This window comes from Taudactylus pleione, unplaced genomic scaffold (genome assembly GCF_031769625.1).
Source record: "Taudactylus pleione unplaced genomic scaffold, aTauple2 ptg000711l, whole genome shotgun sequence".
Lineage (NCBI taxonomy): Eukaryota > Metazoa > Chordata > Amphibia > Anura > Myobatrachidae > Taudactylus > Taudactylus pleione.
The window spans coordinates 11,446,166-11,590,344 of NW_028285113.1; the positions used below are offsets into that span (position 1 = coordinate 11,446,166).

The 144,179-nt window shown below is 44.0% G+C and overlaps 1 protein-coding gene and 1 pseudogene across 5 annotated transcripts; both read right to left on the reverse strand.

Annotated features, from left to right (window-relative positions):
- Positions 1-265: 265 nt before the first annotated feature.
- Positions 266-56,244, reverse strand: ALKBH8 (alkB homolog 8, tRNA methyltransferase). Of its 5 annotated transcripts, XM_088456659.1 has the most exons (13): positions 52,640-53,075; positions 47,459-47,608; positions 42,178-42,418; positions 39,776-39,898; positions 38,733-38,828; positions 37,321-37,425; positions 35,251-35,321; positions 28,325-28,431; positions 18,078-18,229; positions 15,284-15,543; positions 10,874-10,989; positions 5,563-5,712; positions 1,014-1,098 (listed from the first exon to the last, which is right to left on the reverse strand). In XM_088456659.1, the coding sequence occupies exons 1-12, from the start codon at positions 52,694-52,696 to the stop codon at positions 5,589-5,591; spliced, it is 1,602 nt and encodes a 533-aa protein (XP_088312785.1). In that variant the 5' UTR covers positions 52,697-53,075; the 3' UTR covers positions 1,014-1,098; positions 5,563-5,588. The 5 variants fall into 5 exon arrangements, with proteins under 5 accessions (XP_088312782.1, XP_088312784.1, XP_088312783.1 ...); XM_088456656.1 differs by lacking the exons at positions 10,874-10,989; positions 52,640-53,075 and adding an exon at positions 56,151-56,244 and having other exon boundaries at positions 266-1,098; XM_088456658.1 differs by lacking the exons at positions 10,874-10,989; positions 52,640-53,075 and adding an exon at positions 56,091-56,124 and having other exon boundaries at positions 266-1,098.
- Positions 56,245-61,652: 5,408 nt separating this feature from the next.
- LOC148477487 (hydroperoxide isomerase ALOXE3-like) lies at positions 61,653-71,962 on the reverse strand (annotated as a pseudogene).
- Between the last annotated feature and the right edge of the window lie 72,217 nt (positions 71,963-144,179).

Sequence of the window (144,179 nt, forward strand, 5' to 3'; positions counted from 1 at the left end):
AGGGAGAGGGAAGTCAGCTACAAATTACATTTCATTGCTGGAGTTCCCTTCAAGCCCCTTGCTCCATCTAGCTAAAGATACGTCAACCAGCAGAATTTAGGAAAAACAAACGTTAAGCATCATTCCTTAAAATGAAGGAGATCCCGATATTCTCTGTGCTAAAATAACACTAGAACAACACGGTTGGAAGTCAATTGTAACACAGCTTGTATCAAATGTAATAGGCTCAGATATTGACAGATTAAGGATAAAAAACAAACAAAAAAAAACTACAAACTTTTTAATTAGAACTATAAATAAAATTATAATGTACAGTATAATATTAACCAATAATATAAATGTTGACTATCCCAGCACGCCACATACAGAGTTACCTATAATGTTATTCTGGCATCAGGAAATGATTTTTAGTGTGATTATGCCATCTAGTGTGCACAAAGTAATACACTTTAAACAAGTGATTGCAACAAGATGATAAGTCCAAACCCCGTCAGGCATCTCTTTATTAAACCCTCAACATATTAAAATAAAATAGTTAATCAGTCAAACGTCCCCATAAAGCTTTGGCACAGGCTGTCTGGTGTGCTGGGACTGGTCATATTGCAACAGCTGGAGAGTGACTGCTTATCTACTTCAGAAGCTTCATAACTTTCCTAAAACCACACACCAATTTCCCTGATCGTGGAACGCGCTCTGCACTGTGACAGCGCTTAGTTTTCCGCACAGTGCTTCCAGCTCCCCTTCGCAGAACACATGGTAATATCGGTGATACACGGAGCGAGGCGCCAGCTGTTGTCTTTCCTCCGTGGGGGTTGAGGCATCAGACTTTCCAGCAGGACTTTTTGCTTTCAGATGCCAAGGAACCAGAAGGTCCTGAGAATGGAAGGCAGTTCTGTTAGTGTGAATCGGTAAATTATCCGTAGAGTCCGGAGTAACGGGAACGTCAGCAGGCGACGTCGGCTTCTTAGAATTGCTTTCCTTAAGATACTTTGACTTCTGCTTTTTGTACTCCTGTTCCATAGCCCAGACATAAATAAGAGCTTTCCCTCCAGTTTTAAGCAGACGGGTTAACTCTTGTATAGCTGCCAATCTTCTTTCCTATATAGGGAAAAATGGAACATTTTTGTAAGAGTCGTTTTGTCTTCAAATACATCAAAACATTTCAGTTAGTTAAAGGAAAATGTAGCGAAGATACAGATATTATTGTACTTTAATCATCATTTATACATTAAAGTACTCATGTACGAAGGAAAATATAATCTGATGATGACGATTGGCTGAATGCACCTTAATCCCTCCTATAACTGCTAATAATATAGTACTCTCAGTGCTGTGATGAATTCGCATTAATACATTGATATCAGGAAGTATATTTCCATATGATCTATTAAAGTGGAAGGAGACGGATGTGTGTAATGTTTTGGATTTAATAAAAAATCATCATTTTCCATTTGTGTTTTGTTCTAATTTCCTCTGAACTTTGGCCCTGATTCAGACCCACTCGCGAGCGGCTGTCCGCTCGCAAGTGGGTCGATGTTCTGCACTGAGCATGCTCACGACGGAGGGAGCTCCGTCGTGCGCATGCGCCAGACGCGACGAGCGAAGGAAAGTCCTTCGCTCGTTGTGTCTGATCAAAGGGGGCGTGCTGTCGATGTTGATTGACAGCACGCCCCCTTTGGTGGCCGTGCCGGGGGCGTGCCTCCCTGACGGGGGCGTTCCCACGGGAACGCCTCCCGTCAGAAGCCGGCCCACTGACATCACTAGTGATGTCAGTGGGAGTGATTTTGGCTCTGATAGAGCCAAAATCACTCCGGAGCTTGCGGTTGAAAACCTCAACCGCAGGCTCCGGCTCGCAGTTTCGATGGTCGCGATGGTCAAGACCATCGCGGCCATCAAACTGCACGCTCGTATAGGCTGTGGGTGGTGACCCACAGCTATACGAGCGTCCAGGAGGACGCTCCATTTTTATGGAGGGCGGCCCTCATTCAGAGCGTGCGCTCTGCTCAGAGCGTACGGCTCTGAATGAGGGCCGTTGCTAGTTATTAATACCACTGTTCAGTCATGTACTATATTGTGTACTGTATTTTAGCATTAACTACTAACACTAGGAAGGCGCATCTCCTAGTATACCAGGTGCATATGCTCCTGTTTTACTCTGGGAAGAGCAGTAGCATATGTACTCTAAGCTGGTTACATCTCGTCTATACGGACAGCTCAGCAAATGCCTTTTTCCAGGGGAGGGGGGAATTTTGCACTTGCGATTTAGATGGAAATAATGTCAAACAGCATGAGCTCCTATATCTGCAGAAAATGTAATCCTGTTGGAATGCCATTAGAACAACTGGAGACCCACAAGTTGCATTTGCAAACTGGCCTGGAATCTGTACGCAAGTCTGTCAGCGTACAGAGATGAAACCCTGACCATGCAGGAGCTTTAATGTACATCCTATGCAGTCTGACCAGTGGTCAACAGGTATATGGGGCATTTAAATTAAGACATCCCGTCGGTGTTCTTTGTAGTGTCACATATTTAGGTACTGATCATCAGGGCCGTAACTAGGGTGGTGCGGCCAGTGCCATGGCACAGGGCACCGCAGGGCAGGGGGCGCTGTTTGGGCCTGTCAATTTTCCTCTTTATTATCATTCTTCCCTGGCCCTTCCCCATGAGGCCATGGCCCTTTTTCGGGTGCACTATCACTGTCCCTATTTAGAAAATGGAGGAGGGGGGGGGCGCGCCAATGCTCTCTCTGACCCAGGGCACCAAAAAGTCTAGTTACGGCTCTGCTGATGATATACAGTACAAAGGGTGTAGTCAAGATTTGTGGTGCAGGGGCACAAACAGAGCCAGTGACAATCAGGAAGCCAAGACAATCAGGCTGTCTGATAAGGAGTGGAAATGTGCGTTAAACAAAAGGGGCCAAATAGTGGCGTGACCTGGAGTAAGAAGCATTTTACTTCTTTCTCCTAAGCATTTTGCATTCTTAGGAGAAAGAAGCATTTTGCCAGCTCTCCTGCATATATCCTTTAATTATCCTGTTTTTTTCTGGTTGTTTCTCCCCCAAACTGGACATTTCAGCGTGTTACCTTCTCCAGACTAACTGGGCTCCCAGGTGGAAGTTTGCAAACAGTGTTTCCCAGTTTATTTCAGCAGCCAGGTCCTCTCTCACTGGGGCCAGTTTTTCCTGTCTCCAGCTCCCTGGGCTGACTCCTGTTATTATACTTACCTGTGGACTCTATCCTGGTGCCTGACTGTGTCCTGCGGGATCCGGTGTGTGTTTCCTGCCAGCTCTTGTCTGTATCGGTTGGGGAGTATTGGAAGCGGACGTCAGCCATCTTGTCTTCTTGGGTGGTGGCTGCGAGTCTCCCTCTGCACCAACATCTCTGCTGCTGCGGCTGATCTGCCCTGTTGTTCCCGACTTCAGCGGTCATCTGAGGATTTTTCCTGGGATTTCTCCTTTACACCTGCTGTTTGATATGTACCTCTCCAGCTGTTGACCTCCTTGTGGCTGTGTGCTGGTAAGCTCTGGTGGTGTGCTAGCCGCCATCACCTTGCCACTGATTTCCCTCCTGGCTGCTGCTCAGGTTATCCTGTCTTGCTGAGACTACTACACCGATGGCTACGTACCTCAAAGATGGCTAGTTCTATGCAGCAAATTATCCAGGCTATTAATGCCTTTACTGTGAGGCTGCTTACCAAGTTTGAGGATGTCTCCTGCAACAGTGCAACATTTGGATATATCCTGTCCGAGGTCTGTGTTTACCTCTGATTCTGATGCTCTCTCGCCTTATGGATGTTTCAAATTTGATGAGGTTTTTACAGAGATCCGTTCTTCACTTCCAACAGACAAGTTAAAGTTCCGGGACTTATCCTTGCAGTACTTCATGACCCTTTTTATCTACTCTCCGCTGGCAGAAAGTTTACAGTATTTATTGCTTCCATGCTCCATAGTGTGTCCTTGGGGAGATGAGGACGGAACTATTTATATAATCCTACAAGAGGCTGAGGCCTGGCCAGATTAAGATTAATATTTTGAAACCTAATATTTTGCTCTAAGGGCCTGATTCAGAGCTGGATGCTCTGACCAGAGCGCTCACTCTGAATCAGGGCCGGCCTACCTAAAATTGGAGCGGCCTCTTGGATACGCCCCCGGCACACCCACCAAAGGGGGCGTGCTGTCAATTACCATTGACAGCACGCCCCCTTTGGTGCGAGACCCCGAGCGACGGCGTTGGGCACCATCGACCCGCTTGCGAGCGTTCAGCGCTCACGATCGGGTCTGAATGAGACCCTAAGGTCTTTAGATATTTTATTTTTGTTTATTATTATTTATCCAGTTGTTTGAATTACTTAATTACTCTGCTAATTTGTTTTTTATATATAGAAGTATAATGCTATGTATTTTATATGGAAGAAACACCATTCCTTTAAAATGTGGGAGAGCTGGGCAGAACCTATCTTAGGGTCATTAGTTTATTGCTCTCATCAGATATATGGGTTTCTGTTATCTTGTTTTTCTGGATTGAGGGGGGAGGGGGTTAGGTAGTTAGTGTATGGTAGTTAGGGTAGCTTAGTGTGTTTGGAGGGTATTTAGGGATCAAAGTATGCCTGAGTTGGGGTTAGGTTATACAGGGTGGGGGGTCCAGGGAAGGGGTTGTTTTAATAATTGTTTTTATTTTTTAGGGATATAGGTTTTATTTTGATATTTGGGTAGATCTGGATGTTTTATTATTTTGATCTTACTCGGTATTTTGATATGCAATTTTATGTTTAAGCTACTTGCGGCAGGTTGTATGTATCACTTTATTTTGAATACTGTATTTCTCTTACCTCCGGATTTATGTGCTCGAATGGCGTCTTCTGGTCCCTTTTGTTCTAAATATATATGATAAGGAGTATTCCATATATCCTGTTATTCTATACCATAATATACTATTATGTGCAATATTACACACTTGCTCATTGTATGCTAGATTTATTTTCCATATTTAATCCTGCTTAATTGCTGTATATTCTGTTTTTGTTTTGTGTGCATGTTAAAAAACTTCAATAAAGAATTATTGAATTAAAAAAAAAAAAAAAAAGGGGGCCAAATAGTGACATTAGGGAACAGACAAGAAGCAAAGGGGAACTTGCTGGGGTGGAAGACCAGAGACACCGGATTAGAAGACAGGAAAAGGAGGAACAACAAGAGACACTTAAGAGTAACAATGAAGAAATGAACAAGAGGACCTGACAGAGATGGAGATGGACAGACATGAAATAAGGGAGCATACAAGAGGGAGATAAATGGAGCCAAGGACTGAATACTGAAGGGGGATAATATAGTCCATTATAGTAGCAATATATGTTAATTGATCAATGGTGTTAATTAATTATAAGGCATGGCACGGCAAACAGAATATGATGAGGCAAGTTTTTCTGTTGCCTACACATAGTGGAGGAAGCCATTTTGTAGACTTAACAAATATTCATGAAGAGACTGACTATCAGCCTTTCTGCTTTATGTCTTAGTAATGTCACTAGTTCCAAGTGAAACTGGCAGGATGGCTTATCCTACTTACCTCTGTGGCAAAATGGTGGATCACTGCTATGGAAATACAGGCATCAAATGAGCCGCTTCTAAAAGGTAATGACATAGCATCACATATTGATGCCTCAAATTTCTTCTCTCCACAAATGTCCACAAGGTTTCTACTGCGGTCACAACCAATCTGTGAAAGGAAAATAATATAAACATCAGAAAGAGCAGGAAGTGCACTACTGACATCACTAGTGATGTCAGAAGGGCCGCCCACAGATGCCAGGCGTTCCTAAGGGAACGCCTGCGTTTGTGCAGCCACCCCCTCTCCCCGCCTACAAAACAGGGCGAGCTGTCACTCACCATCGACAGCCACCCCATCATGTAGTGAGACCCGTAGCGACGGAGCTGCCTTCGCTGGACGGGTCTCGCGCATGCGCACGCCGGAGGCGGCGCATGCGCAGTGGGGGACCATCGACCCGATTGCGAGCGCTGTGCGCTTGCGAGCGGGTCTGAATCAGGCCCTCAATGCTAAATTCACCATTTCTGTATGATCTTTCCCTGAGGCCGATAGTTCAAAAGTCATTGTAGTGGTGTAAAGAAAAAATGGCTACTGCCACCACAGCTTCAGAAGACTCATGTAAGGTAACCGTAACAGTTAAATTAGGTTTAAATTGGATTTGTTGCACATCAGAGGCAGACATTTTATGGTATGGACCATTGTTCGTGAGAATGGGCACCAGTGACATCACTGACAATGTAGGCTACCATTCACTATGAGCTCGTGGCACAGGGCAAATTAATATTATTCTAGTCTACAAAATGGCTGCTTTATTTGTGTGCAGGTGGCACGTTAAAGGCATCATTAGCTGCATCAATCCTTGTGGTTTTATGAAAGAATAAAAGTGTCCACATTTATAATTTTAGTGTAGTCTATGTGTATGTTCTTGAAAGAATGCCTCTAAATAACTAATTAAGTAAATAACCACAATACCCACTAGAACCTGCCTGTTCCTGTGGCAATGCTTGTTCTTCCACTGCTTAGATTTTCTGTGACCAATTGTTTAAACCAAGACTTTTATCCACACTTCCCACCTAAACTCTACTGAGCTGAGCACCATGTTGCCAGCTGCTGAGCAGTTCCAATTCCCAATAAGTGGTCAAGTCAGAAAACCCAACAAAGAGGTGCTGCAGCAGCTGCATAGTGCTCAAGAAGTATGATCAGTTCCAGGTGACAGTCAAGGAGATGAGAGTGGCAGAAGTACCCTTCCTACAACTGGAGATACCATGTTACTGTGCTGCTGGTCACGTGGAACCTATGGTAGCAAGCTAGTGACAACAAGCTGAAAACTATCGGGGCCCAAAAATATTTGGAAGAGCAGTACCTTGTACTAAGGTAACTTGACCTTAGTACAAGGTACCTTAGTACCTTGTATAAAGCAGGCTACATATCTGTGCCTTAGACCTAGAAGACTGATGGTTGGGAAAGACAAATTGTATAAAATTCCAAACGTGGAAAAGAGTAAAGGGTTCGGTGACCAGGACTCGCTGAACTAAGGTACTGGGATCAACAACAAGGAATTACAGCATGCCAACCCAGGGTCAAGGGCACAACCCATGCCAGATCATGGATCTAGCTGCCGGTGCCTCCTGTCTAAAGGCAAGGAAACACCTGAGCTTAACGTCCACTTTTCCTGTCCATAGGACATACTGTAGGGGGATGGAGCTCAAGCTGGTGAGAACTGAAGCCAGATTTATACCCCTTTCAGACATACTGAGATTCCCTGGATTTTGGCCTGCCTCGGCCAAAATTCCCGGGTCTCATGTCTGTGTGAAAGGTACCTACCCGGGAACACGTTCCCGGGTAGCCGCCCCTGCAATCGACCAGGGTTTTTCCCGGGACTCAAGTCCCGGGAAATTACCCTGCTTCTGTCTGAATGGTGCTACCCGGGAATTTACTACTCCCGGGCAGCACCAAGCAGCTTTTGCATGTAGCTGACAGCGCAGAGCGTCCTATAGAACGCTCAGCACTGCTGCTTTGTTTGAGCTGACAGCGCAGAGCGTCCTCGCTCAGCGCTGCTGCTCACCACCCTCAGCACCGGCCGTCTGTGCCACAGCGGGCCACCCGCACTCCCGCTGGACTACCAGGGAATTAAAATAAATGTTAAAAAAATTATAATAATAAAAAAAAAAAACTGCATTACGATTGGCCGGCTTTTGGCTGCTGAATGATGACATCATCATCATCAGCCAAAGAGGGGATAGACTAGGAGGAGCAGACGGCAGAGAAGAGACAGGTAAGCAGAAAAACCCTGCTCTTGTCTGAAAGGGGTCTACCTGGGAATTTCCCGGGTAGACACTGTAGTGTGAAAGGGGGGTCTCAACCAAATACCCGGGAATTTGCAAAGGAGAAATTCCCGGGTCTGAGCAGGAAATTTCCCGGGTTGTATGTCTGAAAGGGGTATTAGTAGTAATGTCATTTCACTGTTTGTATCCATTGTGTAGGTCTTTTGTGAATGACATGACTAGTCTGATTTATTATATTTTGTCGAATAAACCACAATAATATACCACTGTTTTATTTTTCCACGGAATACATGGCAGAGAATCTTCCTTCCTGAATCAGCATACCTGGGGTATCTGTTCCATTAGCCTCGCATAAGGATTCAGCAGCTGGGGGGGATGGGGGTCTATTAGGCCATGACAATCTTATGATACCATGTCCCTGGGGGTCAAAAAATGTGTTTTCCTACAGTACAATATTATATTCATGGACCTGGATAGGAATCCTTCACGTTTGCTTACTAGAAGGAAGACAGAAATAATTAAGACAGGGCTGATCACTGAGCAAAACGCTCATGTGGAAAATGTCCCTGTAACGCGAAGCAAGTAGGAAAAGAAAAATGACCTTGAGGGTGATCTTAACACACCAAGAAATGTTAATGAATTGTAAACTAATTGAAAGGAACAAAACATATTAGATTGTAATTTGCATCTAAATTGCATGAAATACATTTTGCTCAGACTCGTTCTCTGTCCTTCCCTCCATCCAAATACAGATGGGAAGATGATGAAGCAGGGGGTGGTGAGTTATGGGCCTCAATTACAGTTTATGGGAGGTGTTAATTACGGGTTAGTGGCGCTCAGCTCTGTGTCACTCATGAGCTAATGCGGCTCCCTCGTCAGTGTTATTTTTTCATGAACAGAATACTGCACTGGCCGCAGGCAACAGGATCATAGAGAAATATGTATGTATCTAACTAATCTAATGATAATATACAGATGTGTCCTGCTACATCTTTGCGCCATAGGCCATGTAGAACACCCTGCTAGTCGCGCTGTGCCGTGGCGCATTGAGTCACAGCGTAATGTACTGAAGCGCTGGAAAAGGCGGAGAATGTTTTTATCCGCCAGGTGTTGCTTTTCCTAGCGCATGCGTAAAAAAAAAAGACAATGCAATGGCTGTAGTACCACCTGCTGATTGGCTGACTGAACCTGTCATTCGGTACCCTATAGTTGTCATGGATCGAGACCCTGTAATTGAGTGTGTAATAAAGGATTAAATCATTCGGTGTGCAAATCCTAAGTACATTTTTGAAAAACTATTTATAAATGTGTCAGTGCCAATAAGTGCGACTTGTGCTGTGTACATTGTTCTGCAGTGATGTGCGGCACTCACACAGTGATAACATGCCTTAGCAATGAACAGTTGGGTTTGAAGGGCACTGTATAAAACCATAACTCAACTACAAGTCTCAGCCCAGAAAGAGGTATCCTTAAATTACAAACTGACTGTGCGTTTTATGCAGCACAACTTGAGTCAAAGTCGGCAGTACTGTGCCACTAGGAGTTTGTAAAACATGTCGCTAATCGGTACAAGTCAGTATGTGCCAATCACTGCAGCACTGTAGAAAGTGGTGTGCAGCGTTTACACAGTGATGGCATGTCTTAGAAATTAGTAGTGGGATCTGAGCAGCGGTGTATAAAACCAACATTGAACTACAAGTCTCATCCCAGAAAGAGGTATCTTTGATTCACAAACTGACTGTGCATTTTATGCAATGCTGGCACTGCTGTGCCACTAGAAGTTTATACAACATGTCGCTAAAAAGGTACACATCATTAAGTACCGGTCACTGCGGCACTGTAGAAAGTGGTGTGTAGCGCTCACAGAGTGATGGCATGTCTTAGAAATTAGTAGTGGGATCTGAGCAGAGGTGTATAAAACAATTATTGAACTCCAAGTCTCAACCCAGAAAGAGGTGTCTTTGGATTACAAACTGTGCGTTTTCTGCAGCAAACTTGAGGCAAATTCCGCAGTGCCGTGTGGCACTCACACAACTACGTCATGCCTTAGAAATTAGTAGTGAGGTTTGAACACTATGAAAGTATGAAACTATCACTCAACTACAAGTTGCAGGACAGAGATTACACACTGACTACCTCGCAGCAGAGACTCAGGCAACACCTTGTGTGTTGTAAGTACAGTATTACTTTACAGTTACAGTAGTTAAGTATAGCCAATCAGGATCTTCCATAGCGACATCACTGTGTGACATAAAGTGAATGGGCTATGTATGACATAAACGGTGAGTGACATGAATAGTGTGTGACATAATATGACATCAATAGTTAACAACCGAGAGTGGATGATTTTGCAATGCTAGGTAGTAAACTAATTTTTCACTGCCATCAATGGCACAGAGCCAAACGATGTAGGGAATTCAAAACATTGATGGTTGCTGGCCGATGTTAACTACTTTTGTTCAGCCTGCTGCACATTCAGTATTAAAACAGGGATGACCATGCTGCATAAAACACACAGTCAGTTTGTAATTCAAAGATACCTCTTTCTGGGCTGAGACTTGTAGTTCAAGCGTGGTTTCATACACCGCTGCTCAAGCACCACTACTCATTTTTAAGGCATGTCATCATTGTGTGAGTGCTAGACACCACTTTCTACAGTGCCGCAGTGACCAGCACTTGCTGCCAACATGTTGTACAAAAGACAGAAGATGCACAGTGAGTTTGTAATCCAAAGACAACTCTTTCTGGGCTGAGACTTGTAGTTCAGTGTTGGTTTCATACAGCGCTGCTAAAACCCCACTACTAACTTCTGTACTATTGTATTCTAGTCTCACTGCTCCTTACCGCACCACACTGCGCTATTCTCATGCTGCGTCTTAGACGCCTGTATGTCAGAATATGAGCAAAGATGTAGCAGGACACATCTGTACCTGAAGATGGTAAGAGGTCGATTCTGATGATCCTTTCTGGAAGGATTAATGGGTCATTGTAGAACTCTGAGTAGCAATGAATTATGAAATACTAGTAAAATGAACACGGTACATCACCTCAGCCCACCCCAACTCTGCTCTACTATACTTCCCGATTCTCCTATCTTTTCTGATGAGATATCCCGTCTCCTTCGCTGCGGCAGGAGTTTTTGGTGTCGCATGCCCCGCTCAAACTGCACGTGATGGAGATGAGATAGACCACACTTGATTATTATACAGATATTGAATTAAAGCCCAATACAATGAAAAATAAGAGTTATGGTAGACTTACCTTTGATAACTCTTTCTTCGAGGTCCATAGGGTCCACAGGAACTACCTTGTGGTATATGTGGTTTGGAAGAAAACCGGCACCAAACAGTCAACTCTTTCCGGTCCCAGGATTCACTGGGTCCACCCCAGTCCAGGTCACGCCACCGCAGCCAGCGTGCTCCGCCGCGACCCTGACAAAATCACCAGACCACACAGGTTACCGGTGTTGCGGTGGCGGCGGGGGTAGATGGAGTCGCAGCATGGGCGTCTTATAAGACGCCCTGCTGCTAAATTCATAGGGTAGAAAAAAAACAAAAACTTGGGACTGCTTCAGTCCCGTACTGTTACAACGGTGCGTCTCCTGCAGCACCAAACACAAATCTGAGTACCTGAGGCCGGTGGTGGGGTATATATGGGGGAGGACCTAGTGCATCCTGGGACAGGAAAAAGTTGACTGTTTGGTCCCGGGTTTCCTCCAAACCACATATTCCCCAAGGTAGTTCCTGTGGAGCCTGTGGACCCTGAAGAAGAAACAGTTTTTGCATTGTAAAGAATTGCCACTTTAAATCTTGCCAGTTTGCAACTGTTGCACACTGTTACATTTGGGCCCATGTTAGTAGGTGTGTTTAGTTTTCACAATTGTTGCATGCCATATTGTATGTGGAGAAATAGGTCTTATATTAAATAAAAAAATAAGATTTTATTACAAACTGCCAATGGTAAAACAGATGATTTTGTGTTTTCCTTGTATCATCTAGTGTAATTCCGTATTGTTCTAAGCTAACAAGGTGCAGTAATGTGACACTCTGCTGCCCTTAGGTTGTTGCCTCTAGGTGCCTGCAGGTAACATCAGTTTGCTCCAAGGCGTGCAGTGACAGCCTCTCACAAGTGACATGCCAGTTACACTAGTAGATCTACAGACCGTCAGCATCTATTTGCTATAAAATAGAATCTCTGCTATATATTTAACGAAAAATAATCACTAAAATAAGTTGTTTTTAAAATATGTTTTGTAAAATGTAATACATAGATAATATATAATATGGCCATTGTCTAATGGGGCAGAACCATGATCTTTTATTAAAGCAGTCATACAATAAAATTAAGCTTTACTGGATTTGCAAGGTTTAAGGCAGGGGTAGGCAGCCGGGATCCGGTCACATGGTCGATAGTTACCATCTTGACATTCAAAATGTCGACACCACGCTCTAGAATATCGACAAGGTTAGGCACTACGGGGATTAGATGTTAGGGATCAGGGATAGGGAGGGGGGGAAACTCTCACTGGAAAGCTGCTCCGTTTGACGTCTGCGCCGAAACTGCTGGTCACATGAGTGCCGGGACCCAGAAGACAACGCTGGAGACGCCGCAGCCGCCAGCACCTGGTAAGTGACTCCTGGGCCACCAGGGACATTCTGTCGACATCAGTCGACATGTCAGTCGTATAGACATGATGAATGTTAACATGGTCACTGTCGACATTTCAACCAAGTCAACCTAATGCATGTCGACATAACATACCACACCCAGGCAAACCTGTGGCACTCCTGCTGCTGTGGAACTACACATCCCTGCATGCCCAGCCACAAATTTGCTGTTAGGTCATGTTAAAACTGTGGCAGGGAATGCTGGGATGTGTAGTTCCACAGCAGCAGGAGTGCTATAGGTTGCCTACCCCTGGTTTAAGGTATCAACAGTGCACAGGACACGTGCGTGGGTTTACATGAGATGAGGGGAGGCTGGTGGAATCAGCAGAATATGGGTATGGAAATGTCAGCACGTCAATACTGGATAGACAATGTTGCTTTTAAGAAGATCTGCCAGCAAGCACTGGTGATGCATTCCAAATAATAGCATGGTTCAAGTAGATACATGGCATAGTGCACAACTTACTGTGAGATATAAGGATATTAGAAAGGATAGTAGAAGTCACTGAGCAGGTCCTTGACCATATAAAAGCATGGGATGGCTACGGAATCCTGGCGGTCAGAATCACGACGCCGGTATCCCGACAGGGTTAGAATACCGACACTTGTCGGTCAGTATGCTAACCCTTCCCCTCTCCCTACCCTAACCCTCCTTCCCCAGTGCCTGACCCAAACCTCCCTCCCCCCCCCAGTGCCTACACCTAACCTCCCTCTCCCTGCACACTATACCTAACCCTCCCCCTTTAGTGTCTAACTCTAACCTTCCCCCTAGTGCCCAACCCTAACCCTCTCCCCAACCCCGCTACTATCCTTCGGGATTCCGGCGGTCAGGATGCAAGAGCCAGGATTCTAACAAGTGTCGGGGTTCTGGCACCCGCGGTCGGGATATTAACCGCATCCCAAAAGCATGGGTCTCAAAGGTCAAGTGCTTTGATATCGGTCATGAACCCCAGAGCGAACTAATATCTTTGTGATTCACACTAGTAGGTGTATTATTCCATATAGTCTAATAATAATAATTTTATTTATATAACTCTATTCTCCAGACACTTAGTAGAGCAGTAATCTTTGTCATATTTTAGTATCTTTATTACAACTGTATTAAATTAAGATTTGGTATACATCACTTTCTGGTATTTTGTCAGAGGATTGTGTGATAGGCTGCTGCATGGAAAAGAGGGTGTGGGCGGGGCCAGGATCAGAGGATTGTGTGATAGGCTGCTGCATGGGAAAGGTGTGGGCGGGGCCAGGATCAGAGGATTGTGTGAAAGGCTGCTGCATGGGAAAGAGGGTGTGGGCGGGGCCAGGATCAGAGGATTCTGCGATAGGCTGCTGCATGGGAAAGAGGGTGTGGGCGGGGCCAGGAGCAGAGGATTCTGTGAAAGGCTGCTGCATGGGAAAGAGAGTGTGGGCGGGGCCAGGAGCAGAGGATTCTGTGAAAGGCCGCTGCATGGGAAAGAGGGTGTGGGCGGGGTCAGGATCAGAGGATTGTGTGAAAGGCTGCTGCATGGGAAAGAGTGTGTGGGCGGGGCCAGGATCAGAGGATTGTGTGATAGGCTGCTGCATGGGAAAGAGGGTGTGGGCGGGGCCAGGATCAGAGGATTGTGTGATAGGCTGCTGCATGGGAAAGAGGGTGTGGGCGGGGCCAAGATCAGAGGATTGTGGGATAGGCTGCTGCATGGGAAAGAGGGTGTGGGCGGGGCCAGGATCAGAGGATTCTGCAATAGGCTGCTGCATGGGAAAGAGGGTGTGGGCGGGGCCAGGATCAGAGGATTCTGCGATAGGCTGCTGCATGGGAAAGAGGGCCTGATTCAGAGCCGGACGCCCGTTTTGACCTTTTGGCACGCCTGCGTTCTGATCTCCACTCCCCGTTTTCAAGCACCTTCCCCTATTACCACCCACAAACGCCTCATCCTGTCACTCAAATTAGCAGGCATTCGCTATTTTGCGAGTACACGATTTTCGACCGCACAGACTGGGTCGCGCATGCGTACTAAAACCCATACGCATACGCAGATGTGCGAACATCGCTCGGAGCGAACGAGTGGCTCTGCATCAGGCCCAGAGTGTGTGGGCGGGGCCAGGATCAGAGGATGTGTTTTGTTATCAGTGTAAAGGTGCGTACATACGGGACGATTTTTTGAACGATTGGTCGTTAACGACATCGTTCAGTTTCAGGGCCAAAACGATGAACAATAACTACCAATGCACGCTCCCGTTTGTAGTTGGTAGTTGCCGTTCATCGCCCGAACATCCTCTGAAAACTGACGATAATGTCAGGTTGAACATGTTCGGGGATGAGGGAGGGAGCCCGGCACTGAACTAAATAGTTATTTATTTTGTTCAGTGTTTGTGCTCAGTGTTGTTAACAACCCTGCTGGGGGCACGGGACGATCTCATTCATGGAGCAAATCGTCCCATGTGTAACACCTTTAGGTCTGGCTGAGGTGTATTGGATGGAATAAAAGTACATGAACACTTGTATATTATCTTTGCCATATTGAGGCATGTTGTAAAACTATCACCTTATGATAAATCGTGATGTCAGAGATTGACCAGAATAAGGATTTATTTCCCCACCATATATGAATTATATAAACTATATTCATACTAGTCTACTCAGCTGTAATGCTCACAAATTGCAGCATTGCGCAGTGGCAGGTGGGGCCACAATTATATGATTTGCAGCAGCAAGCCCCAAGAGGGGGAGGGGTGGATTAATACGTCGGCAAGTGTGACTATAATGCACGTGGTATATAATATTAAATACTTTAAATATGGAAAACTTACCATGTACATATCCTTATTAACACCAAGATATTTTCCATTACCGCAACCCACATCGGCCACAAGAGAACCTATAGGTAAACCCATGAGAAAGTCCACGATCTTGGGCCACGGAGTGTGTCTTGTGCTGCTGAAATGTCCAGCGATATCTTCATAGACCTTGTGGACATATTCTCTCTCCAAGGATTCAGCACCCAAATCACCAACAAGGTGAGGAGGAGGAGAGGGGTCTTTCTGTTGGCTGTCACAGACTGATGGAAAAGCTGCATAGATATAGAAATGATCAATATGCATTTATAGAGATGTGTCTGTCTGCATCAACATTAGATCAATATACAAAAGAAGGGGGATGTTTAGGGTTTGGGATAAGACCTGAGTGCGGGTTGGGTACGCGATCTCGGCGCTGACAAAGACAGCGGTCAGAATCCCGGCAGCATAATCCCGACGGTGGAAATCCCGACACATGCAGGTAAAGTATTCTAACCCTTTCCCTAACCCTAGCTTACCTGTCCCACAGCCTAACCCTAACTGCCCAACCCCCAGCCTGACCTTAACTGTCCCCCCCAGCCTGACCCTAACCCTCTCCTCCTGCAGCCTCACCCGAACCCTCTCCTCCTGCAGCCTCACCCGAACCCTCTCCTCCTGCATCCTCACCCAAACACTCTCCTCCTGCAGCCTCACCCAAACACTCTCCTCCTGCAGCCTCACCCGAAACCTCTCCTCCTGCAGCCTCACCCGAACCCTCTCCTCCTGCAGCCTCACCCGAACCTTTCCCTCTTACAACCTCACCCGAACCCTCTCCTCCTGCAGCCTCACCCGAACCCTCTCCTCCTGCAGCCTCACCCAAACCTTTCCCTCTTACAACCTCACCCGAACCCTCTCCTCCTGCAGCCTCACCCGAACCCTCTCCTCCTGCAGCCTCACCCTCTCCTCCTGCAGCCTCACCCGAACCCTTCCCTCTTACAGCCTCACCCAAACCCTCTCCTCCTACAGCCTCACCCGAACCCTCTCCTCCTACAGCCTCACCCGAACCCTCTCCTCCTACAGCCTCACCCGAACCCTCTCCTCCTACAGCCTCACCCGAACCCTCTCCTCCTGCAGCCTCACCCGAACCCTTCCCTCCTACAGCCTCACCCGAACCCTCTCCTCTTGCAGCCTCACCCGAACACTCTCCTCCTGCAGCCTGACCCTAACTCTCTCCTCCTGCAGCCTCACCCTAACCCTCTCCTCCTGCAGCCTCACCCTACCCTCTCCTCCTACAGCCTCACCCGAACCCTCTCCTCCTGCAGCCTCACCCGAACCCTTCCCTCTTACAGCCTCACCCTAACCCTCTCCTCCTACAGCCTCACCCGAACCCTCTCCTCCTGCAGCCTCACCCGAACCCTCTACTCCTGCAGCCTCACCCTACCCTCTCCTCCTGCAGCCTCACTCTAACCCTCTCCTCCTGCAGCCTCACCCTACCCTCTCCTCCTGCAGCCTCACCCGAACCCTCTCCTCCTGCAGCCTCACCCGAACCCTCTCCTCCTGCAGCCTCACCAAACCATCCCCTCCTGCAGCCTAACCCTGGAAGAATGGCTGATCGTGTAATGTTCATTCTAGAACCCTGCAGCTGTCACACCTCATGCAGTTCCTCTTTCCTGCCTGGGGTGTCGCTCTCTGCTCTGGTGCTTCTAGCACACCCAAGTGATGCAACAAACTTCTGATATACAGACCAATGTGTGCTAGCAGTACCAGAGCAGAGAGCGACACCCCAGGCAGGAAAGGGGAACTGCACGGGCTGTGACAGGTGCAGGGTGCTATCTACATTTGGTATGGAAATATTTACTTCCAACTTTGTAGTGGGAAAAAGTTCATTGAGTTTGGATTCTCTTTCTTGTAAACTGATAACAACTTGTACCTGCATAACACAGGGCTCAATATGTAACCTCCTATAGGAGACACCTACCTCAACCACTGTGGTAAAGTGTTCATACCTCACACATAATTGAATTCCCCTATAGTCCTTAGGTCATTCATGAAACAAATATGGTAAAATCACACACTAACAAATTATTCAGACAGGTGCTACCATCTTGCAACAAGTGTTTTATTATGTATACACTCCTTACAAGCGCTGATTTTGTGGACCAGATGGTACTGGTAGATGAACTAGCTGCATAAAGGGGAATTCTTTACTACTCAATTAATATCCTACTCCTCTTTAAGTAAAGCGCAAGTATACTGGATGCTAAGCCATTAGTATCCAGAAACTATCCCATTTTTCAAATATGGTAAAATCCACTCATAAATGATAGTACTTAACTAACATAATTATGCTTGGTAGAATTGGCTGAATAAACCACTGATGCTGCCTGAAATAGCCTGTTGATAACTTGGAAACACGATTGTCATTTTGACAGAGTTTGTGAATAACTTTGACTCGCTTTAGCAACTGTAACCATATAAACAACAGGTGAGCTATACTATTTGCATGGTAATAGATGCTGCCAGTTTAGGCCAGTTCATCACAACCTGTCAATTGCGGCTTCTGTATGCTTCTGAGTTTTGAACTGGAGATTTCAGGCAGAAATCCTTACAGGCATCAAAAGTTATTCCAGTAAGTTGTAGTATCCAGCATAATGAGTTTAATTAGACTAAATGACGTTTTAATGGAGCTATCCTTTAAGAGTTGCAGCAGTATATGATGTAATCAGACATAATTTATTTTAGTTCCTGTGAATATAGAGTCAACATTTCTCAATAAGCATAAATAAATATAATGATAAAAAAGGAATATTGACTTTTCTCCTACACTTACCACATTTACACAAGCCGTGTCTTATTTTCCTGAATGTAAAAGATGTCCTTGTACCCCTTTTGTTTAAGGTTAACTCCTCTGAGTTCCCGCTGACTGTTCCAAATCTCTGCCCTTCCGACATCTGAATAACATCAAACTTTCTGGGAGTGATGCTGGAATGGAAGAATGTAATTACATGGTGTGGTGCATGGACAAGGCTGAAATGGTTTTAGCAATAAGTAGGAAGGATTTGCGGCAAAAGCTTTACAAATGGATTGTTAAACTGTCTTTCAGCAGCGGCAGCAGCACCGTTATTACCCAAAAGGAAAAAAACTGTTCTGCTATTGAAAAGTAAATGAAGTGGAAATATCTATAGAGAGCTAATAAACTGTCCAGTGTATTTGCGGTTTCAGCTTAAAGGAGAACCTATACTTTAGGAAGTGATAGGAACTGCAATGCAAGCTGGTATTTGCATGGCCTCAATCAGATTCACCTTCCAGCCATTGCACAAAGTGAGAATAACGATTATGGGGGATTACAATGCTTTGTTCTATGACAGAATTTTGAACGATTCATATTTTAAAGCAGAACAGTTATCCAGACTGCCAAAAAAAAAAGATCTTCACCCTCCCTCTAGCCTGCCCCCTCTTCTTTCTGTCATACCAGGGCAGTACTGTCTATGCCAGGCGACTTTCCGTTATGTTAACTAAGGCCGTAAACATCCGATTCCCTGTATTTAATAGTAGTAACATTGTCTAACAATGTTCTATTACTGCAGACATCACACATTTAACACAGACCCCAGGAGTGTTGTGTTGCTCTGCTATCCAGGGTGGCACTATCCAGTGGTGTGTGTTGCTCTGCTATCCAGGGTGGCACTATCCAGTGTTGTGTTGCTCTGCTATCCAGGGTGGGACTATCCAGTGGTGTGTGTTGCTCTGCTATCCAGGGTGGCACTATCCAGTGGTGTGTGTTGCTCTGCTATCCAGGGTGGCACTATCCAGTGGTGTGTGTTGCATTTCAAGGGAGAGTCTCAGTGTCTGTAAATAAGGAAGACTAGATTGGACTAACTACAATAGGTGGCTGCCCAAAATGAAATAATTGAGTCATATTATGCCAACCATACAGTAGGCACTTTTAGGGGGTATTCCAGCTGTTCAATATAATCACTATACAAACAATGTTGAATTTCTAAATAAAAATTAATAATGTGTAAATGGAATCATGCTCATATTTAAAGGAATACGCTCAATTCTTTTAATTCCAAATTTGTAAGTGCATAACCCCTACTGTGACAAGAGCATGCGTTGAGAAACTAGCGCCCGGCATCGCACTGCATTGTCAGATGCGCATTAGTTGCAACTTGGGAAGGACTACCCGCTGGATCCAATCTGTATCGTTACAATATGCATTTATTCTAAATACAGGTGTTAATGCACAGGTGACCAGGCTCTTAAATAGTACGTTGTAAATTATATTAGAGCAAGATACATTTTGTCAGTGTCTGTATGGTATGGAGAATGTGATATAAATGTTTCCAAGTTGTAATTCTGCCATATACAATAAAATCAGGACCTTGACCCTGAATAGCTACAGTGCTGCTGATTCTGACTCACACAGAGGGGAGTGCACGACCGGGCACTAGGACTACCTCTGATGAGGTTAAGAACCGGGGGGTTTAGGATGACTGTATGGAAATGATGGGGTGACAGACTAAGTCTCCTAGTTGCGGCCAAACCCAGGTTTGGCTAGACCTGCCCAGAGGCGCAGAATCTAACTCACTTGGTGGTTTTCTCCAGTGACCCCTCCAATTGGGATTTGGTTTTCACCGCACCAAGTGAGCAGGTCGTGGCCCTCTGGACAGGTACCTGGGAGTGACAGAAGTGAAGTTATATTGAGACACAGGAACAAGTATACAAAGATGGCCACTTGGGGCGCACTGGAGGTGTAGACCAAACTTGTACTGGCATATAGGGACAAAGTACACGAAGATGCCACTTGGGACGCACTGGAAGTATAGACAGAACTTGTAATGAAGCACAGGAATAAGGTACACAAGGACGCCACTTGGGACGCAGTGGAGGTGTGGACTGAACCTGTACAGAAGCTCGGAGACGAAGTACACTGCAGTGTGTATTTTGTACACTATATGTAATTCCAGATGCACCGGTAATTGATAGGATGTTGTACACAACGGTGCGTGCTTTGTACACGATGGTATGTATTTTGTACACAAAGGTGCAACTACAGAAGCACCAGCAGATGACCTTGAAATAATACCCGAAGATGTGTATGTTGTACACAAAGGTGCGACTTCGGACGCACTAGCAGATTACTTTGAAAGTGTACACAGTGGTGTGTACGTTGTACACAAAGGTGCGAATCTGGACGCACCGGCAGAGGACGTGAAAGGATACACAGTGGGCGACTTAAGTCTCACATGATGAACTTGTACTGGACACGGGGACTGAATACACAGAGGTGCGATTGGAGACACACAGGACGCCAGGAGTTTGTACTGAAGACGGGGACTGAATACACAGAGGTGCGATTGGAGACACACAGGACGCCAGGAACTTGTACTGAAGACGGGGACTGAATACACAGAGGTGCGATTGGAGACACACAGGACGCCAGGAACTTGTACTGAAGACGGGGACTGAATACACAGAGGTGCGATTGGAGACACACAGGACGCCAGGAACTTGTACTGAAGACGGGGACAGAATACAGAGAGGTGCGATTGGAGACACACAGGACGCCAGGAACTTGTACTGAAGACGGGGACAGAATACATAGAGGTGCGATTGGAGACACACAGGACGCCAGGAACTTGTACTGAAGACGGGGACAGAATACATAGAGGTGCGATTGGAGACACACAGGACGCCAGGAACTTGTACTGAAGACAGGGACAGAATACATAGAGGTGCGATTGGAGACACACAGGACGCCAGGAACTTGTATTGAAGACGGGGACTGAATACACAGAGGTGCGACTGGAGACACACAGGACGCCAGGAACTTGTACTGAAGACGGGGACAGAATACATAGAGGTGCGATTGGTGACACACAGGACGCCAGGAACTTGTACTGAAGACGGGGACAGAATACATAGAGGTGCGATTGGAGACACACAGGACGCCAGGAACTTGTACTGAAGACGGGGACTGAATACACAGAGGTGCGATTGGAGACACACAGGACGCCAGGAACTTGTACTGAAGACGGGGACAGAATACAGAGAGGTGCGATTGGAGACACACAGGACGCCAGGAACTTGTACTGAAGACGGGGACTGAATACACAGAGGTGCGACTGGAGACACACAGGACGCCAGGAACTTGTACTGAAGACGGGGACAGAATACATAGAGGTGCGATTGGTGACACACAGGACGCCAGGAACTTGTACTGAAGACGGGGACAGAATACATAGAGGTGCGATTGGAGACACACAGGACGCCAGGAACTTGTACTGAAGACGGGGACTGAATACACAGAGGTGCGATTGGAGACACACAGGACGCCAGGAACTTGTACTGAAGACGGGGACTGAATACACAGAGGTGCGATTGGAGACACACAGGACGCCAGGAACTTGTACTGAAGACGGGGACTGAATACACAGAGGTGCGATTGGAGACACACAGGACGCCAGGAACTTGTACTGAAGACGGGGACTGAATACACAGAGGTGCGATTGGAGACACACAGGACGCCAGGAACCTGTACTGAAGACAGGGACTGATTGCACAGAGGTGCGATTGGAGACACACAGGATGCCAGGAACTTGTACTGAAGACAGGGACAGAATACACAGAGGTACGATTGGAGACACACAGGACGCCAGGAACTTGTACTGAAGACAGGGACTGAATACAGAGAGGTGCGATTGGAGACACACAGGACGCCAGGAACTTGTACTGAAGACAGGGACAGAATACACAGAGGTGCGATTGGAGACACACAGGACGCCAGGAACTTGTACTGAAGACAGCGACTGAATACATAGAGGTGCGACTGGAGACACACAGGACGCCAGGAACTTGTACTGAAGACAGGGACTGAATACAGAGAGGTGCGATTGGAGACACACAGGACGCCAGGAACTTGTACTGAAGACAGGGACTGAATACAGAGAGGTGCGATTGGAGACACACAGGACGCCAGGAACTTGTACTGAAGACAGGTACTGAATACAGAGAGGTGCGATTGGAGACACACAGGATGCCAGGAACACTGAGGAAAGTAATACAGCCTCTGGAACATAGGACAGTTGTCACCAGTAATGACTATGTGCAGTCATACAGCGATGTTGATCAGCAACTTACTGTTGCAGGAGTCGTATCTAAATACCCCTAGGCAGCTGGTCATTGGTTCATGAGATCAGCTGGGAGACTGCTGGGCTTCCATTGGGGGAGACTGACCAGGAGAGATGAACCAACATGGCTGCACCCATGCCTGCTAACACAGGAGTCAGGACGCACACATGGAAGTTCTAGCAGCCCACGGGATTGTCCTTAGCAGAGCAAAGACTGAGATGCAAATACAAGCCAGTAAGTGTGTTAAGATGAGTATGTAGCCCCCAATGTACGTATTGCATAGTGCTAGCAGAGTATGTAGCCCCAATGTACGTATGCATAGTGCTAGCAGAGTATGTAGCACCCAATGTACGTATGCATAGTGCTAGCAGAGGATGTAGCCCCCAATGTACATATGCATAGTGCTAGCAGAGTATGTAGCCCCCAATGTACGTATGCATAGTGCTAGCAGAGTAGGTAGCCCTCAATGTACGTATGCATAGTGCTAGTAGAGTATGTAGCCCTCAATGTGCATAGTGCTAGCAGAGGATGTAGCCCCCAATGTACATATACATAATGCTAGCAGAGTAGGTAGCCCCCAATGTACGTATGCAAAGTGCTAGCAGAGTAGGTAGCCCCCAATGTACGTATGCAAAGTGCTAGCAGAGTAGGTAGCCCCCAATGTACGTATGCATAGTGCTAGCAGAGTATGTAGCCCCCAATGAACGTATGCATAGTGCTAGCAGAGTAGGTAGCCCCCAATGTACGTATGCATAGTGCTAGTAGAGTATGTAGCCCTCAATGTGCATAGTGCTAGCAGAGGATGTAGCCCCCAATGTACATATGCATAATGCTAGCCGAGTAGGTAGCCCCCAATGTACGTATGCAAAGTGCTAGCAGAGTAGGTAGCCCCCAATGTACGTATGCAAAGTGCTAGCAGAGTAGGTAGCCCCCAATGTACGTATGCATAGTGCTAGCAGGGTATGTAGCCCCCAATGTACATATGCATAGTGCTAGCAGAGTATGTAGCCCCCAATGTACGTATGCATAGTGCTAGCAGAGTAGGTAGCCCCCAATGTACGTATGCATAGTGCTAGTAGAGTATGTAGCCCTCAATGTGCATAGTGCTAGCAGAGGATGTAGCCCCCAATGTACATATGCATAATGCTAGCAGAGTAGGTAGCCCCCAATGTACGTATGCAAAGTGCTAGCAGAGTAGGTAGCCCCCAATGTACGTATGCAAAGTGCTAGCAGAGTAGGTAGCCCCCAATGTACGTATGCAAAGTGCTAGCAGAGTAGGTAGCCCCCAATGTACGTATGCATAGTGCTAGCAGAGTAGGTAGCCCCCAATGTACGTATGCATAGTGCTAGCAGAGTATGTAGCCCCAAATGTACGTATGCATAGTGCTAGCAGAGTATGTAGTCCCCAATGTACGTATGCATAGTGCTAGCAGAGTATGTAGTCCCCAATGTACGTATGCACAGTGCTAGCAGGGTATGTAGCCCCCAATGTACGTATGCATAGTGCTAGCAGAGTATGTAGCCCACAATGTACGTATGCATAAAGCTAGCAGAGTATGTAGCCCACAATGTACGTATGCATAGTGCTAGCAGAGTATGTAGCCCCCAATGTACGTATGCATAGTGCTAGCAAAGTATGTAGCCCCCAATGTACGTATGCATAGTGCTAGCAGAGTAGGTAGCCCCCAATGTACGTATGCAAAGTGCTAGCAGAGTAGGTAGCCCCAATGTACGTATGCAAAGTGCTAGCAGAGTAGGTAGCCCCCAATGTACGTATGCATAGTGCTAGTAGAGTATGTAGCCCTCAATGTGCATAGTGCTAGCAGAGGATGTAGCCCCCAATGTACATATGCATAATGCTATCCGAGTAGGTAGCCCCCAATGTACGTATGCAAAGTGCTAGCAGAGTAGGTAGCCCCCAATGTACGTATGCAAAGTGCTAGCAGAGTAGGTAGCCCCCAATGTACGTATGCATAGTGCTAGCAGGGTATGTAGCCCCCAATGTACATATGCATAGTGCTAGCAGAGTATGTAGCCCCCAATGTACGTATGCATAGTGCTAGCAGAGTAGGTAGCCCCCAATGTACGTATGCATAGTGCTAGTAGAGTATGTAGCCCTCAATGTGCATAGTGCTAGCAGAGGATGTAGCCCCCAATGTACATATGCATAATGCTAGCAGAGTAGGTAGCCCCCAATGTACGTATGCAAAGTGCTAGCAGAGTAGGTAGCCCCCAATGTACGTATGCATAGTGCTAGCAGAGTAGGTAGCCCCCAATGTACGTATGCAAAGTGCTAGCAGAGTAGGTAGCCCCCAATGTACGTATGCAAAGTGCTAGCAGAGTAGGTAGCCCCCAATGTACGTATGCATAGTGCTAGCAGAGTAGGTAGCCCCCAATGTACGTATGCATAGTGCTAGCAGAGTATGTAGCCCCAAATGTACGTATGCATAGTGCTAGCAGAGTATGTAGTCCCCAATGTACGTATGCATAGTGCTAGCAGAGTATGTAGTCCCCAATGTACGTATGCACAGTGCTAGCAGGGTATGTAGCCCCCAATGTACGTATGCACAGTCCTAGCAGAGTATGTAGCCCTCAATGTGCATAGTGCTAGCAGAGGATGTAGCCCCCAATGTACATATGCATAATGCTAGCAGAGTAGGTAGCCCCCAATGTACGTATGCATAGTGCTAGCAGAGTATGTAGTCCCCAATGTACGTATGCATAGTGCTAGCAGAGTATGTAGTCCCCAATGTACGTATGCAAAGTGCTAGCAGAGTATGTAGCCCCCAATGTACGTATGCATAGTGCTAGCAGAGTAGGTAGCCCCCAATGTACGTATGCACAGTGCTAGCAGAGTATGTAGCCCTCAATGTGCATAGTGCTAGCAGAGGATGTAGCCCCCAAAGTACATATGCATAATGCTAGCAGAGTAGGTAGCCCCCAATGTACGTATGCATAGTGCTAGCAGAGTAGGTAGCCCCCAATGTACGTATGCATAGTGCTAGCAGAGTAGGTAGCCCCCAATGTACGTATGCATAGTGCTAGCAGAGTAGCTAGCCCCCAATGTACGTATGCACAGTGCTAGCAGAGTATGTAGCCCTCAATGTGCATAGTGCTAGCAGAGGATGTAGCCCCCAATGTACGTATGCATAGTGCTAGCAGAGAATGTAGCCCCCAATGTACGTATGCAAAGTGCTAGCAGAGTAGGTAGCCCCCAATGTATGTATGCAAAGTGCTAGCAGAGTAGGTAGCCCCAAATGTACATATGCATAGTGCTAGCAGAGGATGTAGCCCCCAATGTACATATGCATAGTGCTACCAGAGTAGGTAGCCCCCAATGTACGTATGCATAGTGCTAGCAGAGTAGGTAGCCCCCAATGTACGTATGCATAGTGCTAGCAGAGTATGTAGCCCCCAATGTACATATGCACAGTGGTAGCAGAGTATGTAGCCCCAATGTACATATGCATAGTGCTAGCAGAGTATATAGCCACCAACGTACCCAGAAACTCTGTTTGGTAAATTCCCGAATCCTATCTTCACTAGTGAAAAGGTTCTTGAGTTTTTCCGATGGTGAATTGAAGAGCGTTTGCTAACTCTCCAGTATTTTCCCGTAGCCAAGGATATCTCTCTCCCGAGTTTGACATTGGTCATTTTTTCCACTCTCAAATTTATTAAACTCTCCCAGACTCGATTCTTAGTAAATTTACCCCCTAGAGTCAATTAATTTTGTATATGTAAATGATCTCAATATAATGAGAAAATAAGCCAACAAAATTATTCTAGGCACAAAACACAAACACTCAGCTCTGTTCCGACCAGTAAACCACAAGAGAAGTAAGAACACATTATCAACCCAGAAGGGAGAAACCACAGCACAGCTAGTTTATGGGATTATCCCAGGGGAAATCAGCGAGATGGGGTGTTATCAGCAGGATGTTGCAGACTGTGATTAATCTTAATGAATCTAATATAAGAAAAATTTCAATCTTGCAGCTGTCTCTGTAGTTAATTATCGTGTTCCATTAAGAAAAAAAATCCCAACAGCTAATACAGTCACATGGTATACAGTATATCCGCAATGGAAAGTAACTGGAGCACTTAAAGAGATCAAACCAACATACAGATCAAGCACGTCTCTATTAGATCAATGGCGCAATCATGTAACAACAGCAGCCGCATAAAGGCCATATTATACTCTAATAACTATGTCCCCTTCATTATATTTCACTGATAGCAGATGGCGTAAAGCATAACTGGGAGGTGTGAAACAGTATAACTGGCAGACTATATTGCTGTTGGTTTTAAAGCAATGAGCTCAATCGGTATAACACATAAAAGGGAGATCTCATCACACATCTAGCTAAATCAAAGGAACAGTTGTATTTGTTCTTGTAAACTCACCATTTTACATACTTGCCATTTTAATAAGGGCAATTATAAATGTGTAAACAGCCCATGTACTGCCAGGAGCATGCTCGCTGCATGAAACTTTTGAGGGATCGTCATCAGAGGTACAGGGCTTCCAATTGATTGCTTAAAGCTGGGTACACACTAGACCAGTGGTTCTCAAACTCGGTTCTCAGGACCCCACGCAGTTCATTACTCACTGACACATTTTAAAAGATCCACAGGTGGAGCTAATCATTTCACTTGAGATTCTGTGAGGAGACCTGGAAAACATGCACTGTTTGGGGTCCTGAGGACTGAATTTGAGAACCTGTGCACTAGACAATATATTGGCCGATATGTCCTTTTGAGTGAATCGGAATGACATGTCGTCCACGTCGTTGAGTGTGTACGCACTATCGCGTGCTCCTGTGCGTCTTTCAATGCAATGCAGGCAGATCTCAAGACCCCGTGGCTGACACCATGCTTCTGGAAGCGGCGAGGAAGCGATATATCGGGCGGTCGTACACCAGATCGTGCACTGTGCACTAACCATCCGATATATCGTTCAGTTGCATCTGCCGTCGCTGGGTACACACATCGTCTAGTGTGTACCCGGCTTAAGAGTCATGATCATGTGATCTACAGCTCACGGAACAGCCCAAGCCAATAGCAAGTTTAAATAACATGTAAGTCATCAGGAAGTAATAGACAAATTTTGTGTTGCTAACTGGATTTGCAGATTAGCTTTTCACTCAGGTTGTACTATTAAATTATAACTCCGCTCAGGACTAAAAATTTAGTTTTTGATGGCGTTTCATGAGTTAATATAACAACTGTATATTGTATGGGGTTGGGTATGGGATCTCGGCAGTCGGGATGCTGCCGGTCAGAATACAGACACCAGCATCCTGACAGTCAGAATCCCAACACCATTAGGTAGGTATCCCACCACTAACCCTTACCCCTACCGCTAACCCTCCCCGGTACCTGAACCTAACCTCTCCCCTAGTGCCTAACCCTCCTCCTAACCCCAGATACTTACCTTCGGGATGCCAGCAATCGGTATTCTGCTGTCGGGATTCCAGCGCTGGTATCACAACCATCGGCATCCCGCATGCTGACTACGTCCCATTGTATGGACTGTGGATACGCTGGTCCCGCTGGTGTCCCTGTGGGTTACAGTGGTTCCATGCACACTCCTCTCCTCTTTCTGCTCAGAAAAAAATCGAGAGGGCATTGAAGCTCCTCTCTTGTAAATTTGCCATGAGAATGGAGGATGGGCAATGAAACCGATTGGCAGAGGAGAGAAGAGTGTGGCATAACGCCGTCACAGCCATCGAGGACTCACGACAGGTTCTACAAATGGCGGATCCACGTTACATACTATTTCAGCTTTTATATGACCTCCATACAGAATGACATTTTTAATTAGGGTGGAGATCTTTAATACTAGAACTTGCTTTACCATCCAAACGTATAATATGTAATGATTGACGACACAAAAGCAGACCATACAACGGCGGACTACACAAGCTTCTTTCTCATACATACCCATGTGTCCACAGATATCTAGACTCTCCGCTCATTACCAGCAAACTGCGCCGTGGCAGCATTACCGGCACACTAGAGCCGCTTGGAGGCTTGAAATCCATGACAATCTATAAATGAATGTGTAAAAATACTCAGCGGGGTGTTCAGCGTAATATTTAGCAAAACTACAGTTGATATTTTAATTATTTAGAAGACTTAAACACTGCTGTTCACAATATAAAACTCTAAAACATATAAAATAAAGGTAAATTACAAACACGGGTGTATCTAATGATCCAAGCGCCCCTGGCAATGTAATGGACTGGCGCCCCCTACCCCCCCTATGCAGTGCTCCCAATAGTAATCCCCCCTATGCTGCATTGCCCCCAGTAGTAGCCCCTGCTATACAGTGCACCCAGTAGTAGTCCTCCCAGTAGTAGTCCCCCCAGTAGTGACCACACCCATACAGTGCCCCCCAGTAACGGGTGCCCCCCCTGTAGTGCCAGGCTTACACACACACACACACACACACACACAAGGAACAAAAAAAAATTCAACTTACCTGATCCCCGCTCCTGACGCGACCGCCACTGTCCGCCCTGCGACCCGGCCGCTCTTCTCCTGTTTGGGAGAGATGTCATGACGTATGACGTCTCTCCCATCACATGCTGCGGGGGGAGCCGGCACACGGAGCTCATTAGTGAGCTCCAGCCGGCTCCCTCCGCGGACGACGCAGCAGCAAATGAGTCTGTCTGACTCTCATTGGCTGGCTGGTATTACAAACACACAGCCGCCGCTGGCGGCTGTGTGTTTGTAAACAGTGTAGGGCAGACCGCTACCACTGCGGTCTGCCCTACACTTGTGGGGCCGGGGGACTTGTCCACCCCTTGGCTACTATTGGCACTGCCGGACGGCGCCCCCCCCTTTGGTCGGCGCCCCTGGCGAGTGCCATCCTGGCCAATGGGTAGATACGCCCCTGATTACAAACTGCACAAAGCATACATAGTAGTGCGTTTAAATAGGCATAACTGTGTATAATGTTAAAGGTCAGTGTATTCCTATAGTCACAGCAGCGGCCGATCTTTTCTTCAAAAGTAGACAGTGCAATTTGGAAGGAGCGATGCTTTGCAAAAATCTTCCCTACTGAGAACACCAGGCTATTCCTTTATGTCCATGCCCCATCAATTCTAGACATTGCTTTTCCTGGGTGTCTGATTATCATATGGATGTTCCCCTCCCTCACTGTCCCACCATTATTACTAGAACTACTGTTCTTGGGGGTCTTCCTGAAGACTGATAAAGGAGGGTCTACCTCCCTGCCAGATGCAATTGCTGCCCCCAGTTTATGAAAATGTTCACATTGGGAAGGGCCAGGATAATTTCACTCTTTTGTGTAACTTGGAGACAGGGATATGGGACCACCCAATAAAATCTGCACTAAAAGATTTAATATCTAACTAATGTGTTCTAGGTTGGGCAAATGGATAAGAATGTGTACTCCTATCAGAGAACGGATGGTTGTTAGGGATATCATGGTATGATGACCGATAGATGGATATCATTGTGAAAATAAACTATTTATGTCTGCTAAGTCCTAACATTACCATTCTAATATCTGCTGATTCCCTGCATCAAAGCAGCAATCCCATTAAAAATACAGGTGTGTTTTTAACATAATTCACTTTAACAGGTTATATGAAGAATCGTAATATTTAACATTTCTTCTTTATTTTTTTAGTTTACTATCAGCCATATTTGTTTTCCATCCAGAGAGATTCTGATAGGAGGTAATGATTTGTAGGTGGATAGCTTAGAAAAATATGAAGATGCTACAGGTTGAGTCTCCCATATCCAAATATTCCGAAATATGGAATATTCCGAAATACAGAATTTTTTTGGCATGACTGAGATAATGAACCTTTGATTTTTGATGGTTCAATGAGCTCTTAAGACCCACTACTTCATTAAAGCCTTCCAGCTCTCATCCTAACTTGCTGCTACATCTTCCTTTCTCCCGGCCCACCCCATTCTGTGTCACTCCTGTTTGTCTTCCCCTCCCTTAAAGAATGTAAGCTCTTTCGAGCAGGGCCCTCTACCCTCTTGTGCTTCTCCCTACTGTAACTTAATTTATCTCTTACTAGCCACTAGGGCAACTAACATTTGGCTGCTTATGCGGGCGTTAATGTCACTAATATAGCAATGTTTATCTATGTCCTGTATTGTATTGTAAGTCAATGGTTACTTTTTTGTCTATGTACTTTGTAAGGTGCTGCGGAACACTTGTGGCGCCATATAAATAAATGATAATAATAATAATAATAATAATACACAAACTTTGTCTAAGGCACAAATTATTAAAAATAATGTATAAAATGACCTACAGGCTGTGTGTATAAGGTATATATGAAACATAACTGAATTTCATTTCTGTACACAAACTTTGTTTGAGCCACAAAATTATTGAAATATTGTATAAAATTACCTGCAGGCTGTGTGTATAAGGTGTATATAAAACATAAATGCATTCTGTGTGTATATTTGGGTCCCATTCCCAAGATATTTCATTATTAAATGCAAATAATCCAAAATACGGAATATTCCGTTATCTAAAATACCCCTGGTCCCAAGCATTTTACTCAACCTGTAGTTAAAAAAAAATATATATATAAGCGGTGTTGCTGACTCAATAACTTTTGAATAAATAACGCACCAGGAATATAGCCACAATAAAATACTTAAATATTAGTCTTTTCTCTTTAAAAAATGTCACATAAATTTTTATTAAAGTTTTTTGTCAGGAGTTCTTAGTCCCCAGTAGAAAAAAAAAAAATGACAACACTGACATATAAATATATATTAAAAATAAAATAAAAAAGCAGCTGATGTCAAGCTTTCCCCATAATGCCTTTGTTGAATTTTTGTTGCTGGATAGCGAGATATTGCAAAACACCTCCAGGCCCAGTTTGTACTCTGTCAGTTTGTGAAATGTAAATTTCATTACATCCACATTTCATGCTTACACAAGCTGTTCCATAGAAGGATGACAACAGACGAGACTTCCAACACAAGCACATAAAACAAGGCGGCCCCTGGTTAATACACACAGACAGAATAATCATAATGTACATCTGCCCAAAGCATTATTGCAATGTTGTGTCTACTGAGTAGAGAAAGTTCTCCGAGGTTGCTGGAGGCTACGGATCCAATAACAGAGTAACTAGTGTGACAGCCATTACAGAACTAGGGTTGGGATGGGTTGAGGTGTACCTACAGTAGCAGTCATGTCAGATAATAAAGATAGTGATGTTTTATTTCACCAGAAAGTCTAGGATTACAGTTCTCATCATGTGGAGATGCGGAGTCCACCTAGGAACCCATATGAGCATCTCAAACCTCCTTGCTAGACTAGAAACACTGACTGGACTGGTCAAATTATGTAGAAAAGGGGTCACCTGTGCTCTGTCAAGCATGGCTATCCTTAAAACCTGGACTGTTAGGTCCCTTAAAGACCAAGTTTGGGAACCTTGGGTGTAGTGGAATTTATTGTCCTGCAAAACCACATGTAGCTAAAGAAGGTCGTAACCCCCTCCCCTGCGCAAATCGAGGAGCACAGGGACTTATGCAAAATTGGACGCAAGTCTGTTTGCGAAGTGTATCTTGCTTTCTTTTTTTTTTGCACCACTCTTGCTCCAGAACCAGGCATATGCACCTATGGACAAGGCAGATTTGTTTGCAATTCAGTCAGATTTCCGATGGGAACGGAAGGAGCGGACCTGGGCTGTAATGTTCTCACGTAGGCAATGTTCACGGAGGGAATTGCAGGCTATCCAGAGCGGCCATAAGAGTAAATGCGCCCGTTTTTAGATGGGTCTTTTGCATCTAGAAAAGGGCTGATAAAAGTGTTCCCGGGTATCAAACCAGGCATACCAACAGAAGGGAAGCCCAGCTGCAGAGATACATACAAATCTGCATACAGGCAAGTATACTCATTTACTTCCATGCACACAATGCGAGGCCAATTATGGCTGACTTGCATTCAACTATGCACTGGCCCTATCAAGTCTCCGAAGGCAGCCATTTTGTAGGCTGATCCAATGCTCATGAGACTACAGACCAGATCATTCCACTAGGACCATAGACATGAATGACAATGCTTCTGAGCCATGTCATTGGCTACAACCTCATGAAAGGTGATCACCATATATATAACGGTTCCAGCCACTGTGTAGATAACAGATGCACTTTACATTATCTCCATTCTCTGCTCTATTAGGCTTCTGCAGCACCAATTTTTTTTGTTACTCACGAAAGATTAGTCTGCCCAATATTAGATGAAAGGAAATGAGGAGATGGTATTTAATCTTTGTTGCCTTTCCTGAGGATGTTAGCAGTGTGTCCCCTTCGCTATTATTTATCTAGCTGGCAAACGCAACACTAATTTAAATTTACAAGTTGGTAATAAACAATGCAGTAACTGATGCATAGAAATGGATCTAAACTTTAAATGGAGTTCAAAGAAAAAAAAGACTACGGTGACAATAAAATCCCGTAGTTAATTAAATGAGATTCGTTCTCTGACACAAATCAAACAAACAAACAAACAAACAAACAAACGATAATTAAAAAAAGAAAAAACTTAAAACAATTTGTAAGTCATACACATTCCACGGAGGGAAAAGAACTGAATAATTCACAATGATAAAAAAACAAAAACCTGTATTCACATTTTATTCTTCAAAAATTTGCATTTGTTTTAAGGAATCACAGCAAATTCAGCAATAGTAAAAAAAAAAAAAAAAAGGCTAAAATAATGAACAATGAGACTTGGTAGAAAGAAAATAAGTAAAAGGAAAAAAATGAACTAAAACGGGAAATAGAAAGAATGAGAGAGAATTGTGCTGTGCTATAAAACGCAGAAAAGCTATTTTGTTCCCCACATTATCCATGTATTTGTCTAATTTACATACTTGATTAATGTAATATTCCTGTTGCAGAACATCACCTAGATTCTACATGTGGGACCATAAGCATCATTGGGGCATTGTTGTCATGGAACCCAAGAAAACAGGGCTCCTAATAGGATCTATAGCATATCCGGGGAGCCCCAAAAAAAACATATATTTCTATTATTTATAATCTTATCGTCTCCCAAAATTCTCCAGTCAATTTAATTAATGTGTGAAACCTTTATGACAATACACCAGCTATGAGGCCCTGGCATATCAGAAGGGTAGTGTATAGATCCCCTTCAGTAGATGTCCCTGGAAGTGACGTGGAGTGAGGGCGGAAGTGCGGTTCCATGCCCATACAGAGCCACCAAAGGAGGCCATTTGTCCGCTTAACACGCTTCGAGATATAACATAAAGCTGATGGTGTATACATATGGTCAGATTTTTCTTCAGATCTGAACGATAACAATTTAAAAAATCATTCAATCGTTCATATCTGAGGGAAAATCTGACATATCTGACATATCTGTCAGATGAACGATTTGAACGATGCGCGTTCCCGATGGTCAGATAACGATATCTGACATCTGATGTGTTTGCAGTCAGACTTGGACGATTCCATTCTTTTTAATGCAGTCAAAAATCGTTCAAATCGTTTAATCGTTCATCTGACAGATCTGACAAATCTGACCGTGTGTATGCACCATAAGCTTCATGTACTATATGGTCCATGTATCTCTGTACTAAGCAAAAGATTTCTGAGATGAGTGCTTTTAAATAAAATAAATGATTCAAATCGGGATTATGGCTTATGAAGAACGGAAAATAATAAACATTTGTGTTTAAGATGAACTAAGCAGAACTTCATTCTCCTATGTATTATTAAGCAGGTACCCTCACTGTTTCCATTTTACCCTTATTACACCCCCGACCATTGTATTCTCCAAACACAAGACCAGCAGCCTGGAACGTGCAGCAATCGGAGGTACAGGAGAAGAAGAGGAGAATCATTTGTAAATGATGGGGGTTACGGGGGAGAGGAGGGGGGTGCAGTTCCATAAGTTATCAGAGGGGATGGTTATGTGACAAATACACTGGAGATTGAAGTCCACCCTTTAATATAATGTGAAACAGAAAGGAATTCACTGTCTAGTATTTTCTTTAATAGAAACAGGCTGGGACTATGGATCTAGGAAATCATTATATGTACATTACATTATACGTTTTTAAGGTTGCAACATTAAGAGACAGAGGGCCTGATTCAGAGCCGCTCGTAAGCGGCCGCTCGTTCGCACCGAGCGATGTTTGCACATCTGCGCATGCGTAAGGGTTGTAATACGCATGAGCGAACCAGTCAGTGCGGTCGGAAGTCGTGTGCTCGCAAAATAGCGAATGCCTGCTAATTTGAGTGACAGACTGAGGCGTTTGTGGGTGGTAACAGGGGAAGGTGCTTGAAAACGGGGAGTGGAGATCAGAACGCAGGCGCGCCAAACGATCAAAACGGGTGTTTTAAGGGTGTGCATAATTAACAAAGCAGCGTCATTGGCCACGTCACTTGGTTGTCTTTTAGCCTGAACTGCTCGCATGATTGCGGTAGGAAAATGCTACCACAAGCACTGCGAGCAGTTCATTCGCCTTTCGATGTACTCGATTAATCTAATAAATAGCGGAGATGACGTATGATGCGAGCAGCAAGGGGGCGTTTTTTTCAAAATAGCGAGTGCATGTTTCGTTCGCTCGTTCAAACATAGAGGCGTCAACAGACCGCAAAGAGCGAGCGGTCAATTTAAATAGCCGGCCCCTTTTTCTGAACGAGCGAGCGCAAATAGCGTCCGGCTCTGAATCAGACCCAGTGTTCAATGTTCAATGAAACCACACAGAGCTATAAAGCCGACAAGAGCTATGTCAGCCAACACTAACACTCATCTTACTTGTACTAACAATCACACTGGAGTGGGTATATTCTCAGTGGGGGCTGAATACTTTTTGTAGTCTTACCTCCGCTCCCAAACTCAATGAGATAATTTCATCTTCAAAGGCAGAATGAGTGTCAATGTGCGGCGGGATGCCTAGCGAGGACAAAAACAGATTTAGTTTTTATTCACACCTTATTCTTGTGTCTAGATGGCTTGCCACAAAGTAACGTATGTATATACAAAACATCTTTACTCTGAAGGTCATGTATGAAGTGTGAAATGATCTTTGGCGATGTCATACACCGCACATTCCTCCTTGGTTTGTGGTGCAGCATTAGCGGAACAACAGAAATCTGCAAGGACCGCTCTAAGGTTGGGTGTGCGGAGGGCATTTCTTACCAAGCACGCTGTAGAAGGCGGAGCACTGCGAAAACTTGGTTTGTGCAGAGCGACACTATTCAAATTAGATAAAGGGATTCTAAAGAGCCGTTTTATATATGTTCTTTGTGTTCTGAACTTGGGTTACCGGGGAACAAACACACGTTCATTTTACACCTGCTCAGAGATGGAGTATTGTCCTATAGTTAATGAATGCTGTACCTCGTAGGTGCACAGTGGAGGAAAGCATTCAAACGTATGCTAGAGTAACTGCACACTTCAAATATGTAAGTATGTGAATTTATATACTGTCTGTATTAGTCTGCATTTTTGTTTTATTTATACAATGTTGGCAAATGTTCAAAACAGGACGCTGACTTTCCAGGAGCCCCCAAAGCTCAACAACAGGTAAAAGAAGAGCAGGTAGTCAAATCTGCAAGAACATGGCAGGGAGAACAGCGCAGTCTGTGTACTTTGTTACAGTTATTTCACTGATATTTATGAAAAAGTACAATACCGTTTTGCCAGCTTGTATTTACTCCGGCAACCAGTGACATGCTCTGTGTGTTAGGTCCTCCTACTGTGATAGGTTCATCCGAGATGTAGTCAGCATCCCGGTGTGCAGGATGCCAACAGTCGAAATACTGGCGCCGGAATCCCAACAGCATTGGGATCCTGGTGCCAGAATCCCGATCGCCGGCATCCCGAAGGTAAGTATCGGGGGTTAGGGGGAGGGTTAGGTTTAGGCACCGGGGAGGGGGGGTTAGGCACTAATTGGGGAGAACAAAGAAATTGGTATGTGACTTGCGCTAACAGAACGGCAGCAGGGGTCCAACCCAAAGAGTCACCAGCTCTTAACCTCGCAAAACATATACAGAAAATAGGGGAAAGCCACCCAGCGCTGGTCTGAAAAAAATGGTTCATTAAATAATAAAATCCAAAATATATTATGAATAGTTCTTCTGTGTAGTCACATCAATCCAAATCCTCAGGGAACTTTAAATAATCGAAAAGGGGGAGTTTAGGGTTAGGCACTAAGAGGGGAGGTTAGGGTTAGGCACCAGGGAGGGAAGGTTATGGGTGAGGGTTAACTTACTTACCTAGAAGAGTCTGGATTCTGTCGGGGGGGCGCTGTCGGTATTCTGACCGGCAGCAGCATCCCGACCCCCAGGATCCCATACCCAACCCGTTCATCCTTTCATTTTAAGTTTCCACCCACCACAGCATTTTGCATTAGCCTTCCCTACCACTGATGTGGCTAGAGATTGCATTGTGATAAACCTGCCTGCTTTTGTGTTGGCCCCACCTAATGTTGATTTGGTTCCACACACACTGAGGCCACTTTCAAAATGTTTTCCCAAGGTCACTTTAAATTCCCAATCTGCCCCTTAATACACAGTTGTTGCTGCAGGAAAACTACCTTACGTTATTGCAAGCTTTGGGTAATAGGGAGATGCCCAGGAGTGCATTTTTGCTTAACAAGGAGTTGTCCAAATTTGCCCTACTCCTTTCAAGTAGAATGAGGACAGTGCTGCTAAAATACAGGGGCAGATGTACTAAGCTCTGTGATAAATTGGAGAGTGATAAGCTACCAACCAATCAGCTCATAACTGTCATTTTTCAAACACAGCCTGTAACATGACAGTTAGGAGCTGAGTGGCTGGTAGTTTATCACTTTCCACATCTTAGTACATCTGATCTGAGCTGGTGTGCGATTCAGAATTCACAGTTCAAAGTCATTTTATATTCACATTAATCAGACCTAGTACCTTACCTTGTCCTGGCTCATACTGGTTTATTGTTAATTGGTCAGGTCTATTCTTTATGAGTCCTCGTTGCAAGCATCTGTCTAGTACCACATTACAGAACTCTGGAAGACCTGTGTAAACAATAAAACAAAACTGCATGCTATCAAATATACTCGTGTGTGTCCGAGCAATTGAGGGTGGGTCTACATGAACCTTCAACCAATTAGGTTTCTATAATGTCCAGATCAGCAAAGAGTATTTCAAGAGCTGATTATGCTGATCTTGTGGGAGGCAGTGAGTGGGATTAGTGGGGACAGGACTGTATGTGACAGTATCGGAATCCGTGTGAGATGCTGGTGCTCGGGATCCCGGCTGTTAGAATCCAGACGCTAGAATCCCAAAAGGGTCTACATACCGACATACCCTAAACCCCCCTCTTTGGTGCCTAACCCTAACCCTTCCCCCCCCTAGAGCCTAGCCCTAACCTCACCATCCCCGGTGCCTAACCCTAACCCTCCCTCTAGTGCCTAACCCCTAACCCTAAACCTAACCCCCCCTAGCACCCCGATACTTACCTTCGGTATCCCGGTGGTTGGGATGCTGGCACCGGTAATAGGAGCGTTGGCATCCAGACCACTGGGATGCAGAACGCATACCACAGTATCACGATATGAGGAGGGGAATGTGTTTACCAGGAAGCCACAGACTCAGATTTAGACAGTAAAAGGAGCATGTTCCCCAAAAGCACTTAGCAGCCCTGCTAGCTTCACTTTAGGTTCTAGTAGTAGCAGCATTAGCAGTCCAGTAGTATTACTTACAAAGACATAGAGGTCTATGTACTAAGCCTTGGAGAGAGAGATCAAGTGGATAGAGATAAAGTACCAATCAGCTCTTAACTGTCAATTTACAAGCTGTTTAAAAAAAATGACAGTTAGGAGCTGATTGGTTAGTACTTTATCTCTCTCCAAAGCTTAGTACGTAGACGCCATAGTGCAATGTCCATTGAGGAAATCATGACACAAACAAATGACATACAATAACATGTGGCTGAAGGTAATAACGCCTGCCCTAGTGAGCTTACAATCTATGAGGCGTGATGAACAACTGACAGAGTTACAGAAAAACAATTGTAGCTGATGGTGCGGAAAGTGTGCGTGACCGCTATAGGGCAGCGCGCTATCAGCCGCCAATAATAAGTAGCGGCACGCAGCGTTTATGTGCAGCTAGCGGGGGTGTAGCACCTTTGGTATAAGGATACACAGTGGAAAGTGGAGACATGAAACATAAACCAATCACTGTAGGAATCTCAGGATAGTCAGCTGCTGTCACCCATAACGATATAAATGCTGGAAATACTAAAAGCTTATACACCCAAACATATACAGAAGATGATTTATACCACCTATTCTACACCCGTATCCTACTTATTAAAGCTTACCTCCAGGCAAAGGCTGGTCCTTATCGACGTTGTTGTTATCGTATCGGAACTCGTATCCATAATGTTTCACCCGTCTGTGCTTTAATGACTTCTGGTCTGCAAGCAGAATGAATGACAACATCCTATTAACCAACAGCACATACAAAAACTTAGGACCTCATTCAGAGTCGGTCGAAGCGGCCGCACGGACGTACGCAGCCGATGTTCGCTTAACTGCGCATGCGTACAGTGCGCAATGCGCGTGCGCAAACTAGCGGCTACGATCAGAAATTTCTCTCTCCTTGAACACCGCCAGGTCGGTAGTTTGAGTGACAGATTGCGGCGTTTGTGGGTGGTAACAGGGGAAGGTGCTTGAAAACGGGGAGTGGAGATCCGAACGCAGGCGTGCCTCATTATGCGAACGGCGTTTTATGCGAGAGCATAATTAACAAAGTAGTGTCATGGCACACGTGACAGGAGAGGTTTTAAACTGACATAATCGTAGAGCTTAGGAGAGGGTCAGGTCAACCTTTAGCTCTACGACCAGTTCTGATGGCATACGATGCTCGCGATTAATCCTTATGTAGCCGGAGATGACGTGTTATGCGTACGAGAAGTGGGCGTATTTTTAGCGATCCGACCGCATCCACCCCTTGGTCGGCCAGCTAACGATCCGACCTTAGGGACGCAACTTGCGTGTGCATCATTTGCATATCCGGCCCCTTTTTCAGTACAACCGTGCGGCCGCTTCGACAGACTCTGAATGAGGTCCTTAATGTGGCACAAGATAGAGGTGAAGTAACTGAAAACAACCGATATATCGTTTCACTGCAATGTGCTCGTGCTATGCCACAAAGATGTTTATCATAATTAAGACAGAACTTCTGTATAGACAGACAACATCTGCCATATAATTCTCATTTCCTTTTGCAGAGTACCGATGCTCCTATTGCACGGACTTCTCTTTCATCTGTGAGTGTTACATGGATCACACAGAGTCTCTTTTCAGACTGTATTTTAAGCCATTTATCCGTCACACTAATGTAGACTGATAGGATACTTACTGGAGTTATCCACCTCCCAGAGGATATTTTCTAACATCACAAGTTCTTCACCAGGAGTAACAAAGTCTTCTACAATTACCAGGCCAGGGGGCAGTGGCGGGGGTAAAATCTCTCTTACTTCTACTGTGAAGGAAATAAAATAGTTAAAATTTTATTTTAGAATTTTCAAATATCATCTTTTAACTTCACAATAGTCATAAAACGTATACGCAGATTACCATAGACAACAGAGAAAATAAATTCATAGAATATTACTTGCAAATTAAAAATAATAAAGATGAAACTTTGCTGCTTTAATATATAATTATGATTAGCAACAGTGGCCCCAGCGGTTTCCTGCTTTATTGCTATAGCTGTAACGGTTATCTCACAATAACATGCCTACTGTTGTATAATTACAGGTAGGCATCTCTTTCTTTTGATGAACTTTATTGTTTTAATTTATTACTATCATTAAGTGTAACGTGATCCATTAGAAGGTTAGAGAGCCATCAATTCGGCCCCTGGGCTGCATCCGGTTGCCCATCACTAATTTAAATGCATCCATCCCTGCACCAAGGACCCCTTCTCAGCTTAAGTACTGTTCCTCCAAATTCCCTATATATAAACCCAGAGGAGAAGCAACCTAGTGAAGGGTTATTCCATGTCAAGTGGACCAATTTTAAAGATCGTCCCAAGTTGACCTTCTCCAGGTTTAGTATTTTAAATAAAGGTTGGCATACAGGTGCGTGCAGTTACATTGTGGCTGATCGTGCCACAAACGTGCGCACACATCACGCCATGCGATTCCCCGCTCCTACATATGCTACGGTGTGGTGATCGCACCATGCATTCCTATGGAGGTACGGTCGCGTAGGCAGTGCCAGCGGCAAGGACATAGCTGGGCATATCTATATATGTCAGACTGACTGGTAAACAATTTAGTTCATAATATGCAACAGTAGTAAAACTATGGCCCTCAAAGTGTGGTTGGGTGCAACCATCACATTTGGAGATGGTCAGGTGGGGACCCCTGGTCCACAAGACATGGAATGACCCTGAACTCTCTCTGTTCCCTTACATGACAGTTCCAGGCCAGGAGAATTGTCACACCTTGCTGGCATCCATACACAGAATGTGCCACTTCCCATTGGATTGTGGTTAAGCCCTACACACCATTAAACGCAACCACCAGAAGTTGTCAATGAACCCATCAATAGGGAACCCAGTGGAAGGACCTGACGTTGACCTAAGGAAGGAGCTACTTAGGGTCAGTATGGTCAGTGGTGTCTGAAGGTGAAGAACATCAGTCCTTTGCACATCCTTCCCCATTGTGAATTTATATGGCCTCTCGCTATATAACAGCAAATATAAATCCAGTACGTAATACCCCAAAGTGCAGCAGAATGTATATCCGATATACTATTTATATACTCTCCAGTCAGCAAGTAACCGCACCTTTCCTCCCCACTGATTACCCCCTCAGTCCTGCCTCCAACACTTCTGACACGTTGCCCCTAACCTATGGAAGCTCTCTCTTTAGACCACTGTTTCCCAAGACACACTAATAGGCCAGGTTTTATTGATATCCATGCTTGAGCACAGATGGTTAAATCAAAATGACAAGTATTAATTTAGACACCTGTGTTCATGTACGGCTATCCTAAAAAACCTGGACTGTTAGTGTACCTTGAGGACCATGCCTGGGAACCCCTGTATTAGACTCTCCTCAAACATCCATTGCTCCAAACATTCCCTCAAAATCCACTCATTGTCTACCGGATTCTTGCCAATCACGTCTTTCTTTCTACATCCTTAACCCCTGGTATCTCACTCCCCTCCCCTTCTAGAATGTAAGATTTCACAAGCAGGGCCCTTCCTCCTACTGTTTCATTCAACCCCCTTAGGCTCACTATCTCAGCCGCTGTTATACGTTACTATTATTATGCCTACTCTTGTGAACATGTACGTTTTGTGTGTCTGTCACTTCTGTTTACCCTCTTTGCATCTTTGCTATGTACAGCATTGCGGAAATGTGTGGCATCTTTTGAATAAATTATAATAATCTATTCCTTTTTCTATCTATTCCCTAGTGCCCAGTCCACCGTTCCTCTAAATTGGAAACCAGGTAATATAAATGTAAGAAAACATGGTCAAACTAAGCTGTGCACGCCCATAATTCTTGTAAAAGTCTGTGATTTAAACATTTGGTTACAGAATCCAAAGACTCTGCTTAGTTTCTATAAATTCTCCCTTTTCTAGCGCAGACACATTAACACTGAAATGGAGGATGTTTTCCGCTCCTAAATTACCCTGTGAAAGGAAACATCACAGCATGAGATTTCATCTAGCTCTGCACAATGCTGTTTAATAACAACAGCCAAATGGAACACAAGCGCCACTTACAGAAAGAAGCAAAATACCTTTATCAACAAAGCTCAAGTAGAGAGTTATGTTCTGCTCCGAGTCACCAGATGGGAGGTCCTGCCCGCTGAGACAGGTGTAAGACTCGATGGCCTCCTCCGTGGAGGAATATGTGACAAATGAGTAGGGCTTGTTTGGGGGCATTACGAGTGATTCCACCAATCCGCATCTCTGCAGAACGTCGAGCAGCTGTCGTCTACTGACGCCGTTCCCCAGTCCTCCATTGGCAACTACCAGGCTCTAAACACAACCAGCAAAATACATTCCATAATCCATATAGATTCCATTTATATTTTTACCACGTACCCTATTGCTACATTTATGTATTATGACTTGCTCCACAGAGTAATAACAGTAATAAGGGAGTGGGGGTTCTCTGGGCCTGATTCAGAGCCGGACGCTATTTGCGGACGCTCGTTCAGAAAAAGGGTCTGGCTATTTAAATTGAGTGCTCGCTCTTTGCGGTCTGTTGACGCCTCTATGTCTGAGCGAGCGTCCGAAACATGCGCTCGCTATTTTGTAAAGACGCCCCTTGGCCGCTCGCATCTTACGTCATCTCCGCTATTTATTAGATTAATCGAGTACATCGAAAGGCGTATGAACTGCTCCCTATTCTTGTGGTAGCATTTTCCTACTGCAATCATGTGAGCAGTTCAGGCTAAAAGACAACCAACTGACGTGGTCGATGACGCTGCCTTGTTAATTATGCACACCCTTAAAACGCCCGTTTTGACAGTTTGGCACGCCTGCGTTCTGATCTCCACTCCCCGTTTTCAAGCACCTTCCCCTGTTATCACCCACAAACGCCTCATTCTGTCACTCATATTAGCAGGCATTCGCTATTTTGTGAGCACACGATTTTCGACCGCACTGACTGGTTGGCGCATGCGCATTACAACCCATACGCATGCGCAGATGTGCGAACATCGCTCAGAGCGAACGAGCGGCCGCTTACGAGCGGCTCTGAATCAGGCCCTCTGTTCTACAGCTACTGGCAAATATGCACTCGGTAGGTTTAACCCTTTCAGCGCCGGGGGTTTTGAGCAGAAGAGCTCTTTTAGGTGGCGAAGATCAAACGGGAGGGAGTCTATCCTCTTATAGGCACATATTAGTATTCAAGATTTCTTTCTTTCCACGGAGCTGACAGATGGATTCAAGCAGTTGCATGAAAAGCCAATAATTAAATACCAGGGCCGTAACTAGGGTTTTGCAAGCGGTGCCACCGCACAGAGTTCTGCATCTGGCTAGCAGGGTACCTGGAACGGCCCCCTGCAGCCAGTATCACTGCTGAAGTTCTGCCCCGAGCGTCCTTTGGACACTCCAGGCATGCACTCTGTAGACTGTAGTACGCCCTGGGCAATGCTGTTCTTCCCGGCGGTCCCATCATTGCGTCATGCACTCAGGGGGCATGGCCGGCACAGGGCACCGTAAATGCTTGTTGCGGCACTGTTACATACCAATGGTGCACTCCTCTTTCTTCAATAATGAGCTATATATAATAAGAGAATATCCATATGGTATGATTTTGTTCAGAATGTTAGTGGCTTTTATTACGATGTTTATCAGGAAACCTATAGGTACAGGGTCCTGGAGTCATTTGTTACTTCTATTATAGGTGCAAATACATCTGTAATCCAAGAAATTATATTTAAAAAAAAATCAGATTTACAGTTTCAGAGTGACTTAGCATTGCATTTTATGCTTTATTTTTTGCATCTTTAAAAAACAAAAAAATGTTTCCATATGTAATTAATTTTTTTTTATATATATAAAAAAAATGTTTTGTCGTACACTGGGCCTGATTCAGACCTGGACGCTATTTGCGGCCGCTCGCTGGCTAAAAGGGGCCAGCTATTTAAATCATGTGCTCGCACTGCGTCGCGTAAAGCCGCCCACTAAGTAATAGCGAGCGGCCGCACTATGTGCTCGCATCTGTATAAAGACGCCCTTTTGCCACTCACAACACACGTCATCTCCGGCAGTTGTAGGATTAATCGGGAACATCGAGAGCCATCGGAGCTGCTCGCAGCGCTTGTGGTAGCCTTTTCCCACCACAACATTGTGAGCCGTTCTGGCTAAAATACAACCCAGTCACGTGTGTAATGACGCTACTTTGCTAATTATGCACGCCCATTAAACGCCGTTCTGACAATCGGGCACGCCTGCGTTCGCACATCCACACCCCCGTTTACAAGCACCTTCCCCTGTTACCACCCACAAACGGCACTATCTGTCACTCAAAATAGCGGCCCGACTGCAGGCTACGGGCGAGCACTTTCCCATCGCAATGACTGGTTCGCGCACGCGCATTGTGACTCATACGCATGCGCAGATTGAGAAAAATCGATCAATGCGAGCGAGCGCAGCATAGCGTCCGGGTCTGAATCAGGCCCACCGTCCTTATCTGAAATTGTGAAGCAATTTTTAAAAAATATAATTTAATGGATTACAAAAGGTATTTGTGCCCATAATAGGAGTAACGAATGACTCCAGGACACTGTACCTATAGGTTTCTTGACATACATCGTAATAAAAGCCACTAACATTTTGAAGAAAGTGTTAAATATTGGGTATTACTGACCCTTCATACAACTGTTCAAATCCTTCTGTCAGCGCCAGGGAAGACATCTCTCATAGGTGTATATTCACTAAACTGCGGGTTTTTATAAGTGGAGATGTTGCCCATAGCAACCAATCAGATTCTAGCTACACGATGTGTCTATGTGGCGATATAGTCATTGGCAGGCCCGATGCCGATGCCGACCAGCGACGGACAACGGCGAGGGGGTAGCAGGGCCATGCCGCTTTCAGCAGCATGGCATCGCTCACGATATCCCCAGATTGTACTTGTACAGCCGACTGGGGATATCGTAAACGACCAGCGTACACACTGGGCGATGGTGTGAAAGTTTGAAACATAATGATATCATTATCGTTCCAAATTTCAGCAAGTGTGTACGCGGCTTAAGAAAATAAAGCAATTTTGTAGCTAAACATTAAATGTGAATTTATTATTTCTTGCTATAAAGCAGATTACTGAGCGCTTTCAAGGTACCAAGAGCCCCTTCTGCTGCCGGATCACCTAGAGAAACCCATGCACACACAGTGAGATGCCGGATACAGAGCAGGGAAGCTTTGTTATACAGAAAGAAACATATTATTACAACATTATGGTATCCCCTCCCCCCTCTCCCATTCATGTATATTTAGGAAGTGATGGAGATTTAATGTGACAATGTCCTAAGGAGAGATGGATAAGCAAGACGTATAGGCTTAGTACTGCACATTATTAGGAATTATTATACTCAGAGCTATATGTATAACGCGTCTCAAACTATTACTGTAAATATAAATCATAATATATTCATTTACACTTCATATCACCATGACATGATTATATACTTACTGTAAGTAACATACCTGGCATTGTACAAACCAGGCCTATTTATCAAACAGACTTCTATAACCATAGACTGGGAAATGTATGTGAATTGCTGAGCCGGGGCAGGAGAAGCTGGAGTCTGGGATGTGCTGTCCTGGATAACATCTGTGTGAAGCTTAGTAAGTAACGAGAAGCTAATGCTAGCTTGGTAATGGTATACGATGTGGGATTAATCTCTGTACAGAAGATTTTACTACCAATGGCTCAATATCGTAATTTAATCTTGTGGCATCAGCATCTCACATGAGGGGAGATGTCTCATACCTTGTACAGCGATAAAGTGGAGAAGTTTCCCATAGCAACCAATGAGCTTCTTTACTGTTATTTATCTAGCACAGTCTGTAAAATGACAGTAATGCTGGGTACACACTGGCTAGTGTGTACAGGCGATATGTCGGTGAACGACATCATTCACAAACATATTGCATCGGCTCTGCTGTACAGCCGATGGCAGATATATCCGCACATCGTGTTGTGTGTACAGGCGGTCAGCTGACCGTCCGTATACTTGCTGCACAGAACGCAGGGAAGGGGGTGGCGACGCAACCGCCGGCCAGCTGGACTGCATATAATGATTTGTTCAGTGTGTATGAACAAACATCATCTGCCGATATATCTGTCGGGTGTGTAACCACCTTTTGAAGCTGATTGGTTGCTATGGGCAACTTCTCCACTCTCATTTGATTTCTTCACTTAGGGGCTGATTCCGGAATTTACGCTAATGCAAACACAGCGGCATTCTATCACAGATCCCAGTTGCTAAAATATGCTAATGCCAGCACAGCCGAGCATAGGGACGCCCACTGCTACCTGCTCATATCCGTCTGACGATGTGCAACAGCATAAACATCGGTACCATCGGCGCACATCGGGCAGTCACACAGCAGGTAGGGCAAATCTGCCCAGCCGCAAACACAGCAGCTCTCCTGCGATCGCAATGGCTAATTTATGCACGCCCATAGACCTGCGTTCAAATGGTCAGACATGCCTGCGTTTTTCTAACCACCCCCCCAGTTACCTCCCCCAAATGCTGACTACCTGTGAGTGGTTCCTGTGTACGAGAGTAGTCGCAATGCAATAGCTGCGCTTGCGCAGTGCGGCATTCGCACATGCGCATTAGCAAATAATCCCTCGTTCTGCGAAAATATTGGCTTTGCGTCCGTCTCTAAAACAGGCCCTTACAATCTATGGAGAGCTCAACCCAATTCCCTCATATACATTGCAAATGGGTTCTTCTAATCATGTATCCTTTTTAATAACACTTTAAACAGAACATTGACCTACACATATCAGATGGAGTCATTTTGTGGCCTGGACCAATATTCCCAGGCAGCCTGAGAAGTAATACTCACACCACTCCCTTGTCTGCTCACCACTTGGTCACTAGGTAAGAAACGGTGAATAAGAGGGTAGAATAAATGACATCAAGGTGAGAGCAGTAGCAGCTCCTGTGCAGGACGTGGGGTATTGTAATCGTCTGGGCGTTCCTGGGATGCATTCTAGGGTTTGCCCTGCAGACTAATGTTATTTGCGCCCTATTATCCCTTTGTGGTGCTTTGTTCTGTTACTGCACCAAATCAGCACCATCCCCTAATTAACTGTCACCTACTTGCATACATTGCTTTACAATTGCCTGCACTAGTTACCCCAATAGTGATCTGTTTCTAACCATCTGTATACTCTCAATACAATACTCAGAGCAAATATCCTTATTATACACTGAGAAATATGGAACTACAGCTTACACCCATTCCTCAGCAATAGCTAATTCTAGTCATTCAGAATGAGCCTTTCAGGAGGAGACGCCATTAGGGAACAGACAAGGGGCATGGCGTTACCTTTGATGGGTGCGATACCGTCTGGATGCCTTCATGTCTCATCAGAATGCTTTTGGCCTTTGCTTGCTTCTTAATCAGCTTCTTCTCCTCTTTGCTCAGCTTTGGTCTTGTGTTGTTGGCACGCTCCGACGTTAGCTCCGACTGTGGGGACTACAGCATAAAAAGCAGACATATATTACTAAGACCTGAAAAGAATAAGTGTATACGCGTTATATATTCCCGTATAACCCAGTTATATACATGGACATCCTATATAAATCAACAAATCTCCGCTTCATGCCTGAATCTGCTCCCCGCCTAGCCTCAATCTTTACAGGGCCTGATTCAGACCCGCTCGCATGTAGCGGCCGCTCGCATCCTGCGTATGCTAATTTTTAAAATTGACATCATGGGATGCGATCGCTCGCCAAGACAAAAGCACACCCACTTTGGCTGTGCGGGCGATCGCTCTGCGTATGCAGCCGCCCATCAGAGTATACAGAGCCGCCCACTTGTGCGCGTCATCTCCTGGAAGTGTCTTAAAACATTGGTACATCGAGCACCACTGGAAGCTAACGCAGCACTTGCAGTTGCCTTACCCTACCGCAATCACTGCGAGGACTTAAAAACGACGTTGAAACACTCAGGCATGCCTGCGTTCGCACCTCCACTCCCCTGTTTTTAATGGACTGTCCATGTTACCACCTACAAACAGCCTCTCCTGTCACTCACTCTGCTGGGCTGTCTTTGCTGGGCGAGCGGGCGGTATGCGATAGCAATGTGTAGTTCACGCACGCGCGCTGCGATGCGTGCACATGCGCAAACCATTGGGCCGCTTGCGAGAGCAAGCATATAGCGACCAGGTCTGAATCAGGCCCAAAGTACCAGCCAATCAGCTCATAACTACCATGTCACAGGCTGTGTTTTAGTTAGGAGCTGATTGGCTGGTACTTTATCTTCATTCACGGCTTAGTACATCTCCCCCAGATGTTTATTCTCAATGATATTTGTGTTTTGAAACACATTATTATACCCTTTTCCCTTGGTGCCACATAATTTATATTACAACGCAAAAACCATATATTCTGTAATTTGCCTGCTCAGTCATGTTCTATGATCTAAACGTCAGGCTAAATTAATGAGGAATCTACCAGCAGATTTCCAAGGACAGAGAAGCACACAGCAATTGTGACTGCTGCATGTGTAAGAATCCTGGAGCCGGTCAGTGGAGCTGGGAGCCTGGGCAGCACTTCACTACTGAAGCTGCTGGGGAGGACAGAACAGATAAGAGTACTCACACTGAGGCCTCATTTATTTATACACAGAGAGTGAGACAACTTGTTGTGTATAATAGTGCTCCAGCCAATCAGCTCCCAACTGTCATCTATCTGAAAAATGACAGTTGGAAGCTGATTGGCTGCAGCACCATTTATCATACACAACAAGTTTTATTACTCATTGTAAATGATAAAACTCGTTGATAAATAAGGTCCTGAGTCTGACTATCGCCTGAATTCAATTATCCACGAGTTCCATTAATGCGGGTTACAGCGGGTAAAAAAATCTGCAGTCGCGTCTTTTTGTTATTCAGTTATAAAACCCTCATTTGAGTTAACATGGCTTTTAGTTTGCAGCTCCAGACTGGATGAAAAGTAGGGAAAAATCCTTATTTCAAGGTATAAATGTCAGGACTCGGCCTGATTTAGCAAGGAACGCACGCTAGCAGACGCACGCATCGAGCCACTGCGAGACTATGCTAATCAATGCATACGCGCGGAGACCGCAGGCACCCAGCAAGACATAAAGCCGTTCACCTATGCAGTGATTGACAGCGTAAACATCGAGTGCCATCGAAGCTGGGTGTAAGCTAAGGGTAGACCTGACCCTGCCGTAGGATTTGAGAGATTCCTGCACCCAGAGAGGCACTCGGCTGCATGCGGCGCCACTGAGAATAATTTATGCACGCCCGTTATGGCATGCGAACGCATAAGCACACCTGCGTTCGGCCGACCACCCCCCTGTCAAGACCCACATACAGCACGTCCTGTCAATCAATATTGAAGGTCTCTGCGGGCTCCCTGCGTACTCGGAGAGAGCCCTTACCGTACTCTGCAACTTGTTCGCGCACGCTCAATGCGATGCATATGCATGCGCAGATCGCAAACATCGTCTCGCACCGTGCGTTCTCTCACTTGCGTTCCTTGCTGAATCAGGCCCTCAGTGCAGAACCTCTGGTACTCCCCCACCCAATGAATAATAATGCTCTTGGACGGTTTAAATAGCATAATTTGGCCAATAATGTCATATAATTTTTCAGGTGATTTCCTGTAAAAAGTTAAAAAAATCCATTCCACCCAGATTTCGCAATGTAGAATTATCGTGCTAAAAATTTTCTAATTGAAAATCACAGGTCGCATGCGGCCCCTATGTGCGAGAGTCTAATGGCCACACAGGAGAATAGAGGCCTTTCTACTCATAGATACTGAAAGAGATGTAGGTCCTCACACCCTATACAGCTGCCAGTCTCATAGAGCAAGCTACCATAGTTACAGACAAAGCTGCAACACTGATACCCCTTTTACACCAGAGCTAAAACCTGGGTTATTGCAGGGTTAACCTGGGTAGCTCTTTGGTGTAAAGACCCGGGAATCCAACACAGGTAACTTGCAGGGTTAAACACGGGAATAACCGTGTAAACCGCGTGATCCGGGTCTCGGTGACCTGGATCGTGCCGCATGCCAGCCGATTGGCCGGCTTAAGAGGTGCTTGGAGATGACGTCATCTCCAAGCCTCCACTTCAACGCTGGAAAAGCCGGGTGTCTGCAGACCCAGCTTCGGTGTGAACGGCGCCAACTCAGGAATATCCTGGGTCGGCACTGGGGAAATTCCAGGTCTGAGCCAAATTGGAACCCTGTTCCAACCTCCGGGTCGGACCCGGAATTTCGGTCTAAAAGCAGTATGACAGACTAGTCCCCAAGGCTGCCAATCCATTAGACAGGTCTGGCTGGTGCATGATTATAAGAGGAAAGTGCAAATTCTAAAAGGGGAGTGTGCAGGATACCAGTCCACACGGATGGAGAGAGCAAGATACCAGTCCACATGGATGGAGAGAGCAGGATACCAGTCCACACGGATAGAGATAGCAGGATACCAGTCCATATGGATGGAGAGAGCAGGATACCAGCCCACACGGATGGAGAGAGCAAGATACCAGCCCACACAGATGGAGAGAGCAAGATACCAGCCCACACGGATGGAGAGAGCAAGATACCAGCCCACACGGATGGAGAGAGCAAGATACCAGCCCACACGGATGGAGAGAGCAGGATACCAGTCCATATGGATGGAGAGAGCAGGATACCAGTCCATATGGATGGAGAGAGCAAGATACCAGGTCCACACGGATGGAGAGAGCAGGATACCAGTCCACACGGATGGAGAGAGCAGGATACCAGTCCACACGGATGGAGAGAGCAGGATACCAGTCCACACGGATGGAGAGAGCAGGACACCAGTCCACACGGATTGAGAGCAGGATACCAGTGGAGACAGATGGAGAGAGCAGGATACCAGTCCATAGGAAGTGAGAGTTTAAACCCACTCCAGCGATGCAAGGTGACTACAGGTGTGTTCCTTTTGTCTGCCACTTGTTCTGTCACTTTGCCACAATTCAAAGTCCCTGCTGAAATTGCTGTTGCCCTCTAGCTCTTCCCATATGGGGGAAAGAGTCACTGGAGGACATTCCAGTACTTTACGTTTATGTTGAGAGAAGTTTAAGTTTCAAGAGTTTGTTACCGCCAGCCACCACAGGAACTTTCCTCACTCTAACGCGGGCCATACATCAGCGCCACCATTCCGCCATGCTGATGCGATCCACAGATCAGCGATCGGGCGCGGGATCAGTGAAACACAGCACGTTAAAATTCCCTGACTCGCCGATCCCGACCATCGTTTGGTTGAAACCGGGAATTCCAACAAGTTGAATTTCTCCAATACCCTGAGCTGCCATTGGCAGAGCGGGGAATTGCAGCAGTCAGTCACAGAAGTATGGGCCTCATAAACTAATATAGCGACTACATGCCTCATTATCATGTATTTTTACATCTTGCTAGTTAACTGCCAGTGTCTAGACACCCTTCAACATTGTTTCTACATAACCTATTTCAAGTTATGACAGTATAATTATATATCGCAGCATTGTTTTAATACTGCATGTGTATTGCCATTATTCCTCTATTGTATTGTGCGTGATAACGCCAATCATGTTGTAGCATTTTATTTCACCATGTGGACGCATATAAATAAAAGATAATAAAAATAATTATAGTTATCATATGCATTTATGTATTCTGTTTAGTTACTAATATACGGTGTTGCTTGTGGCGTCCTATAAATGAAAGTAGATAATAATTTAATCTGTGATCTGGGTGCAATCTGTTTGCACCAGAAGTTAGCAGTCACTTCCTGACTGTAATCGTCTGGACTCAATAAATGAACGATGTATAAGTTTTGTAATAGAGCAATTAAATAATTAAAGCCCTGGTTAGTTCAGAAAGTCAGTCCCAAGATTGGGGCAAATATCTCACAGATACATCACATTATTTACGAAAACAGCATAGGTCAGAGATATTCAACATGCGGCCTTAGATCAGCTGTGGAACTACACATCCCAGCATGTAATACCACAGTCTTAGCATGCTCCATTAGCTAAACTGTGGCAGGGCATGTTGGGATGTGCAAAACTGTAGCACGGCAGCTGGAAGGACACACGTTGAATACCCCTGCCATAGATTGATCCTAAGGTCTAAAAAAAAAAAAAAAAATGACTACTTATTGCCAGTTGGTGGCGCTGTATAACTAGCTATGATAAGTGTTCCCTGCATAGACTGTATAACTAGCTATGATAAGTGTTCCCTGCATAGACTGTATAACTAGCTATGATAAGTGTTCCCTGCATAGACTGTTTAAAGCGTAAATAAAGTATCTGCGGTTTTCACCCCATAATGTCAGGCTCTGTGTGTGAATTTTTGCTCCCTAACTGTATGCAAACATGTGAATGTATTATTTTCCAAAACTGGTTCTTAAATCCCCAAATTTAGGATTACATATACGACACACAAAGATAGAATTACATTATTCAGCTTTTCTATCATTTTCAGATACAGATCTGTCAAAAAAGTTAACATTAAAATTGTTATTTACCTCAGCAGTTTTAGCACACACACTGATGTGATCAGTAACACCTGTTGTGGCTATCATTGGTAATGCTTCATCTCATCAGTTATGTTAAGGCCCCCATACATCAGCAATCGATTGTGGCAATTCTGCAATTTGCAATCGATTGTGTATAAAAATCTGCAATGTATGGGCTTCACAGATTGCAACCAAAAAGTGATTGGAATTGTTAAATCAGATTGTCCAACGTGTTGGATTTCACAGATCAATTGGGGCTATAGATTGCTAGTGTATGGGCATGATCAGCAGATTTGCAGACCGTTACTAGTAAAATGATGGGCCTTTCAAGATTGGCAGATCTGTGTTTGCTGTAATCATTCTGCAAATCACTGAAAAAGATCTGTAATGTATAGGTGCAGATTGCTAGATTGGGAAATCCTAAAGCTGGCCACACACTAGACCAACTTACATCCAACCAGCCAACTAGTTGATTGGTTGGAATGAAAATCTGGTAAGGTATGAAAGCAAATGACAATCAGCAATTTGCTCCCAAACACCGGAAAATGGACAAAAACTGTTGTTTGAACAAATTGTTTAGATCACAGGTTCTCAAACTCGGTCCTCAGGACCCCAAATGGTGCATGTTTTCCAGGTCTCCACACTGAATCAAGTGAAATAATTAGCTCCAACTGTGGACCTTTTAAAATATGTCAGTGAATAATGATTACACCTGTGCACCTGGTGGGTGACCTGCAAAACGTGACCTGTGTGGGGTCCTGAGGACCGAGTTTGAGAACCACTGGTTTAGATCAAACATTTAACAAACTTGTCTGACGACCATTTTCATCTGTTTTCTGGCATTTAGGAGCAAATTGCTGATCATCATTTACTCCCATACGTTACCAGATTTTCATTCCAACCAATCAACTAGTTGGATGGTTGGATGAAAGTTGGTCTAGTGTGTGGCCAGCTTCAGGCTGGGTACACACATAGGTGCACAGGTGTACTCATTACTCACTGACACATTTTAAAAGATCCACAGGTGGAGATAATTATTACATTTGTGATTCTGTGAGGAGACCTGGAAAACATGCAATGTTTGGGGCCCTGAGGACCGAGTTTGAGAACCTGTGAACTAGTTGATTGGTTGGAATGAAAATCTGGTAACGTCTGGGAGTAACTGATCAGCAATTTGCTCCTAAATGCCAGAAAACATATGAAAATGGTCGGTCAGACAAGTTTGTTAAATGTTTCATCTAAACAATTTGTTCAAACAAGAGTTTGTGTCCATTTTCTGGCGTTTGGGAGCAAATTGCTGATTGTCATTTGCTTTCATACCTTACCAGATAGTCATTCCAACCAATCAACTAGTTGGATGGTTGGCCAGAAAATCTTTACGTGTGTATGCAGCAAGATCGGGCAACAAATCTACAAATTGTTCAATTGTGGTTTTCAGATTGCCGATGTATGGGGGCCTTAACTTTTTCAAACATTTCAACACAGTAATACCCCTTTTACACCAGAGCTAAAACCCGGGTTATTGCAGGGTTAACCCGGGCAGCTCCCTGGTGTAAAAAGGGAGAGGGTTGGATTGCCGGGTCGAGTGACCCGGCAATCCAACCCAGGTAAATAGCAGAGTTTAACACGGGCGTATCCCGTGAAACCCTGCTGTGAGAACAACGCACTCCGGGTCACGATGACCTGGAGTGCGCTGCTAGCCGGCCGATTGGTCCGGGTTCAGTGGCGCTAGGATATGACGTCATCACCAAGCGTCCACTTTCACACCGGGAAAGCCTGGTCTATGCAGACCCGACTCCGGTGTGAGCGGCGCCGAATCGGGAATATCCTGAGTCGGTGCCGGCTAAATTCCGGGTCTGATCCGGATAGGAACTCTGTTCCAACTCCGAGTCAGACCCGGAATTTTGGTGGAAAAGGGGTATAATTTGCTGATTAACGCGAGTATCTCTTCTATATGAAAAAGTAAACCCGGGTCAAAAATCCCAGAATTTCGACCCAGGCATTTACCAGGCTCGGAGACCCGGTAATTTCGACCCAAGTTGACCCTTTCAGACAGAAGAAATACCCGTGTTAATTAGCAAATTACCGTGTTGAAATGTTTGACTCAGTAATTTGCTCTTCTGCCTGAAAGGGTCAACGTGGGTCCCGTTAGGCTGTTTTAGCGGGGCGCCGCGCCCTGCCCTATTTCTGAAAGGCAGAAAGCACCCTGCTCTCCAGCGCGGCGCCCCGCTGAGACAGCCTGCGGGTTCTGTCTTCACCCCACACCAATTATTTTTTTTTTTATTTTATCACTTTTTATTCATTCTTTTTTTAACACAGATCCATGGGAGGATCTCACTGATCCGTCCATGCCTCTGTGTCAAAATTACGTCAGGCATCGTGCGGGTCCGAATGACATATTGTTCAGGCATAAACACTGAACGATATGCCGCGAGTCGGGTACGAGATTGACAGATCTTGCCTGCTGTAAGTAAGATCTGAAAATACGACGCATGACCCGCGGGTACAAGCAACGTTATCGTGAGTGGACACATGATTTGCACCTATTATGCACGATCTGTCGTGCATAATATCGCCTAGTGTGTACGCACTTTCAGAGGGAAGTCCAGGAGCAGAGCATTCTGTCCCTCCCGGAATGGGTCATTATGGGAGCTATGCATTCAAGATTTCACAAATCCGCCAACGTGCGCCTCATCGCGCATAAGTAGCACCTCAAACATCAAATGTCTGCTGCTATTTTGAAATGTTATTTATGTCAGACAATGTAAAGAATGCTTTATGACAAAAGCCTATAGCCATCACTGCAAATATGTAACAACTCATCACGAACCATGTACCCCACCTCAGTACAACGCTGCAGGATGGCATGCAGAAAGCTATTCCTAGCATGCATATAACTCTAATATATTTTTTGACTGCTAATTATTGTGCGTATTTAATATCCTGCTTTCCTGTGAGAAGCCATTCATCATGCTGTGGCACTTTCATTTGAATGAATCTCCCTAATTTATAACTGCAGTACTACACAGGGAAGTTTAGGGCTTATGGGGCAAAGGCAGCTGTATGAAGCTCTGGAAAGTTATAAAGTGGAGAGTGATAAACAACCAGCCTTGCAGCTCCTAACTGTCATGTTACAGGCTGTGTTTGAAAAATGATAGTTGGGAGCTGATTGGTGGGTCGTTTATCGCTCTCCACTTTATCACTTCCCAGAGCTTCATCCATCTGCCCCATAGTGTCGCTAAATGCCAACAGTGAGTGAATCTGCAGCTGCTGGGGAACTACTGACCTCAGCATGACCTGCCAGCCACTCAGTGACACTGCAGCTGCTCTTCCTGCACCTATTATTATCCATCACAGTACACAATCACTCACAGAACCCCCATTAATGTAAAAGCGCCCACACATTAATAATCAGCTTTAGTACCAAGACAATGATCTGCCTGTACACACATGACATTACCAGCTGGCTTTATGCCCCCTAAGCCCATTGCTATAAGTATGCATCCTGCCTGCACGTTACCTTGCTGCAAGAAGCCATGGACAGGAAATGAGTCTAAAAACTACAATTCCCAGAATGCATCAGGCCACTCACTGCCTAATCCACCAGTCAGGGGTGTATTAGGTTCCTGTCTGAGTCTGAGTGAATATCTCACATTATATAACGCGATGCTATTATATTTCTTTCTCTCTTCTATTTGCATTAAGTTTTGCAGATATAACCCTTTGCATTGTATATATAACTTATAGAGTACAGCATTATATAAAGCAATAGGAAACATTGGTAATAACATTTTACTTTCTGGTTGTTGCACTTGATGATACAGCCCATAGATAAAGTCCACTTACAGCTGTCTAGGAGAAAGTAGTGCATACATTGTACACTATCCAATGTATGCTGTTCAGATTAATCCCTTTTAATTGACGAGACATGAAATGGCATACTAGTTTTTAACTGGGTTTTATTCCCAATAATTATAATTTGCTAACCCTGCGTATTGCAGCACTAAGAAGTGACGTACAATAACTTATTAAAAAACATTCTGGGATTGGGGTCGCGCTACTGTGTACAGGTGGAGTGGTCATTGCCGGGTCTTGGTACAAATAATTGATGTTTTAGCAACCGCTCTTTCAGATGATACATCCCAGCGATACTTAATATTTGCATATACCCCCCCTCCTCCCCCCCCCCGGATTAAAGACCGGCAGCAGTGAGGATCCCGAAAGGGGATTTAGGTAAGTAGAACTAACCCTGTCCCCCCCTAACTGTCCCTTAGGTGTGCCTAACCCTAACCTCCCCCCTAGTGCCTAACCCCCCCAAGTGCCTTAACCTAACCCCCCCGTCCCCACAGCCTAAACCTAAGTCTCCCGGGGGGGTGCCTAACCCTAACCTCCCCCGGGGGTTCCTAATCCTAACCCCCCCTTCCCCTAGCCTAACCCTCCCAGGGGGGTGCCTAACCTTAAGTACCCCCCGGGAGCCCCTAACCTAACCCTTCCCCCCCGCGTGGCTGGGCAAGCCCGCTGCCCAGCTTACCTTCGTTCGGTATGCCGGGCGTCAGGTTCCCGGTGTAGGGATAATGATAGAAGTCGGGATTTCGACACCTATCATTAGAGCCCTGCTGGGATTAGACAGTCGGCAGGCCGGCGGTCGGCATTTCATCCGTCAGTTTCCTGACTGCATCCCTATACATTAAATGGGATCATTAGTATAATTTCCCTGCATTGGTATAAGGCACAGTGGCCCTGATTCAGAGCCGGACGCTCTGACAGAGCGCTCGCTCTGAATCAGGGCCGGCCTTCTGAATTTAAGAGCGGCCTCCTGGCCGTTCGCATAGCTGTGGGTAACCACCCACAGCTATAGTGAGTGGCCAAAATGATGGTCGCGATGGTCAAGACCATCGCGACCATCGGGCTTGCAACGAGACCCTTGCGGTAGGGTCTCGTTGCCACAAGCCCTGGAGTGCTTTTGGCTCTATCAGAGCCAAAAGGACTCCCACTGACATCACTTGTGATGTCAGTGGGGCCGGCCCCAGACGGTAGGCGTTCCCATGGGAACGCCTCCGTCTGGGCAGCCACGCCCACCAAAGGGGGCATGCTGTCACTCACCATCGACAGCACGCCCCCTTTGGTGCGAGACCCATAACGACGGCTTGTCCGTCGTTATTCAGGTCTCGCGCATGCGCACGACAGAGCCGCCTCCGTCGTGCGCATGCGCACTTGGCCAACATCGACCCGCTTGCGAGTGGGTCTGAATTAGGCCCAGTGATCCCTATGGCTACATGTATTTTCTGAAAAGTATTGGTGTATTTTCATCAACACATAAATCTTACTAACTGCTTTGGCACTCATTTACATGTGGATGTAAATCAATTTTATGGCACGCCTCTCAGATGTAGCAGTACACGCCCACTTTACCGCCTCGCTCATAGGTGGTGATTTCACAATCTCCCTGAAATGCTTGTTCAAAACTAGGCAAGCATGGTTATAACGGAGGAGTCTTTTATAATCATTTGAAAAAGCATTTCAGGGAGATGTGAAATCACCACCCATGAGCGTGGCGGTAAAGTGGGCGTGTACTGCTACATCTGAGAGGCGTGTCATAACTTTGATTTACATCCAAATGTAAATGAGCCCCAAAGCAGTTAGTAAGATCTATTTGTTGATGAAAACACACTGATACTTTTCAGAAAATGCTATAGGGGTCATACTAATGATGCCATCTGAATGTATATATGTGTTTTTTTTTTTTTAATAGAACAGCTTTCTAATGGGGGTAAGGTGCAATCAGGGAAATTGCTAGACTCTTCAGGGAGTCAGGGAGATTGCTACACTGCACATGCGTATGCATCACACTGCTTGTGTGCGAACTAGCCAGTGCGAACGGGTGAGGGTATGCAGAGTACACGCAGTGTGTACGTAGACCCTTCTGATATTGATTGACAGGAAGTGCCGTTTGTGGGTGGTGATGGGGGGTGGTTGGGCAAACACAGGTGTGCCTGTGCATTGGGACGCCGTCATAGGGGCGTGCATAATTAAGGCAGTGCGGCGGCATACGCAGCCAGGCGACTCGATGCACGCAGGAAGTGGCCAAAATCCTGTGCCAGGTCATCCTCTATTGTGCGTCTGGGTCCAATGGTTCTCGATGTTACCGATGTTTGCGCTATCATGCGTACAGATTGAGCATTGAGTAAAGGGAGATGGGTGGCACTATGTATTGCTGGACATCTGCAATTCTGTGCTGCAGTTGCCGTGCGTATGCATTGATTAGTATATACACGCAGCGGCCGACTGCGTGTATTCTCTCCCAAGCTGAATCAGGCCCTCAGTTCTGCATATTGACTGGATCAACCTTCTCCACTCACATGAGATATCATTATTATTATTATTATCCTTTACATGGCGCCACAAGGGTTCCGCAGCGCCTTACAAAGTACAGAAACAAATGAGCACACAAGACAACAGTTATTAACAGTATAGACAATGCAGGACAAGTACATGATTTATAAACAATGCTGCATAACACCTAAGTAAGCAGCAGTGTGTCAGTAAGCAGTTTTAGGTGCCACGTGAGGAAAGAGGGCCCTGCTCGCGAGAGCTTACATTCTGGGGGAGGGTCAGACAAACGGGTGACACAGTTGGGCTAGATAGTGAGGAAGGAGCATAGAGTACTGGGTTAGGATGAGTGCTGGAAAGCATTGAGGAAATATTGAATAGGTTGAAATGCTGCAGCTGTCCAGCTATGGCCTGTGTTAATACTGCTGAACCATCTGTAAGCCAGTGTCCCCAACACATTGATTTACTAAGAATTGTATTTCACTGAATCATGTTTTTTGATGGTCAATGCATACTGTTTGATCATGTGTTCAGTCATATTGGGCTAAACCAAGTGCCTGTGAGCATTGAGTTCTGCAGAAGCACTGCACAGATCAGGTTGTTCTGTGTTTTTGGTGTAATAAAAAAAATGTAATCAGCACCTCCTTCAAAAAAAACATAACTAGACCTGGACCTCTGAGCCCATTTTGGTACAGGAAAAAAAAAAGTATCGGGGAAGCGGGGTTCCACCTATAACCAGCACCTGGCTGAAAACACCATAGTAGGACCCACAGCACGGGATCCCCCTGCCAAAGTATACCCCAGTCCAGAGCCGTAACTAGACTTTTTGGTGCCCTGTGCCAGAAAGAGCATTGTCGCGCTCCCTCCCGCCCCCTATTTTTCAAATAGGCACGTAAGACGAAACACCCATAAAAAAGGCCATGACCTCATGGGGAAGAGCCAGGGAAAATATAGGGGAGGCCAGGAGATGCTGGGGATAACAGAACAGGAAGCTACAAGTGAGAATGATAAACAGAAAATTGACAGGCCCAAACAGCGCCCCCTGCCCTCCGGTGCCCTGTGCCATGGCACTGGTCGCACTACTCTAGTTACGGCCCTGCCCCAGTCCCAAATCAATCAGACCATTCTCAGACAGTGGAGAATAAAATAGATCCCCATCCCAAAGATCCACCAGCCCAGGGGGGATGTAAGGGTATAAATATAGAAATATTGTTCATTAGTGGGACTACAGGTCCCAGCAACTCTGCCCTGTTTACCCTCTACAGGGAACCTCTGGAAGGGCAAACTCAATACAAATTTAAGTCATAATTTACAAATAGATTCCACAAACTTATACTGAATAGGAACAGATGCAAGTTGTCAAAAATACATTCCACAAGGGTCAAGGTAACTTTTTGGACACACAAGACTGTTCTCCCAACACTACCTTCTAGTTATGTCAGCTTTGGCCGACTCAATTTGGAAGGAAAATTCCACCAGTCGATCAATATTTTCATACAAGTTTTTTTTAAACCTAGACAGTGGTGCGAGTAAGGAGGTATGGGCCAGTACTACCATGAAGAAATGAGTAGCCATTGATCTGTATCCTCTACCACTGGCATAACTAGCAGTGCCTCTGAGTCACAGCACTTAGTGGCGGGACAGATGCCAGGTTGTGTAGTGACCGAGGGCATCCAGCAGCTCCTGGATCATTGGGCATGCCCCCAAAGTGACAAGAAGTCAGGCTTACCAAAACTTGCCCCTGTTTCAGTGCATGCATACAGCAGTCCACAAAAATTTCAGCTACTTACACTACAGCCAATTAAGCCCACTAGCGCAAGACTTTTCTTGTGATCATATACAACCCAGTTTCAAACAATGGTAAGCTGAATTTGTGGGTCCAGGGCCTAACCTCACTTCAACACTATGACAGCCCACCTCTCCAAATTAAACCCCCAATTTGGATCCCTGCAGCGATGAAGACAAGTGAAAAACTTCCAGAGCATATACCTCAAGTCTATGGAGATATCACCAATCCTTAGCTCTGGCAATGGTTTCTTAATTGTATTGTGTCTTGTTTGTGCAGGTGTCACACAAACTTTTATTGACCGTTTGCCTGAAACTGCTGCAAGAGTGATTTTTCAAACTGCAACAAATCACTGGTGGTTTATGTTTCAATCCTTCAAATCACCTAATAAATCCAGTGTCTGCAACACATCAGAGCTGGGCTTTGAATGCTCTGCCCTTAGTCATTCTGCAATCAGGTCCAATAGCTGGCACGTTGTTAGTGTTGGGTTTTGATCAGACAGACTTATGGTGTCAAGATTTTAGCACTATAACAGGCAACACTGACATACATTCCTAGTTGTAGTCTGTAATTTCCATATTGGTGGATGACTAGTTGTACCAAATCTCGACCAGCAGCTGTAGATGTTCAGCATGTGGTTGGATGCAGCACCCCTAACAAGGGATAGTGTACTATAGCCAATTACTGTAGTTATGACTGCTCTCTGGAGTGAATCTCTGGATGTACCCCCATGATATTTTTGTGTATGTTCAGTCTAAGAGCAGACTCTCCTAATCATAGTGAGCTGGTAAAAAAGAACTTCAATGCACAGATTCTGAAATATTTAATTGTTCACAAATATCTTCTGACAATTAATTTGAAAACACTACATTCACAGGGTCTGTAGATCCACTGCCACTTTTCCTGTTATACAGAAACACGGTTTTCAATCACGCTCGGGTCCAAGTAGGGATATGGCAAACTCATGCTGCTGTTCCGCACTTTAATGGATTGGGAAATCTCAGCCAGCTGCCTCTGGAAATCCTTTATAAATGCCTGTGGAGCCTCCTCTGTAAAACGCACATCAGGGTAATCCCCCAGACATCTCTAGAGGGGAATGAGAAGTATTAAAGATGACATCATTTCAACAAGGTCCATTTGCCACACATTACAAAGTTATATGCACATTAGTAGATTATGGGGTTATTTAGTAGTCTATGGATTTGGTCAATATCCCCAGAACACGTAAGTACTAGATCAGCTTATTGCAATATTCATACTGGCTCCCAGTACTCAGCCTGTCTATTGGCTCATTGCTAAGCAGCCACACCGTGGTTAGGCCATTACTGATAGTGTTTACTTCAGGCAATGCAGCCAGGATACTCTGGGATGTGCTGACGCCTTTTACCATGGGCGGGGGATTTTTCATTGATGTGGGACCATTGGGCATCCAGGCATAGAAGTCAAACTGCAATGGAAACACAGCTCTGAATCCCAGTCAGTGACAGAAACTCATAATACATTACAAGCCAAGCTCATTTAGATTGGTCAATCTGGTCTCCAAATCAAGGATAGATTATGAAAGACCACACAGGATACCAAGAACCCCACATATTGTAAAGCTGTGATGATCTGACCCTCACCTGACCACTGTTGACAGTTGCATGCTGAGCAGAACAAGTGAAGATCACCATGGTCAGGTACTTGGTCAGAGTCTCCTTGGTCTCCAAGGATGATGGCATTCCTATCAAAGGAAATACTCCATTGGTCAACTACACATTAAAACATTCTTTATCCAAAAACTACAAATGTCTTACAGTGTTCCAAAACCCAAATGCCAATTCATGTCCCAAGGACAAATGTTCAAAGTGGCCATGTGTTTAGAAATTTCTGATGTAACTGACCTATTTGGTGGTGCATGACCTTTTGGTAATACCAGGATTCCCAACATTTGAAAGACCAGGTTGGCTCATTGTGGACACCATGTTTGTTTGTGATATGGCATCACAAGAACAAGAAGTCACTTACCAGTAGATTTAGACTCCAAGAAACCTTCTTTGAAGATCTGCCACCCAGGCCTGAAGTTCAGGGTCTGCACTGTTAGCCACATCACTCATAGTAGTAATTAACAATGTTGGACACAAAGCTGAAGTTGGATAAAGCAAGAGGTATAATCAGTGTAATCAAGTATGGATGATGCACACAAGTGATTAGTGTTTAATAATCTAGCTATATAGAATTCCCTTGATTAAATCGGTTGGCAACATGAAGGTTTTCACTATCCTACTGCATGTTTACACTATGACCAGTGGGAGGCCATTTTATTAAAAGATGGGAAATTAAGGGCCTGATTCAGAGCCGGACGCTCTGACAAGAGCGCTCGCTCTGAATCAGGGCCCTTCTACCTAAAATTGGAGCGGCCTCCTGGCCGCTCGCATAGCTGTGGATGACCACCCACAGCTTATGCGAGCGGCCAAAAAGATGGTCGCGATGGTCAAGACCATCGCAACCATTGGGCTTGCGACGAGACCCTGCGGTAGGGTCTCGCTGCCGCAAGCCCAGGAGTGCTTTTGGCTCTATCAGAGCCAAAAGCACTCCCACTGACATCACTAGTGGAGTGGGAACGCCTCCGTCTGGGCAGCAACGCCCCTGGCACGCCCACCAAAGGGGGCGTGCTGTCACTCACCATCGACAGCACGCCTCCTTTGGTGCGAGACCCATAACGACGGCTTGGCTGACGCTATTCGGGTCTCGCGCATGCGTACGACGGAGCTCCCTCCGTCGTGCGCATGCGCACTAGGGCACCATCGACCCGCCTGCGAGCGCTCAGTGCTCGCGAGCGGGTCTGAATCAGGACCTAAGTCCTCTCCCTCTGGATAAGCAGCTGGAACAGGAGGGTGTTTTATAGAACTACCTCTACAGCCGACCAGATCTTCATCCCATCATCCCTGTACAGGTAATTGGGAATGGACTCCACTCCTCTTGCCTGGATGTCATCAGGGAGACAGAGGCTGCTGTAAGTGACCCCATCTATTGCTTTTTTCAACAGTATTGGAATCCCTCTTTTTCCAGTTACTATAGCCTGAATAAAAAAAAAAAGAATATGTTGGACGTATGGCTCAAATATACAAGCTGCAGCATTGAACTTGAACAGTTATTGAGCGATTGCAAGCTTTTACACACCATTTAAACCCCTGTGAGCTGGCAGAGTTTTCTGTAACCATTGTATAATAAATGATCTTATCTGATCAAAGAGGCCCCCAGGACAAATGAGGTGAGCTCTGGAAATTACATTGATCTCAAGGGTGATAATGAAGGTGTGGAATAATTAGCTGGGAAAGTAGGAATATAAGCATTAGAATCCCATCTGATATAGACCTTCATGAGTAGTGGACATTTTAAAACATATTGTGGATATTATATATCATATATTCAATTAATTGTTCTAGCATTAGCAGCCATGACTTCTAGGTCAATATAAGGCCACAATTTGACATTTAAATGTATAGTACGTTAGAGTTTTCTACTGTTAGGCAGTAGAATATGGTGTTCCCCATGCTAGATGACACCTCTCAAGCCTCCGTATTAAAAAGACAGCATTAGCCCATTTATAGAGCCCCTGCCCCGAGAGCCACACCATGACAATGGTTTAAAACCAGATCTCACCTTGTAGATTGGGTGGCCCATTGGGAGTTGTCTGGTGGTTGCAATGTTGAAGACCTCAGCAAAGAGATGAGTGCGGAGAAGGTGAGTGTCCAGTTCATGCACCTGGAAGTCAGAATTGTGCACCCAGAGTCTTTGCCAGTAGCCAGTCGAATTCAGCGTCACTGGGCAGGAAGATTGGAGCATTCTCTCCTGGGGTTTGAGCCAACTGTAATAGAGACATATCTGTAACTACAGCACCATCTAAAACCACACAATTATCCTCTGCCATTGGACTTATAAGTGGGCAATATATAAAAACTGCAGGCCAAATGTAATAGGGTGTCTGTTTTGGTAAATTGCGAGTTTGGTGCTAAACTCGCAATTTTTCACAACTCTCCAATGTAATAGGGTGTCTGTTCACTGAAACTCGCATCTTTCAGAGTTACTAAAACTCCCCATTCTCAAACTCGCATCCAGATGTTTTCACATTGAAAATAATCAACTCGCCCAATGTAATAGAGTGTCTGTTTCAGACTCGCAAAAAAAAGATTACCAAAAGTCCCCAAATAATAGACCTGCTTCAGGCTAGCGAGTACATCCTGAGCAGGTCAGATTAACACAGAAACATGCACATATCCATGAGATATGTACATGTTTCTGTGTGTACTTATGTAAAATGTTTTTAAATTTAAAAAAAATGACGTGCACCCCCTCCCCAAAAGCATAACCAGCCCCGGGCTTTATAAAGCCTGTTCTGGTTCTAAAAATACAGGGGCCAAAATGTGTAGGGGGCCCCTGTATATTAAGAACCAGCACAGGGCTTTGTTGAGCTGGTCCTGGTTCTGGAAAATCAGGGGACAAAACGAGTAGGGGGTCCCCTGAAAATTTCAGAACCAGCACCGAACTCTTTCTAGCGGGGGGATAATGCCACAGCCAGGGAAAACCTTTCACAGGTTTCCTCGACCAAAGCATTATCCCTGACCGTTAGTCAGTCCAGGCCGGGGATCCCTGGGGAGTTGGGTACCCCCCCAATAAAGGGGTACCCCTCTCCAGGGCACCCCAGGTCTAGACTGATAGCCCGGGGCTATCCCCGGCACCCTATGCCCGTGGGTGCTGGGTTGATAGTGTAAAGTGTAAAAATAAAGTTTCCATATTGTCTTTAGTTGTAGAACCAAAAGTACCAGCAAGCCTTCCCTGCATGCTGGTATTTGGATAACCACAAATACCAGCATGCGGGGCATTATGGGCCCGCTGGCACTTGTAGTTCCACAACTAAAGAAATACGTAAATAAACAAACATACACCGTGAAAGTATAATTTTAATAAAACATACATGCACACTCACACTCACACTCACACATACTCACCTAGTATCCGAAGTAATCCATAGGGATGTACCTGAAAAAAAAAAAACATACTCACCTCTCCTATGCGTCGATCATGTCCACTTCTCCAAGTAGGCAATCCAGGGGTTAAAATAAAAAAAAGGAAAAAACCCGATCCATGCTGGACTGAGCAAAGGTATGTGTGTAGTACACATACCTTTGCTCCGCGTAAATGACCGGGGCACACGTGTGCCCCGTCAGTGAAGGGGCCGCCAGCCAATCAGGGAGCATCTCCGTCGGAGCAGCTCCCTGATTAGCTGAATGCGGCCAGCCTGTGTCTCCCATAGACTTCTATGGTGAGAAATCCCCATTGAAGTCTATGGTGGGAACCGCTACATCGTAGCCGCAAGATTAACTGAGGTTAATCATGTGGTTACATCAATGATACAATGTCGCGACATAGAGTGCTGGCATAGAGTCTGTCTACCGCATTGAAGTCTATGGGGAAGCACCATTTGGCTTCGAGCTGTGACAGATGCAATCAGCCCATTGATTTCAATAGGACTTGAAATTGGTGCCCGAGCCAAAACCGCGAGATCCAACAGCGGGATCTCGAGGTTTTGACTCAGATAGGGAACTGAGGCAGACAGGAAGATCCGAGCTAAGTCTCGGATTCCAGAAGTTCATATTCTAAGGAATCCGAACCGCTCATCTCTAATAGGAACATGGTTTAGTCTGTGCAATGACACCCTAAATCTATGTAGACATTAGCATATGAAGACTTGCCTGGATGACTATTGGGACAAGTTGATCTTGAGTATTTTTCCACAGAAGACACATAGGAACAGCGATGTATTGTGGCTTTCCATTTATAGAATTAGCGGGGGCACCCTGCAGAACCTTCTAGTATGCCAGGATGATATTGTCGTCCTGCAAGACACAAGCACCAGTTTACTGCAGGGCATCAGTTTTGGGCTACCAATGCCCCTTAAGATTAAAAAGACAGTATGTCTCATGGCCACCAATTCCTAGAAATAGGTACCCCACCTCTAGTTCTTTCTGAAGACTGGTGGTGGTCCCCAGAGATGCAGCCACCATGTTATCACCGACTGGGAAGTTCAGGGATTTGAGAGTATTTTCTGATAAGCGCAGGGTTAATTCCATTTAGATACTGGCTACCGAAAAGTAATCCTCCTTCCAGATCTCAGCTACTACATCTGGGGATAAATGAACATTTACTCAATCATTCAGTGCAAGCTTAGTGACTACCAGGATAGCCTTGCTCTTAACAGAAGTCTTGTTCTAATGTGAGGCACCTATTTTGCATAAGGAGGATACATAGGTAAAACTAGATTATGTTGCTCCCTCATCTGAGATATCCACCTTACAGTAACAGCCTGAACATAAGTGACCAAAAAATAAATAAAAAGTTAGTCTTCAGACATTCAGGCAGGAGACCAGTTTGATATCTTCTGTATCAGTCCATGATTCTGTACACATTGTGGAGGGCTGCAACTAAGGGGGCAAGTGACCCGGGTGCCGGACTTGAGGGGGTGAAGGGGAGAGGCTCCCGGGAGGCTAGGTTGCTGTTCTTGTGGGTTTGGAGCCGCATCCCGGCCTTGAGAGGCACAGAGACATTTAGTCTAATGTGGTGCTGGTCACAAGTCAATCAGTGCTCGCGGACCGGCAGCAGAGGCTGCCGGTCCGTGAGTGGTGCCACATTACAATGTTGGCAGTACTGACCGTTCCCCAGTTTATGGCAGCCCTGTCCCACACCACCCGGAGCTCACCCACCACACAGCCCCGGCAGGTAAGAGAAGGGGCCTTACTGTGGCTTAATGTAAAAGAGGCCTTACTGTGGCATAATGAGTAAGGGGCCTTACTGTGGCATAATGTTATAAGGGTCATTAATGTGTGGCATAATGTGTTATAAGGTGCATTATTGTGTCACAAAACCACACACCCTTTTCGTACGTTTTGTTGTATTTTCTTGGGGGCGCCAATTTATGGCCTTGCCCCGGGTGACAAAAATCCTAGTTTCGGCCCTGCATTGTGAAAGCTGCTTCATTTCAAGGCCCCTGTAAACGCAAGTAGTTCCTTGATGTAGATTTAAACTTATTCTGACATGTACCTGAAATAGATTTAATCCTCCAAAGCCCTACAGATCCCTGCAATGATTTGGGGACAAACCAATATAAATCTTCATTCCCCAATTACAAAATTAAGACATCTCTTGGCTGTTCAAGCGGGACTTGCAAATTGCTATGAAGGTTCTTATGACACTATTGCCCCATGCCTCAGTACATCTCCAGGAACAAAGTTATATTGTTCTAAGCTTACTATACCAATCCATTACCACTAAGCGAATACAATTAATATGGCATATGCCTAGTAACTGGCAGATTCAGGAGTATAGGAGTTTGTGAAAGCAAAGACGGACTTCTCTGAAACTGGAGTAAGCTATTCTACTTCTCCTATGGTATAATACCAACTGCATACAATAGTTGGTTACATATACATACATGGATGCCTGGGTGTAGCCAAAGCTGCTCAGTTTTAAGTAGGAATACTGGGCCTGATTCAGACCCGGACGCTATTTGCGGCCACTCGCTCTCAAAAAGGGGCCGTCTATGCAAAACATGCGCTCGCTCTTTGCGGCGTAAGGACGCCTCTATGTCTTAGTGGAGGAGGGCTTATTGCGCTCGCAAGTGTTTAAAGATGCCCCCTTGCCACTCGCAACAAACGTCATCTCTGGGAAATGTAGGATTAATCGGGACCATCGGGAGCCATCTGAGCTGCTCGCAGCACTTAAGGTAGACCTAGCCTCCCGCAAGCAGTGCGAGCAGTTCATGGAAAAATTATCCAAGTCACATGTTCAATGACGCTACTTTGCTAATTATGCACACCCATTAAACTCCGTTCTGACGGTTGGGCACGCCTGCGTTCGCACATCCACTCCCCCGTTCACAAGCACCTTCCCGTGTTACCACCCACAAACAGCACTGTCACTCAAGATAGCGTCCCGACTGCGGGCTACGGGCGAGCACTTTCCCATCGCACTGACTGGTTCGCACACGCGCATTGCGAATTATACGCATGCGCAGATTGAGAAAAATTGCTCAATGCGAGCGAGTGCAGCAAAGCGAATGGGTCTGAATCAGGCCCACTGGTCATTAATGGAGAGCTCCACAACATTTTCTACATCAATGCAGTGAGGGACACCTTCTGCATAACATCTCCACCGGAGGGAAACAAAGGTTAATGCTATAGAAAAGATTCAGTTGGGTTATTCCTAAATGGACCAGGTCTTTCTCCTTTCATATAAATGCCTAGTATATTGAGAAGCAAAGAGATACATACAAGAGCTGCAGTCACCTCTGCTGCCCCCCAGGATGGCCCCTTTTCACTGTACATTATAAACAGACAGCAACATAGTCTATGGTCAAAATATTGTCTACATTAAGTGCAGTGGCTCCAGCAAGTAGACTGAATTGGGTGGTTGTGCACTATTCAGAACAAAGCACCACAACTATAGCCAAATATCCCACAAACTCCATTTTATAGTTTAGGGCAGAGGTTCTCAAACGCAGGCCTCCAGGCACCCCAGCAGTTCAGGTTTTAGAGATATCCATGGTTGAGCGGAGGTGGTTAAAGCAAATTGCTTGAGGTACTAATTAAGTCACCTGTGGTCAAGCATAGATATCCTTATCACCTGGACTGTTAGGGTGCCTTGAGGACAGAGTTTGGGAGCCTCTGGTTTAGGCACAAGAGGCAGGTAGATTTTAATTTTGGCTTCTGGCTCTCTAAAAAAAAAATGCCATAAAGGAAATAGACATTTAGCAATTGGTGCATAATATCATTCAGCTCTGTCCTGGCATCAGGGGCTGGCTGGCAACTTTCAGCCTGGGGGGCAAGCACAAGCACGTGGCCCCGGCTTTTCTATCAGCACACTGTGAAGCATTCTGGAACTTGGCCCTGATAGGGTAATGCCATCTACATATGGCATTACCCTATAGTAGCCTATGGGGTACAATTTAGCAAATTCTTCTACAGCGAGGTGCTCCGGATCTGATAGCCGCGCATGTACAGTGTTGTGCACCATGGACCTGAACCAGGAAGCAGTGTGATAGTATTACACTATGACACTGCTTCCAGCTCTTTAACAGGACAGGCTCTTATTGGAGCCCATCTCCTGGCAAGAGACGTTTAGTAAATGTATGTGAAAATATTAACATTACAAATTTGCCAAAAAATATTTATCACATCCAATTTAAAAATGTGGATTGTGATAAATATGCCCCTTGGTAACAGAAAATTGTGCTTACCTGCTCTCCTTAGGTTCAGTTTTGTGGCGTTGAACGCGATTGATCCTCCATCCATTCACACTAAGGGCCATAAACAATTAGCTGCGAAAAAAGCAAAAACTTAACGTCGGAGAAGTTTTTGCAAAATTTACGTGTTTTGGTGCGATATTTTCGTGTATTTTTTTCTATGCGCGCTCCCATTTTTCGCACTACAAAGACGTGAAAATGCATTTGCACAACAAACTAGCGAAAAGTACAGGTAATTTGGGGAAATCGGTCTGTACCCCACAAAAAGCCTAAATGACATAGTAAATCAATATATAAGTGTATTAGTGACCCCAAGAAAAGTATTTGGGGTTCTTAAACTGAGTTAAATGGCTGTTTTATGCATATTTGTATAACATTGGAAAAATTATAAAACACAAGTTTTTGGGGCCAAAATAAATACTGCACTTAAATTAGGTATTTATGAAAACGGGTGCAAGTATATTTTGTGTCCTAAAGGGGCGTGGAAAAATACACCTGGTGCAACCATTTACAATGTTTAAAATACATGTCCCATCCATAGAACCCCCCAAAATATCCGACCTTTTACTTGAAATCCATTTTCCAACACGTTTAATATTTCACCCCAAAATTATGTTATTATTGGCCAAATTAAAAAAATATTTTTGCCTAAGTTGCCTTTAGGGACATAGGGGTCCCCACATTTGTTAACCAAAAATAGGGATTTTGCAATTTTTTCACCTGCCCTAAGAGGGTGAAAACAGCAATTTTTTGTCTATGGAGTTTTTGCACATGAAAAAACTTCAGCAATAGCATTGCACAATACGCAGTTTTGTGCGAAAACTTTGCACCTGTGAACACTTATAGCCAAAACACGGCTTTTCGTGGCTAATTGGATATGGACTTAATTCTGATTGCAGCCACCAGCCATGCTGTAAGGGGAAAAGGGCACACATGTGGGGAGGGAGCATAGGTACATGTGAGTAAAGAGGCCAGAGGCACAGATTGAAAGGGTTGTGTAGCAGAAATTTATCAGACAATAATGAAATACTGAAGGGGAAAAGTTAACAGTGGGAGAGACGGCAGAGGGAGAGCGGACAGTAATTGACACTGCAGGGGAGAATGGGACAGTGAGAGAGACGGCAAGGGAAAAAGGTACAGTGAGAGACGGCAGGGGATAAGGGGACAGGGGGAGATACTGCAGGGGAGAAAGGGACAATGAGGGAGACTGCAGGAGAGAAAGGGACAATGAGGGAGACTGCAGGGAAGAAAGGGACAGTGAAAGAGACTGCAGGGGAAAAAGGGACAGTGAGAGAGACTGCAGGAGAGAAAGGGACAGTGAAAGAGACTGCAGGGGAGAAAGGGACAGTGAGAGAGACTACAGGGGAGGAGACTGTTAGAGAGACTGCAGGGGAGAAGGGGACAGTGAGAAAGACTGCAGGGGAGAAGGGGGCAGTGAGAAAGACTGCAGGGGAGAAGGGGACAGTGAGAAAGACTGCAGGGGAGAAGGGGACAGTGAGAAAGACTGCAGGGGAGAAAGGGACAGTGAGAGAGACTGCAGGGGAGAAGGTGACAGTGAAACAGATTGCAGAGGAGAAAGGGGACAGAGAGAGACTACAAAGGAAAGGGACAGTGAAACAGATTGCAGAGGAGAAAGGGACAGAGAGAGACTACAAAGGAAAGGGACAGTGAAACAGATTGCACATGAGAAAGGGACAGAGATAGACTACAAAGGAAAGGGAGTACCTCTGTGGTATGGTGTGCTCCGCAGCTACAGTGCCAGCCTTCTTCTGTGCCATGCCAATGAAAGCAGGGACTCAGAGGAAGGAAGAGAAGAGAGGAAGAGAGCTGGGGGCGGGCTACTGCAGAGCCGAGGAAGTGATGCTGATCTGGTGGGGGGACTGAGGGAAACATGTCTGTGACAGGGGTTACCTCCCAGGGCAGGTTCTTCAATCATAATCCAGCCCTTCTGCAGTCACTGATCAGAGGAGCAGTTTGTAGTTTAAATCCCCGGCCACATTCCATCTGCTCCTGTCCTAAACACTTGTAACTCCTGAACCCCTGACGGCCCCGTCTGTATAAGCCGGCCCCTTCCCAGCCTAACTTCACTGTTCCACAGCCGACACTGACAGCCAAGAGGCAGATTGGGGAACTTTCCCGGCTGTCAGGCATAGTACACAGACAGCGCTGCTGTGGCCCTAGTTCTGCACAATTGTACAGGCCTGGGGGGCAGATGGCACCCTGCCCCCCCGGCCCAGCCCACCACTGCCTGGCATAATAGGATCCATTTGTGAGAACTGGTGCACAAGACAAGTTGTTGTAGCACCTGCCAATGCCTGAACGATCAGCGATACGCTGGCAAGTATGGACGATAGCGTCCATTGGCCGTGCATGCTGCCCAACCTGCTCGATATCGAGCAGGTGGCTATAGTTGGTAGGCAGTTGGTGGTGTGTTGGATGAACTATAAGTTTGCCAGAGGGGTAGATGTACATGTGGTACCCCGCCAAGGTGAAGATAATTAATGGAGTGGGTGTAAGCTGGAGTTACCTCTGTAATGGAGACACCTCCTCACTTCTTCCTTCTGTGGCAACTCTTAGCTAAGACCACACCCTGGCAGAGAGGCAAGGACCCCACCATTACCCCAAGCTCAGTGACCGATAATTGTTATGAACAAAAAGAAAAGTTTATTTAACTCCAGTCCAGGACTGCAATGCTGGGATACCTGTTCTTTTTAAATGTTGTATTTCAGTTAAACAAATATACAAACTACCTCCACAATTCTGCAGTACAATGTATAAATTAATTAACTATACTACTATCTATTGGTTTTGATATCCTTGGCTGCTAACATTTATAACTGCTCCCTTTTACCTTTACTTACTCACTATATTAAAAACACTATATAGCACATGTAAAACAATACTAGCAATACATTTTGTTTAGATCCTTATAAGCTTATATGCTGTCTTGAAAGTCCGGATCACCATTTATCACAATAGTCCTATTAGCTGCAACTAAATAGCTGATGCGGTGGTGCACATAGTTTAGTATCAGTTACTTTTTGTTATTGTCACAAGCTGATAACTGGCTGTGATTCATAAGTTGCTGCAGTTCCTTATTGAAAGAAAGTCACTGTTGGGATACAGTTGTGTCACTATCCAATTTTAATATTGAGGTGAAAACTTTGCCTGTAAACTACAGCCTTCTCCCACTGCCAGTCGCTGGGTCACTGCACTGTATGGATGGGGCAATTTACCTCAACTCTCACAGAATAGGATGAAGCCTCAGATACATTGAGGGGTGGAGCGGCTACATGTGATCTATTCTCTGGCGACTCCCACCTTAGACTTTGGGTCAGCCTCAGCCCTCCTTTCCTTGGCAGCTCTAGTATCCCTCAGGTCAGTTGCCTGTATCAAAGTCCTGATCTCTGCAGACCTGACAGGAACGCTGGGGACACAGATGCCTCCGCCTGAGGTTCCTCTCCAAAAAACCGTCCTCAGCACCACCTCACAGCATCGCTCTGGCCGGACTAACTGCCACTAGCTTCCAACTGTCACTTCCCTACCACCTGACCCTGATCATGTGACCTGCTCCTGTCCTCTTGACCAGCTGCAGAGGTTGCCGATATGACAGGCACATGCAGTGCAGAAGTGATGCACAGTGTAAGGTATAATATTTCACATAGCAGGGTATTACATACTCCCTCGCTGAAAATATGCGTGTCCTCACGCTATTACTTAAAACATCTTATATTCATATTTCATAAGAACATTAACTATTTCACACATTAAATTCACAGGCTAATGTCTATACTGAACAGGTCTAGTACCTTTTGTCCTCTTTCCCAACTTTCCCAAAACCTACTGCATAATTAATGCTATCTCACTGGAACTTATTTTAGTATACTCATGGTCTGGGAATTTCTACTTTGATGGAACAGATGATGGGATATTTTTGGCTAGACTGCATAATTCCCCCAACCTCAGCCTCTCTGCTATGGGTGGGTCTGAAACTCTGCTTGTATCTCGCTTGTATCCAACTTCACATGCATCTTGCTTGTGGTAGGAATCCATTGTGTAATTGTTTTCATCTCCTCGTGGATGCCTCTGAGGTATTGGCTCTTCAAAGGAAGATAATTGATCTGTCCTCTGTAAGTGCTGACACGTCACTCCATGGTACTGTTCCATCTCTGGGTTAACTACCTCTTCCTTGACCGTATTTAATTCCACGTCTGGGATAATCACCAGGTCTTCTACTCTAGATTGCTCGACCTCTGAGCTTAACTCCTCATCTATATTCTTAAATTGATCACTATCAACAAGCACGGGAACACTAGCATACTGTGATAGATGTCTATATGGCTGCCTCCACTGATTCAGGATATGGTAGTGTCTCCTATATGGCCTCTGCTGGTAATATCGTCTGTGGATTGGATAATGCCAATGATGATTGTGATCAGATGCATATCTGCTGCCCTGGACTGGAACACCCCCAGGACCTGTCACATTAATGGCCTTGACACCCTTCTCCCCATTCACAACATTGAATTCAACTGTCTCTCCAGCTCCCACACTGCGGAGGTGCTTCCTGGGGTTGTTTCTCTTAATTGCAGTATAGTGTACAAATACATCTTTCTTGGTGTCATTTCGGTTTATGAATCCATAACCACATTGTACACTGAACCACATGACTTGACCAAAAATTTTTCTTGCACTGGATGGTAGAACACTGCCTGCACATGGTCTGCTGACCATTTTTATATTGTTCTGCAATATTGGACTGACACTCACATCCTGGGGTTGATCTTCTTCAAAGATGGAACCAATTCTCTCTAGCTCTTCCTGTGGGTTAGTCCTGGGCCTTAGGACTTCTGAGTTAAAATATTCTTGTTGGTGGCATTTGCACTCAACATGTCCACTCTGGTTGCAGCGCCTATAGATAGGCCGACCCTGTTTGTCAAAGTTGTCAGTAGCTCGTCGTCCATAATTCAAAGTTGCCTCCCATCTGTCATAATATCTTTTAGATTGATAGGCTTTCTCTTCCCTTCTGTGTCTCTCCTTTAAGCTCTTTATGTCTCTATATATGTCTGTTATTCCCTGGGTAAGGTCTACGATTTGCTCCGTCAAGGCAACTAAATGATCTGCTAATGTGGTCGATTGGACTTGTTGCATTGCCAGATCTGGATTTGCAATTACTTGTTCCTGCTTGGAAGTAGTCTTTAAAGTTTTAATTGCTGTCTCCTTAAAGTCCAGAAAACTGCTAGTAGGAACTTGGAGGCGTAACATTTTAAGCTGAATTTTCATATTGTCGTCATAAACTCCTTCAATAAATTGATTGATGAGTTCTTTGTCTTCCTGAATTATTTCTCCTGGTTCGTAAGCCTTAATGACTTGAAGTGCTTCATGCAAGGCAAGAGCGAACTCCCGTAGTGTTTCACAAGGTTGCTGCTTTCTTGAATAAAAAAGCATCTTTAATTCTGACAGCATTTGGGAGTTGAAGATATTAGCTAATCTGTCAAATAATTCTTCCACAGTCTTTCTTTTGCTGGCGGGCCATGAGTTTACCTCTCGAAGGGCTGAACCTTTCAACTGTCCGATAAATATCTCAACTTTTTGTGTTTCATTAAGTGGATATAAACGGAACATAGCTTGAATTTTTGCTTTCAATTCCTGAAATTCGCTGGTTCCTTCTGTATGGGCATCTTCTCCAGAAAAAGTAGGAAGCCATGGTGCCCCGAAATAGTATGGCATCGTAATAGGTGTGGAAGTATGCATAATGGGACTCTCCCTGTTGGTTACCTTCCCTTGACCTATTTGTCGATCACTGTGAGACATTTCTTCCTGGATAGGGGTCCAACTTGCTTTGGACTCTGTTATTATCCTGTTCATGACGCCAGATGTGGTACCCCGGCAAGGTGAAGATAATTAATGGAGTGGGTGTAAGCTGGAGTTACCTCTGTAATGGAGACACCTCCTCACTTCTTCCTTCTGTGGCAACTCTTAGCTAAGACCACACCCTGGCAGAGAGGCAAGGACCCCACCATTACCCCAAGCTCAGTGACCGATAATTGTTATGAACAAAAAGAAAAGTTTATTTAACTCCAGTCCAGGACTGCAATGCTGGGATACCTGTTCTTTTTAAATGTTGTATTTCAGTTAATCAAATATACAAACTACCTCCACAATTCTGCAGTACAATGTATAAATTAATTAACTATACTACTATCTATTGGTTTTGATATCCTTGGCTGCTAACATTTATAACTGCTCCCTTTTACCTTTACTTACTCAATATATTAATAACACTTTATAGCACATGTAAAACAATACTAGCAATACATTTTGTTTAGATCCTTATAAGCTTATATGCTGTCTTGAAAGTCCGGATCACCATTTATCACAATAGTCCTATTAGCTGCAACTAAATAGCTGATGCGGTGGTGCACATACTTTAGTATCATTTACTTTTTATTATTGTCACAAGCTGATAACTGGCTGTGATTCATAAGTTGCTGCAGTTTCTTATTGAAAGAAAGTCACTGTCGGGATACAGTTGTGTCACTATCCAATTTTAATATTGAGGTGAAAACTTTGCCTGTAAACTACAGCCTTCTCCCACTGCCAGTCGCTGGGTCACTGCCCTGTATGGATGGGGCAATTTACCTCAACTCTCACAGAATAGGATGAAGCCTCAGATACATTGAGGGGTGGAGCAGCTACATGTGATCTATTCTCTGGCGACTCCCACCTTAGACTTTGGGTCAGCCTCAGCCCTCCTTTCCTTGGCAGCTCTAGTATCCCTCAGGTCAGTTGCCTGTATCAAAGTCCTGATCTCTGCAGACCTGACAGGAGCGCTGGGGACACAGATGCCTCCGCCTGAGGTTCCTCTCCAAAAAACCGTCCTCAGCACCACCTCACAGCATCGCTCTGGCCGGACTAACTGCCACTAGCTTCCAACTGTCACTTCCCTACCACCTGACCCTGATCATGTGACCTGCTCCTGTCCTCTTGACCAGCTGCAGAGGTTGCTGATATGACAGGCACATGCAGTGCAGAAGTGATGCACAGTGTAAGGTATAATATTTCACATAGCAGGGTATTACATACTCCCTCGCTGAAAATATGCGTGTCCTCACGCTATTACTTAAAACATCTTATATTCATATTTCATAAGAACATTAACTATTTCACACATTAAATTCACAGGCTAATGTCTATACTGAACAGGTCTAGTACCTTTTGTCCTCTTTCCCAACTTTCCCAAAACCTACTGCATAATTAATGCTATCTCACTGGAACTTATTTTAGTATACTCATGGTCTGGGAATTTCTACTTTGATGGAACAGATGATGGGATATTTTTGGCTAGACTGCATGATTTCCCCAACCTCAGCCTCTCTGCTATGGGTGGGTCTGAAACTCTGCTTGTATCTCGCTTGTATCCAACTTCACATGCATCTTGCTTGTGGTAGGAATCCATTGTGTAATTGTTTTCATCTCCTCGTGGATGCCTCTGAGGTATTGGCTCTTCAAAGGAAGATAATTGATCTGTCCTCTGTAAGTGCTGACACGTCACTCCATGGTACTGTTCCATCTCTGGGTTAACTACCTCTTCCTTGACCGTATTTAATTCCATGTCTGGGATAATCACCAGGTCTTCTACTCTAGATTGCTCGACCTCTGAGCTTAACTCCTCATCTATATTAAATTGATCACTATCAACAAGCACGGGAACACTAGCATACTGTGATAGATGTCTATATGGCTGCCTCCACTGATTCAGGACATGGTAGTGTCTCCTATATGGCCTCTGCTGGTAATATCGTCTGTGGATTGGATAATGCCAATGATGATTGTGATCAGATGCATATCTGCTGCCCTGGACTGGAACACCCCCAGGACCTGTCACATTAATGGCCTTGATACCCTTCTCCCCATTCACAACATTGAATTCAACTGTCTCTCCAGCTCCCACACTGCGGAGGTGCTTCCTGGGGTTGTTTCTCTTAATTGCAGTATAGTGTACAAATACATCTTTCTTGGTGTCATTTCGGTTTATGAATCCATAACCACATTGTACACTGAACCACATGACTTGACCAAAAATTTTTCTTGCACTGGATGGTAGAACACTGCCTGCACATGGTCTGCTGACCACTTTTAGATTGTTCTGCAATATTGGACTGACATTCACATCCTGGGGTTGATCTTCTTCAAAGATGGAACCAATTCTCTCTAGCTCTTCCTGTGGGTTAGTCCTGGGCCTTAGGACTTCTGAGTTAAAATTTTCTTGTTGGTGGCATTTGCGCTCAACATGTCCACTCTGGTTGCAGCGCCTATAGATAGGCCGACCCTGTTTGTCAAAGTTGTCAGTAGCTCGTCGTCCATAATTCAAAGTTGCCTCCCATCTGTCATAATATCTTTTAGATTGATAGGCTTTCTCTTCCCTTCTGTGTCTCTCCTTTAAGCTCTTTATGTCTCTATATATGTCTGTTATTCCCTGGGTAAGGTCTACGATTTGCTCCGTCAAGGCAACTAAATGATCTGCTAATGTGGTCGATTGGACTTGTTGCATTGCCAGATCTGGATTTGCAATTACTTGTTCCTGCTTGGAAGTAGTCTTTAAAGTTTTAATTGCTGTCTCCTTAAAGTCCAGAAAACTGCTAGTAGGAACTTGGAGGCGTAACATTTTAAGCTGAATTTTCATATTGTCGTCATAAACTCCTTCAATAAATTGATTGATGAGTTCTTTGTCTTCCTGAATTATTTCTCCTGGTTCGTAAGCCTTAATGACTTGAAGTGCTTCATGCAAGGCAAGAGCGAACTCCCGTAGTGTTTCACAAGGTTGCTGCTTTCTTGAATAAAAAAGCATCTTTAATTCTGACAGCATTTGGGAGTTGAAGATATTAGCTAATCTGTCAAATAATTCTTCCACAGTCTTTCTTTTGCTGGCGGGCCATGAGTTTACCTCTCGAAGGGCTGAACCTTTCAACTGTCCGATAAATATCTCAACTTTTTGTGTTTCATTAAGTGGATATAAACGGAACATAGCTTGAATTTTTGCTTTCAATTCCTGAAATTCGCTGGTTCCTTCTGTATGGGCATCTTCTCCAGAAAAAGTAGGAAGCCATGGTGCCCCGAAATAGTATGGCATCATAATAGGTGTGGAAGTATGCATAATGGGACTCTCCCTGTTGGTTACCTTCCCTTGACCTATTTGTCGATCACTGTGAGACATTTCTTCCTGGATAGGGGTCCAACTTGCTTTGGACTCTGTTATTATCCTGTTCATGACGCCAGATGTGGTACCCCGGCAAGGTGAAGATAATTAATGGAGTGGGTGTAAGCTGGAGTTACCTTTGTAATGGAGACACCTCCTCACTTCTTCCTTCTGTGGCAACTCTTAGCTAAGACCACACCCTGGCAGAGAGGCAAGGACCCCACCATTACCCCAAGCTCAGTGACCGATAATTGTTATGAACAAAAAGAAAAGTTTATTTAACTCCAGTCCAGGACTGCAATGCTGGGATACCTGTTCTTTTTAAATGTTGTATTTCAGTTAATCAAATATACAAACTACCTCCACAATTCTGCAGTACAATGTATAAATTAATTAACTATACTACTATCTATTGGTTTTGATATCCTTGGCTGCTAACATTTATAACTGCTCCCTTTTACCTTTACTTACTCAATATATTAATAACACTTTATAGCACATGTAAAACAATACTAGCAATACATTTTGTTTAGATCCTTATAAGCTTATATGCTGTCTTGAAAGTCCGGATCACCATTTATCACAATAGTCCTATTAGCTGCAACTAAATAGCTGATGCGGTGGTGCACATACTTTAGTATCATTTACTTTTTATTATTGTCACAAGCTGATAACTGGCTGTGATTCATAAGTTGCTGCAGTTTCTTATTGAAAGAAAGTCACTGTCGGGATACAGTTGTGTCACTATCCAATTTTAATATTGAGGTGAAAACTTTGCCTGTAAACTACAGCCTTCTCCCACTGCCAGTCGCTGGGTCACTGCCCTGTATGGATGGAGCAATTTACCTCAACTCTCACAGAATAGGATGAAGCCTCAGATACATTGAGGGGTGGAGCAGCTACATGTGATCTATTCTCTGGCGACTCCCACCTTAGACTTTGGGTCAGCCTCAGCCCTCCTTTCCTTGGCAGCTCTAGTATCCCTCAGGTCAGTTGCCTGTATCAAAGTCCTGATCTCTGCAGACCTGACAGGAGCGCTGGGGACACAGATGCCTCCGCCTGAGGTTCCTCTCCAAAAAACCGTCCTCAGCACCACCTAACAGCATCGCTCTGGCCGGACTAACTGCCACTAGCTTCCAACTGTCACTTCCCTACCACCTGACCCTGATCATGTGACCTGCTCCTGTCCTCTTGACCAGCTGCAGAGGTTGCTGATATGACAGGCACATGCAGTGCAGAAGTGATGCACAGTGTAAGGTATAATATTTCACATAGCAGGGTATTACATACTCCCTCGCTGAAAATATGCGTGTCCTCACGCTATTACTTAAAACATCTTATATTCATATTTCATAAGAACATTAACTATTTCACACATTAAATTCACAGGCTAATGTCTATACTGAACAGGTCTAGTACCTTTTGTCCTCTTTCCCAACTTTCCCAAAACCTACTGCATAATTAATGCTATCTCACTGGAACTTATTTTAGTATACTCATGGTCTGGGAATTTCTACTTTGATGGAACAGATGATGGGATATTTTTGGCTAGACTGCATGATTTCCCCAACCTCAGCCTCTCTGCTATGGGTGGGTCTGAAACTCTGCTTGTATCTCGCTTGTATCCAACTTCACATGCATCTTGCTTGTGGTAGGAATCCATTGTGTAATTGTTTTCATCTCCTCGTGGATGCCTCTGAGGTATTGGCTCTTCAAAGGAAGATAATTGATCTGTCCTCTGTAAGTGCTGACACGTCACTCCATGGTACTGTTCCATCTCTGGGTTAACTACCTCTTCCTTGACCGTATTTAATTCCATGTCTGGGATAATCACCAGGTCTTCTACTCTAGATTGCTCGACCTCTGAGCTTAACTCCTCATCTATATTAAATTGATCACTATCAACAAGCACGGGAACACTAGCATACTGTGATAGATGTCTATATGGCTGCCTCCACTGATTCAGGACATGGTAGTGTCTCCTATATGGCCTCTGCTGGTAATATCGTCTGTGGATTGGATAATGCCAATGATGATTGTGATCAGATGCATATCTGCTGCCCTGGACTGGAACACCCCCAGGACCTGTCACATTAATGGCCTTGATACCCTTCTCCCCATTCACAACATTGAATTCAACTGTCTCTCCAGCTCCCACACTGCGGAGGTGCTTCCTGGGGTTGTTTCTCTTAATTGCAGTATAGTGTACAAATACATCTTTCTTGGTGTCATTTCGGTTTATGAATCCATAACCACATTGTACACTGAACCACATGACTTGACCAAAAATTTTTCTTGCACTGGATGGTAGAACACTGCCTGCACATGGTCTGCTGACCACTTTTAGATTGTTCTGCAATATTGGACTGACATTCACATCCTGGGGTTGATCTTCTTCAAAGATGGAACCAATTCTCTCTAGCTCTTCCTGTGGGTTAGTCCTGGGCCTTAGGACTTCTGAGTTAAAATTTTCTTGTTGGTGGCATTTGCGCTCAACATGTCCACTCTGGTTGCAGCGCCTATAGATAGGCCGACCCTGTTTGTCAAAGTTGTCAGTAGCTCGTCGTCCATAATTCAAAGTTGCCTCCCATCTGTCATAATATCTTTTAGATTGATAGGCTTTCTCTTCCCTTCTGTGTCTCTCCTTTAAGCTCTTTATGTCTCTATATATGTCTGTTATTCCCTGGGTAAGGTCTACGATTTGCTCCGTCAAGGCAACTAAATGATCTGCTAATGTGGTCGATTGGACTTGTTGCATTGCCAGATCTGGATTTGCAATTACTTGTTCCTGCTTGGAAGTAGTCTTTAAAGTTTTAATTGCTGTCTCCTTAAAGTCCAGAAAACTGCTAGTAGGAACTTGGAGGCGTAACATTTTAAGCTGAATTTTCATATTGTCGTCATAAACTCCTTCAATAAATTGATTGATGAGTTCTTTGTCTTCCTGAATTATTTCTCCTGGTTCGTAAGCCTTAATGACTTGAAGTGCTTCATGCAAGGCAAGAGCGAACTCCCGTAGTGTTTCACAAGGTTGCTGCTTTCTTGAATAAAAAAGCATCTTTAATTCTGACAGCATTTGGGAGTTGAAGATATTAGCTAATCTGTCAAATAATTCTTCCACAGTCTTTCTTTTGCTGGCGGGCCATGAGTTTACCTCTCGAAGGGCTGAACCTTTCAACTGTCCGATAAATATCTCAACTTTTTGTGTTTCATTAAGTGGATATAAACGGAACATAGCTTGAATTTTTGCTTTCAATTCCTGAAATTCGCTGGTTCCTTCTGTATGGGCATCTTCTCCAGAAAAAGTAGGAAGCCATGGTGCCCCGAAATAGTATGGCATCATAATAGGTGTGGAAGTATGCATAATGGGACTCTCCCTGTTGGTTACCTTCCCTTGACCTATTTGTCGATCACTGTGAGACATTTCTTCCTGGATAGGGGTCCAACTTGCTTTGGACTCTGTTATTATCCTGTTCATGACGCCAGATGTGGTACCCCGGCAAGGTGAAGATAATTAATGGAGTGGGTGTAAGCTGGAGTTACCTCTGTAATGGAGACACCTCCTCACTTCTTCCTTCTGTGGCAACTCTTAGCTAAGACCACACCCTGGCAGAGAGGCAAGGACCCCACCATTACCCCAAGCTCAGTGACCGATAATTGTTATGAACAAAAAGAAAAGTTTATTTAACTCCAGTCCAGGACTGCAATGCTGGGATACCTGTTCTTTTTAAATGTTGTATTTCAGTTAATCAAATATACAAACTACCTCCACAATTCTGCAGTACAATGTATAAATTAATTAACTATACTACTATCTATTGGTTTTGATATCCTTGGCTGCTAACATTTATAACTGCTCCCTTTTACCTTTACTTACTCAATATATTAATAACACTTTATAGCACATGTAAAACAATACTAGCAATACATTTTGTTTAGATCCTTATAAGCTTATATGCTGTCTTGAAAGTCCGGATCACCATTTATCACAATAGTCCTATTAGCTGCAACTAAATAGCTGATGCGGTGGTGCACATACTTTAGTATCATTTACTTTTTATTATTGTCACAAGCTGATAACTGGCTGTGATTCATAAGTTGCTGCAGTTTCTTATTGAAAGAAAGTCACTGTCGGGATACAGTTGTGTCACTATCCAATTTTAATATTGAGGTGAAAACTTTGCCTGTAAACTACAGCCTTCTCCCACTGCCAGTCGCTGGGTCACTGCCCTGTATGGATGGGGCAATTTACCTCAACTCTCACAGAATAGGATGAAGCCTCAGATACATTGAGGGGTGGAGCAGCTACATGTGATCTATTCTCTGGCGACTCCCACCTTAGACTTTGGGTCAGCCTCAGCCCTCCTTTCCTTGGCAGCTCTAGTAACCCTCAGGTCAGTTGCCTGTATCAAAGTCCTGATCTCTGCAGACCTGACAGGAGCGCTGGGGACACAGATGCCTCCGCCTGAGGTTCCTCTCCAAAAAACCGTCCTCAGCACCACCTCACAGCATCGCTCTGGCCGGACTAACTGCCACTAGCTTCCAACTGTCACTTCCCTACCACCTGACCCTGATCATGTGACCTGCTCCTGTCCTCTTGACCAGCTGCAGAGGTTGCTGATATGACAGGCACATGCAGTGCAGAAGTGATGCACAGTGTAAGGTATAATATTTCACATAGCAGGGTATTACATACTCCCTCGCTGAAAATATGCGTGTCCTCACGCTATTACTTAAAACATCTTATATTCATATTTCATAAGAACATTAACTATTTCACACATTAAATTCACAGGCTAATGTCTATACTGAACAGGTCTAGTACCTTTTGTCCTCTTTCCCAACTTTCCCAAAACCTACTGCATAATTAATGCTATCTCACTGGAACTTATTTTAGTATACTCATGGTCTGGGAATTTCTACTTTGATGGAACAGATGATGGGATATTTTTGGCTAGACTGCATGATTTCCCCAACCTCAGCCTCTCTGCTATGGGTGGGTCTGAAACTCTGCTTGTATCTCGCTTGTATCCAACTTCACATGCATCTTGCTTGTGGTAGGAATCCATTGTGTAATTGTTTTCATCTCCTCGTGGATGCCTCTGAGGTATTGGCTCTTCAAAGGAAGATAATTGATCTGTCCTCTGTAAGTGCTGACACGTCACTCCATGGTACTGTTCCATCTCTGGGTTAACTACCTCTTCCTTGACCGTATTTAATTCCATGTCTGGGATAATCACCAGGTCTTCTACTCTAGATTGCTCGACCTCTGAGCTTAACTCCTCATCTATATTAAATTGATCACTATCAACAAGCACGGGAACACTAGCATACTGTGATAGATGTCTATATGGCTGCCTCCACTGATTCAGGACATGGTAGTGTCTCCTATATGGCCTCTGCTGGTAATATCGTCTGTGGATTGGATAATGCCAATGATGATTGTGATCAGATGCATATCTGCTGCCCTGGACTGGAACACCCCCAGGACCTGTCACATTAATGGCCTTGATACCCTTCTCCCCATTCACAACATTGAATTCAACTGTCTCTCCAGCTCCCACACTGCGGAGGTGCTTCCTGGGGTTGTTTCTCTTAATTGCAGTATAGTGTACAAATACATCTTTCTTGGTGTCATTTCGGTTTATGAATCCATAACCACATTGTACACTGAACCACATGACTTGACCAAAAATTTTTCTTGCACTGGATGGTAGAACACTGCCTGCACATGGTCTGCTGACCACTTTTAGATTGTTCTGCAATATTGGACTGACATTCACATCCTGGGGTTGATCTTCTTCAAAGATGGAACCAATTCTCTCTAGCTCTTCCTGTGGGTTAGTCCTGGGCCTTAGGACTTCTGAGTTAAAATTTTCTTGTTGGTGACATTTGCGCTCAACATGTCCACTCTGGTTGCAGCGCCTATAGATAGGCCGACCCTGTTTGTCAAAGTTGTCAGTAGCTCGTCGTCCATAATTCAAAGTTGCCTCCCATCTGTCATAATATCTTTTAGATTGATAGGCTTTCTCTTCCCTTCTGTGTCTCTCCTTTAAGCTCTTTATGTCTCTATATATGTCTGTTATTCCCTGGGTAAGGTCTACGATTTGCTCCGTCAAGGCAACTAAATGATCTGCTAATGTGGTCGATTGGACTTGTTGCATTGCCAGATCTGGATTTGCAATTACTTGTTCCTGCTTGGAAGTAGTCTTTAAAGTTTTAATTGCTGTCTCCTTAAAGTCCAGAAAACTGCTAGTAGGAACTTGGAGGCGTAACATTTTAAGCTGAATTTTCATATTGTCGTCATAAACTCCTTCAATAAATTGATTGATGAGTTCTTTGTCTTCCTGAATTATTTCTCCTGGTTCGTAAGCCTTAATGACTTGAAGTGCTTCATGCAAGGCAAGAGCGAACTCCCGTAGTGTTTCACAAGGTTGCTGCTTTCTTGAATAAAAAAGCATCTTTAATTCTGACAGCATTTGGGAGTTGAAGATATTAGCTAATCTGTCAAATAATTCTTCCACAGTCTTTCTTTTGCTGGCGGGCCATGAGTTTACCTCTCGAAGGGCTGAACCTTTCAACTGTCCGATAAATATCTCAACTTTTTGTGTTTCATTAAGTGGATATAAACGGAACATAGCTTGAATTTTTGCTTTCAATTCCTGAAATTCGCTGGTTCCTTCTGTATGGACATCTTCTCCAGAAAAAGTAGGAAGCCATGGTGCCCCGAAATAGTATGGCATCATAATAGGTGTGGAAGTATGCATAATGGGACTCTCCCTGTTGGTTACCTTCCCTTGACCTATTTGTCGATCACTTTGAGACATTTCTTCCTGGATAGGGGTACACCTTGCTTTGGACTCTGTTATTATCCTCTTCGTGACGCCAGATGTGGTACCCCGCCAAGGTGAAGATAATTAATGGAGTGGGTGTAAGCTGGAGTTACCTCTGTAATGGAGACACCTCCTCACTTCTTCCTTCTGTGGCAACTCTTAGCTAAGACCACACCCTGGCAGAGAGGCAAGGACCCCACCATTACCCCAAGCTCAGTGACCGATAATTGTTATGAACAAAAAGAAAAGTTTATTTAACCAGTCCAGGACTGCAATGCTGGGATACCTGTTCTTTTTAAATGTTGTATTTCAGTTAAACAAATATACAAACTACCTCCACAATTCTGCAGTACAATGTATAAATTAATTAACTATACTACTATCTATTGGTTTTGATATCCTTGGCTGCTAACATTTATAACTGCTCCCTTTTACCTTTACTTACTCACTATATTAATAACACTTTATAGCACATGTAAAACAATACTAGCAATACATTTTGTTTAGATCCTTATAAGCTTATATGCTGTCTTGAAAGTCCGGATCACCATTTATCACAATAGTCCTATTAGCTGCAACTAAATAGCTGATGCGGTGGTGCACATACTTTAGTATCATTTACTTTTTGTTATTGTCACAAGCTGATAACTGGCTGTGATTCATAAGTTGCTGCAGTTCCTTATTGAAAGAAAGTCACTGTTGGGATACAGTTGTGTCACTATCCAATTTTAATATTGAGGTGAAAACTTTGCCTGTAAACTACAGCCTTCTCCCACTGCCAGTCGCTGGGTCACTGCACTGTATGGATGGGGCAATTTACCTCAACTCTCACAGAATAGGATGAAGCCTCAGATACATTGAGGGGTGGAGCGGCTACATGTGATCTATTCTCTGGCGACTCCCACCTTAGACTTTGGGTCAGCCTCAGCCCTCCTTTCCTTGGCAGCTCTAGTAACCCTCAGGTCAGTTGCCTGTATCAAAGTCCTGATCTCTGCAGACCTGACAGGAACGCTGGGGACACAGATGCCTCCGCCTGAGGTTCCTCTCCAAAAAACCGTCCTCAGCACCACCTCACAGCATCGCTCTGGCCGGACTAACTTCCACTAGCTTCCAACTGTCACTTCCCTACCACCTGACCCTGATCATGTGACCTGCTCCTGTCCTCTTGACCAGCTGCAGAGGTTGCCGATATGACAGGCACATGCAGTGCAGAAGTGATGCACAGTGTAAGGTATAATATTTCACATAGCAGGGTATTACATACTCCCTCGCTGAAAATATGCGTGTCCTCACGCTATTACTTAAAACATCTTATATTCATATTTCATAAGAACATTAACTATTTCACACATTAAATTCACAGGCTAATGTCTATACTGAACAGGTCTAGTACCTTTTGTCCTCTTTCCCAACTTTCCCAAAACCTACTGCATAATTAATGCTATCTCACTGGAACTTATTTTAGTATACTCCTGGTCTGGGAATTTCTACTTTGATGGAACAGATGATGGGATATTTTTGGCTAGACTGCATGATTCCCCCAACCTCAGCCTCTCTGCTATGGGTGGGTCTGAAACTCTGCTTGTATCTCGCTTGTATCCAACTTCACATGCATCTTGATTGTGGTAGGAATCAATTGTGTAATTATTTTCATCTCCTCATGGATGCCTCTGAGGTATTGGCTCTTCAAAGGAAGTTAATTGATCTGTCCTCTGTAAGTGCTGACACGTCACTCCATGGTACTGTTCCATCTTTGGGTTAACTACCTCTTCCTTGACCGTATTTAATTCCACGTCTGGGATAATCACCAGGTCTTCTACTCTAGATTGCTCGACCTCTGAGCTTAACTCCTCATCTATATTCTCACTATCAACAAGCACGGGAACACTAGCATACTGTGATAGATGTCTATATGGCTTCCTCCACTGATTCAGGACATGGTAGTGTCTCCTATATGGCCTCTGCTGGTAATATCGTCTGTGGATTGGATAATGCCAATGATGATTGTGATCAGATGCATATCTGCTGCCCTGGACTGGAACACCCCCAGGACCTGTCACATTAATGGCCTTGACACCCTTCTCCCCATTCACAACATTGAATTCAACTGTCTCTCCAGCTCCCACACTGCGGAGGTGCTTCCTGGGGTTGTTTCTCTTAATTGCAGTATAGTGTACAAATACATCTTTCTTGGTGTCATTTCGGTTTATGAATCCATAACCACATTGTACACTGAACCACATGACTTGACCAAAAAATTTTCTTGCACTGGATGGTAGAACACTGCCTGCACATGGTCTGCTGACCACTTTTATATTGTTCTGCCATATTGGACTGACACTCACATCCTGGGGTTGATCTTCTTCAAAGATGGAACCAATTCTCTCTAGCTCTTCCTGTGGGTTAGTCCTGGGCCTTAGGACTTCTGAGTTAAAATTTTCTTGTTCGTGGCATTTGCGCTCAACATGTCCACTCTGGTTGCAGCGCCTATAGATAGGCCGACCCTGTTTGTCAAAGTTGTCAGTAGCTCGTCGTCCATAATTCAAAGTTGCCTCCCATCTGTCATAATATCTTTTAGATTGATAGGTTTTCTCTTCCCTTCTGTGTCTCTCCTTTAAGCTCTTTATGTCTCTATATACGTCTGTTATTCCCTGGGTAAGGTCTACGATTTGCTCCGTCAAGGCAACTAAATGATCTGCTAATGTGGTCGATTGGACTTGTTGCATTGCCAGATCTGGATTTGCAATTACTTGTTCCTGCTTGGAAGTAGTCTTTAAAGTTTTAATTGCTGTCTCCTTAAAGTCCAGAAAACTGCTAGTAGGAACTTGGAGGCGTAACATTTTAAGCTGAATTTTCATATTGTCGTCATAAACTCCTTCAATAAATTGATTGATGAGTTCTTTGTCTTCCTGAATTATTTCTCCTGGTTCGTAAGCCTTAATGACTTGAAGTGCTTCATGCAAGGCAAGAGCGAACTCCCGTAGTGTTTCACAAGGTTGCTGCTTTCTTGAATAAAAAAGCATCTTTAATTCTGACAGCATTTGGGAGTTGAAGATATTAGCTAATCTGTCAAATAATTCTTCCACAGTCTTTCTTTTGCTGGCGGGCCATGAGTTTACCTCTCGAAGGGCTGAACCTTTCAACTGTCCGATAAATATCTCAACTTTTTGTGTTTCATTAAGTGGATATAAACGGAACATAGCTTGAATTTTTGCTTTCAATTCCTGAAATTCGCTGGTTCCTTCTGTATGGGCATCTTCTCCAGAAAAAGTAGGAAGCCATGGTGCCCCGAAATAGTATGGCATCGTAATAGGTGTGGAAGTATGCATAATGGGACTCTCCCTGTTGGTTACCTTCCCTTGACCTATTTGTCGATCACTTTGAGACATTTCTTCCTGGATAGGGTTACAACTTGCTTTGGACTCTGTTATTATCCTGTTCGTGACGCCAGATGTGGTACCCCGCCAAGGTGAAGATAATTAATGGAGTGGGTGTAAGCTGGAGTTACCTCTGTAATGGAGACACCTCCTCACTTCTTCCTTCTGTGGCAACTCTTAGCTAAGACCACACCCTGGCAGAGAGGCAAGGACCCCACCATTACCCCAAGCTCAGTGACCGATAATTGTTATGAACAAAAAGAAAAGTTTATTTAACTCCAGTCCAGGACTGCAATGCTGGGATACCTGTTCTTTTTAAATGTTGTATTTCAGTTAAACAAATATACAAACTACCTCCACAATTCTGCAGTACAATGTATAAATTAATTAACTATACTACTATCTATTGGTTTTGATATCCTTGGCTGCTAACATTTATAACTGCTCCCTTTTACCTTTACTTACTCACTATATTAATAAAACTTTATAGCACATGTAAAACAATACTAGCAATACATTTTGTTTAGATCCTTATAAGCTTATATGCTGTCTTGAAAGTCCGGATCACCATTTATCACAATAGTCCTATTAGCTGCAACTAAATAGCTGATGCGGTGGTGCACATACTTTAGTATCATTTACTTTTTGTTATTGTCACAAGCTGATAACTGGCTGTGATTCATAAGTTGCTGCAGTTCCTTATTGAAAGAAAGTCACTGTCGGGATACAGTTGTGTCACTATTCAATTTTAATATTGAGGTGAAAACTTTGCCTGTAAACTACAGCCTTCTCCCACTGCCAGTCGCTGGGTCACTGCACTGTATGGATGGGGCAATTTACCTCAACTCTCACAGAATAGGATGAAGCCTCAGATACATTGAGGGGTAGAGCGGCTACATGTGATCTATTCTCTGGCGACTCCCACCTTAGACTTTGGGTCAGCCTCAGCCCTCCTTTCCTTGGCAGCTCTAGTATCCCTCAGGTCAGTTGCCTGTATCAAAGTCCTGATCTCTGCAGACCTGACAGGAGCGCTGGGGACACAGATGCCTCCGCCTGAGGTTCCTCTCCAAAAAACCGTCCTCAGCACCACCTCACAGCATCGCTCTGGCCGGACTAACTGCCACTAGCTTCCAACTGTCACTTCCCTACCACCTGACCCTGATCATGTGACCTGCTCCTGTCCTCTTGACCAGCTGCAGAGGTTGCCGATATGACAGGCACATGCAGTGCAGAAGTGATGCACAGTGTAAGGTATAATATTTCACATAGCAGGGTATTACATACTCCCTCGCTGAAAATATGCGTGTCCTCACGCTATTACTTAAAACATCTTATATTCATATTTCATAAGAACATTAACTATTTCACACATTAAATTCACAGGCTAATGTCTATACTGAACAGGTCTAGTACCTTTTGTCCTCTTTCCCAACTTTCCCAAAACCTACTGCATAATTAATGCTATCTCACTGGAACTTATTTTAGTATACTCATGGTCTGGGAATTTCTACTTTGATGGAACAGATGATGGGATATTTTTGGCTAGACTGCATGATTCCCCCAACCTCAGCCTCTCTGCTATGGGTGGGTCTGAAACTCTGCTTGTATCTCGCTTGTATCCAACTTCACATGCATCTTGCTTGTGGTAGGAATCCATTGTGTAATTGTTTTCATCTCCTCGTGGATGCCTCTGAGGTATTGGCTCTTCAAAGGAAGATAATTGATCTGTCCTCTGTAAGTGCTGACACGTCACTCCATGGTACTGTTCCATCTCTGGGTTAACTACCTCTTCCTTGACCGTATTTAATTCCACGTCTGGGATAATCACCAGGTCTTCTACTCTAGATTGCTCGACCTCTGAGCTTAACTCCTCATCTATATTCTCACTATCAACAAGCACGGGAACACTAGCATACTGTGATAGATGTCTATATGGCTGCCTCCACTGATTCAGGACATGGTAGTGTCTCCTATATGGCCTCTGCTGGTAATATCGTCTGTGGATTGGATAATGCCAATGATGATTGTGATCAGATGCATTTCTGCTGCCCTGGACTGGAACACCCCCAGGACCTGTCACATTAATGGCCTTGACACCCTTCTCCCCATTCACAACATTGAATTCAACTGTCTCTCCAGCTCCCACACTGCGGAGGTGCTTCCTGGGGTTGTTTCTCTTAATTGCAGTATAGTGTACAAATACATCTTTCTTGGTGTCATTTCGGTTTATGAATCCATAACCACATTGTACACTGAACCACATGACTTGACCAAAAAATTTTCTTGCACTGGATGGTAGAACACTGCCTGCACATGGTCTGCTGACCACTTTTATATTGTTCTGCAATATTGGACTGACACTCACATCCTGGGGTTGATCTTCTTCAAAGATGGAACCAATTCTCTCTAGCTCTTCCTGTGGGTTAGTCCTGGGCCTTAGGACTTCTGAGTTAAAATTTTCTTGTTGGTGGCATTTGCGCTCAACATGTCCACTCTGGTTGCAGCGCCTATAGATAGGCCGACCCTGTTTGTCAAAGTTGTCAGTAGCTCGTCGTCCATAATTCAAAGTTGCCTCCCATCTGTCATAATATCTTTTAGATTGATAGGCTTTCTCTTCCCTTCTGTGTCTCTCCTTTAAGCTCTTTATGTCTCTATATATGTCTGTTATTCCCTGGGTAAGGTCTACGATTTGCTCCGTCAAGGCAACTAAATGATCTGCTAATGTGGTCGATTGGACTTGTTGCATTGCCAGATCTGGATTTGCAATTACTTGTTCCTGCTTGGAAGTAGTCTTTAAAGTTTTAATTGCTGTCTCCTTAAAGTCCAGAAAACTGCTAGTAGGAACTTGGAGGCGTAACATTTTAAGCTGAATTTTCATATTGTCGTCATAAACTCCTTCAATAAATTGATTGATGAGTTCTTTGTCTTCCTGAATTATTTCTTCTGGTTCGTAAGCCTTAATGACTTGAAGTGCTTCATGCAAGGCAAGAGCGAACTCCCGTAGTGTTTCACAAGGTTGCTGCTTTCTTGAATAAAAAAGCATTTTTAATTCTGACAGCATTTGGGAGTTGAAGATATTAGCTAATCTGTCAAATAATTCTTCTACAGTCTTTCTTTTGCTGGCGGGCCATGAGTTTACCTCTCGAAGGGCTGAACCTTTCAACTGTCCGATAAATATCTCAACTTTTTGTGTTTCATTAAGTGGATATAAACGGAACATAGCTTGAATTTTTGCTTTCAATTCCTGAAATTCGCTGGTTCCTTCTGTATGGGCATCTTCTCCAGAAAAAGTAGGAAGCCATGGTGCCCCGAAATAGTATGGCATCATAGTAGGTGTGGAAGTATGCATAATGGGACTCTCCCTGTTGGTTACCTTCCCTTGACCTATTTGTCGATCACTTTGAGACATTTCATCCTGGATAGGGGTACAACTTGCTTTGGACTCTGTTATTATCCTGTTCGTGACGCCAGATGTGGTACCCCGCCAAGGTGAAGATAATTAATGGAGTGGGTGTAAGCTGGAGTTACCTCTGTAATGGAGACACCTCCTCACATCTTCCTTCTGTGGAAACTCTTAGCTAAGACCACACCCTGGCAGAGAGGCAAGGACCCCACCATTACCCCAAGCTCAGTGACCGATAATTGTTATGAACAAAAAGAAAAGTTTATTTAACTCCAGTCCAGGACTGCAATGCTGGGATACCTGTTCTTTTTAAATGTTGTATTTCAGTTAAACAAATATACAAACTACCTCCACAATTCTGCAGTACAATGTATAAATTAATTAACTATACTACTATCTATTGGTTTTGATATCCTTGGCTGCTAACATTTATAACTGCTCCCTTTTACCTTTACTTACTCACTATATTAATAACACTTTATAGCACATGTAAAACAATACTAGCAATACATTTTGTTTAGATCCTTATAAGCTTATATGCTGTCTTGAAAGTCCGGATCACCATTTATCACAATAGTCCTATTAGCTGCAACTAAATAGCTGATGCGGTGGTGCACATACTTTAGTATCATTTACTTTTTGTTATTGTCACAAGCTGATAACTGGCTGTGATTCATAAGTTGCTGCAGTTCCTTATTGAAAGAAAGTCACTGTTGGGATACAGTTGTGTCACTATCCAATTTTAATATTAAGGTGAAAACTTTGCCTGTAAACTACAGCCTTCTCCCACTGCCAGTCGCTGGGTCACTGCACTGTATGGATGGGGCAATTTACCTCAACTCTCACAGAATAGGATGAAGCCTCAGATACATTGAGGGGTGGAGCGGCTACATGTGATCTATTCTCTGGCGACTCCCACCTTAGACTATGGGTCAGCCTCAGCCCTCCTTTCCTTGGCAGCTCTAGTATCCCTCAGGTCAGTTGCCTGTATCAAAGTCCTGATCTCTGCAGACCTGACAGGAGCGCTGGGGACACAGATGCCTCCGCCTGAGGTTCCTCTCCAAAAAACCGTCCTCAGCACCACCTCACAGCATCGCTCTGGCCGGACTAACTGCCACTAGCTTCCAACTGTCACTTCCTTACCACCTGACCCTGATCATGTGACCTGCTCCTGTCCCCTTGACCAGCTGCAGAGGTTGCCGATACGACAGGCACATGCAGTGCAGAAGTCATGCACAGTGTAAGGTATAATATTTCACATAGCAGGGTATTACATACTCCCTCGCTGAAAATATGCGTGTCCTCACGCTATTACTTAAAACATCTTATATTCATATTTCATAAGAACATTAACTATTTCACACATTAAATTCACAGGCTAATGTCTATACTGAACAGGTCTAGTACCTTTTGTCCTCTTTCCCAACTTTCCCAAAACCTACTGCATAATTAATGCTATCTCACTGGAACTTATTTTAGTATACTCATGGTCTGGGAATTTCTACTTTGATGGAACAGATGATGGGATATTTTTGGCTAGACTGCATGATTCCCCCAACCTCAGCCTCTCTGCTATGGGTGGGTCTGAAACTCTGCTTGTATCTCGCTTGTATCCAACTTCACATGCATCTTGCTTGTGGTAGGAATCCATTGTGTAATTATTTTCATCTCATCGTGGATGCCTCTGAGGTATTGGCTCTTCAAAGGAAGATAATTGATCTGTCCTCTGTAAGTGCTGACACGTCACTCCATGGTACTGTTCCATCTCTGGGTTAACTACCTCTTCTTTGACCGTATTTAATTCCATGTCTGGGATAATCACCAGGTCTTCTTCTCTAGATTGCTCGACCTCTGAGCTTAACTCCTCATCTATATTCTTAAATTGATCACTATCAACAAGCACGGGAACACTAGCATACTGTGATAGATGTCTATATGGCTGCCTCCACTGATTCAGGACATGGTAGTGTCTCCTATATGGCCTCTGCTGGTAATATCGTCTGTGGATTGGATAATGCCAAAGATGATTGTGATCAGATGCATATCTGCTGCCCTGGACTGGAACACCCCCAGGACCTGTCACATTAATTGCCTTAACACCCTTCTCCCCATTCACAACATTGAATTCAACTGTCTCTCCAGCTCCCACACTGCGGAGGTGCTTCCTGGGGTTGTTTCTCTTAATTGCAGTATAGTGTACAAATACATCTTTCTTGGTGTCATTTCGGTTTATGAATCCATAACCACATTGTACACTGAACCACATGACTTGACCAAAAATTTTTCTTGCACTGGATGGTAGAACACTGCCTGCACATGGTCTGCTGACCACTTTTATATTGTTCTGCAATATTGGACTGACACTCACATCCTGGGGTTGATCTTCTTCAAAGATGGAACCAATTCTCTCTAGCTCTTCCTGTGGGTTAGTCCTGGGCCTTAGGACTTCTGAGTTAAAATTTTCTTGTTGGTGGCATTTGCGCTCAACATGTCCAGTCTGGTTGCAGCGCCTATAGATAGGCCGACCCTGTTTGTCAAAGTTGTCAGTAGCTCGTCGTCCATAATTCAAAGTTGCCTCCCATCTGTCATAATATCTTTCAGATTGATAGGCTTTCTCTTCCCTTCTGTATCTCTCCTTTAAGCTCTTTATGTCTCTATATATGTCTGTTATTCCCTGGGTAAGGTCTACGATTTGCTCCGTCAAGGCAACTAAATGATCTGCTAATGTGGTCGATTGGACTTGTTGCATTGCCAGATCTGGATTTGCAATTACTTGTTCCTACTTAAAGTTTTAATTGCTGTCTCCTTAAAGTCCAGAAAACTGCTAGTAGGAACTTGGAGGCGTAACATTTTAAGCTGAATTTTCATATTGTCATCATAAACTCCTTCAATAAATTGATTGATGAGTTCTTTGTCTTCCTGAATTATTTCTCCTGGTTCGTAAGCCTTAATGACTTGAAGTGCTTCATGCAAGGCAAGAGCGAACTCCCGTAGTGTTTCACAAGGTTGCTGCTTTCTTGAATAAAAAAGCATCTTTAATTCTGACAGCATTTGGGAGTTGAAGATATTAGCTAATCTGTCAAATAATTCTTCCACAGTCTTTCTTTTGCTGGCGGGCCATGAGTTTACCTCTCGAAGGGCTGAACCTTTCAACTGTCCGATAAATATCTCAACTTTTTGTGTTTCATTAAGTGGATATAAACGGAACATAGCTTGAATTTTTGCTTTCAATTCCTGAAATTCGCTGGTTCCTTCTGTATGGGCATCTTCTCCAGAAAAAGTAGGAAGCCATGGTGCCCCAAAATAGTATGGCATCGTAATAGGTGTGGAAGTATGCATAATGGGACTCTCCCTGTTGGTTACCTTCCCTTGACCTATTTGTCGATCACTTTGAGACATTTCTTCCTGGATAGGGGTACAACTTGCTTTGGACTCTGTTATTATCCTGTTCGTGACGCCAGATGTGGTACCCCGCCAAGGTGAAGATAATTAATGGAGTGGGTGTAAGCTGGAGTTACCTCTGTAATGGAGACACCTCCTCACTTCTTCCTTCTGTGGCAACTCTTAGCTAAGACCACACCCTGGCAGAGAGGCAAGGACCCCACCATTACCCCAAGCTCAGTGACCGATAATTGTTATGAACAAAAAGAAAAGTTTATTTAACTCCAGTCCAGGACTGCAATGCTGGGATACCTGTTCTTTTTAAATGTTGTATTTCAGTTAAACAAATATACAAACTACCTCCACAATTCTGCAGTACAATGTATAAATTAATTAACTATACTACTATCTATTGGTTTTGACATCCTTGGCTGCTAACATTTATAACTGCTCCCTTTTACCTTTACTTACTCACTATATTAATAACACTTTATAGCACATGTAAAACAATACTAGCAATACATTTTGTTTAGATCCTTATAAGCTTATATGCTGTCTTGAAAGTCCGGATCACCATTTATCACAATAGTCCTATTAGCTGCAACTAAATAGCTGATGCGGTGGTGCACATACTTTAGTATCATTTACTTTTTGTTATTGTCACAAGCTGATAACTGGCTGTGATTCATAAGTTGCTGCAGTTCCTTATTGAAAGAAAGTCACTGTTGGGATACAGTTGTTTCACTATCCAATTTTAATATTGAGGTAAAAACTTTGCCTGTAAACTACAGCCTTCTCCCACTGCCAGTCGCTGGGTCACTGCACTGTATGGATGGGGCAATTTACCTCAATCTCACAGAATAGGATGAAGCCTCAGATACATTGAGGGGTGGAGCGGCTACATGTGATCTATTCTCTGGTGACTCCCACCTTAGACTTTGGGTCAGCCTCAGCCCTCCTTTCCTTGGCAGCTCTAGTATCCCTCAGGTCAGTTGCCTGTATCAAAGTCCTGATCTCTGCAGACCTGACAGGAGCGCTGGGGACACAGATGCCTCCGCCTGAGGTTCCTCTCCAAAAAACCGTCCTCAGCACCACCTCACAGCATCGCTCTGGCCGGACTAACTGCCACTAGCTTCCAACTGTCACTTCCTTACCACCTGACCCTGATCATGTGACCTGCTCCTGTCCTCTTGACCAGCTGCAGAGGTTGCCGATACGACAGGCACATGCAGTGCAGAAGTGATGCACAGTGTAAGGTATAATATTTCACATAGCAGGGTATTACATACTCCCTCGCTGAAAATATGCGTGTTCTCACGCTATTACTTAAAACATCTTATATTCATATTTCATAAGAACATTAACTATTTCACACATTAAATTCACAGGCTAATGTCTATACTGAACAGGTCTAGTACCTTTTGTCCTCTTTCCCAACTTTCCCAAAACCTACTGCATAATTAATGCTATCTCACTGGAACTTATTTTAGTATACTCATGGTCTGGGAATTTCTACTTTGATGGAACAGATGATGGGATATTTTTGGCTAGACTGCATGATTCCCCCAACCTCAGCCTCTCTGCTATGGGTGGGTCTGAAACTCTGCTTGTATCTCGCTTGTATCCAACTTCACATGCATCTTGCTTGTGGTAGGAATCAATTGTGTAATTATTTTCATCTCCTCGTGGATGCCTCTGAGGTATTGGCTCTTCAAAGGAAGATAATTGATCTGTCCTCTGTAAGTGCTGACACGTCACTCCATGGTACTGTTCCATCTCTGGGTTAACTACCTCTTCCTTGACCGTATTTAATTCCACGTCTGGGATAATCACCAGGTCTTCTACTCTAGATTGCTCGACCTCTGAGCTTAACTCCTCATCTATATTCTTAAATTGATCACTATCAACAAGCACGGGAACACTAGCATACTGTGATAGATGTCTATATGGCTGCCTCCACTGATTCAGGACATGGTAGTGTCTCCTATATGGCCTCTGCTGGTAATATCGTCTGTGGATTGGATAATGCCAAAGATGATTGTGATCAGATGCATATCTGCTGCCCTGGACTGGAACACCCCCAGGACCTGTCACATTAATTGCCTTAACACCCTTCTCCCCATTCACAACATTGAAATCAACTGTCTCTCCAGCTCCCACACTGCGGAGGTGCTTCCTGGGGTTGTTTCTCTTAATTGCAGTATAGTGTACAAATACATCTTTCTTGGTGTCATTTCGGTTTATGAATCCATAACCACATTGTACACTGAACCACATGACTTGACCAAAAATTTTTCTTGCACTGGATGGTAGAACACTGCCTGCACATGGTCTGCTGACCACCTTTATATTGTTCTGCAATATTGGACTGACACTCACATCCTGGGGTTGATCTTCTTCAAAGATGGAACCAATTCTCTCTAGCTCTTCCTGTGGGTTAGTCCTGGGCCTTAGGACTTCTGAGTTAAAATTTTCTTGTTGGTGGCATTTGCGCTCAACATGTCCACTCTGGTTGCAGCGCCTATAGATAGGCCGACCCTGTTTGTCAAAGTTGTCAGTAGCTCATCGTCCATAATTCAAAGTTGCCTCCCATCTGTCATAATATCTTTCAGATTGATAGGCTTTCTCTTCCCTTCTGTGTCTCTCCTTTAAGCTCTTTATGTCTCTATATATGTCTGTTATTCCCTGGGTAAGGTCTACGATTTGCTCCGTCAAGGCAACTAAATGATCTGCTAATGTGGTCGATTGGACTTGTTGCATTGCCAGATCTGGATTTGCAATTACTTGTTCCTGCTTGGAAGTAGTCTTTAAAGTTTTAATTGCTGTCTCCTTAAAGTCCAGAGAACTGCTAGTAGGAACTTGGAGGCGTAACATTTTAAGCTGAATTTTCATATTATCGTCATAAACTCCTTCAATAAACTGATTGATGAGTTCTTTGTCTTCCTGAATTATTTCTCCTGGTTCGTAAGCCTTAATGACTTGAAGTGCTTCATGCAAGGCAAGAGCGAACTCCCGTAGTGTTTCACAAGGTTGCTGCTTTCTTGAATAAAAAAGCATCTTTAATTCTGACAGCATTTGGGAGTTGAAGATATTAGCTAATCTGTCAAATAATTCTTCCACAGTCTTTCTTTTGCTGGCGGGCCATGAGTTTACCTCTCGAAGGGCTGAACCTTTCAACTGTCCGATAAATATCTCAACTTTTTGTGTTTCATTAAGTGGATATAAACGGAACATAGCTTGAATTTTTGCTTTCAATTCCTGAAATTCGCTGGTTCCTTCTGTATGGGCATCTTCTCCAGAAAAAGTAGCAAGCCATGGTGCCCCAAAATAGTATGGCATCATAATAGGTGTGGAAGTATGCATAATGGGACTCTCCCTGTTGGTTACCTTCCCTTGACCTATTTGTCGATCACTTTGAGACATTTCTTCCTGGATAGGGGTACAACTTGCTTTGGACTCTGTTATTATCCTGTTCATGACGCCAGATGTGGTACCCCGCCAAGGTGAAGATAATTAATGGAGTGGGTGTAAGCTGGAGTTACCTCTGTAATGGAGACACCTCCTCACTTCTTCCTTCTGTGGCAACTCTTAGCTAAGACCACACCCTGGCAGAGAGGCAAGGACCCCACCATTACCCCAAGCTCAGTGACCGATAATTGTTATGAACAAAAAGAAAAGTTTATTTAACTCCAGTCCAGGACTGCAATGCTGGGATACCTGTTCTTTTTAAATGTTGTATTTCAGTTAAACAAATATACAAACTACCTCCACAATTCTGCAGTACAATGTATAAATTAATTAACTATACTACTATCTATTGGTTTTGACATCCTTAGCTGCTAACATTTATAACTGCTCCCTTTTACATTTACTTACTCACTATATTAATAACACTTTATAGCACATGTAAAACAATACTAGCAATACATTTTGTTTAGATCCTTATAAGCTTATATGCTGTCTTGAAAGTCCGGATCACCATTTATCACAATAGTCCTATTAGCTGCAACTAAATAGCTGATGCGGTGGTGCACATACTTTAGTATCAGTTACTTTTTGTTATTGTCACAAGCTGTTAACTGGCTGTGATTCATAAGTTGCTGCAGTTCCTTATTGAAAGAAAGTCACTGTCGGGATACAGTTGTGTCACTATTCAATTTTAATATTGAGGTGAAAACTTTGCCTGTAAACTACAGCCTTCTCCCACTGCCAGTCGCTGGGTCACTGCACTGTATGGATGGGGCAATTTACCTCAACTCTCACAGAATAGGATGAAGCCTCAGATACATTGAGGGGTGGAGCGGCTACATGTGATCTATTCTCTGGTGACTCCCACCTTAGACTTTGGGTCAGCCTCAGCCCTCCTTTCCTTGGCAGCTCTAGTATCCCTCAGGTCAGTTGCCTGTATCAAAGTCCTGATCTCTGCAGACCTGACAGGAGCGCTGGGGACACAGATGCCTCCGCCTGAGGTTCCTCTCCAAAAAACCGTCCTCAGCACCACCTCACAGCATCGCTCTGGCCGGACTAACTGCCACTAGCTTCCAACTGTCACTTCCTTACCACCTGACCCTGATCATGTGACCTGCTCCTGTCCCCTTGACCAGCTGCAGAGGTTGCCGATACGACAGGCACATGCAGTGCAGAAGTGATGCACAGTGTAAGGTATAATATTTCACATAGCAGGGTATTACATACTCCCTCGCTGAAAATATGCGTGTCCTCACGCTATTACTTAAAACATCTTATATTCATATTTCATAAGAACATTAACTATTTCACACATTAAATTCACAGGCTAATGTCTATACTGAACAGGTCTAGTACCTTTTGTCCTCTTTCCCAACTTTCCCAAAACCTACTGCATAATTAATGCTATCTCACTGGAACTTATTTTAGTATACTCATGGTCTGGGAATTTCTACTTTGATGGAACAGATGATGGGATATTTTTGGCTAGACTGCATGATTCCCCCAACCTCAGCCTCTCTGCTATGGGTGGGTCTGAAACTCTGCTTGTATCTCGCTTGTATCCAACTTCACATGCATCTTGCTTGTGGTAGGAATCCATTGTGTAATTATTTTCATCTCCTCGTGGATGCCTCTGAGGTATTGGCTCTTCAAAGGAAGATAATTGATCTGTCCTCTGTAAGTGCTGACACGTCACTCCATGGTACTGTTCCATCTCTGGGTTAACTACCTCTTCCTTGACCGTATTTAATTCCACGTCTGGGATAATCACCAGGTCTTCTACTCTAGATTGCTCGACCTCTGAGCTTAACTCCTCATCTATATTCTTAAATTGATCACTATCAACAAGCACGGGAACACTAGCATACTGTGATAGATGTCTATATGGCTGCCTCCACTGATTCAGGACATGGTAGTGTCTCCTATATGGCCTCTGCTGGTAATATCGTCTGTGGATTGGATAATGCCAAAGATGATTGTGATCAGATGCATATCTGCTGCCCTGGACTGGAACACCCCCAGGACCTGTCACATTAATTGCCTTAACACCCTTCTCCCCATTCACAACATTGAATTCAACTGTCTCTCCAGCTCCCACACTGCGGAGGTGCTTCCTGGGGTTGTTTCTCTTAATTGCAGTATAGTGTACAAATACATCTTTCTTGGTGTCATTTCGGTTTATGAATCCATAACCACATTGTACACTGAACCACATGACTTGACCAAAATTTTTTCTTGCACTGGATGGTAGAACACTGCCTGCACATGGTCTGCTGACCACTTTTATATTGTTCTGCAATATTGGACTGACACTCACATCCTGGGGTTGATCTTCTTCAAAGATGGAACCAATTCTCTCTAGCTCTTCCTGTGGGTTAGTCCTGGGCCTTAGGACTTCTGAGTTAAAATTTTCTTGTTGGTGGCATTTGCGCTCAACATGTCCACTCTGGTTGCAGCGCCTATAGATAGGCCGACCCTGTTTGTCAAAGTTGTCAGTAGCTCGTCGTCCATAATTCAAAGTTGCCTCCCATCTGTCATAATATCTTTCAGATTGATAGGCTTTCTCTTCCCTTCTGTGTCTCTCCTTTAAGCTCTTTATGTCTCTATATATGTCTGTTATTCCCTGGGTAAGGTCTACGATTTGCTCCGTCAAGGCAACTAAATGATCTGCTAATGTGGTCGATTGGACTTGTTGCATTGCCAGATCTGGATTTGCAATTAATTGTTCCTGCTTGGAAGTAGTCTTTAAAGTTTTAATTGCTGTCTCCTTAAAGTCCAGAAAACTGCTAGTAGGAACTTGGAGGCGTAACATTTTAAGCTGAATTTTCATATTGTCGTCATAAACTCCTTCAATAAATTGATTGATGAGTTCTTTGTCTTCCTGAATTATTTCTCCTGGTTCGTAAGCCTTAATGACTTGAAGTGCTTCATGCAAGGCAAGAGCGAACTCCCGTAGTGTTTCACAAGGTTGCTGCTTTCTTGAATAAAAAAGCATCTTTAATTCTGACAGCATTTGGGAGTTGAAGATATTAGCTAATCTGTCAAATAATTCTTCCACAGTCTTTCTTTTGCTGGCGGGCCATGAGTTTACCTCTCGAAGGGCTGAACCTTTCAACTGTCCGATAAATATCTCAACTTTTTGTGTTTCATTAAGTGGATATAAACGGAACATAGCTTGAATTTTTGCTTTCAATTCCTGAAATTCGCTGGTTCCTTCTGTATGGGCATCTTCTCCAGAAAAAGTAGGAAGCCATGGTGCCCCAAAATAGTATGGCATCGTAATAGGTGTGGAAGTATGCATAATGGGACTCTCCCTGTTGGTTACCTTCCCTTGACCTATTTGTCGATCACTTTGAGACATTTCTTCCTGGATAGGGGTACAACTTGCTTTGGACTCTGTTATTATCCTGTTCGTGACGCCAGATGTGGTACCCCGCCAAGGTGAAGATAATTAATGGAGTGGGTGTAAGCTGGAGTTACCTCTGTAATGGAGACACCTCCTCACTTCTTCCTTCTGTGGCAACTCTTAGCTAAGACCACACCCTGGCAGAGAGGCAAGGACCCCACCATTACCCCAAGCTCAGTGACCGATAATTGTTATGAACAAAAAGAAAAGTTTATTTAACTCCAGTCCAGGACTGCAATGCTGGGATACCTGTTCTTTTTAAATGTTGTATTTCAGTTAAACAAATATACAAACTACCTCCACAATTCTGCAGTACAATGTATAAATTAATTAACTATACTACTATCTATTGGTTTTGACATCCTTGGCTGCTAACATTTATAACTGCTCCCTTTTACCTTTACTTACTCACTATATTAATAACACTTTATAGCACATGTAAAACAATACTAGCAATACATTTTGTTTAGATCCTTATAAGCTTATATGCTGTCTTGAAAGTCCGGATCACCATTTATCACAATAGTCCTATTAGCTGCAACTAAATAGCTGATGCGGTGGTGCACATACTTTAGTATCATTTACTTTTTGTTATTGTCACAAGCTGATAACTGGCTGTGATTCATAAGTTGCTGCAGTTCCTTATTGAAAGAAAGTCACTGTTGGGATACAGTTGTGTCACTATCCAATTTTAATATTGAGGTAAAAACTTTGCCTGTAAACTACAGCCTTCTCCCACTGCCAGTCGCTGGGTCACTGCACTGTATGGATGGGGCAATTTACCTCAACTCTCACAGAATAGGATGAAGCCTCAGATACATTGAGGGGTGGAGCGGCTACATGTGATCTATTCTCTGGTGACTCCCACCTAAGACTTTGGGTCAGCCTCAGCCCTCCTTTCCTTGGCAGCTCTAGTATCCCTCAGGTCAGTTGCCTGTATCAAAGTCCTGATCTCTGCAGACCTGACAGGAGCGCTGGGGACACAGATGCCTCCGCCTGAGGTTCCTCTCCAAAAAAACGTCCTCAGCACCACCTCACAGCATCGCTCTGGCCGGACTAACTGCCACTAGCTTCCAACTGTCACTTCCTTACCACCTGACCCTGATCATGTGACCTGCTCCTGTCCCCTTGACCAGCTGCAGAGGTTGCCGATACAACAGGCACATGCAGTGCAGAAGTCATGCACAGTGTAAGGTATAATATTTCACATAGCAGGGTATTACATACTCCCTCGCTGAAAATATGCGTGTCCTCACGCTATTACTTAAAACATCTTATATTCATATTTCATAAGAACATTAACTATTTCACACATTAAATTCACAGGCTAATGTCTATACTGAACAGGTCTAGTACCTTTTGTCCTCTTTCCCAACTTTCCCAAAACCTACTGCATAATTAATGCTATCTCACTGGAACTTATTTTAGTATACTCATGGTCTGGGAATTTCTACTTTGATGGAACAGATGATGGGATATTTTTGGCTAGACTGCATGATTCCCCCAACCTCAGCCTCTCTGCTATGGGTGGGTCTGAAACTCTGCTTGTATCTCGCTTGTATCCAACTTCACATGCATCTTGCTTGTGGTAGGAATCCATTGTGTAATTATTTTCATCTCCTCGTGGATGCCTCTGAGGTATTGGCTCTTCAAAGGAAGATAATTGATCTGTCCTCTGTAAGTGCTGACACGTCACTCCATGGTACTGTTCCATCTCTGGGTTAACTACCTCTTCCTTGACCGTATTTAATTCCACGTCTGGGATAATCACCAGGTCTTCTACTCTAGATTGCTCGACCTCTGAGCTTAACTCCTCATCTATATTCTTAAATTGATCACTATCAACAAGCACGGGAACACTAGCATACTGTGATAGATGTCTATATGGCTGCCTCCACTGATTCAGGACATGGTAGTGTCTCCTATATGGCCTCTGCTGGTAATATCGTCTGTGGATTGGATAATGCCAAAGATGATTGTGATCAGATGCATATCTGCTGCCCTGGACTGGAACACCCCCAGGACCTGTCACATTAATTGCCTTAACACCCTTCTCCCCATTCACAACATTGAATTCAACTGTCTCTCCAGCTCCCACACTGCGGAGGTGCTTCCTGGGGTTGTTTCTCTTAATTGCAGTATAGTGTACAAATACATCTTTCTTGGTGTCATTTCGGTTTATGAATCCATAACCACATTGTACACTGAACCACATGACTTGACCAAAATTTTTTCTTGCACTGGATGGTAGAACACTGCCTGCACATGGTCTGCTGACCACTTTTATATTGTTCTGCAATATTGGACTGACACTCACATCCTGGGGTTGATCTTCTTCAAAGATGGAACCAATTCTCTCTAGCTCTTCCTGTGGGTTAGTCCTGGGCCTTAGGACTTCTGAGTTAAAATTTTCTTGTTGGTGGCATTTGCGCTCAACATGTCCACTCTGGTTGCAGCGCCTATAGATAGGCCGACCCTGTTTGTCAAAGTTGTCAGTAGCTCGTCGTCCATAATTCAAAGTTGCCTCCCATCTGTCATAATATCTTTCAGATTGATAGGCTTTCTCTTCCCTTCTGTGTCTCTCCTTTAAGCTCTTTATGTCTCTATATATGTCTGTTATTCCCTGGGTAAGGTCTACGATTTGCTCCGTCAAGGCAACTAAATGATCTGCTAATGTGGTCGATTGGACTTGTTGCATTGCCAGATCTGGATTTGCAATTACTTGTTCCTGCTTGGAAGTAGTCTTTAAAGTTTTAATTGCTGTCTCCTTAAAGTCCAGAAAACTGCTAGTAGGAACTTGGAGGCGTAACATTTTAAGCTGAATTTTCATATTGTCGTCATAAACTCCTTCAATAAATTGATTGATGAGTTCTTTGTCTTCCTGAATTATTTCTCCTGGTTCGTAAGCCTTAATGACTTGAAGTGCTTCATGCAAGGCAAGAGTGAACTCCCGTAGTGTTTCACAAGGTTGCTGCTTTCTTGAATAAAAAAGCATCTTTAATTCTGACAGCATTTGGGAGTTGAAGATATTAGCTAATCTGTCAAATAATTCTTCCACAGTCTTTCTTTTGCTGGCGGGCCATGAGTTTACCTCTCGAAGGGCTGAACCTTTCAACTGTCCGATAAATATCTCAACTTTTTGTGTTTCATTAAGTGGATATAAACGGAACATAGCTTGAATTTTTGCTTTCAATTCCTGAAATTCGCTGGTTCCTTCTGTATGGGCATCTTCTCCAGAAAAAGTAGTAAGCCATGGTGCCCCAAAATAGTATGGCATCATAATAGGTGTGGAAGTATGCATAATGGGACTCTCCCTGTTGGTTACCTTCCCTTGACCTATTTGTCGATCACTTTGAGACATTTCTTCCTGGATAGGGGTACAACTTGCTTTGGACTCTGTTATTATCCTGTTCATGACGCCAGATGTGGTACCCCGCCAAGGTGAAGATAATTAATGGAGTGGGTGTAACCTGGAGTTACCTCTGTAATGGAGACACCTCCTCACTTCTTCCTTCTGTGGCAACTCTTAGCTAAGACCACACCCTGGCAGAGAGGCAAGGACCCCACCATTACCCCAAGCTCAGTGACCGATAATTGTTATGAACAAAAAGAAAAGTTTATTTAACTCCAGTCCAGGACTGCAATGCTGGGATACCTGTTCTTTTTAAATGTTGTATTTCAGTTAAACAAATATACAAACTACCTCCACAATTCTGCAGTACAATGTATAAATTAATTAACTATACTACTATCTATTGGTTTTGACATCCTTGGCTGCTAACATTTATAACTGCTCCCTTTTACCTTTACTTACTCACTATATTAATAACACTTTATAGCACATGTAAAACAATACTAGCAATACATTTTGTTTAGATCCTTATAAGCTTATATGCTGTCTTGAAAGTCCGGATCACCATTTATCACAATAGTCCTATTAGCTGCAACTAAATAGCTGATGCGGTGGTGCACATACTTTAGTATCATTTACTTTTTGTTATTGTCACAAGCTGATAACTGGCTGTGATTCATAAGTTGCTGCAGTTCCTTATTGAAAGAAAGTCACTGTCGGGATACAGTTGTGTCACTATTCAATTTTAATATTGAGGTGAAAACTTTGCCTGTAAACTACAGCCTTCTCCCACTGCCAGTCGCTGGGTCACTGCACTGTATGGATGGGGCAATTTACCTCAACTCTCACAGAATAGGATGAAGCCTCAGATACATTGAGGGGTAGAACGGCTACATGTGATCTATTCTCTGGCGACTCCCACCTTAGACTTTGGGTCAGCCTCAGCCCTCCTTTCCTTGGCAGCTCTAGTATCCCTCAGGTCAGTTGCCTGTATCAAAGTCCTGATCTCTGCAGACCTGACAGGAGCGCTGGGGACACAGATGCCTCCGCCTGAGGTTCCTCTCCAAAAAACCGTCCTCAGCACCACCTCACAGCATCGCTCTGGCCGGACTAACTGCCACTAGCTTCCAACTGTCACTTCCCTACCACCTGACCCTGATCATGTGACCTGCTCCTGTCCTCTTGACCAGCTGCAGAGGTTGCTGATATGACAGGCACATGCAGTGCAGAAGTCATGCACAGTGTAAGGTATAATATTTCACATAGCAGGGTATTACATAATCCCTCGCTGAAAATATGCGTGTCCTCACGCTATTACTTAAAACATCTTATATTCATATTTCATAAGAACATTAACTATTTCACACATTAAATTCACAGGCTAATGTCTATACTGAACAGGTCTAGTACCTTTTGTCCTCTTTCCCAACTTTCCCAAAACCTACTGCATAATTAATGCTATCTCACTGGAACTTATTTTAGTATACTCATGGTCTGGGAATTTCTACTTTGATGGAACAGATGATGGGATATTTTTGGCTAGACTGCATGATTCCCCCAACCTCAGCCTCTCTGCTATGGGTGGGTCTGAAACTCTGCTTGTATCTCGCTTGTATCCAACTTCACATGCATCTTGCTTGTGGTAGGAATCAATTGTGTAATTATTTTCATCTCCTCGTGGATGCGTCTGAGGTATTGGCTCTTCAAAGGAAGATAATTGATCTGTCCTCTGTAAGTGCTGACACGTCACTCCATGGTACTGTTCCATCTCTGGGTTAACTACCTCTTCCTTGACCGTATTTAATTCCACGTCTGGGATAATCACCAGGTCTTCTACTCTAGATTGCTCGACCTCTGAGCTTAACTCCTCATCTATATTCTTAAATTGATGACTATCAACAAGCACGGGAACACTAGCATACTGTGATAGATGTCTATATGGCTGCCTTCACTGATTCAGGACATGGTAGTGTCTCCTATATGGCCTCTGCTGGTAATATCATCTGTGGATTGGATAATGCCAAAGATGATTGTGATCAGATGCATATCTGCTGCCCTGGACTGGAACACCCCCAGGACCTGTCACATTAATTGCCTTAACACCCTTCTCCCCATTCACAACATTGAATTCAACTGTCTCTCCAGCTCCCACACTGCGGAGGTGCTTCCTGGGGTTGTTTCTCTTAATTGCAGTATAGTGTACAAATACATCTTTCTTGGTGTCATTTCGGTTTATGAATCCATAACCACATTGTACACTGAACCACATGACTTGAGCAAAAATTTTTCTTGCACTGGATGGTAGAACACTGCCTGCACATGGTCTGCTGACCACTTTTATATTGTTCTGCAATATTGGACTGACACTCACATCCTGGGGTTGATCTTCTTCAAAGATGGAACCAATTCTCTCTAGCTCTTCCTGTGGGTTAGTCCTGGGCCTTAGGACTTCTGAGTTAAAATTTTCTTGTTGGTGGCATTTGCGCTCAACATGTCCACTCTGGTTGCAGCGCCTATAGATAGGCCGACCGTGTTTGTCAAAGTTGTCAGTAGCTCGTCGTCCATAATTCAAAGTTGCCTCCCATCTGTCATAATATCTTTCAGATTGATAGGCTTTCTCTTCCCTTCTGTGTCTCTCCTTTAAGCTCTTTATGTCTCTATATATGTCTGTTATTCCCTGGGTAAGGTCTACGATTTGCTCCGTCAAGGCAACTAAATGATCTGCTAATGTGGTCGATTGGACTTGTTGCATTGCCAGATCTGGATTTGCAATTACTTGTTCCTGCTTGGAAGTAGTCTTTAAAGTTTTAATTGCTGTCTCCTTAAAGTCCAGAAAACTGCTAGTAGGAACTTGGAGGCGTAACATTTTAAGCTGAATTTTCATATTGTCGTCATAAACTCCTTCAATAAATTGATTGATGAGTTCTTTGTCTTCCTGAATTATTTCTCCTGGTTCATAAGCCTTAATGACTTGAAGTGCTTCATGCAAGGCAAGAGCGAACTCCCGTAGTGTTTCACAAGGTTGCTGCTTTCTTGAATAAAAAAGCATCTTTAATTCTGACAGCATTTGGGAGTTGAAGATATTAGCTAATCTGTCAAATAATTCTTCCACAGTCTTTCTTTTGCTGGCGGGCCATGAGTTTACCTCTCGAAGGGCTGAACCTTTCAACTGTCCGATAAATATCTCAACTTTTTGTGTTTCATTAAGTGGATATAAACGGAACATAGCTTGAATTTTTGCTTTCAATTCCTGAAATTCGCTGGTTCCTTCTGTATGGGCATCTTCTCCAGAAAAAGTAGGAAGCCATGGTGCCCCAAAATAGTATGGCATCGTAATAGGTGTGGAAGTATGCATAATGGGACTCTCCCTGTTGGTTACCTTCCCTTGACCTATTTGTCGATCACTTTGAGACATTTCTTCCTGGATAGGGGTACAACTTGCTTTGGACTCTGTTATTATCCTGTTCGTGACGCCAGATGTGGTACCCCGCCAAGGTGAAGATAATTAATGGAGTGGGTGTAAGCTGGAGTTACCTCTGTAATGGAGACACCTCCTCACTTCTTCCTTCTGTGGCAACTCTTAGCTAAGACCACACCCTGGCAGAGAGGCAAGGACCCCACCATTACCCCAAGCTCAGTGACCGATAATTGTTATGAACAAAAAGAAAAGTTTATTTAACTCCAGTCCAGGACTGCAATGCTGGGATACCTGTTCTTTTTAAATGTTGTATTTCAGTTAAACAAATATACAAACTACCTCCACAATTCTGCAGTACAATGTATAAATTAATTAACTATACTACTATCTATTGGTTTTGACATCCTTGGCTGCTAACATTTATAACTGCTCCCTTTTACCTTTACTTACTCACTATATTAATAACACTTTATAGCACATGTAAAACAATACTAGCAATACATTTTGTTTAGATCCTTATAAGCTTATATGCTGTCTTGAAAGTCCGGATTACCATTTATCACAATAGTCCTATTAGCTGCAACTAAATAGCTGATGCGGTGGTGCACATACTTTAGTATCATTTACTTTTTGTTATTGTCACAAGCTGATAACTGGCTGTGATTCATAAGTTGCTGCAGTTCCTTATTGAAAGAAAGTCACTGTTGGGATACAGTTGTGTCACTATCCAATTTTAATATTGAGGTAAAAACTTTGCCTGTAAACTACAGCCTTCTCCCACTGCCAGTCGCTGGGTCACTGCACTGTATGGATGGGGCAATTTACCTCAACTCTCACAGAATAGGATGAAGCCTCAGATACATTGAGGGGTGGAGCGGCTACATGTGATCTATTCTCTGGTGACTCCCACCTTAGACTTTGGGTCAGCCTCAGCCCTCCTTTCCTTGGCAGCTCTAGTATCCCTCAGGTCAGTTGCCTGTATCAAAGTCCTGATCTCTGCAGACCTGACAGGAGCGCTGGGGACACAGATGCCTCCGCCTGAGGTTCCTCTCCAAAAAACCGTCCTCAGCACCACCTCACAGCATCGCTCTGGCCGGACTAACTGCCACTAGCTTCCAACTGTCACTTCCTTACCACCTGACCCTGATCATGTGACCTGCTCCTGTCCTCTTGACCAGCTGCAGAGGTTGCCGATATGACAGGCACATGCAGTGCAGAAGTGATGCACAGTGTAAGGTATAATATTTCACATAGCAGGGTATTACATACTCCCTCGCTGAAAATATGCGTGTCCTCACGCTATTACTTAAAACATCTTATATTCATATTTCATAAGAACATTAACTATTTCACACATTAAATTCACAGGCTAATGTCTATACTGAACAGGTCTAGTACCTTTTGTCCTCTTTCCCAACTTTCCCAAAACCTACTGCATAATTAATGCTATCTCACTGGAACTTATTTTAGTATACTCATGGTCTGGGAATTTCTACTTTGATGGAACAGATGATGGGATATTTTTGGCTAGACTGCATGATTCCCCCAACCTCAGCCTCTCTGCTATGGGTGGGTCTGAAACTCTGCTTGTATCTCGCTTGTATCCAACTTCACATGCATCTTGCTTGTGGTAGGAATCAATTGTGTAATTATTTTCATCTCCTCGTGGATGCCTCTGAGGTATTGGCTCTTCAAAGGAAGATAATTGATCTGTCCTCTGTAAGTGCTGACACGTCACTCCATGGTACTGTTCCATCTCTGGGTTAACTACCTCTTCCTTGACCGTATTTAATTCCACGTCTGGGATAATCACCAGGTCTTCTACTCTAGATTGCTCGACCTCTGAGCTTAACTCCTCATCTATATTCTTAAATTGATCACTATCAACAAGCACGGGAACACTAGCATACTGTGATAGATGTCTATATGGCTGCCTCCACTGATTCAGGACATGGTAGTGTCTCCTATATGGCCTCTGCTGGTAATATCGTCTGTGGATTGGATAATGCCAAAGATGATTGTGATCAGATGCATATCTGCTGCCCTGGACTGGAACACCCCCAGGACCTGTCACATTAATTGCCTTAACACCCTTCTCCCCATTAACAACATTGAATTCAACTGTCTCTCCAGCTCCCACACTGCGGAGGTGCTTCCTGGGGTTGTTTCTCTTAATTGCAGTATAGTGTACAAATACATCTTTCTTGGTGTCATTTCGGTTTATGAATCCATAACCACATTGTACACTGAACCACATGACTTGACCAAAAATTTTTCTTGCACTGGAAGGTAGAACACTGCCTGCACATGGTCTGCTGACCACTTTTATATTGTTCTGCAATATTGGACTGACACTCACATCCTGGGGTTGATCTTCTTCAAAGATGGAACCAATTCTCTCTAGCTCTTCCTGTGGGTTAGTCCTGGGCCTTAGGACTTCTGAGTTAAAATTTTCTTGTTGGTGGCATTTGCGCTCAACATGTCCACTCTGGTTGCAGCGCCTATAGATAGGCCGACCCTGTTTGTCAAAGTTGTCAGTAGCTCGTCGTCCATAATTCAAAGTTGCCTCCCATCTGTCATAATATCTTTCAGATTGATAGGCTTTCTCTTCCCTTCTGTGTCTCTCCTTTAAGCTCTTTATGTCTCTATATATGTCTGTTATTCCCTGGGTAAGGTCTACGATTTGCTCCGTCAAGGCAACTAAATGATCTGCTAATGTGGTCGATTGGACTTGTTGCATTGCCAGATCTGGATTTGCAATTACTTGTTCCTGCTTGGAAGTAGTCTTTAAAGTTTTAATTGCTGTCTCCTTAAAGTCCAGAAAACTGCTAGTAGGAACTTGGAGGCGTAACATTTTAAGCTGAATTTTCATATTGTCGTCATAAACTCCTTCAATAAATTGATTGATGAGTTCTTTGTCTTCCTGAATTATTTCTCCTGGTTCGTAAGCCTTAATGACTTGAAGTGCTTCATGCAAGGCAAGAGCGAACTCCCGTAGTGTTTCACAAGGTTGCTGCTTTCTTGAATAAAAAAGCATCTTTAATTCTGACAGCATTTGGGAGTTGAAGATATTAGCTAATCTGTCAAATAATTCTTCCACAGTCTTTCTTTTGCTGGCGGGCCATGAGTTTACCTCTCGAAGGGCTGAACCTTTCAACTGTCCGATAAATATCTCAACTTTTTGTGTTTCATTAAGTGGATATAAACGGAACATAGCTTGAATTTTTGCTTTCAATTCCTGAAATTCGCTGGTTCCTTCTGTATGGGCATCTTCTCCAGAAAAAGTAGGAAGCCATGGTGCCCCGAAATAGTATGGCATCATAATAGGTGTGGAAGTATGCATAATGGGACTCTCCCTGTTGGTTACCTTCCCTTGACCTATTTGTCGATCACTTTGAGACATTTCTTCCTGGATAGGGGTACAACTTGCTTTGGACTCTGTTATTATCCTGTTCGTGACGCCAGATGTGGTACCCCGCCAAGGTGAAGATAATTAATGGAGTGGGTGTAAGCTGGAGTTACCTCTGTAATGGAGACACCTCCTCACTTCTTCCTTCTGTGGCAACTCTTAGCTAAGACCACACCCTGGCAGAGAGGCAAGGACCCCACCATTACCCCAAGCTCAGTGACCGATAATTGTTATGAACAAAAAGAAAAGTTTATTTAACTCCAGTCCAGGACTGCAATGCTGGGATACCTGTTCTTTTTAAATGTTGTATTTCAGTTAAACAAATATACAAACTACCTCCACAATTCTGCAGTACAATGTATAAATTAATTAACTATACTACTATCTATTGGTTTTGACATCCTTGGCTGCTAACATTTATAACTGCTCCCTTTTACCTTTACTTACTCACTATATTAATAACACTTTATAGCACATGTAAAACAATACTAGCAATACATTTTGTTTAGATCCTTATAAGCTTATATGCTGTCTTGAAAGTCCGGATTACCATTTATCACAATAGTCCTATTAGCTGCAACTAAATAGCTGATGCGGTGGTGCACATACTTTAGTATCATTTACTTTTTGTTATTGTCACAAGCTGATAACTGGCTGTGATTCATAAGTTGCTGCAGTTCCTTATTGAAAGAAAGTCACTGTTGGGATACAGTTGTGTCACTATCCAATTTTAATATTGAGGTAAAAACTTTGCCTGTAAACTACAGCCTTCTCCCACTGCCAGTCGCTGGGTCACTGCACTGTATGGATGGGGCAATTTACCTCAACTCTCACAGAATAGGATGAAGCCTCAGATACATTGAGGGGTGGAGCGGCTACATGTGATCTATTCTCTGGTGACTCCCACCTTAGACTTTGGGTCAGCCTCAGCCCTCCTTTCCTTGGCAGCTCTAGTATCCCTCAGGTCAGTTGCCTGTATCAAAGTCCTGATCTCTGCAGACCTGACAGGAGCGCTGGGGACACAGATGCCTCCGCCTGAGGTTCCTCTCCAAAAAACCGTCCTCAGCACCACCTCACAGCATCGCTCTGGCCGGACTAACTGCCACTAGCTTCCAACTGTCAATTCCTTACCACCTGACACTGATCATGTGACCTGCTCCTGTCCTCTTGACCAGCTGCAGAGGTTGCCGATATGACAGGCACATGCAGTGCAGAAGTGATGCACAGTGTAAGGTATAATATTTCACATAGCAGGGTATTACATACTCCCTCGCTGAAAATATGCGTGTCCTCACGCTATTACTTAAAACATCTTATATTCATATTTCATAAGAACATTAACTATTTCACACATTAAATTCACAGGCTAATGTCTATACTGAACAGGTCTAGTACCTTTTGTCCTCTTTCCCAACTTTCCCAAAACCTACTGCATAATTAATGCTATCTCACTGGAACTTATTTTAGTATACTCATGGTCTGGGAATTTCTACTTTGATGGAACAGATGATGGGATATTTTTGGCTAGACTGCATGATTCCCCCAACCTCAGCCTCTCTGCTATGGGTGGGTCTGAAACTCTGCTTGTATCTCGCTTGTATCCAACTTCACATGCATCTTGCTTGTGGTAGGAATCAATTGTGTAATTATTTTCATCTCCTCGTGGATGCCTCTGAGGTATTGGCTCTTCAAAGGAAGATAATTGATCTGTCCTCTGTAAGTGCTGACACGTCACTCCATGGTACTGTTCCATCTCTGGGTTAACTACCTCTTCCTTGACCGTATTTAATTCCACGTCTGGGATAATCACCAGGTCTTCTACTCTAGATTGCTCGACCTCTGAGCTTAACTCCTCATCTATATTCTTAAATTGATCACTATCAACAAGCACGGGAACACTAGCATACTGTGATAGATGTCTATATGGCTGCCTCCACTGATTCAGGACATGGTAGTGTCTCCTATATGGCCTCTGCTGGTAATATCGTCTGTGGATTGGATAATGCCAAAGATGATTGTGATCAGATGCATATCTGCTGCCCTGGACTGGAACACCCCCAGGACCTGTCACATTAATTGCCTTAACACCCTTCTCCCCATTCACAACATTGAATTCAACTGTCTCTCCAGCTCCCACACTGCGGAGGTGCTTCCTGGGGTTGTTTCTCTTAATTGCAGTATAGTGTACAAATACATCTTTCTTGGTGTCATTTCGGTTTATGAATCCATAACCACATTGTACACTGAACCACATGACTTGACCAAAAATTTTTCTTGCACTGGATGGTAGAACACTGCCTGCACATGGTCTGCTGACCACTTTTATATTGTTCTGCAATATTGGACTGACACTCACATCCTGGGGTTGATCTTCTTCAAAGATGGAACCAATTCTCTCTAGCTCTTCCTGTGGGTTAGTCCTGGGCCTTAGGACTTCTGAGTTAAAATTTTCTTGTTGGTGGAATTTGCGCTCAACATGTCCAGTCTGGTTGCAGCGCCTATAGATAGGCCGACCCTGTTTGTCAAAGTTGTCAGTAGCTCGTCGTCCATAATTCAAAGTTGCCTCCCATCTGTCATAATATCTTTCAGATTGATAGGCTTTCTCTTCCCTTCTGTGTCTCTCCTTTAAGCTCTTTATGTCTCTATATATGTCTGTTATTCCCTGGGTAAGGTCTACGATTTGCTTCGTCAAGGCAACTAAATGATCTGCTAATGTGGTCGATTGGACTTGTTGCATTGCCAGATCTGGATTTGCAATTACTTGTTCCTGCTTGGAAGTAGTCTTTAAAGTTTTAATTGCTGTCTCCTTAAAGTCCAGAAAACTGCTAGTAGGAACTTGGAGGCGTAACATTTTAAGCTGAATTTTCATATTGTCGTCATAAACTCCTTCAATAAATTGATTGATGAGTTCTTTGTCTTCCTGAATTATTTCTCCTGGTTCGTAAGCCTTAATGACTTGAAGTGCTTCATGCAAGGCAAGAGCGAACTCCCGTAGTGTTTCACAAGGTTGCTGCTTTCTTGAATAAAAAAGCATCTTTAATTCTGACAGCATTTGGGAGTTGAAGATATTAGCTAATCTGTCAAATAATTCTTCCACAGTCTTTCTTTTGCTGGCGGGCCATGAGTTTACCTCTCGAAGGGCTGAACCTTTCAACTGTCCGATAAATATCTCAACTTTTTGTGTTTCATTAAGTGGATATAAACGGAACATAGCTTGAATTTTTGCTTTCAATTCCTGAAATTCGCTGGTTCCTTCTGTATGGGCATCTTCTCCAGAAAAAGTAGGAAGCCATGGTGCCCCGAAATAGTATGGCATCATAATAGGTGTGGAAGTATGCATAATGGGACTCTCCCTGTTGGTTACCTTCCCTTGACCTATTTGTCGATCACTTTGAGACATTTCTTCCTGGATAGGGGTACAACTTGCTTTGGACTCTGTTATTATCCTGTTCGTGACGCCAGATGTGGTACCCCGCCAAGGTGAAGATAATTAATGGAGTGGGTGTAAGCTGGAGTTACCTCTGTAATGGAGACACCTCCTCACTTCTTCCTTCTGTGGCAACTCTTAGCTAAGACCACACCCTGGCAGAGAGGCAAGGACCCCACCATTACCCCAAGCTCAGTGACCGATAATTGTTATGAACAAAAAGAAAAGTTTATTTAACTCCAGTCCAGGACTGCAATGCTGGGATACCTGTTCTTTTTAAATGTTGTATTTCAGTTAAACAAATATACAAACTACCTCCACAATTCTGCAGTACAATGTATAAATTAATTAACTATACTACTATCTATTGGTTTTGACATCCTTGGCTGCTAACATTTATAACTGCTCCCTTTTACCTTTACTTACTCACTATATTAATAACACTTTATAGCACATGTAAAACAATACTAGCAATACATTTTGTTTAGATCCTTATAAGCTTATATGCTGTCTTGAAAGTCCGGATCACCATTTATCACAATAGTCCTATTAGCTGCAACTAAATAGCTGATGCGGTGGTGCACATAGTTTAGTATCAGTTACTTTTTGTTATTGTCACAAGCTGATAACTGGCTGTGATTCATAAGTTGCTGCAGTTCCTTATTGAAAGAAAGTCACTGTTGGGATACAGTTGTGTCACTATCTAATTTTAATATTGAGGTAAAAACTTTGCCTGTAAACTACAGCCTTCTCCCACTGCCAGTCGCTGGGTCACTGCACTGTATGGATGGGGCAATTTACCTCAACTCTCACAGAATAGGATGAAGCCTCAGATACATTGAGGGGTGGAGCGGCTACATGTGATCTATTCTCTGGTGACTCCCACCTTAGACTTTGGGTCAGCCTCAGCCCTCCTTTCCTTGGCAGCTCTAGTATCCCTCAGGTCAGTTGCCTGTATCAAAGTCCTGATCTCTGCAGACCTGACAGGAGCGCTGGGGACACAGATGCCTCCGCCTGAGGTTCCTCTCCAAAAAACCGTCCTCAGCACCATCTCACAGCATCGCTCTGGCCGGACTAACTGCCACTAGCTTCCAACTGTCACTTCCCTACCACCTGACACTGATCATGTGACCTGCTCTTGTCCTCTTGACCAGCTGCAGAGGTTGCCGATATGACAGGCACATGCAGTGCAGAAGTGATGCACAGTGTAAGGTATAATATTTCACATAGCAGGGTATTACATACTCCCTCGCTGAAAATATGCGTGTCCTCACGCTATTACTTAAAACATCTTATATTCATATTTCATAAGAACATTAACTATTTCACACATTAAATTCACAGGCTAATGTCTATACTGAACAGGTCTAGTACCTTTTGTCCTCTTTCCCAACTTTCCCAAAACCTTCTGCATAATTAATGCTATCTCACTGGAACTTATTTTAGTATACTCATGGTCTGGGAATTTCTACTTTGATGGAACAGATGATGGGATATTTTTGGCTAGACTGCATGATTCCCCCAACCTCAGCCTCTCTGCTATGGGTGGGTCTGAAACTCTGCTTGTATCTCGCTTGTATCCAACTTCACATGCATCTTGCTTGTGGTAGGAATCAATTGTGTAATTATTTTCATCTCCTCGTGGATGCCTCTGAGGTATTGGCTCTTCAAAGGAAGATAATTGATCTGTCCTCTGTAAGTGCTGACACGTCACTCCATGGTACTGTTCCATCTCTGGGTTAACTACCTCTTCCTTGACCGTATTTAATTCCACGTCTGGGATAATCACCAGGTCTTCTACTCTAGATTGCTCGACCTCTGAGCTTAACTCCTCATCTATATTCTTAAATTGATCACTATCAACAAGCACGGGAACACTAGCATACTGTGATAGATGTCTATATGGCTGCCTCCACTGATTCAGGACATGGTAGTGTCTCCTATATGGCCTCTGCTGGTAATATCGTCTGTGGATTGGATAATGCCAAAGATGATTGTGATCAGATGCATATCTGCTGCCCTGGACTGGAACACCCCCAGGACCTGTCACATTAATTGCCTTAACACCCTTCTCCCCATTCACAACATTGAATTCAACTGTCTCTCCAGCTCCCACACTGCGGAGGTGCTTCCTGGGGTTGTTTCTCTTAATTGCAGTATAGTGTACAAATACATCTTTCTTGGTGTCATTTCGGTTTATGAATCCATAACCACATTGTACACTGAACCACATGACTTGACCAAAAAATTTTCTTGCACTGGATGGTAGAACACTGCCTGCACATGGTCTGCTGACCACTTTTATATTGTTCTGCAATATTGGACTGACACTCACATCCTGGGGTTGATCTTCTTCAAAGATGGAACCAATTCTCTCTAGCTCTTCCTGTGGGTTAGTCCTGGGCCTTAGGACTTCTGAGTTAAAATTTTCTTGTTGGTGGCATTTGCGCTCAACATGTCCACTCTGGTTGCAGCGCCTATAGATAGGCCGACCCTGTTTGTCAAAGTTGTCAGTAGCTCGTCGTCCATAATTCAAAGTTGCCTCCCATCTGTCATAATATCTTTCAGATTGATAGGCTTTCTCTTCCCTTCTGTGTCTCTCCTTTAAGCTCTTTATGTCTCTATATATGTCTGTTATTCCCTGGGTAAGGTCTACGATTTGCTCCGTCAAGGCAACTAAATGATCTGCTAATGTGGTCGATTGGACTTGTTGCATTGCCAGATCTGGATTTGCAATTACTTGTTCCTGCTTGGAAGTAGTCTTTAAAGTTTTAATTGCTGTCTCCTTAAAGTCCAGAAAACTGCTAGTAGGAACTTGGAGGCGTAACATTTTAAGCTGAATTTTCATATTGTCGTCATAAACTCCTTCAATAAATTGATTGATGAGTTCTTTGTCTTCCTGAATTATTTCTCCTGGTTCGTAAGCCTTAATGACTTGAAGTGCTTCATGCAAGGCAAGAGCAAACTCCCGTAGTGTTTCACAAGGTTGCTGCTTTCTTGAATAAAAAAGCATCTTTAATTCTGACAGCATTTGGGAGTTGAAGATATTAGCTAATCTGTCAAATAATTCTTCCACAGTCTTTCTTTTGCTGGCGGGCCATGAGTTTACCTCTCGAAGGGCTGAACCTTTCAACTGTCCGATAAATATCTCAACTTTTTGTGTTTCATTAAGTGGATATAAACGGAACATAGCTTGAATTTTTGCTTTCAATTCCTGAAATTCGCTGGTTCCTTCTGTATGGGCATCTTCTCCAGAAAAAGTAGGAAGCCATGGTGCCCCAAAATAGTATGGCATCATAATAGGTGTGGAAGTATGCATAATGGGACTCTCCCTGTTGGTTACCTTCCCTTGACCTATTTGTCGATCACTTTGAGACATTTCTTCCTGGATAGGGGTACAACTTGCTTTGGACTCTGTTATTATCCTGTTCATGACGCCAGATGTGGTACCCCGCCAAGGTGAAGATAATTAATGGAGTGGGTGTAAGCTGGAGTTACCTCTGTAATGGAGACACCTCCTCACTTCTTCCTTCTGTGGCAACTCTTAGCTAAGACCACACCCTGGCAGAGAGGCAAGGACCCCACCATTACCCCAAGCTCAGTGACCAATAATTGTTATGAACAAAAAGAAAAGTTTATTTAACTCCAGTCCAGGACTGCAATGCTGGGATACCTGTTCTTTTTAAATGTTGTATTTCAGTTAAACAAATATACAAACTACCTCCACAATTCTGCAGTACAATGTATAAATTAATTAACTATACTACTATCTATTGGTTTTGACATCCTTGGCTGCTAACATTTATAACTGCTCCCTTTTACCTTTACTTACTCACTATATTAATAACACTTTATAGCACATGTAAAACAATACTAGCAATACATTTTGTTTAGATCCTTATAAGCTTATATGCTGTCTTGAAAGTCCGGATCACCATTTATCACAATAGTCCTATTAGCTGCAACTAAATAGCTGATGCGGTGGTGCACATACTTTAGTATCATTTACTTTTTGTTATTGTCACAAGCTGATAACTGGCTGTGATTCATAAGTTGCTGCAGTTCCTTATTGAAAGAAAGTCACTGTCGGGATACAGTTGTGTCACTATTCAATTTTAATATTGAGGTGAAAACTTTGCCTGTAAACTACAGCCTTCTCCCACTGCCAGTCGCTGGGTCACTGCACTGTATGGATGGGGCAATTTACCTCAACTCTCACAGAATAGGATGAAGCCTCAGATACATTGAGGGGTAGAACGGCTACATGTGATCTATTCTCTGGCGACTCCCACCTTAGACTTTGGGTCAGCCTCAGCCCTCCTTTCCTTGGCAGCTCTAGTATCCCTCAGGTCAGTTGCCTATATCAAAGTCCTGATCTCTGCAGACCTGACAGGAGCGCTGGGGACACAGATGCCTCCGCCTGAGGTTCCTCTCCAAAAAACCATCCTCAGCACCACCTCACAGCATCGCTCTGGCCGGACTAACTGCCACTAGCTTCCAACTGTCACTTCCCTACCACCTGACCCTGATCATGTGACCTGCTCCTGTCCTCTTGACCAGCTGCAGAGGTTGCTGATATGACAGGCACATGCAGTGCAGAAGTCATGCACAGTGTAAGGTATAATATTTCACATAGCAGGGTATTACATAATCCATCGCTGAAAATATGCGTGTCCTCACGCTATTACTTAAAACATCTTATATTCATATTTCATAAGAACATTAACTATTTCACACATTAAATTCACAGGCTAATGTCTATACTGAACAGGTCTAGTACCTTTTGTCCTCTTTCCCAACTTTCCCAAAACCTACTGCATTATTAATGCTATCTCACTGGAACTTATTTTAGTATACTCATGGTCTGGGAATTTCTACTTTGATGGAACAGATGATGGGATATTTTTGGCTAGACTGCATGATTCCCCCAACCTCAGCCTCTCTGCTATGGGTGGGTCTGAAACTCTGCTTGTATCTCGCTTGTATCCAACTTCACATGCATCTTGCTTGTGGTAGGAATCCATTGTGTAATTGTTTTCATCTCCTCGTGGATGCCTCTGAGGTATTGGCTCTTCAAAGGAAGATAATTGATCTGTCCTCTGTAAGTGCTGACACGTCACTCCATGGTACTGTTCCATCTCTGGGTTAACTACCTCTTCCTTGACCGTATTTAATTCCACGTCTGGGATAATCACCAGGTCTTCTACTCTAGATTGCTCGACCTCTGAGCTTAACTCCTCATCTATATTCTTAAATTGATCACTATCAACAAGCACGGGAACACTAGCATACTGTGATAGATGTCTATATGGCTGCCTCCACTGATTCAGGACATGGTAGTGTCTCCTATATGGCCTCTGGTGGTAATATCGTCTGTGGATTGGATAATGCCAAAGATGATTGTGATCAGATGCATATCTGCTGCCCTGGACTGGAACACCCCCAGGACCTGTCACATTAATTGCCTTAACACCCTTCTCCCCATTCACAACATTGAATTCAACTGTCTCTCCAGCTCCCACACTGCGGAGGTGCTTCCTGGGGTTGTTTCTCTTAATTGCAGTATAGTGTACAAATACATCTTTCTTGGTGTCATTTTGGTTTATGAATCCATAACCACATTGTACACTGAACCACATGACTTGACCAAAAATTTTTCTTGCACTGGATGGTAGAACACTGCCTGCACATGGTCTGCTGACCACTTTTATATTGTTCTGCAATATTGGACTGACACTCACATCCTGGGGTTGATCTTCTTCAAAGATGGAACCAATTCTCTCTAGCTCTTCCTGTGGGTTAGTCCTGGGCCTTAGGACTTCTGAGTTAAAATTTTCTTGTTGGTGGCATTTGCGCTCAACATGTCCACTCTGGTTGCAGCGCCTATAGATAGGCCGACCCTGTTTGTCAAAGTTGTCAGTAGCTCGTCGTCCATAATTCAAAGTTGCCTCCCATCTGTCATAATATCTTTCAGATTGATAGGCTTTCTCTTCCCTTCTGTGTCTCTCCTTTAAGCTCTTTATGTCTCTATATATGTCTGTTATTCCCTGGGTAAGGTCTACGATTTGCTCCGTCAAGGCAACTAAATAATCTGCTAATGTGGTCGATTGGACTTGTTGCATTGCCAGATCTGGATTTGCAATTACTTGTTCCTGCTTGGAAGTAGTCTTTAAAGTTTTAATTGCTGTCTCCTTAAAGTCCAGAAAACTGCTAGTAGGAACTTGGAGGCGTAACATTTTAAGCTGAATTTTCATATTGTCGTCATAAACTCCTTCAATAAATTGATTGATGAGTTCTTTGTCTTCCTGAATTATTTCTCCTGGTTCGTAAGCCTTAATGACTTGAAGTGCTTCATGCAAGGCAAGAGCGAACTCCTGTAGTGTTTCACAAGGTTGCTGCTTTCTTGAATAAAAAAGCATCTTTAATTCTGACAGCATTTGGGAGTTGAAGATATTAGCTAATCTGTCAAATAATTCTTCCACAGTCTTTCTTTTGCTGGCGGGCCATGAGTTTACCTCTCGAAGGGCTGAACCTTTCAACTGTCCGATAAATATCTCAACTTTTTGTGTTTCATTAAGTGGATATAAACGGAACATAGCTTGAATTTTTGCTTTCAATTCCTGAAATTCGCTGGTTCCTTCTGTATGGGCATCTTCTCCAGAAAAAGTAGGAAGCCATGGTGCCCCAAAATAGTATGGCATCATAATAGGTGTGGAAGTATGCATAATGGGACTCTCCCTGTTGGTTACCTTCCCTTGACCTATTTGTCGATCACTTTGAGACATTTCTTCCTGGATAGGGGTACAACTTGCTTTGGACTCTGTTATTATCCTGTTCATGACGCCAGATGTGGTACCCCGCCAAGGTGAAGATAATTAATGGAGTGGGTGTAAGCTGGAGTTACCTCTGTAATGGAGACACCTCCTCACTTCTTCCTTCTGTGGCAACTCTTAGCTAAGACCACACCCTGGCAGAGAGGCAAGGACCCCACCATTACCCCAAGCTCAGTGACCGATAATTGTTATGAACAAAAAGAAAAGTTTATTTAACTCCAGTCCAGGACTGCAATGCTGGGATACCTGTTCTTTTTAAATGTTGTATTTCAGTTAAACAAATATACAAACTACCTCCACAATTCTGCAGTACAATGTATAAATTAATTAACTATACTACTATCTATTGGATTTGACATCCTTGGCTGCTAACATTTATAACTGCTCCCTTTTACCTTTACTTACTCACTATATTAATAACACTTTATAGCACATGTAAAACAATACTAGCAATACATTTTGTTTAGATCCTTATAAGCTTATATGCTGTCTTGAAAGTCCGGATCACCATTTATCACAATAGTCCTATTAGCTGCAACTAAATAGCTGATGCGGTGGTGCACATACTTTAGTATCATTTACTTTTTGTTATTGTCACAAGCTGATAACTGGCTGTGATTCATAAGTTGCTGCAGTTCCTTATTGAAAGAAAGTCACTGTCGGGATACAGTTGTGTCACTATTCAATTTTAATATTGAGGTGAAAACTTTGCCTGTAAACTACAGCCTTCTCCCACTGCCAGTCGCTGGGTCACTGCACTGTATGGATGGGGCAATTTACCTCAACTCTCACAGAATAGGATGAAGCCTCAGATACATTGAGAGGTGGAGCGGCTACATGTGATCTATTCTCTGGCGACTCCCACCTTAGACTTTGGGTCAGCCTCAGCCCTCCTTTCCTTGGCAGCTCTAGTATCCCTCAGGTCAGTTGCCTGTATCAAAGTCCTGATCTCTGCAGACCTGATAGGAGCGCTGGGGACACAGATGCCTCTGCCTGAGGTTCCTCTCCAAAAAACCGTCCTCAGCACCACCTCACAGCATCGCTCTGGCCGGACTAACTGCCACTAGCTTCCAACTGTCACTTCCCTACCACCTGACCCTGATCATGTGACCTGCTCCTGTCCTCTTGACCAGCTGCAGAGGTTGCCGATATGACAGGCACATGCAGTGCAGAAGTGATGCACAGTGTAAGGTATAATATTTCACATAGCAGGGTATTACATACTCCCTCACTGAAAATATGCGTGTCCTCACGCTATTACTTAAAACATCTTATATTCATATTTCATAAGAACATTAACTGTTTCACACATTAAATTCACAGGCTAATGTCTATACTGAACAGGTCTAGTACCTTTTGTCCTCTTTCCCAACTTTCCCAAAACCTACTGCATAATTAATGCTATCTCACTGGAACTTATTTTAGTATACTCATGGTCTGGGAATTTCCACTTTGATGGAACAGATGATGGGATATTTTTGGCTAGACTGCATGATTCCCCCAACCTCAGCCTCTCTGCTATGGGTGGATCTGAAACTCTGCTTGTATCTCGCTTGTATCCAACTTCACATGCATCTTGCTTGTGGTAGGAATCCATTGTGTAATTGTTTTCATCTCCTCGTGGATGCCTCTGAGGTATTGGCTCTTCAAAGGAAGATAATTGATCTGTCCTCTGTAAGTGCTGACACGTCACTCCATGGTACTGTTCCATCTCTGGGTTAACTACCTCTTCCTTGACCGTATTTAATTCCACATCTGGGATAATCACAAGGTCTTCTACTCTAGATTGCTCGACCTCTGAGCTTAACTCCTCATCTATATTCTCACTATCAACAAGCACGGGAACACTAGCATACTGTGATAGATGTCTATATGGCTGCCTCCACTGATTCAGGACATGGTAGTGTCTCCTATATGGCCTCTGCTGGTAATATCATCTGTGGATTGGATAATGCCAATGATGATTGTGATCAGATGCATATCTGCTGCCCTGGACTGGAACACCCCCAGGACCTGTCACATTAATGGCCTTGACACCCTTCTCCCCATTCACAACATTGAATTCAACTGTCTCTCCAGCTCCCACACTGCGGAGGTGCTTCCTGGGGTTGTTTCTCTTAATTGCAGTATAGTGTACAAATACATCTTTCTTGGTGTCATTTCGGTTTATGAATCCATAACCACATTGTACACTGAACCACATGACTTGACCAAAAAATTTTCTTGCACTGGATGGTAGAACACTGCCTGCACATGGTCTGCTGACCACTTTTATATTGTTCTACAATATTGGACTGACACTCACATCCTGGGGTTGATCTTCTTCAAAGATGGAACCAATTCTCTCTAGCTCTTCCTGTGGGTTAGTCCTGGGCCTTAGGACTTCTGAGTTAAAATTTTCATGTTGGTGGCATTTGCGCTCAACATGTCCACTCTGGTTGCAGCGCCTATAGATAGGCCGACCCTGTTTGTCAAAGTTGTCAGTAGCTCGTCGTCCATAATTCAAAGTTGCCTCCCATCTGTCATAATATCTTTTAGATTGATAGGCTTTCTCTTCCCTTCTGTGTCTCTCCTTTAAGCTCTTTATGTCTCTATATATGTCTGTTATTCCCTGGGTAAGGTCTACGATTTGCTCCGTCAAGGCAACTAAATGATCTGCTAATGTGGTCGATTGGACTTGTTGCATTGCCAGATCTGGATTTGCAATTGCTTGTTCCTGCTTGGAAGTAGTCTTTAAAGTTTTAATTGCTGTCTCCTTAAAGTCCAGAAAACTGCTAGTAGGAACTTGGAGGCGTAACATTTTAAGCTGAATTTTCATATTGTCATCATAAACTCCTTCAATAAATTGATTGATGAGTTCTTTGTCTTCCTGAATTATTTCTCCTGGTTCGTAAGCCTTAATGACTTGAAGTGCTTCATGCAAGGCAAGAGCAAACTCCCGTAGTGTTTCACAAGGTTGCTGCTTTCTTGAATAAAAAAGCATCTTTAATTCTGACAGCATTTGGGAGTTGAAGATATTAGCTAATCTGTCAAATAATTCTTCCACAGTCTTTCTTTTGCTGGCGGGCCATGAGTTTACCTCTCGAAGGGCTGAACCTTTCAACTGTCCGATAAATATCTCAACTTTTTGTGTTTCATTAAGTGGATATAAATGGAACATAGCTTGAATTTTTGCTTTCAATTCCTGAAATTCGCTGGTTCCTTCTGTATGGGCATCTTCTCCAGAAAAAGTAGGAAGCCATGGTGCCCCGAAATAGTATGGCATCATAATAGGTGTGGAAGTATGCATAATGGGACTCTCCCTGTTGGTTACCTTCCCTTGACCTATTTGTCGATCACTTTGAGACATTTCTTCCTGGATAGGGGTACAACTTGCTTTGGACTCTGTTATTATCCTGTTCGTGACGCCAGATGTGGTACCCCGCCAAGGTGAAGATAATTAATGGAGTGGGTGTAAGCTGGAGTTACCTCTGTAATGGAGACACCTCCTCACTTCTTCCTTCTGTGGCAACTCTTAGCTAAGACCACACCCTGGCAGAGAGGCAAGGACCCCACCATTACCCCAAGCTCAGTGACCGATAATTGTTATGAACAAAAAGAAAAGTTTATTTAACTCCAGTCCAGGACTGCAATGCTGGGATACCTGTTCTTTTTAAATGTTGTATTTCAGTTAAACAAGTATACAAACTACCTCCACAATTCTGCAGTACAATGTATAAATTAATTAACTATACTACTATCTATTGGTTTTGATATCCTTGGCTGCTAACATTTATAACTGCTCCCTTTTACCTTTACTTACTCACTATATTAATAACACTTTATAGCACATGTAAAACAATACTAGCAATACATTTTGTTTAGATCCTTATAAGCTTATATGCTGTCTTGAAAGTCCGGATCACCATTTATCACAATAGTCCTATTAGCTGCAACTAAATAGCTGATGCGGTGGTGCACATACTTTAGTATCATTTACTTTTTGTTATTGTCACAAGCTGATAACTGGCTGTGATTCATAAGTTGCTGCAGTTCCTTATTGAAAGAAAGTCACTGTCGGGATACAGTTGTGTCACTATTCAATTTTAATATTGAGGTGAAAACTTTGCCTGTAAACTACAGCCTTCTCCCACTGCCAGTCGCTGGGTCACTGCACTGTATGGATGGGGCAATTTACCTCAACTCTCACAGAATAGGATGAAGCCTCAGATACATTGAGGGGTGGAGCGGCTACATGTGATCTATTCTCTGGCGACTCCCACCTTAGACTTTGGGTCAGCCTCAGCCCTCCTTTCCTTGGCAGCTCTAGTATCCCTCAGGTCAGTTGCCTGTATCAAAGTCCTGATCTCTGCAGACCTGACAGGAGCGCTGGGGACACAGATGCCTCCGCCTGATGTTCCTCTCCAAAAAACCGTCCTCAGCACCACCTCACAGCATCGCTCTGGCCGGACTAACTGCCACTAGCTTCCAACTGTCACTTCCCTACCACCTGACCCTGATCATGTGACCTGCTCCTGTCCTCTTGACCAGCTGCAGAGGTTGCCGATATGACAGGCACATGCAGTGCAGAAGTGATGCACAGTGTAAGGTATAATATTTCACATAGCAGGGTATTACATACTCCCTCGCTGAAAATATGCGTGTCCTCACGCTATTACTTAAAACATCTTATATTCATATTTCATAAGAACATTAACTATTTCACACATTAAATTCACAGGCTAATGTCTATACTCAACAGGTCTAGTACCTTTTGTCCTCTTTCCCAACTTTCCCAAAACCTACTGCATAATTAATGCTATCTCACTGGAACTTATTTTAGTATACTCATGGTCTGGGAATTTCTACTTTGATGGAACAGATGATGGGATATTTTTGGCTAGACTGCATGATTCCCCCAACCTCAGCCTCTCTGCTATGGGTGGGTCTGAAACTCTGCTTGTATCTCGCTTGTATCCAACTTCACATGCATCTTGCTTGTGGTAGGAATCCATTGTGTAATTGTTTTCATCTCCTCGTGGATGCCTCTGAGGTATTGGCTCTTCAAAGGAAGATAATTGATCTGTCCTCTGTAAGTGCTGACACGTCACTCCATGGTACTGTTCCATCTCTGGGTTAACTACCTCTTCCTTGACCGTATTTAATTCCACGTCTGGGATAATCACCAGGTCTTCTACTCTAGATTGCTCGACCTCTGAGCTTAACTCCTCATCTATATTCTTAAATTGATCACTATCAACAAGCACGGGAACACTAGCATACTGTGATAGATGTCTATATGGCTGCCTCCACTGGTTCAGGACATGGTAGTGTCTCCTATATGGCCTCTGGTGGTAATATCGTCTGTGGATTGGATAATGCCAATGATGATTGTGATCAGATGCATATCTGCTGCCCTGGACTGGAACACCCCCAGGACCTGTCACATTAATGGCCTTGACACCCTTCTCTCCATTCACAACATTGAATTCAACTGTCTCTCCAGCTCCCACACTGCGGAGGTGCTTCCTGGGGTTGTTTCTCTTGATTGCAGTATAGTGTACAAATACATCTTTCTTGGTGTCATTTCGGTTTATGAATCCATAACCACATTGTACACTGAACCACATGACTTGACCAAAAATTTTTCTTGCACTGGATGGTAGAACACTGCCTGCACATGGTCTGCTGACCACTTTTATATTGTTCTGCAATATTGGACTGACACTCACATCCTGGGGTTGATCTTCTTCAAAGATGGAACCAATTCTCTCTAGCTCTTCCTGTGGGTTAGTCTTGGGCCTTAGGACTTCTGAGTTAAAATTTTCTTGTTGGTGGCATTTGCGCTCAACATGTCTACTCTGGTTTCAGCGCCTATAGATAGGCCGACCCTGTTTGTCAAAGTTGTCAGTAGCTCGTCATCCATAATTCAAAGTTGCCTCCCATCTGTCATAATATCTTTTAGATTGATAGGCTTTCTCTTCCCTTCTGTGTCTCTCCTTTAAGCTCTTTATGTCTCTATATATGTCTGTTATTCCCTGGGTAAGGTCTACGATTTGCTCGTCAAGGCAACTAAATGATCTGCTAATGTGGTCGATTGGACTTGTTGCATTGCCAGATCTGGATTTGCAATTACTTGTTCCTGCTTGGAAGTAGTCTTTAAAGTTTTAATTGCTGTCTCCTTAAAGTCCAGAAAACTGCTAGTAGGAACTTGGAGGCGTAACATTTTAAGCTGAATTTTCATATTGTCGTCATAAACTCCTTCAATAAATTGATTGATGAGTTCTTTGTCTTCCTGAATTATTTCTCCTGGTTCGTAAGCCTTAATGACTTGAAGTGCTTCATGCAAGGCAAGAGCGAACTCCCGTAGTGTTTCACAAGGTTGCTGCTTTCTTGAATAAAAAAGCATCTTTAATTCTGACAGCATTTGGGAGTTGAAGATATTAGCTAATCTGTCAAATAATTCTTCCACAGTCTTTCTTTTGCTGGCGGGCCATGAGTTTACCTCTCGAAGGGCTGAACCTTTCAACTGTCCGATAAATATCTCAACTTTTTGTGTTTCATTAAGTGGATATAAACGGAACATAGCTTGAATTTTTGCTTTCAATTCCTGAAATTCGCTGGTTCCTTCTGTATGGGCATCTTCTCCAGAAAAAGTAGGAAGCCATGGTGCCCCGAAATAGTATGGCATCATAATAGGTGTGGAAGTATGCATAATGGGACTCTCCCTGTTGGTTACCTTCCCTTGACCTATTTGTCGATCACTTTGAGACATTTCTTCCTGGATAGGGGTACAACTTGCTTTGGACTCTGTTATTATCCTGTTCGTGACGCCAGATGTGGTACCCCGCCAAGGTGAAGATAATTAATGGAGTGGGTGTAAGCTGGAGTTACCTCTGTAATGGAGACACCTCCTCACTTCTTCCTTCTGTGGCAACTCTTAGCTAAGACCACACCCTGGCAGAGAGGCAAGGACCCCACCATTACCCCAAGCTCAGTGACCGATAATTGTTATGAACAAAAAGAAAAGTTTATTTAACTCCAGTCCAGGACTGCAATGCTGGGATACCTGTTCTTTTTAAATGTTGTATTTCAGTTAAACAAATATACAAACTACCTCCACAATTCTGCAGTACAATGTATAAATTAATTAACTATACTACTATCTATTGGTTTTGACATCCTTGGCTGCTAACATTTATAACTGCTCCCTTTTACCTTTACTTACTCACTATATTAATAACACTTTATAGCACATGTAAAACAATACTAGCAATACATTTTGTTTAGATCCTTATAAGCTTATATGCTGTCTTGAAAGTCCGGATCACCATTTATCACAATAGTCCTATTAGCTGCAACTAAATAGCTGATGCGGTGGTGCACATACTTTAGTATCATTTACTTTTTGTTATTGTCACAAGCTGATAACTGGCTGTGATTCATAAGTTGCTGCAGTTCCTTATTGAAAGAAAGTCACTGTCGGGATACAGTTGTGTCACTATTCAATTTTAATATTGAGGTGAAAACTTTGCCTGTAAACTACAGCCTTCTCCCACTGCCAGTCGCTGGGTCACTGCACTGTATGGATGGGGCAATTTACCTCAACTCTCACAGAATAGGATGAAGCCTCAGATACATTGAGGGGTAGAACGGCTACATGTGATCTATTCTCTGGCGACTCCCACCTTAGACTTTGGGTCAGCCTCAGCCCTCCTTTCCTTGGCAGCTCTAGTATCCCTCAGGTCAGTTGCCTGTATCAAAGTCCTGATCTCTGCAGACCTGACAGGAGCACTGGGGACACAGATGCCTCCGCCTGAGGTTCCTCTCCAAAAAACCGTCCTCAGCACCACCTCACAGCATCGCTCTGGCCGGACTAACTGCCACTAGCTTCCAACTGTCACTTCCCTACCACCTGACCCTGATCATGTGACCTGCTCCTGTCCTCTTGACCAGCTGCAGAGGTTGCTGATATGACAGGCACATGCAGTGCAGAAGTCATGCACAGTGTAAGGTATAATATTTCACATAGCAGGGTATTACATAATCCCTCGCTGAAAATATGCGTGTCCTCACGCTATTACTTAAAACATCTTATATTCATATTTCATAAGAACATTAACTATTTCACACATTAAATTCACAGGCTAATGTCTATACTGAACAGGTCTAGTACCTTTTGTCCTCTTTCACAACTTTCCCAAAACCTACTGCATTATTAATGCTATCTCACTGGAACTTATTTTAGTATACTCATGGTCTGGGAATTTCTACTTTGATGGAACAGATGATGGGATATTTTTGGCTAGACTGCATGATTCCCCCAACCTCAGCCTCTCTGCTATGGGTGGGTCTGAAACTCTGCTTGTATCTCGCTTGTATCCAACTTCACATGCATCTTGCTTGTGGTAGGAATCCATTGTGTAATTGTTTTCATCTCCTCGTGGATGCCTCTGAGGTATTGGCTCTTCAAAGGAAGATAATTGATCTGTCCTCTGTAAGTGCTGACACGTCACTCCATGGTACTGTTCCATCTCTGGGTTAACTACCTCTTCCTTGACCGTATTTAATTCCACGTCTGGGATAATCACCAGGTCTTCTACTCTAGATTGCTCGACCTCTGAGCTTAACTCCTCATCTATATTCTTAAATTGATCACTATCAACAAGCACGGGAACACTAGCATACTGTGATAGATGTCTATATGGCTGCCTCCACTGATTCAGGACATGGTAGTGTCTCCTATATGGCCTCTGCTGGTAATATCATCTGTGGATTGGATAATGCCAATGATGATTGTGATCAGATGCATATCTGCTGCCCTGGACTGGAACACCCCCAGGACCTGTCACATTAATGGCCTTGACACCCTTCTCCCCATTCACAACATTGAATTCAACTGTCTCTCCAGCTCCCACACTGCGGAGGTGCTTCCTGGGGTTGTTTCTCTTAATTGCAGTATAGTGTACAAATACATCTTTCTTGGTGTCATTTCGGTTTATGAATCCATAACCACATTGTACACTGAACCACATGACTTGACCAAAAAATTTTCTTGCACTGGATGGTAGAACACTGCCTGCACATGGTCTGCTGACCACTTTTATATTGTTCTACAATATTGGACTGACACTCACATCCTGGGGTTGATCTTCTTCAAAGATGGAACCAATTCTCTCTAGCTCTTCCTGTTGGTTAGTCCTGGGCCTTAGGACTTCTGAGTTAAAATTTTCATGTTGGTGGCATTTGCGCTCAACATGTCCACTCTGGTTGCAGCGCCTATAGATAGGCCGACCCTGTTTGTCAAAGTTGTCAGTAGCTCGTCGTCCATAATTCAAAGTTGCCTCCCATCTGTCATAATATCTTTTAGATTGATAGGCTTTCTCTTCCCTTCTGTGTCTCTCCTTTAAGCTCTTTATGTCTCTATATATGTCTGTTATTCCCTGGGTAAGGTCTACGATTTGCTCCGTCAAGGCAACTAAATGATCTGCTAATGTGGTCGATTGGACTTGTTGCATTGCCAGATCTGGATTTGCAATTACTTGTTCCTGCTTGGAAGTAGTCTTTAAAGTTTTAATTGCTGTCTCCTTAAAGTCCAGAAAACTGCTAGTAGGAACTTGGAGGCGTAACATTTTAAGCTGAATTTTCATATTGTCGTCATAAACTCCTTCAATAAATTGATTGATGAGTTCTTTGTCTTCCTGAATTATTTCTCCTGGCTCGTAAGCCTTAATGACTTGAAGTGCTTCATGCAAGGCAAGAGCAAACTCCCGTAGTGTTTCACAAGGTTGCTGCTTTCTTGAATAAAAAAGCATCTTTAATTCTGACAGCATTTGGGAGTTGAAGATATTAGCTAATCTGTCAAATAATTCTTCCACAGTCTTTCTTTTGCTGGCGGGCCATGAGTTTACCTCTCGAAGGGCTGAACCTTTCAACTGTCCGATAAATATCTCAACTTTTTGTGTTTCATTAAGTGGATATAAACGGAACATAGCTTGAATTTTTGCTTTCAATTCCTGAAATTCGCTGGTTCCTTCTGTATGGGCATCTTCTCCAGAAAAAGTAGGAAGCCATGGTGCCCCGAAATAGTATGGCATCATAATAGGTGTGGAAGTATGCATAATGGGACTCTCCCTGTTGGTTACCTTCCCTTGACCTATTTGTCGATCACTTTGAGACATTTCTTCCTGGATAGGGGTACAACTTGCTTTGGACTCTGTTATTATCCTGTTCGTGACGCCAGATGTGGTACCCCGCCAAGGTGAAGATAATTAATGGAGTGGGTGTAAGCTGGAGTTACCTCTGTAATGGAGACACCTCCTCACTTCTTCCTTCTGTGGCAACTCTTAGCTAAGACCACACCCTGGCAGAGAGGCAAGGACCCCACCATTACCCCAAGCTCAGTGACCGATAATTGTTATGAACAAAAAGAAAAGTTTATTTAACTCCAGTCCAGGACTGCAATGCTGGGATACCTGTTCTTTTTAAATGTTGTATTTCAGTTAAACAAGTATACAAACTACCTCCACAATTCTGCAGTACAATGTATAAATTAATTAACTATACTACTATCTATTGGTTTTGATATCCTTGGCTGCTAACATTTATAACTGCTCCCTTTTACCTTTACTTACTCACTATATTAATAACACTTTATAGCACATGTAAAACAATACTAGCAATACATTTTGTTTAGATCCTTATAAGCTTATATGCTGTCTTGAAAGTCCGGATCACCATTTATCACAATAGTCCTATTAGCTGCAACTAAATAGCTGATGCGGTGGTGCACATACTTTAGTATCATTTACTTTTTGTTATTGTCACAAGCTGATAACTGGCTGTGATTCATAAGTTGCTGCAGTTCCTTATTGAAAGAAAGTCACTGTCGGGATACAGTTGTGTCACTATTCAATTTTAATATTGAGGTGAAAACTTTGCCTGTAAACTACAGCCTTCTCCCACTGCCAGTCGCTGGGTCACTGCACTGTATGGATGGGGCAATTTACCTCAACTCTCACAGAATAGGATGAAGCCTCAGATACATTGAGAGGTGGAGCGGCTACATGTGATCTATTCTCTGGCGACTCCCACCTTAGACTTTGGGTCAGCCTCAGCCCTCCTTTCCTTGGCAGCTCTAGTATCCCTCAGGTCAGTTGCCTGTATCAAAGTCCTGATCTCTGCAGACCTGACAGGAGCGCTGGGGACACAGATGCCTCCGCCTGATGTTCCTCTCCAAAAAACCGTCCTCAGCACCACCTCACAGCATCGCTCTGGCCGGACTAACTGCCACTAGCTTCCAACTGTCACTTCCCTACCACCTGACCCTGATCATGTGACCTGCTCCTGTCCTCTTGACCAGCTGCAGAGGTTGCCGATATGACAGGCACATGCAGTGCAGAAGTGATGCACAGTGTAAGGTATAATATTTCACATAGCAGGGTATTACATACTCCCTCGCTGAAAATATGCGTGTCCTCACGCTATTACTTAAAACATCTTATATTCATATTTCATAAGAACATTAACTATTTCACACATTAAATTCACAGGCTAATGTCTATACTGAACAGGTCTAGTACCTTTTGTCCTCTTTCCCAACTTTCCCAAAACCTACTGCATAATTAATGCTATCTCACTGGAACTTATTTTAGTATACTCATGGTCTGGGAATTTCTACTTTGATGGAACAGATGATGGGATATTTTTGGCTAGACTGCATGATTCCCCCAACCTCAGCCTCTCTGCTATGGGTGGGTCTGAAACTCTGCTTGTATCTCGCTTGTATCCAACTTCACATGCATCTTGCTTGTGGTAGGAATCCATTGTGTAATTGTTTTCATCTCCTCGTGGATGCCTCTGAGGTATTGGCTCTTCAAAGGAAGATAATTGATCTGTCCTCTGTAAGTGCTGACACGTCACTCCATGGTACTGTTCCATCTCTGGGTTAACTACCTCTTCCTTGACCGTATTTAATTCCACGTCTGGGATAATCACCAGGTCTTCTACTCTAGATTGCTCGACCTCTGAGCTTAACTCCTCATCTATATTCTTAAATTGATCACTATCAACAAGCACGGGAACACTAGCATACTGTGATAGATGTCTATATGGCTGCCTCCACTGATTTAGGACATGGTAGTGTCTCCTATATGGCCTCTGGTGGTAATATCGTCTGTGGATTGGATAATGCCAATGATGATTGTGATCAGATGCATATCTGCTGCCCTGGACTGGAACACCCCCAGGACCTGTCACATTAATGGCCTTGACACCCTTCTCTCCATTCACAACATTGAATTCAACTGTCTCTCCAGCTCCCACACTGCGGAGGTGCTTCCTGGGGTTGTTTCTCTTGATTGCAGTATAGTGTACAAATACATCTTTCTTGGTGTCATTTCGGTTTATGAATCCATAACCACATTGTACACTGAACCACATGACTTGACCAAAAATTTTTCTTGCACTGGATGGTAGAACACTGCCTGCACATGGTCTGCTGACCACTTTTATATTGTTCTGCAATATTGGACTGACACTCACATCCTGGGGTTGATCTTCTTCAAAGATGGAACCAATTCTCTCTAGCTCTTCCTGTGGGTTAGTCTTGGGCCTTAGGACTTCTGAGTTAAAATTTTCTTGTTGGTGGCATTTGCGCTCAACATGTCTACTCTGGTTTCAGCGCCTATAGATAGGCCGACCCTGTTTGTCAAAGTTGTCAGTAGCTCGTCATCCATAATTCAAAGTTGCCTCCCATCTGTCATAATATCTTTTAGATTGATAGGCTTTCTCTTCCCTTCTGTGTCTCTCCTTTAAGCTCTTTATGTCTCTATATATGTCTGTTTTTCCCTGGGTAAGGTCTACGATTTGCTCGTCAAGGCAACTAAATGATCTGCTAATGTGGTCGATTGGACTTGTTGCATTGCCAGATCTGGATTTGCAATTACTTGTTCCTGCTTGGAAGTAGTCTTTAAAGTTTTAATTGCTGTCTCCTTAAAGTCCAGAAAACTGCTAGTAAGAACTTGGAGGCGTAACATTTTAAGCTGAATTTTCATATTGTCGTCATAAACTCCTTCAATAAATTGATTGATGAGTTCTTTGTCTTCCTGAATTATTTCTCCTGGTTCGTAAGCTTTAATGACTTGAAGTGCTTCATGCAAGGCAAGAGCGAACTCCCGTAGTGTTTCACAAGGTTGCTGCTTTCTTGAATAAAAAAGCATCTTTAATTCTGACAGCATTTGGGAGTTGAAGATATTAGCTAATCTGTCAAATAATTCTTCCACAGTCTTTCTTTTGCTGGCGGGCCATGAGTTTACCTCTCGAAGGGCTGAACCTTTCAACTGTCCGATAAATATCTCAACTTTTTGTGTTTCATTAAGTGGATATAAACGGAACATAGCTTGAATTTTTGCTTTCAATTCCTGAAATTCGCTGGTTCCTTCTGTATGGGCATCTTCTCCAGAAAAAGTAGGAAGCCATGGTGCCCCGAAATAGTATGGCATCATAATAGGTGTGGAAGTATGCATAATGGGACTCTCCCTGTTGGTTACCTTCCCTTGACCTATTTGTCGATCACTTTGAGACATTTCTTCCTGGATAGGGGTACAACTTGCTTTGGACTCTGTTATTATCCTGTTCGTGACGCCAGATGTGGTACCCCGCCAAGGTGAAGATAATTAATGGAGTGGGTGTAAGCTGGAGTTACCTCTGTAATGGAGACACCTCCTCACTTCTTCCTTCTGTGGCAACTCTTAGCTAAGACCACACCCTGGCAGAGAGGCAAGGACCCCACCATTACCCCAAGCTCAGTGACCGATAATTGTTATGAACAAAAAGAAAAGTTTATTTAACTCCAGTCCAGGACTGCAATGCTGGGATACCTGTTCTTTTTAAATGTTGTATTTCAGTTAAACAAATATACAAACTACCTCCACAATTCTGCAGTACAATGTATAAATTAATTAACTATACTACTATCTATTGGTTTTGATATCCTTGGCTGCTAACATTTATAACTGCTCCCTTTTACCTTTACTTACTCACTATATTAATAACACTTTATAGCACATGTAAAACAATACTAGCAATACATTTTGTTTAGATCCTTATAAGCTTATATGCTGTCTTGAAAGTCCGGATCACCATTTATCACAATAGTCCTATTAGCTGCAACTAAATAGCTGATGCGGTGGTGCACATACTTTAGTATCATTTACTTTTTGTTATTGTCACAAGCTGATAACTGGCTGTGATTCATAAGTTGCTGCAGTTCCTTATTGAAAGAAAGTCACTGTCGGGATACAGTTGTGTCACTATTCAATTTTAATATTGAGGTGAAAACTTTGCCTGTAAACTACAGCCTTCTCCCACTGCCAGTCGCTGGGTCACTGCACTGTATGGATGGGGCAATTTACCTCAACTCTCACAGAATAGGATGAAGCCTCAGATACATTGAGGGGTGGAGCGGCTACATGTGATCTATTCTCTGGCGACTCCCACCTTAGACTTTGGGTCAGCCTCAGCCCTCCTTTCCTTGGCAGCTCTAGTATCCCTCAGGTCAGTTGCCTGTATCAAAGTCCTGATCTCTGCAGACCTGACAGGAGCGCTGGGGACACAGATGCCTCCGCCTGAGGTTCCTCTCCAAAGAACCGTCCTCAGCTCCACCTCACAGCATCGCTCTGGCCGGACTAACTGCCACTAGCTTCCAACTGTCACTTCCCTACCACCTGACCCTGATCATGTGACCTGCTCCTGTCCTCTTGACCAGCTGCAGAGGTTGCCGATATGACAGGCACATGCAGTGCAGAAGTGATGCACAGTGTAAGGTATAATATTTCACATAGCAGGGTATTACATACTCCCTCGCTGAAAATATGCGTGTCCTCACGCTATTACTTAAAACATCTTATATTCATATTTCATAAGAACATTAACTATTTCACACATTAAATTCACAGGCTAATGTCTATACTGAACAGGTCTAGTACCTTTTGTCCTCTTTCCCAACTTTCCCAAAACCTACTGCATAATTAATGCTATCTCACTGGAACTTATTTTAGTATACTCATGGTCTGGGAATTTCTACTTTGATGGAACAGATGATGGGATATTTTTGGCTAGACTGCATGATTCCCCCAACCTCAGCCTCTCTGCTATGGGTGGGTCTGAAACTCTGCTTGTATCTCGCTTGTATCCAACTTCACATGCATCTTGCTTGTGGTAGGAATCCATTGTGTAATTGTTTTCATCTCCTCGTGGATGCCTCTGAGGTATTGGCTCTTCAAAGGAAGATAATTGATCTGTCCTCTGTAAGTGCTGACACGTCACTCCATGGTACTGTTCCATCTCTGGGTTAACTACCTCTTCCTTGACCGTATTTAATTCCACGTCTGGGATAATCACCAGGTCTTCTACTCTAGATTGCTCGACCTCTGAGCTTAACTCCTCATCTATATTCTTAAATTGATCACTATCAACAAGCACGGGAACACTAGCATACTGTGACAGATGTCTATATGGCTGCCTCCACTGATTCAGGCCATGGTAGTGTCTCCTATATGGCCTCTGCTGGTAATATCGTCTGTGGATTGGATAATGCCAATGATGATTGTGATCAGATGCATATCTGCTGCCCTGGACTGGAACACCCCCAGGACCTGTCACATTAATGGCCTTGACACCCTTCTCCCCATTCACAACATTGAATTCAACTGTCTCTCCAGCTCCCACACTGCGGAGGTGCTTCCTGGGGTTGTTTCTCTTAATTGCAGTATAGTGTACAAATACATCTTTCTTGGTGTCATTTCGGTTTATGAATCCATAACCACATTGTACACTGAACCACATGACTTGACCAAAAATTTTTCTTGCACTGGATGGTAGAACACTGCCTGCACATGGTCTGCTGACCACTTTTATATTGTTCTGCAATATTGGACTGACACTCACATCCTGGGGTTGATCTTCTTCAAAGATGGAACCAATTCTCTCTAGCTCTTCCTGTGGGTTAGTCCTGGGCCTTAGGACTTCTGAGTTAAAATTTTCTTGTTGGTGGCATTTGCGCTCAACATGTCCACTCTGGTTGCAGCGCCTATAGAAAGGCCGACCCTGTTTGTCAAAGTTGTCAGTAGCTCGTCGTCCATAATTCAAAGTTGCCTCCCATCTGTCATAATATCTTTTAGATTGATAGGCTTTCTCTTCCCTTCTGTGTCTCTCCTTTAAGCTCTTTATGTCTCTATATATGTCTGTTATTCCCTGGGTAAGGTCTACGATTTGCTCCGTCAAGGCAACTAAATGATCTGCTAATGTGGTCGATTGGACTTGTTGCATTGCCAGATCTGGATTTGCAATTACTTGTTCCTGCTTGGAAGTAGTCTTTAAAGTTTTAATTGCTGTCTCCTTAAAGTCCAGAAAACTGCTAGTAGGAACTTGGAGGCGTAACATTTTAAGCTGAATTTTCATATTGTCATCATAAACTCCTTCAATAAATTGATTGATGAGTTCTTTGTCTTCCTGAATTATTTCTCCTGGTTCGTAAGCCTTAATGACTTGAAGTGCTTCATGTAAGGCAAGAGCGAACTCCTGTAGTGTTTCACAAGGTTGCTGCTTTCTTGAATAAAAAAGCATCTTTAATTCTGACAGCATTTGGGAGTTGAAGATATTAGCTAATCTGTCAAATAATTCTTCCACAGTCTTTCTTTTGCTGGCGGGCCATGAGTTTACCTCTCGAAGGGCTGAACCTTTCAACTGTCCGATAAATATCTCAACTTTTTGTGTTTCATTAAGTGGATATAAACGGAACATAGCTTGAATTTTTGCTTTCAATTCCTGAAATTCGCTGGTTCCTTCTGTATGGGCATCTTCTCCAGAAAAAGTAGGAAGCTATGGTGTCCCGAAATAGTACGGCATCGTAATAGGTGTGGAAGTATGCATAATGGGACTCTCCCTGTTGGTTACCTTCCCTTGACCTATTTGTCGATCACTTTGAGACATTTCTTCCTGGATAGGGGTACAACTTGCTTTGGACTCTGTTATTATCCTGTTCGTGACGCCAGATGTGGTACCCCGCCAAGGTGAAGATAATTAATGGAGTGGGTGTAAGCTGGAGTTACCTCTGTAATGGAGACACCTCCTCACTTCTTCCTTCTGTGGCAACTCTTAGCTAAGACCACACCTTGGCAGAGAGGCAAGGACCCCACCATTACCCCAAGCTCAGTGACCGATAATTGTTATGAACAAAAAGAAAAGTTTATTTAACTCCAGTCCAGGACTGCAATGCTGGGATTCCTGTTCTTTTTAAATGTTGTATTTCAGTTAAACAAATATACAAACTACCTCCACAATTCTGCAGTACAATGTATAAATTAATTAACCATACTACTATCTACTGGTTTTGATATCCTTGGCTGCTAACATTTATAACTGCTCCCTTTTACCTTTACTTACTCACTATATTAGTAACACTTTATAGCACATGTAAAACAATACTAGCAATACATTTTGTTTAGATCCTTATAAGCTTATATGCTGTCTTGAAAGTCCGGATCACCATTTATCAGAATAGTCCTATTAGCTGCAACTAAATAGCTGATGCGGTGGTGCACATGCTTTAGTATCATTTACTTTTGTTATTGTCACAAGCTGATAACTGGCTGTGATTCATAAGTTGCTGCAGTTCCTTATTGAAAGAAAGTCACTGTTGGGATACAGTTGTGTCACTATCCAATTTTAATATTGAGGTGAAAACTTTGCCTGTAAACTACAGCCTTCTCCCACTGCCAGTCGCTGGGTCACTGCACTGTATGGATCGGGCAATTTACCTCAACTCTCACAGAATAGGATGAAGCCTCAGATACATTGAGGGGTGGAGCGGCTACATGTGATCTATTCTCTGGCGTCTCCAACCTTAGACTTTGGGTCAGCCTCAGCCCTCCGTTCCTTGGCAGCTCTAGTATCCCTCAGGTCAGTTGTCTGTATCAAAGTCCTGATCTCTGCAGACCTGACAGGAGCACTGGGGACACAGATGCCTCCGCCTGAGGTACATCTCCAAAAAACCGTCCTCAGCTCCACCTCACAGCATCGCTCTGGCCGGACTAACTGCCACTAGCTTCCAACTGTCACTTCCCTACCACCTGACCCTGATCATGTGACCTGCTCCTGTCCTCTTGACCAGCTGCAGAGGTTGCCGATATAACAGGCACATGCAGTGCAGAAGTGATGCACAGTGTAAGGTATAATATTTCACATAGCAGGGTATTACATACAGTTTATCAAGAGATGAAAATCTCAGCTTTTTGTTGCTTCTGTTAATAACATAGAGCCATCTCAGGATGCTTTAAATTCGCCCCGTTTTTCACAGATCTGGTAGAATCTCCAGAAGAGCCCATGCAAATTGGGCAGTCTTGTCTTCCTGAAGAATAAACTGTGGGCCTGATTCAGAGCTGGACGCTCTGACAAGAGCGCTCGCTCTGAATCAGGGCCGTTCTACCTATTATTGGAGCGCCTCCTGGCCTCTCGCATAGCTGTGGGTGACCACCCATAGCTTATGCGAGCGGCCAAAAAGATGGTCGCGATGGTCAAGACCATCGCGACCATCGGGCTTGTGACGAGACCCTGCGGAGCCAAAAGCACTCCCACTGACATCACTAGTGATGTCAGTGGGGCCGGGCCCAGACGGTAGGCGTTCCCATGGAAACGCCTCCGTCTGGGCAGCAACGCCCCCGGCACGCCCACCAAAGGGGGCGTGCTGTCACTGACCATCGACAGCATGCCCCCTTTGGTGCGAGACCCATAGCGACGGCTTGGCCGTTGCTATTCGGGTCTCGCGCATGCGCACGGCGGAGCTCCCTCCATCATGCGCATGCGCACTAGGGCACCATCGACCCGCTTGTGAGCGCTCAGCGCTCGCGAGCGGGTCTGAATCTGGCCCTATGTCTATACTATGAAGAAACAGGTCACCTTCTCGCTGGCTGTACTAAACGTCCAGGAAACTAAAAGGCCTAACTGATCGAGGGGTTGTCAGATTAGGTGCATTTCAACACACCCCAAAAGACAATGGGCCTGATTCAGAGCCACTCGCAAGCGGCAGCTCGCTCGCTCCAAGCGATGTTTGCCCAACTGCGCATGCGTACGGATCGTTATACGCATGCGCGAACCAGTCAGTGCAGCCGAAATTCATGTGCTCGCAAAATAGCGAATGCCTGCTAATTTGAGTGACAGGATGAGGCGTATGTGGGTGGTAACAGGGGAAGGTGCTTGAAAACGGGGAGTGGAGATCCGATCGCAGGCGTGCTTAAAGGTCAAAACGGGCGTTTTATGGGTGTGCATATTTAAAACAGCAGCGTCATTGACCACGTCACTGGGTTTTTTTTAAGCCAGAACTGCACGCAAAATTGTGGTAGCAAAAACCAAACACAAGAATAGCGAGCAGCTCATACCCTGGTCGATGTACTCGATTAATCTAATAAATAGCGGACATGACGTAGGATGCGAGCGGCCAGGGGGCGTAGTTTCCCAAAAATTGACTGCAAGTTTTGTTCGCTCATTCAGACCTAGAGGCGTGAACAGACCGCAAACAGCGAACGGTTCATTTGAATAGCCACCCCTATTTTCAGGACGAGCGAGCGCTAATTGCGTCCGGCTCTGAATCAGGCCCAATGTTGCTTCCCAGTTTTCCATTGATGTGACTCTGGTCCTGGGAAATTCTTCTGAAGTCCTCAAGGCCTTTTTAGACTCGGGTGCCAGGAAGCAGCCGGGAAGCTGATGGACATAATCCCGACCGCCGCCTTCCCGACTATCTAATCCCGGCAAGTGTCTAATGACCTACACTGGGAGCCTGACACCCGGATTACCGATCGAAGGTAAGCCGGATGCCGGACTCGGACAGCCGCCGGGGGGGGAGGGTTAGGTTAGGGGCTCCCGGGGGGGATTTAGGGTTAGGCACCCCCCCGGGAGGTTAGGGTTAGGCTAGGGGAAGGGGGGATTAGGATTAGGCACCCCTGGGGGGAGTTTAGGGTTAGACACCCCCTGGAAGATTTAGGGTTAGGCTTCGGGGAAGGGGGGGGTTAGGTTTAGGCACTTAGAGAGGGGTTAGGGTTAGGCACTTGGGGTGTGGTTAGGGGGTAGAATTAGGTCCAAGAGTTAGGAATTTTTACCTGATCAAGGGGTGGTCAAATTAGGTGCATTTCAGCACACCCCAAAATAAAACGCTTCTTCCTAGTTCACTATTGATGTGATTCTCGGATCGCAGTTGCTAAGATGCACGCAATCGGCTGATTGTTGAGTACTACATATGTATCGCAGTGCACGTGCACGAACCAGTCACTGTGGCCGGGACTTTGATGCGGCGGCTATGCAGACCCATTGCAGATTGATTGACAGGAAGTGCCATTTGTGGGTGGTGACAGGGTGGTGATCGGCGAAACGCAGGCGTGTCACTGCGTTTGAACGCCGTTGCAGGGGCGTGCATAAATTATCCACTGCGTGGCCATCCGCAGCCTGAGGTCTCATAGCCTGCGCTGAAGTAAGCAATTCCTGAGTGAGGTCTGACCTACCTTAACTGTGTCTATGGGTCCGATGGTACTCAGTTGTACATATGTTTTCGCAGACTTGCTAACCATTATGGATGTGCGTGTACTGTAGGTGAAGTGTGCGCCCTTATGTAGTGGTGCGG

What these genes read in the sequence shown, in the direction of transcription:
- ALKBH8 (XM_088456655.1), bottom strand. Translation starts at nt 52,696, where the DNA reads ATGATAGCCACAACAGGTGTTACTGATCACATCAGTGTGTGTGCTAAA. An exon ending in TGTGTGCTAAAACTGCTGAG is followed by an intron (nt 47,609 to 52,639) that starts GTAAATAACAAT and finishes TTTATGCTGTAG; the next exon opens with TCCCCACAGTCGGAGCTAAC. An exon ending in CGGTATCGCACCCATCAAAG is followed by an intron (nt 42,419 to 47,458) that starts GTAACGCCATGC and finishes GGTTGTGTTTAG; the next exon opens with AGCCTGGTAGTTGCCAATGG.